At 37.0% G+C, this 144179-nt stretch overlaps 5 protein-coding genes, 1 long non-coding RNA gene and 2 pseudogenes across 8 annotated transcripts; 5 read left to right on the forward strand and 3 right to left on the reverse strand.

Moving 5' to 3' along the window:
- The first annotated feature begins 29008 nt into the window (after positions 1 to 29008).
- LOC147481353 (cytochrome P450 71A1-like) lies at positions 29009 to 31181 on the forward strand. Its single transcript, XM_086580560.1, has 2 exons — positions 29009 to 30106; positions 30370 to 31181. The coding sequence occupies exons 1-2, from the start codon at positions 29180 to 29182 to the stop codon at positions 30970 to 30972; spliced, it is 1530 nt and encodes a 509-aa protein (XP_086436686.1). The 5' UTR covers positions 29009 to 29179; the 3' UTR covers positions 30973 to 31181.
- Positions 31182 to 34649: 3468 nt separating this feature from the next.
- ENOC (cytosolic enolase) lies at positions 34650 to 64404 on the forward strand. The gene is made up of 13 exons (XM_086576755.1): positions 34650 to 34870; positions 34974 to 35128; positions 35202 to 35376; positions 35754 to 35825; positions 35931 to 36047; positions 37051 to 37131; positions 42388 to 42464; positions 42723 to 42826; positions 61830 to 61928; positions 62037 to 62122; positions 62675 to 62761; positions 63218 to 63415; positions 64113 to 64404. The coding sequence occupies exons 1-13, from the start codon at positions 34766 to 34768 to the stop codon at positions 64185 to 64187; spliced, it is 1431 nt and encodes a 476-aa protein (XP_086432881.1). The 5' UTR covers positions 34650 to 34765; the 3' UTR covers positions 64188 to 64404.
- Positions 64405 to 64907: 503 nt separating this feature from the next.
- LOC147481355 (mitochondrial uncoupling protein 1-like) lies at positions 64908 to 70169 on the forward strand. Its single transcript, XM_086576756.1, has 9 exons — positions 64908 to 65256; positions 67295 to 67510; positions 67818 to 67896; positions 68065 to 68198; positions 68271 to 68369; positions 68458 to 68562; positions 68904 to 68978; positions 69418 to 69504; positions 69732 to 70169. The coding sequence occupies exons 1-9, from the start codon at positions 65170 to 65172 to the stop codon at positions 69759 to 69761; spliced, it is 912 nt and encodes a 303-aa protein (XP_086432882.1). The 5' UTR covers positions 64908 to 65169; the 3' UTR covers positions 69762 to 70169.
- Positions 70170 to 78504: 8335 nt separating this feature from the next.
- On the forward strand, positions 78505 to 79748 carry EMB3114 (Mitochondrial transcription termination factor family protein). The gene has a single exon (XM_086577866.1). The coding sequence runs from the start codon at positions 78583 to 78585 to the stop codon at positions 79564 to 79566; it is 984 nt and encodes a 327-aa protein (XP_086433992.1). The 5' UTR covers positions 78505 to 78582; the 3' UTR covers positions 79567 to 79748.
- A 3209-nt stretch (positions 79749 to 82957) lies between these two features.
- LOC147481357 (fructose-1,6-bisphosphatase 1, chloroplastic-like) lies at positions 82958 to 86897 on the reverse strand (annotated as a pseudogene). Its single transcript, XR_015204889.1, has 3 exons — positions 86268 to 86897; positions 85685 to 85950; positions 82958 to 85375 (listed from the first exon to the last, which is right to left on the reverse strand). The product of XR_015204889.1 is annotated as a fructose-1,6-bisphosphatase 1, chloroplastic-like (transcript).
- A 36316-nt stretch (positions 86898 to 123213) lies between these two features.
- LOC147481358 (uncharacterized) lies at positions 123214 to 125882 on the forward strand. 2 transcript variants are annotated; one of them, XR_015205181.1, is made up of 2 exons: positions 123214 to 124739; positions 125270 to 125882. It is a non-coding gene; the product is annotated as an uncharacterized LOC147481358 (long non-coding RNA). The 2 variants fall into 2 exon arrangements; XR_015205182.1 differs by lacking the exon at positions 123214 to 124739 and adding an exon at positions 125011 to 125171.
- Positions 125883 to 126173: 291 nt separating this feature from the next.
- LOC147481359 (uncharacterized) lies at positions 126174 to 132547 on the reverse strand. The gene is made up of 9 exons (XM_086577145.1): positions 132352 to 132547; positions 131136 to 131302; positions 130811 to 130915; positions 130603 to 130659; positions 129611 to 129691; positions 128673 to 128707; positions 128389 to 128478; positions 128114 to 128270; positions 126174 to 126555 (listed from the first exon to the last, which is right to left on the reverse strand). Exons 1-9 carry the CDS (start codon positions 132515 to 132517, stop codon positions 126436 to 126438), a joined length of 978 nt encoding a protein of 325 aa, XP_086433271.1. The 5' UTR covers positions 132518 to 132547; the 3' UTR covers positions 126174 to 126435.
- Positions 132548 to 133698: 1151 nt separating this feature from the next.
- On the reverse strand, positions 133699 to 134947 carry LOC147481360 (putative xyloglucan endotransglucosylase/hydrolase protein 12 pseudogene; annotated as a pseudogene).
- Between the last annotated feature and the right edge of the window lie 9232 nt (positions 134948 to 144179).

A 144179-nucleotide genomic window follows, 5' to 3' on the forward strand; every position in this document is an offset into this window, starting at 1 on the left:
TCTAAATTGCAGCGTTGATTGTGGCATTCATGTCTGCAAAATGATGGAAATTTTGTATGAACAAGGTCATATGGATTTCTCTCAATTGATAAATAAAGAGGAAATACAAAACTTGCGCCCTCACATTGCATGCAGAATGCTTTTAGACTTGCCGAGAAGCTGGAGTAAAGATGATCATAATTTTCAGGAAAATTTTAGAAAGGGAATGTTTGTTGAATGAATGTGAGATTTTAGAAAGGGAATGTTTTGCTGAATGAATGTGAGGAAGGCAAAAAACAATATATTTTGTGGTGTGTTTTGTGCACAATGATATTTTGTTTTTGAACAGGGAGCGACTCTAGATATTTTGCGGTGTTTTTTGTGCACAATGATACCTTTTTTTGTGCACAATGATATTTTGTTTATGAAAGTTAAATATTGGTGTTTTTAATGTGTTCTCTTCTTATTATTTATATTATGTTTATTTATAACTAATGTTCATATTATTTATATCATTTTTCATAACTGATGTTCATAATTGGGGCTATGAACATTTATTGTTCATACCTTTAAACAGGTATGAACAATGAGTGTTCATAGCTCCAATAGGTATGAACAATCAATGTTCATATCTGTTTTGGGTATAAACATTTATTGTTCATATATGTTTTGGGTATGAACAATCAATGTTCATATTTGTTTTGGGTTAATGTTTTGGGTATGAACACAGATTGTTCATACCTAAAGAAGGTATGAACAATCAATGTCCATATCTGTTTTAGGTATGAACATTTATTGTTCATATCTGTTTTTTTTCATAGTCTAATAGGTATGAACACTCATTGTTCATAGCTAATGTTCATAATTGGGGGTATAAACAATGATTGTTCATATCTGTTTTGGGTTCATATTTTCATAGCCACAATCAATGTTCATAGCTGATGTTCAACATGGGTAGGTATGAACAATCAATGTTCATACCTATTGTGGGTATGAAAAATCAATGTTCATAACTGGATCAATGTTAATATATGGATAGGTATGAACAATGCTTGTTCATAGCTCAAATAGATATGAACACTCATTTTTCATAGCTAATCTTCATAATTGGGGGTATGAACAATCAATGTCCATAGCTATTGTTCATACCTATTGTGGGTATGAACAATCAATGTTCATAATCGGGTTGTTTCGGTTGGGTCGAGCTGTTTATTTTTTTTCTTCAGGGGTATACTTGACCTTTCATCTACCCGAGCCGTTCTTATTTCGCGTCAAGGGTAAACTTGAACTTTCATCCACCCAGTCCTTGTGAGTGATTACAAAAAAAATGTGTCCTCTAGAGTTCCTTTTTCGGCCAATTTGTCATTTAGAGTCACTCCCTGTAAATATTAATTAAGGGTTTTAAGTAACGGTTTCGGTGAGAAGTAACATATATATCCGTTACTTAAGAACTAACAGTATTTTCGTTGCTTATTGAAAATTAGCTCTATTACAAAATAGTACGTTGTTATGGTGTAGTGGGAGTGCCCCCTCATGGCTCGGGGGAGAGGGAGACTGTTGGGTGTGAGTCCCTCACCATGTGACAGAAAGAGGTATTGTTCGTGCGAAGAATTGAAGTCAAAGAGCGCGCTCAGATTGGCCTTGCCCAAGGCGCACCAGTGCACTTGCTTTGAAAAAGAAGATAGGTTTTTTTTTTCAGGCTCTACTAGAAGTTGGGAAAACTGGAAAATATAAGAGGGCGCGCACGCGCTCGAATTGGGCTTGCAAAGAGTGCGCCCGTGCTCATGCCTCTTCATACCAGGTTTTGATATTTCTCCAGAATATCGAGAACGTGTTTTTACATTGATATTTCACACCAATATAAATAGAAGGGTTTCAGGTTTTGGAAAACCAAGTCTTGAATAGAAACCCAATATTGTGAGGAACCAAAATTGAGAGAAAATCCTTGCAAAGAGAAAAAGCTTGTAAGGAGAGAGGAGTGATCTAGTAAGTTTGGAGAAACTAGCTTGAGAGGAGTGATTATAATTTTTCTTCCCATACTTATAAAATGATTAGCTCTTGTGGAAGTAGGCATCATTGGCTAAACCACGTTACATCTTGTGTTGTGGTATGCTTTACTTTCTTTGCTTTATTATTATTGTTTGTGATAGTTGTTGATTGCTTAAGAAGTTGAGTTGGTTGTTGGTTGTAGTAAAAGTTTAGATTTTTATTAGAGTAGTAAATTGTCCAAGTGTATTTTAGTGGGGATCGATTGATATCATTTTCTCCAACAGTAGCATGGGCCATTGAAAATTAGTTGAATTGTAATGCTCTGAACTAACATGCACATTTTTATATATGTGTCAATGTTACTACCATGTTTATCTCACTTCATACTCTAACCAATTTATATTAATCGGTTGCAGGTCATGGATTGTTACTAAGACATGGAGACAACAAGCCAGACTCTATCGCTTTTATATTGATTTTATGCCATGTTTCTTTGTAATTTGAATATATTGCCTTCAACTTTCAATTGTATCTTACATACAGTTTAATAATTTTAATATTTACTTTTTGCAGAACAAGTAAGCTAAAAACTCTTCAGGTTTACTAAATTGTTTTTTTGTACATCTCCTAATATCTGTCATCAATGTTTGTATACTTATTTATGTGCAAGTTAAACACGTTTAAAATAGGTCAAAGCAAATTAATTTTAGAATGCATGTTTTTTGGGTGTATGATAAATATAAAATGAATAGTTTACCTACGAAATGAACGATGAATTCAAAACGTAAGTAAACTAAAACTGATCTTTTAATCTCAATTATCAAAGCTTCTACTCTCGATGCGAATTGCACTAAGTGGAGTAGGAAGTTCGTTCCACTCCTAGTTCCCTAGCATGGATTGTTTTCTAAGTCTAAGAAATCAGTCTTAAGTCTAATGAGAGCTTTACGAAATGTTATGCTAACAAGACGCGTTAATTTAAATAACAAGATATAATAAATAACAAGATAAAATATAAACTAAAGTTAATCTATGAAAGCTACGGAAATACGATTGTTTGAATCTAGATAAAGAAATAGAGGGGAATTAAATCCACCTCGAATCCAACTTAATAACCTAGTATAGATTGTCGTATCTCGATTCTTACATTTTCACGACAAGAATTTCGAGTCTAATCCCTAGTGTTCATGGCATTTCTACCAAGTACTAACTAGCATGTGAGGTCGCCCACCCATTCTCATGGCGAAACACGACCTTCTAGAGTGGAATAGATTCTACAACGATTCTATACTAAACAACTAAGTTTTCATCAAGGCTTCATCAACCCCTCTAATGGATGTTTTAGCCTTGAGTCATCAAAACATCATTTCCCATATTATTATAACTAAACATAATATCAAGATTCGAAATCTACTTAATCTAAACTAAACAATGATTAAATTCTAATTAACAACTAAGAAATGGTAACCAACAATAATTAAAACTAGATCTATAAATTGAAATACCACAATTGAACTTGCTAAAATAACTATTTTTTTATTTATCTAATCAATCAAGAATAATGATTCAAAGACTTAATCTAAAACAAGAACTGAAAATGGAACTAAAACTTAAAAATTAATGAAAACAGATCTAGATTTATCTATATTATTTTAGGTCTAACTAGCTACCATTAACAAAGAGCTAAGCTTTTGTTTTTATATGTTCCGATCCAAAAATCGTGCATGGGCTTGGAGTCATGTTTTGGGCCAGAGGATCAGGCCCAAAACTCAATTCTTTCAGTCCAAAAAGGCCTCTTCAGCTGCCGTTGGCTTCAGCAGACTTTTCGTCCACTTCTACTCCTCTGATTGGGTCAAGGCTTGGTCCATTGGAAAGCTCTTTCCGCGCTGGTCGTTTTGACATAAGGTAGGCCCAATTCCAAGGTCTGAGTCCAAAGATATGGTCTTCGGAAGTTTCTTGTCTTTTTGCCTTGTTTACGCTTTGCGTGGACTTTGACTTTTCATCTTTTGACCAGGCTTTACAAAGGTTTTGTCTTCTTGAATCTTGGCCTTTAATCACTGAACTCCTTAGTAACCAACTATTGCTCCTTTATCTCATCAAAGTGGGCACATTCACGCATATAATTGACTTTGAAGCACGAAATACATAAAAACACGTAATCGGTATTAACTCTTACTTATTACTCACATAATTGGTCTAAAAGTATGACTGCTAAAGGGGTTAAAACTACAGTTTTGGGCTCTTATCAACCACCCCAAACAGCATTTTGCTTGTTGTCCTCAAGCAAATATGAGAAATTAGCATAAGTGACCAAAAATGGAGTTCTATCTACTCTCGTCTCATTTGAGTGTGATTGCATTGACCATATGCAACAAGGCCTTAAACCACTAGGAATTCCCTAGTGGACCGAGTTATAGCCTCGTGAGAGTTTTCGATGAAGGTACTCACAAACTTCATCTATACTACTTCTGGCGACTAAGAAATAAAACTATTGTTTTCTCATTCATGTCTCAACTATCTATACATCTCACTAGCAAATACATAAGAATAACCCGGTCGGAACCCTAAGCTAATATATGCATAATAATCAATCATCTAAAATAAACATATAACAATGAGTAATACTATGAAATGTAATAGCGAGGTCCGTTTTTGAAAACTTCGGAATAAGCGTCCTTAAGTAGGTCCTCACATAAATGTCAAGACAAAAACCACTCTGATTTTTCCACTCAAGTTTCGCTACTCCAGTGTGCAGTGGGCACACTTTACCTTACAATCTCAATGACACACAAGGAAGCTGGAGTCGATCAAACACATCTACCACTTACTATCACACTAACCTATTCCTAACTGAGCTAGAGGTCTTTATTAGGTGTTGCGGGGATTAGGAGATGGTTTAAGAAGGAAGGAAATGGATATTCAAAAGGACAAGTCTGAGATAATAGAGTCTTCATATTATGTAACTTAGAAAACCTTGTTATTTTCTTTTTTCTTATACTTTGTTTTCATCCTTAGCCATATTTTTTTTTTCTTTTCTTTGGCTTTTGACTCCCTTTTTATTCTATTTTTGGAGTTTTATTTATTTCTATTTTTTTTTTTTTTTCCTTTCTTGGATGGAAACTTCTTTTCTTTTAAAGCAACTACTAATTTTTGTTTACACGAGGTTTTTCTCTTTTTCTTTCTTCCTCATTCTATTCTCGGACTTATTCTAAATTGGGTAGGTTGATTTATATTTTTATTTTGTTTTGTTTTGTAGCGAGGGTAAAGGAATTTTGGTTTATGAAAGGCTAAGGAAAGGCTCGAGAGACGACTAAGCGGAAACTAATTCATAGGTTTGAATTTCTGGCTATATCGATCGAAAGAGGGCCTAAATTCTCGCTTAGGATATGGTTTAGTGATCAAGCAAGTGGGCGTGTGATTTCTATATCAGATTTTACTTCTCCCTTGTGTCATTTCTCAAATGTTTTATTTCATATAAGGCTTTAGGCTATATTCTCCACGGGATTTGTAGAATAAGTACTCTAGCCTAGATTTGAAACTTTCGCTAACAATCATAGATACTCATGTAATAAATTTATAGATAGATGCAAAGATTATTACCTACATATTAACCTAAGTTTCTAACAATTATTCTGATGCAAAAGCTATGTGAGACTTCTAAATTGTTAAGAGCATAGAGAAAGAAAACAATACCAATATTCCTAAGTGTATAGCATACTTTTTTATTTATATTTTTGAATTTTTGAAATTTTAACTAGAAAATAAGTGCATATTATACATATCTATATCCTAACAGGATGTCTTAATTACCGTGTTTCTATGCCCCAAACAAGAAGCATGCTTTGTCCTCAAAGCATTTAAATAAAGAGGGTAGAAAAAATACCATTGAAAGCGTGAAATTCGGGGAACATCGCAAAACAAGGTTAAAACATACAAATATAGTAAATAAAAAAAAGACCTTAACTCTATAAGAGTTCCACCCATTATGGGGTTAACAGAATGAAATTGCTTGGGACATAAGCGGACACTAACTTAACTAAAACTTACGCCCCGGCATTTACTCGTCATCCTCCTCTTCTATATGAGGTTCTTTCGCATCTGCCATGCCATAACAACTTGCCACGCCTTGCCGTGTATCATCAACTAGTGCTAACCTCTCTAGTGTTACTTGGTGCGATGGGGTGTAAGGGGCAACCAAATGTGGTTGCACCTGCCATCCCGCCAAGTCATGGCTCGGAATGATCTTACCCACGATTGGTGGGTCTCATGGTTTCGACCCTTTCCCAATCGTAATCGCGGTATCTGTGAGAATATGGGTAGGCAAAGCGATAATAATCGCGGCAAACCAAGACAGGGCATAAGAAGGTACTTATGCCTCAAGGTATGGCCTCGCCAGAGTAGCAACTAAAACTTCGGGGAATGTCATACCGACGGCGTCCCTCGGCTAAAGCAAGGAAAACGCCGTCACCGGTATTATTATTGGCGAAGTAAGCTGCCGTTCCCTAGAATGTTCATCATGATGAACAACATGGTTAATGCCTACATTCAGCGATAGGCTTTACTTTCAGGCGATGTTATATTGGTCTTGGTCCATAATCTGAAACACCCTCCCCCATAATACTCATGGAAATAGGCATATTCATATAGGTATGAGTTATCGTCATATATCCCCCGTGTGCATAGTGGTTGGTAATGGCAACCCGAAACCAAAGCTATCAATTGCTTACTTGAATTCCATAGTCGTGCCATCAATAGCAAGGGAAAATTTTTGTTCTCCTTCTTGGGTACAAAAAAAAAAGTAATATTATTATAGAAGAATTCAGGTTAGCTTAGGTGAAAAAGAATCGTCATCACTCACGAGGAAGATGCCGCCATCCTAACTGCACGATCCGCTCGCGGAACGATGCTCCATAGGTATCGGTTCCCATCAAGTCTTCAAATGACTGTTCAGGAATCACTATAGGAGGTGTCATCTCAAAACTACCCTGTAGAACAGCTGCGAAAACCTGGAAGAAACCTCAGAAAATCGGAATTTCCTGTGCTTACGGGAGGAGGGTGGCTGGCTTCATTATAGAGCGAGTCGCTCGTAGGTTTTGGAATTACGGTGTTTGCTGGTCGGCGCTCTGCTGAAGCGTGGGCGCTTCGTGAGATTTTTCGATTCTGATGTTGTAGGGCGAAGTCAAGCTCTGCTTGAGGCGTGGCGGCCTCTGAAAAAAAAATTATGGCGGTGTATAGAGCGGTGGCGCTTCGTAGAAGCCTTCGTAAGTGCAGAAATTGAGTTTACAAGAAGAAAAAGCTTGGAGTGAAAGGTGAGAGATGATTGTGGGGTGTAGTGTGGGTTGTGAGTGTAGAATGATGGAAGTTTAAATAGGTTCTGGGTTTTCAAAATGAATCGGCAAGTTGCCAAATTGTTTTAAGGCAATTTCGAAATAGAAAACTGCCAAACCCGAAAACGGAAACTAACCATAGTTTTGATTTCCTAACAACCCTGGTATCTTTTAAACTTGGTTTAGAATAGTAACTTCTAAACTCTCCTACATATCATGCTACCACTACAAAAAAAAAAAATCATAGATATGCCGATATCGGCCTAATTTTCAACTTTTACTCCAAGACAACCTTACGAAAGATGATCAAAATAAATTATATTAAAATAATATGAAATCCAAGCAATCTAAAACAAACAACTTAATATTTAAATCTAACTACTGAAATAAAATTCCACTAACAAAACAATAAAAAACAATGAAATAACAGGACACAACTGATGGTGAACACCTAGGCGTGTGAAGAAGATGGTCCCTGAGATGGAGACTGGTTCTGTGGTGAAGAATGGCTTGAGCCATCTGGCCTGCGGCGACGACGCTCATGCCTCTCAGACTCGGTGAGACGGACTCATCCACGAAAGTGGCATCGTCATAGCATCTCTATCTGAACAAGCGATGTGCTTCCATCTCGATCTTGAGTCGCATCTTTGGGCTTGGTGATTACGGTGGATAATCTCCAATTTAGACAAGATATCTTCGACCCCCTTTCGAGCATTTCAACTCTCGTCTGAAAGTTCGTTTGCTTATTTCGAATTACAATTTGTCTATGTCGGATATCTTCACGGATCGATAACCCGCATCATAAACCGGTTTGCGACATTATCATTCGTTCTAAATTAGAAGTATGACTATCGAAATTATCCTCAACCAACCATGTCATATCTTCCCCTTCATTATCGAATCAACTTCATCCTCTGCGGACAACGGCCAAGTCTCTTGGATGCATTCCTTATAAATACTTGCATTAGAATACAATTTGATCTTAATAGGAGCGATTTTTGCGGCGACTCTAAATGAGAGCATGATCTTAGTAATCAATCACGGGAAGAGGTGCCATGCTCTTTCCCCTCCTCAATCACATTCAAAATTAAACCGAGGATGCAGAAATTACACTCATTCGTTTGCAAAATCGAGAAGCGTCGGATCGAAGTCCGATATCGGTGACTTTGTCTTTCAGGGGCGTTCCTACCAATCCAGCGAGCTCTGACCCGGTTGATTGGTTCTCGAGAGTCGTCTGGCGAACGCAATGAGATATCGTATTGTATTCACCCTCTATGACCGTATCTTTCATCAAAGCGGGAACTCCGGTATCTTGGGATTCGAATGGTAAAATATCTAGGTTGGTTCTGCGTGATTCCTAATAGCTCAGCCAACAACTATCTCGTTACTTCCCTCCTCGTTCCTGCTATCCTAATGAAAATCCTATTTCCCTCCAATTCTCGTTTCTTATAAAACTGTTCTACCAAATCATAGTGATAGAACTCCTCTATCGAATACCACAGTCTGTTCCAATCCCTCTTAATCATATTGGCGTCGTAAAATGGTGCGAAATGGTCGGCCTCAAACGCGTGCTCCGGCAACATTCTTCGTCGTAGCGCCATTGAAGTTTCTTAGATAACTAATGGTTTTTGTAGCCTGTGGGGGAGGCAAGTTTGATAAAAAACAACGAGAAACAATGGTGGTGGCGGTGGTGGTTACGGTGGTTGTTTTTGAGTTGTAAAATTGTTGGGGTAGTTTGTGGTAATGGTTTGAAGAAGATTCGGTTGGATTGAATTACTTGGCGTGAGTGTAATTCGGTTTTCGCTCTCCCTCTTTTTTTTTTATTTGGTTTAGGGTTTGTTTTAAACCATGGTAGCCGGCGGGAGTGGAATAGGAAACACTGCGTTTTTGGGAAGGAAGGAGGCGCCGCGATTAATGCGTCGCGGCTTGGGCCCAAGCCCAATTTGAATTCCGAAATTTTTCAATTTTTCGTAATTTCAAATTCAATTTGCCGCTTTGTTACTGGCCCGATTTTGGCGAATGAGTTATGGAAATGATCAGTAGAGAATTTCCAATCCAATGATCCATAAAACACTCAATTCTAACCATGGGTGACGTATAAGAGTGTGGAAAAACGCCTCGAAGTGCGTGTGTGACGTAAGTTATCTTGAGCGAATGAACTCTAAATTAGATGACGTCAACCCCAATGAAGTATACTAATGGACCTAAGCAACACAAATGGAAAGTTCGAGCAATCCGGATGGAAAGACTGATTTCCCACCCCCAAACAAATTTTTAAACACAAAATTTGTTTTAACATGGGTCGTTTAAAGTCAGATTCCCAAGACTTGTTGGATTGCTAGTTTTATGGGTTTAGATATATATCTATATCTAAAAAAATGAAAACAATTATTATTTTTTTTTTTTTTTTTTTTTTTTTTTTTTTTTGGGAAAAACAATAAGCAAATAAAGACATAATTCACACCATAGAGAAACATGACTCAAAAATCCGAGAAAACATGCAAGAGTGGAAAACGTGAAATATGTGAACCGTGGACTTAGGATTCGGTACTTACAGCCACACACTCCATAGGGAGGGCCGGTTACCTTAATGGTGCACTTACCATTAAATGGAAGTGAAAGGAAGTACACCAATGACAAGGGTCATTCCTCATAGATAGGGTCTGTAAAAGGACTTCCTCTATATCGGGGACGAAGTTCGTGAAAATGTTTTAATCGTTGACCGTTAACTTGAAAAGAACTGTTGTCCTTTGGGATTTACCAAGGTAATTGCCCGTAAGGGGTGACTTGATAACGAGAAAAGGACCGGACCAGCGGGTTTTAGTTTCCACGGGAAAATATGTAGGCGGGAGTTGTAAAGCAAAACCTTTTGTCCGACCACAAACTCTTTTGCGCAAGATATGCTTATCATGAACCGTTTCATGTTAGCTTTATAATCCTTCGCGAGATCGTAAGAATCGCTACGGATTTCTTCAAGCTCATTTAATTGTAACTTGCGTTTGACACCCGCCTCATCAATATTGAAGTTAAGGCTTTTTATAGCCCACAGAGCACGGTGCTCTAATTCAACGGGCAAATGACATGGTTTCCCAAATACAAGTCTAAAGGGAGACATACCTATAGGAGTTTTGAAAGCAGTTCTATACGCCCATAAGGCATCCGATAGACGCCCGACCCGGTCTTTCCTATCAGGGTTTACTGTTGTTTCTAAAATCTTTTTGATTTCCCTATTAGAAACTTCTACTTGGCCGCTAGTTTGTGGATGATAAGGAGTTGCTACTTTGTGTGTAACTCCATACTTTTTCACTAGGGATGCAACAACTCTGTTGCAAAAATGTGTTCCACCATCACTAATGATGGCTTTAGGAATGCCAAACCGACAGAAAATATATTCTTTAATAAAAATACAGCGGTCTTATGGTCATTGCTACGGCAAGCTAGGGCCTCTATCCATTTAGACCGTAGTCCACGGCAACTAGAATATAAATATAACCGTGGGAAGCAGGGAAAGGGCCCATGAAATCAATACCCCAAACATCAAAAATTTCTACTATCAAGATTGGATTTAATGGCATCATATTACGCCGTGATTAAGCCCAAGTTGTTGGCAGCGAATACCGTCTTGCAATGCACTTGGGCATCCTTAAAAGGGTAGGCCAATAAAATCCACATTGAAGAACTTTAGCGGCTGTTTTCATTCCACTAAAGTGGCCACCACACTCTTTGTCATGGCGAGCGATAGAACTTCATTATATTCCCACCGGGGAATGCAGCGACGAATAATCGATCCGCGACAATACTTAAAAGGTAGGGCTCATCCCAAGAGTATAACTTGACTCGGCCAAGAACTTCTTACGTTCATTTCTTGACCAATTATAAGGCATAACATCAGCAGCTAAATAATTTACGATGTCCGTGATACCATGGTGATGAAAAAATAGCATCTGGATGCTCATCGGGAAAAGAGTCCGGTATGGACTCGGAATCACTACTATCGTCATTTGTAAGTCTAGATAAGTGGTCGGCAACTTCGTTTTCGACCCTCTTTTGTCCTTTATTTCTAATGTGAACTCTTGTAGGAGAAGAATCCATCGGATTAATCTCGCTTAGCATCCTTCTTTGCAAGAAGGTACCTAAAATTTGCATGGTCCGTGTAAACTAAAGTTTTAGAACCAACCAAATAAGGGCCGAAACTTATCTAAAGCATAAATGCGACTAAAATTCTTTTCAGTAGTTGTATAATTCCGTTGAGCATCGTTTAATGTTTTACTAGCATAATAAATAACATGTGGACTTATTATCTAGTTTACGTCCCAAAGACGACACCAAGCTGCATAGTCACTAGCATCACACATGAGTTGAAAGGTTTAGACCAATCGGGAGGTTTGTATAATAGGTGGAGTGGTTAGGCGGCTTTTAAGGTTTCAAAAGCCTGTTTACGAGTTAAAATTAAAATCAAAGATTGCATCCTTCAAAAGCGAGGTTAGTTAAAGGCCTAGCTATTTTGAAAAATCTTTAATGAAGCGCCTATAAAACCTGCATGGCTTAGAAAGGCTCTAATCTCACCGGACGAGTCCGTGGTTTTAGGTAAAGGGTCGCTATCTTATCTAGTTTGGCTTTATCTACTTCGATGCCATCACTAGATACAATATGACCTAATCTTATGCCCTTTTGACCATGAAATACCACTTTTCCCAATTTAAAAGCGAGGCTCTTTTCTTCACACCGTGTCAAGACCTTAGACAGGTTAGACAAGCATTGCGTAAAGGAGTCTCCATAGATAGAAAAATCATCCATGAACACTTCCATAAAGCTCTACCATGTCACTAAATATATGAAGCATACATCATTTGGAAGGTACGGGGGCATTACAAAGGCCAAAAGGCATTTCGTTTATAGGCATATGTTAGAAGGGACATGTGAAGGTTGTCTTTTCTTGGTCATCAATATCAATAATAATCTGAAAATAGCGGAGTAGCCATCGAGAAAACAATAAAAGGCATGACCAGCTAGGCGTTCTAGCATCGATCTATAAATGGTAAGGGGAAAGTGATCCTTTCGTGTCATAGCATTTAAGCGTCTTGTAATCAATCTGATTCTCCATTTCATAGGACCTTGAGTGACAACATAGTCACCCTTCCGTTCACGATACCATGGTAACTCCCGATTTCTTAAGAACTACATGAATGGGACTTACCCATTCGCTATCGGAGATTGGGTATATAATACCCGCGATCGAGTAATCGCAAAGACTTCTTCCCTAACCACCTCTTTCATGGCATGGTTCAAGCGTGGCTGAGGTTAGCGAGAAGTCTTGGCGTTATCCTCCAAATGGATACGATGAGTGCAAACATTAGGGTCAATTCCCTTAATGTCGGCTAGGGACCAACCAATCGCAGACCGATGTTCCCTAATCACCCTTATTAAACATGTCTCTTCATCCTTAGTTAACAGAGAAGATATAATTATCGGGTGACTACCATCGGATCAAGTTGAATATATTTTTAACTCGGGGAAGAGGTTTAAGCACTGGTGTGGACGGAATGTCCGTTGATGTTTCATAAGTGTCCTTATCTTGCGTAATGAAGACTTGCTTAGGTAGCAAGTCTTCGTAATCAGTATATGGAGCAACCGACGGGTCTACAATTGGTGTGGACTCCGGGATGGTGTTGACTTCCTCTAAGTAGGAGTCATTTACAAAATCTGAAGTTCCAAAAGAAAGGAATTTGTACATATTGTTTTCAGGAAACGTGTTGTTAAAATAATCTTGAGCTAAACTCTCGATCATGCTAACCTCCCCATCTAGGGCGAATCGGTAAGCTGTTTCATCATTTTAAAACATTTACCTCGGCGGAAAAGATGGCCAAAAGATAAGGACATCTTTCCATCCAGCGACAATTTATAAAGCGCATTGGCGGTTGCCAAGAAGGGAAATCCTAAGATGATCGGTGCAGAGTCATTAGCGACTTACGTATCGAGGATAACAAAATCAGCGGGATAGTAGAAATCCACGAACCTTAACAAGCACGTTTTCCACTACACCTTTAGGATACTTAATTGACTGTCCGCTAATTGCAACGTTATTTTTTGTAGGTTGCATTTCACGTAGACCTATTTGTTTATACAAGTAATACGGGGAGTAAGTTAACACTTCGCCCCGTGTCTAATAAAGGCGATTGATCGTCGTGTGGGAATCTCCTAGGTGCATTTCTGATGGGGCGACCGGGGTCCTTGTACTTAACAATTCCATTATTTTCGGATAAAGTTGGGGCTATTCAGGTTAAAAGCGTCTTTAGGTATGTTGGTCTTCGCCTAGTAGTGCACAACTCTTTAAGAAACTTAAGCGTGGTTAGGTAGCTTTTTAATAGCCGAGAAAAGGAAGGTTTATCGTTAGATTCTTGAAAACGTTCCTAATTTCCTCAAAGTTTGTATCCCGGGTTAGCATGGCTAATTTTTTGAGGGAGCGGTGGTTTAAGCTCTATATTTCGCATATGGCTCTACTGGTCGTGTAACCTTGGCTTTCGGTTTCTTTGGTTGTGATTTAACTGGTACCTCTACCGTGGTAGGCTCCTCGGTTTCTATTGCGGTATCTAGTTCGATATCCGGTGTAGGGAATCTTGATGGGGTAACTATATAAGTAGTTACTTTGTTATCAACCACTCTTCCGAGCGGAGAGTGGTGATGGCATTTAGGTCACCTACGATTGTAGTTTCGTACTAGAATTACCGTTTACCTCAAAGTCGTGTGTTTTTGTTTTAGGGTTTGGTATCGCTTTGTCCCGAAAACGCCTTTTGGTTGGGCTTTCGCTTGGGCTAACATTGTTGTATGCCCGATTTATGGATTGTAAAATCTGTTGGTTTGATTGAGTCATTTGCGGAAAAGTTGTTGGGTAACTTGTATAAAGGCGTCGATCTGATCGGTTGTGTAGGTGTAGTAGTCACGGGTGGGTGCATTTGGAACTATCTCGTTGATTATTTATGGGTGGGTTGTGATAGTTATTATTATTAACGGAACGATACCTCTATTGGTATTATAATTATTATAATTATTTGACCTTGTGCTTGACCTTGTCGTGGTTAAGCTTGGTTGTTATAATTATTATAATTCCCTTGACCTTGTCCTTGTCCTTGTCCTTGCCTAGGTGGAGCTTGGTTATAATTGTTTGCTTGCCTAACGCGTTTTGATTATTATTACCACGGAGGTGTTACTTGTTGATTATTTCTCAGTGAAGTTGGGATGTTGTCTCAAAGGCGTTAGGAATAGGATAGTTATTAATAGAGTAAACATTATCTTGTTACGGTGGTTGTTGTTCATAAGCTAGAGGTCAATAATCGTCGTCGTGGTGCTCTGGACTCAAACAGAAATTACATGGGTTGGAGTTTACATTCATGGTGAGGGGATAGGCTTTTGTTGAGCGAAATAGCCTCTACTTTTTTAGTTAGAGATTGAGTAAATTTTTAAGTTACGGATCGGTTTTCTTCTCAAACATACCGGCCTTGATATTTTGAAGAAGAATTAGGCCGGGGATATCATCACTACCCAAATTATTATTCCGTTTAGTTTGGTCTTCTAAAATTTGTAAGCCTCAGGGCTCCTTTACTTAGGAAACTACCCCATTCATTATGTCAAGGACTTCTTTATGGTGGTGTAGAAGACCTTTGAAAAGGCCGAACTAACGTGTCTTTCGCTAAGTTATGATGTGGACACTCTATAAGGAGATCGGTGAAGCGATTCCATGCCTCGAAAATGATTCATGAGGATTACGCCGGAAAAAAATGAATCTTGGAAAGCATCTCATCCGTCTTTAGGGGTGGGTAAAATGTTCCATAAACATTTGAACAAGTTTAGCCCACGAGTCCAGAATTAGCGGCTTTGGCGATTAACCAAGACCGCCTTTATCGGCTAATGTGAAAGGGAATACCCTCGGTTTAATTTGTTCGCACCTACTGGTAGGATGATGGAATGTTGTAAGGACTTGTTCAATCCTACGCGTAATGTGCGATAAGGTTTTTCATGGTCTAACCCATGAAAAGCGGGTAACAAATTAAATATGTTTGGGGATTCGAAAATCCCCATCGGTCCGCTAGAACGATGCAAGATTTAGGGCTATCGCTCGAGGCTTTGTAAAAGTCGAAGAGAGGAGTCTCTCTTTCTTCGACCATTATGTCGGGTATGGTGTGTGTGATAGTAGCTAGAGGTGTCGTGGGTGGTGTACTAGATAGACTTGTTTGTTGCCGTGTAATTACGTTTGTTGTTTTGTTCGACCGGACCTTAATCTCATGCAAGACTAAGTTGAGCTTAACTAAACATGCAACACTCCAAACAATTACGATATACTAGTAGAAAACCTCTAACGGAAATCGCGAGGTATGGAAGAAAGGAATACCGATAAGCGTCCTTGCTTGGCTTATGAATAGCGTCTTGTGTGCAGCGTGTTCAGTGTATATAAGAGATTAGAACACTGAAAAACTTGACAACTTCGAAGTTCGAATCAAACACGGGAAATCCGGAAATTTCAGCTAAAAGCGCGCTGGGCGCCGATTCCGCCTGGCGGGTCTGAAGTCGGCTTCGGTGTAAAGTCGAGTTCGATGAACTTAGCTGGTCGGCGCTTTGGTATGAAAGCGGTGGCTTCGATGGTAGATGAAATTCCAGTAACTTAGCTGGTCGGCTCTCTCCTTGAAGCGTGGCGTATTCAGGTATATTTTCTCGAATTTGTCAAAGCTGAAATGGGCAACCACAAGTATGAAACAACCAAGGGTGGGTGGGTTTAATGGGACTTAAAATGACTACTTCTACAAAGAAAACAATGCTAAAGTGCAACTAAGATGGTAGCGGCGCCATTTGATAAATATAAAATGAATAGTTTACCTACGAAATGAACGATGAATTCAAAACGTAAGTAAACTAAAACTGATCTTTTAATCTCAATTATCAAAGCTTCTACTCTCGATCGAATTGCACTAAGTGGAGTAGGAAGTTCGTTCCACTCCTAGTTCCCTAGCATGGATTGTTTTCTAAGTCTAAGAAATCAGTCTTAAGTCTAATGAGAGCTTTACGAAATGTTATGCTAACAAGACGCGTTAATTTAAATAACAAGATATAATAAATAACAAGATAAAATATAAACTAAAGTTAATCTATGAAAGCTCACGAAATCGATTGTTTGAATCTAGATAAAGAAATAGAGGGAATTAAATCCACCTCGAATCTAACTTAATAACCTAGTATAGATTGTCGTATCTCTCGATTCTTACGTTTTCACGGCAAGAATTTCGAGTCTAATCCCTAGTGTTCATGGCATTTCTACCAAGTACTAACTAGCATGTGAGGTCGCCCACCCATTCTCATGGCGAAACACGACCTTCTAGAGTGGAATAGATTCTACAACGATTCTATACTAAACAACTAAGTTTTCATCAAGGCTTCATCAACCCCTCTAATGGATGTTTTAGCCTTGAGTCATCAAAACATCATTTCCCATATTATTATAACTAAACATAATATCAAGATTCGAAATCTACTTAATCTAAACTAAACAATGATTAAATTCTAATTAACAACTAAGAAATGGTAACCAACAATAATTAAAACTAGATCTATAAATTGAAATACCACAATTCGAACTTGCTAAAATAACTATTTTTTTATTTATCTAATCAATCAAGAATAATGATTCAAAGACTTAATCTAAAACAAGAACTGAAAATGGAACTAAAACTTAAAAATTAATGAAAACAGATCTAGATTTATCTATATTATTTTAGGTCTAACTAGCTACCATTAACAAAGAGCTAAGCTTTTGTTTTATATGTTCGATCCAAAAATCGTGCATGGGCTTGGAGTCATGTTTTGGGCGGAGGATCGGGCCAAAAACTCAATTCTTTCAAATCCAAAAGGCCTCTTCACTGCCGTTGGCTTCAGCAGACTTTTCATCCACTTCTACTCCTCTGATTGGGTCAAGGCTTGGTCCATTGGAAAGCTCTTTCCGAGCGGTCGTTTTGACATAAGGTAGGCCCAATTCAAGGTCTGAGTCCAAAGATATGGTCTTCGGAAGTTCTCTTTGTCTTTGTGCACTATTTTGCACTGCGTGGACTTTGACTTTTCATCTTTTGACCGAGGGCTTTACAAAGGCTTTGTCTTCTTGAATCTTGGCCTTTAATCACCGAACTCCTTAGTAACCAACCATTGCTCCTTTATCTCATCAAAGTGGCACATTCCTGCACATATAATTGACTTTGAAGCACGAAATACATAAAACACGTGAATCAGTATTAACTCTTACTTATTACTCACATAATTGGTCTAAAAGTATGACTGCTAAGGGGTTAAAACTACAGTTTTGGGCTCTTATCAGTGTATAGTGGGATAAGCTTCTTTTTTGCTTTTGCTATGGAGGTGCAAATCACGTGCACTTATCCTAGTATTAGTAGATACTTCAATAGTTCAAATATGTACATTTTTCATTTAGGAGTCAGAGTCTACACAGGGAGAGTGCAAATGGGGGTGCTTCTATACTTTTACGCATTTATGATTTTATAGTTCAATATGTAACATCTTTTTTTTTTTATTTATTTTTTTTTTTGTTGATAGTGAAGCATCTGGTAGTTCGAAAAAAGGGCCCCAAGAAAAAGGGGAAGAAGAAAAAGAAAAGGCAAAATTAATGGAGAAAGTTTTGGCAGAGGAAACCTTTAATTTGTTTTGTAGGTTGGTACGGTGTTTAGTTGTCCAGCAAAGATGGAATGTTTTTCATGTAAACGTTGAGGTAAAACATGGAATGCGTCTGGACTTCTGGACATGATAGGGTTCAGACCACCAAAACCCTTTAGAATGGATGCAACGAAATCTTTTTGCCATTTCAAAAGTGCAAATTCTGTGAAGATTTGCATCCTTTTCGAAAGGATTAAAAACTGGAATGAATTGAAACACAAAGTCCACATCCATGTCCCTTTATTCAAATCAAACTCTACATAGAAAACTTTTTAAAATTTGCCAGTACAATCACAGCTGAAGAGTGTACCACATATATACTTTTACAGGCATAGGTAAAATAAATTTTAGTCAAATGCAAGTCACAACAAACATACATGTTTTAAAGCCATCAGCTGCTCGTGAGACATACCTTGTGCAGCCGTTTAACAACATTTTCTTGTGATGAAGGGGATGTAGTCATGCACTGTAGGAACCGTTATTTTCAAAATCAATATTTCTACAAACCGTGAGAACCACGCGCAACAGAATCAATGGGTTCTCACGATTTTGGATTAGAGAACATACCTTTTAGAATCGGCTAAAATGTAATCTCTGAGAATCAAAGTTTTATCAAATCCGAAATCAACCCCTTGATCTTCTATTGTATTCCTTTAGAACAGATTGGACATTGTGTGGGCAATGATCTACCAATCCCCTTCTTTCTCACAAAGCTAGATCCAATTTTGGATCTATCTTTCCTTGCCTCTTTTTCGAATCCAGTGAATAGTGAATTTCGGCCAGAGAGAGAGTATTCTATTTATAGGCTACAACAGGGACCATGAGGAGAAATTAGGGTTGGGCCTCCTGACGGGCTTGGGCTTCCCATGTTCGCCCAGAACACACGGCCCAAGTCCGTCAACAAATGGCTTATTCCACTAAAGGCCATTGTTGCATTACCGCCCTAATCCCAAATTACGTGTCAGCGTTTATGGGCTCCATATTATATGCTCGTTGATCTCCCCATGTTTAAGATATCAAATGTCCGTTGATTAAGTCAAGTTACTGACAACTACATTAATCAACTTCTTACGTCCTTGAGTAGTACCACTCAACCTCATTGTCATGTCGAAATAAATCCACCTGCAGGGTTTACATGACAATCTTTTTGAGCTCCTCAAGGGGACATCATCAACCCGACTTCTTTGGGGGACGGAGTTCCTTCTATAATCAATAAAGACACCTTACATACAATGTCATTACCCAATCTATCGAGTTTGTTGATTCACAAATGAATCTCACTCATTGATGATTTAAAGTAATGTACAATGCATGTAAGTGCCCGTTATTATATCCAGATTAGGAGGACAAGCATCCATAATAACAGAGGCGTTTGTTCTCTTATATAGTCAGTATAATGAGAAACAACCTCACTTGGTCCTGTTCAATACACACAAAGTGTACTAGTGTAATCCTATAGTCAAGATAGACTAATACCAGATTATACTACAACCGTACTAATAGTTTGTCCAAATCCATCTAGGTTGTGAACGATTACTTATACTTTATAAGGTACTGATGATATGATCTTCTGTGTGTTCACACCATATCATATACAACATAAAGTATTAGACACATGCATATAATTAATAACATATATAATATGCATAATATTTGCTCATATGATTCTCATTCAAAAAAAAAGAATTAGAATTAATACAAAAGTAATGCTTTTAGTATATAACCCTATCAATCTCCCACTTATACTCAAAGCATTACTTTTTAGTATACTACTAACAAATCTCCCACTTATACTTAAAGTTATTCTGCCAAGCATCTAATTCCCATCCCCTCAACATGCCTGTCAAGGGGTCAGCTAGGTTATCTTCTGATGCTATCTTGGTAACATAAACATCTCCTCTTTTCTAGGTGGTACTTGTGCTCAATGTGTTTACTTGCTTACAAGAGTTCCGGACCCAAAACTGATTCTTTGGCTGCCTCAATGGGTGCCACATATTCAGCTTCCATGGTGGAGTCAGACAAACATTTCTGCTTGACACTCCTCCATACTATGGCTCCACCTCACAAGGTAAACACACAACCTAAGGTAGACTTACTCTTGTCCCTATCTGACTCTTCAGCACCCTCCACACCGAGAAGTAGTAATCCACGATAGTGTGGACATTTACCATTCTTCATTCGTGGAAATACTTTTAAGAGTTCACGATAGTGTAGACTGTATACCCTAAGGGAACCAAACTATCTGCATCGTACACTAACATATAATCCTTAGTCCTTTTCAAGTACTTCAATATATGTTTTACCGCAGTCCAGTGCCCTTGTCCTCGGTTCTTCTGATATTTGCTAACCATGCCAACGGTAAAGCAGATGTCTAGCCTTGTGCATAGCATGGCGTACATTAAGCTTCCTACAGCCGAAGCATAAGGAACCGCCTTCATGTCCTCTATCTCTTTTGGTGTATTGGGACACATATCCTTTGATAGAGGAACTCCATGCCTGAAAGGCAAGAAACCTTTCTTGGAGTTTTGCATGCTAAGACGAGTCAACACAATGTCAATATAGGTAGCCTGAGATAAGCACTACATCCTTTTCTTGCGATCTCTTATAATTTTGATCCCAAGGACATGACCCGCTTCTCCCAAGTCCTTCATATCAAATTGCTTTGATAATCATACCCTTATGTCTGACAACACTTTCACATTATTTCCAATGAGTAAGATGTCATCTACATAAAGCACAAGAAATACCACTACGTTTCCATCAAATTTCTTGTACAAAACAAGATGCTCTTGACCTTTTTCAATGAATCCTTCTGGTTGCTCCATATAGATTGTTTCCTCAGACTTCCATTAAGGAAAGCTGTCTTGACATCCATTTTATAGACCCACTTGCATCCAATGGGTTTTACACCATTGGGTGGCTCTACAAGCTCCCAGACCTTATTAGAATCCATAGATTCCATCTCAGAATTCATTGCCTTTTGCCAAGATATTACATCTCTATCTTAGAGTGCTTCGTTGTAGGTCCAGGGATCAAGATCTTGGTTATTAGAGGTTATGTCTAAAGACATTCCCAAACCAATCCACCTGTCAGGTTGTCTAACAACCCTCCCACTACGACAAAGCACCTCTTGTTCTTGTACGTCATTTGTGATACGTTGTGGTTCCTATTCTTGTACAATTGGTACTGAAGTAGTTTAATGTCTCTCCTCTTAATACTTCTAGAATAATACTACTTGGGGTAAAAATGAATGCACTATGGGTGGAATAAGATTAATGATGTATAAATTGCCTTCTAATGCACCAGAACAGATAAAAGGTTTATTTTTCTTAATGACAATCTTGTCATTTAAAAGAAACAGAATATCCATCCTTAATTAACATAGAAACTGAAATCAAGTTCTTTCTAAAATTAGGCACATAAAGACAATTCTTTAACACTTTAGTCTTATTTCTACCAAAAGATAAATAAACATCTCCCATCGCCAATGAGCTACTTCTTTTCAGTAGCATCCCCAAAGATATGGCAATCTCTCCAGCACTAAGTTTTCTGGTTTCCTGGAACCTCTGCAACGAAATGCAGACATGGTTAGTGGTTCATGTATCTACACACCAGGTTCTAGTAGATAACACCGCTAAACATGTTTAAACTACTAGTGCATGAGATATACCTCCATTATTCTCTTTGTTGAGAAGAGGACAATCTGGCTTCCAGTGTCCTGACTGCTTTCACTTGTAGCATTTGCCCTTAGGCTTTTTCACAGCTCCTTGAGGTCCCATGCCCTTCTTTGCCATATTCTTATGCTTCTGAACATTATTCTTCTTCTTTCCGCCATTAGGCATAGAAGTAGAAACCTTCTCAGTAGCATAAACCTGAACATAACTCTGCTTAAAGAGACTCTCAGCTGACTGAAGTTCTGTCATCAGTTCCGCCAAAGAATACAACCTTTTGTTCATGTTGTAGTTAAGGCGGAACTGTTCAAACCTCTCAGGCAGTGTCATGAGAATGATATCGACCTGCATTTCCACATCGATATCAGCTCCAAGGATCTCCAACTCATTCAGATAAGCCATCATCCTGAGTATATGATCCCTTACAGGAGTCCCTTCAGTCATAGTTGTGGTCATCAAGTTTTTCATGGCAGTTTGCCTAGTAGCCCTATTCTGGTGTCCAAAGAGTTCCTTGAGATTGAGCATCATATCATAAGCCGTGGTCATGGCCTGATGCTGATGTTGCAGCACACCTAACATAGATGCCAGAATGTAACACCGCGACATCTCATCTTCCTTGTTCCACTTCTTAAATGCTTCTTTCTCCTCTTCTCCAGCAATATCTTCAGGCTTAGGTGGGAATTCCTCATTGAGTACATATTTGTACTCTTCAGCAGTCAACACGATATCCAAGTTGCGTTTTCAGTCTATGTAATTAGGGCCAAGAAGTTTGTTTTCCTTAAGAATAGTTGCTAGTGGGTTGAAAGTAACCATTTTGAAAACCTGAGAATCACATAAAATAACTATTATGTAGGGCAAAAACTTCTTGAGTTAATAACAAAAATCAATTAATTAATCAACCCATCACTTGCACCTTCCACACCGAGAAGTAGTAAGCCACGATAGTGTGGACGTTTACCATTCTATATTCGTGGAAATACTTATGGAGTTAACTTAAAAATCAATTAATTAACCCGTCAGCACCCTACACACCGAGATGTAGTAAGCCACGATAGTGTGGACGTTTACCCTATCTACATTCGTGTAGAGAGGTTTTTCTTATTAGTTCTACTTCTCGTCAACTTAACAGCACACCACTCGTTAAAGTGGACACATGCCATCTAGACAAGTAAAACTAAAATGCTGACCTTCTTTGGTCCTACAAATAATAGCAGTGACTCCGATAGGGAGGATACCATTACTTGCATCTAAGTATATACCATTAATCAACTTCTTAGTCCATTATTTGTAATGAATCCCTTCAGATGGAGATGTGAATCCATACATTAATAACTTCATATAGTTGTCATTTAGAAGTTTGTTCTGGTAATCCGTAATTAGACTCATCCGATATGGAGGAAGGCACTAAAATTGACGCGCAAGTATAATTACATTACCAACAAACCAATAGTGGAGACCGTGGGATTTATATGAAACTAAATTTCCGCTCCCACTTAGTTATTTAGAACTGAGGATCTTTCTGTTTACTGGTCAGGTCTATGTCCATGTTATTTATTATTCATGTGGGCTTAGTTTTTAACAAACATCCACAAATAAAAACATGCATATAGAATAAGCAAATATGAACAATAAAATGGAAAACAAATTCCCAACTATTATGGCCCATATTCATTGCTCCATCCTGTTTGCCCAACTCTTTTGATTGCCTTCGCAAAGTTCGACGGGGTTCGGGGCAGCGCCCCTCTTTTTTTTCTTTTTTTTTTAAAAAAAAGAAAAGAAATCATGACATGTTTCCTTCACTGGAAACCTCACGAAATCACTTCATAGACCCCCCGAACAGCAACCAAAATCATCTCATCTTAGAGAAAAAAAAATTCTCTTTCTGCCTTGAAGGGTGCGACCCGCTCAAAATATACGTATAAAGGCGTGGCGGCATCATACCTTCAACAACTTCAAAGATCATCAGGTAGCGACCAGCTCTACTTTTGCTCGGTCCAAGGCCGGTGCGCTATCACTTCCAATTTCTCTCTTTTCGGCATTAAAGGCGACCGTGCTCACTTCAGTCAAAGGCCGACGACTTCGGCTCCACCCGCGCTCTAGTGGAAAAAAAAATAGATCCAGATTTAGACCAATCCAAATCTTGATCTTTTTGATCTTTTGATCTTTACAATATATTACATCAATGATAAAAACAATAACACGATACATACCGTGATTTAAATTACATCCATTGATATTCAAAACTTGTAAAAACGATCAATTTTTAAATAAAATTAAAAACGATGCATTTCTTTCCAGAAATCATTCTGACCATAACAGTTGGTCTAGATGCCTGCAAAACCATGTTAGAACAGTTCTACATCTACCAACATCTACATGCTCCGATACCAATTGTAGGAACCGTTATTTTCATAATCAATATTTCTACAAACTGCGAGAACCACGCGCAGCAGAATCAATGGGTTCTCACGATTTTGGATTAGAGAACATACCTTTTAGAATTGGCTAAAATGTAATCTCTGAGAATCAAAGCTTTATCAAATCCGAACTCAACCCCTTGATCTTCTGTTGTATTCATTTAGAATAGATTGGACGTTGTGTGGGCAACGATCTACCAATCCCCTTCTTTCTCACAAAGCTATATCCAATTTTGGATCTATCTTTCCTTGCCTCTTTTTCTAATCCAGTGAATAGTGAATTTCGGCTAGAGAGAGGATATTCTATTTATAGGCTACAACAGGGACCATGAAGAGAAATTAGGGTTGGGCCTCCTGACGGGCTTGGGCTTTCTATGTTCGCCCAGAATACACGGCCCAAGTCCGTCAACAAATGGCTTATTCCACTAAAAGCCATTGTTGCATTACCGCCCTAATCCCAAATTACGTGTCAGCGTTTATGGGCTCCATATTATATGCTCGTTGATCTCCCCATGTTTAAGATATCAAATGTCCGTTGATTAAGTCAAGTTACTGACAACTACATTAATCAACTTCTTACGTCCTTGAGTAGTACCACTCAACCTCATTGTCATGTCGGAATAAATCCACCTGCATGGTTTACATGACAATCTTTTTGAGCTCCTCAAGGGGACATCATCAACCCGACTTCTTGCGGGACATGGATTCCTTCTATAATCAACAGCACACCTTACATACAATGTCATTACCCAATCTATCGAGTTTGTTGATTCACAAATGAATCTCACTCATTGATGATTTAAAGCAATGTACAATGCATGTAAGTGCCCGTTATTATACCTGGATTAGGAGGACAAACATTCATAATAACAGAGGCATTTGTTCTCTTATATAGTCAGTATAATGAGAAACAACCTCACTTAGTCCTGTTCAATACACACAAAGTGTACTAGTGTAATCATATAGTCAAGCTAGACTAATACCATATTATACTACAACCGTACTAATGGTTTGTCCAAATCCATCTAGGTTGTGAACGATTACTTATACTTTATAAGGTACTGATGATATGATCTTCTGTGTATTCACACCATATTATTTACAACATAAAGTATTAGACACATGCATATAACTAAAAACATATATAATATGCATAACATTTGCCCATATGATTCTCATTCAAAAAAAAAAAGAATTAGAGTTAATACAAAAGTAATGTTTTTAGTATATAACCCTATCAATGTATATGGCAGTCTGTCAGAACAAATAGTCGGTCCACTCATCCAAATAGTCACAAAAAAAAAGAAAGAAAAAACTTACTCAGCTCCTAACCACCACGGATCACTACAGTGTTCTCAGCACTTTTCTCTCGGCACACGATGTACTGTAAGTGCAAAATGTCTAAGAATTGTTTCCTGGATCCCTTACACTGACTAAGAAATATGGTCATTTCATATATAATTAAGAGGTGCTTAAGAGTAGGGCTGTCAACGCGCCGGACTTGAACATGACTCACCTATGTCCAAGTCCCGTCCAAATTATATTTACATTTAGAAGGTCCAAGTTCCAGTCTATGTCCCATTGGACATGATCAGATTCGGGCCTGGACTAGGTCCAATAAAGTTACATGAAAATTGTGTATTTTTTTATTATTTCTCAAAAAAAACAAGGAAATAGTGTATTTCTTTATTATTTCTCTAAAAAAAACTAAAATAGAGTGTAGTAAGACTCAAACCCAAGCCTTATATATGGCACTACAACACTAATCCATCAAGCCTCTTAACATTTTATGTATACTAGTAGTTACAAATTTAATAGTACTTATTTGAAAAACATTTTATGTATCTCTCAGGGGTTGCTTAGAGTGAGTTTAGAGTCGGCTCCTCAGCCTCAAACTCCAAAAGACAATGAACCAATTAGATTGAGTAGAGCACAATCAAACATAAGGGTGAACTCTGCTCCCCTATTGCAGGGAGCAATTGCGAGTAACTTTCATTTGATCTCACCAGGTGTAGTGGTATGTACACATACAGAAACCGATATCACACAGGTGAAAGGTGGTGTTCTTGGGGACCAAAGAGATCTCGAGGAGAGCATTATGGTTACACCTATCTAGAGTCACCAAGATATGATTACTCCTTTTCCCTGACTACCCAATAGATGAGAAAGAAATATGTATAGTATGAAGGGTTAGTTGCTGAAAATGAGGAGGTCAATGATATAGATGACCTATCAGATTATGAGGAAGAAATATTTAATGACCACTTGCCTAAAAGCAGGTCGAGGTATGAAACGTCTTCAGAGGATTGGTCCATTGTAAAGCCAAAAAAAAGCAAAAGAATCCAAGAGCGTTCTTCTGGAGAAATTGAGCCTACTCTCGCAATGATGAAGAAGGTAAAGTCACTAACCAAAACCAAAAAGAGGTATCTTGATGATTATACGAAAGAGTTTTAGGATGACACTTTGGGACTCACATACGTGTGTTGTGCTTGCAGATGTTTTTTTTATGACTATGAGAAAGAGCAACTGCATCTTAGGAAAGATCATCCTAAGATAGTAAAGCAAGTGAAGACTAGAAAGTAGGAGACCAAATGAGACGATTCCTATGAATACTTGCTTGTGGTATGTGTAATGATTAATCTCAATTTTGTGAGGGCTTCATGCTTGTTGTAGTCTTTTTATGTTCCCTTTAATGATATGGGTTGAACGGCCGCAGTACCGTCATGGATTATCAATAGGTCGCCCTAGTGGTATTTGCTCTTTGTCTTTGTTTGGGGTTTGTGGATTGAAGGTAGATGGTCCCTCAGGCTATGGTTGATGGGGTTGCTGATTGTGGTTTTCTTGACAGTGTTTGTTCCTTCGGGAATGTACATGTAAGGAGAAATCTCAAGTGTTTTAGGCTTGATGTCTTATGTTATGTGTACCTCCTTTAATGATCATACTCTTAGAGAGGGTATGTAATGTTTCTCTATGTGCAATAAACAGGTGGGGGTCTGCCTTAACCCTAGCAAACTTTTCAAAAAAAATAAAATAAAATAACTTTAGTTTTCGGGTCGGGCCGTTATCGGGTCGGACGAGGGTATGTCCATAACTGGCCCAATAGTCTTATCGGATAACATTTAAGTTCTAAGTCCCTATCTTATTGGTTTGGATTCAATCGGACATCGGGCCTGGCACATTGACAGCCCTTCTTAAGAGGGGTGTTTGCTATTTAGCATTTGCTTAAATATGAAAACAATGCCATGTCTTGAAGTAGATCCATCTCTGCCCTGCAGCGCGCAGCTATGGCCATGCAGACAACAATTATCTATTTTGCAAGAAGATAATAAAAATTCTAAAAATCTAATTGAACTGCATATCACCTTGGCATGCGTGCTTTTTATTTGTACTTATATCACGAGGAAACACTTACAAAAGCCAATTCAAAGAAAACTGGGATATATATCAATCTAATGTACGTAAACTTCAAATGACTCCAAGTCTCAATTGTCTTTCACAAGTAGTAAAATACGTCGTTACTCTCATCTAACTCAATCTACTACACTCATTGGAGTACAAAAAATTCCAACAAGGCAACAGGGGTTAAAGTTAGGAGGATAAAAGATTGATAATATTATGCTAGCGCTATAACCCTAAAATACAAGAAATTGGCCCTAACACCCAATTTTTGAGAAAATGAAGTCTATAGGACACACATTTTGGTGAGTAACTCACAAGGACAAATTTTAGAAATTAGTAACTCACGAACCCACGATTTCAAATTTTGTAACCCTCAAGGACAAAATAAGTTGGCCCGGCCATTTTACTTTTTTTAAATGCCAGTTATACCCTTTCGTGAAAATAACCCTCAAGGACAAATGACCCGGATTTAAAATAAATATTTTCCAATTTTACCCTTTCTGTCATTTTACTATGAACAATGAGTGTTCATACCTTCTGCTGGTGTATGAACAATGATTGTTCATATCAAAATAGGTGAATGTACTTTATACAATATATTGATGTATGAACATTGAATGTTCATACCAAAAGGACTATGAACATTGAATGTTGGACTATGAATATTCAATGTTCATACCCAATCAATGTTCATACCCAAAGGATTATGAACATTGAATGTTCACTATGGACATAGAATGTTCATATCCAAGGACTATGAAGATCGAATGTTCATACCCAAGGACTGTGAACATTGAATGTTCATACCCAATCAATATTCATACCCAAGGACTGTGAACATTGAATGTTCATACCCAAAGAACTATGAACATTGAATGTTCACTATGAACAATGAATATTCATACCCAAGGACTATGAACATTCAATGTTCATACCCAATCAATGTTTATACCCAAAGACTATGAACATTCAATATTCATACTAAATACACCAGGTCGTTTCGTCTGGGCCGGGCCGTTAATTATTTCGTGTTAGGGGTATACTTGACATTTCATCTATCCGATCCATTTTTTATTTTGCGTCAAGGGTATACTTGAACTTTCATCTACCCGGTCCTTGAGAGTTACTTTTTCGGCATTTTTGTCCTTGAGAGTCACTCCCTGCATAAAATAATGAGGGACAAGAATAATGAAACAAATGAGGTAATATAAAAATTTATCTAATGGTCGTCCAGATACCTTTGTATCAAATACTGCCAATGCCGCCCAAATTGTTGCTTAGCATATTTATGAACTATTTTAGTCGTCTGTATGTGGGGATATCAACTTGTAGCCCGCATCCAAACACTTGAACATCTGGTAATATGTAATCATAAAGACAAGCTAGTACCAGAGAAACGACACCAAATCTGAATGCATGGGTTAAAATCGTCAAGACTCTTCTACGTGTTGGTGTTGGTCCGATGGCTACAAAGCACCAATCTCCTATATAGGAACCTTGATTAAAGTGAGAAAAGTATCACATATTTATCTAAGAGTACAACTGAAAAAGACCTTAAGAACAAATTTCTATAAAATATAAACTAGAAAGTCATCAGCAGACAAAAGCAGTGTAGCTTAGTTTGGTATTCTTCATATATAGCAGTAAAGGTATGAATGAAACACTCTATGTGAGCATCCATTATTATTGAAAAATGGCTCCCCCACAAGCAGTGTTACAGTGGCTTGAAAACCAAAAAGATACATTCTTGCACCATCCCTTATCGCTCTCTCTTCTTCTCCTCTTCTCTCTCGTCTTTTTTCTTTGGATCATTAGAACCAGCCAGCCCATGAGATTACCACCGTCTCCACCTAAGCTTCCTATCATCGGACACTTACATCGCCTTGGGAAATTGCCTCACCGATCCCTCCAAGCTCTTTCTGAAAAATATGGTCCATTAATGCTACTACGTCTAGGCCAAACCCCAACTGTAATTGTATCATCTGCAAATTTGGCAAAAGAGATAATGAAGACTCACGATGTTATTTTTGCCAATAGGCCAATAACGACAGCCACCAAGGAACTTTTTAACGGTAATAAAGACATTGCATTTGCACCTTATGGTGAATACTGGAGGAATGTAAGAAAGATTGTAGTTATGGACCTCTTGAGTGTCAAGAGGGTCCAATCGTTCAGGTATATAAGAGAAGAGGAAATAGGCAAAATGCTTGAGAAGATCAGGCAATCATCATCACTTGGAAGTGGTGTTGATGTAAGTGAGTTGATTGTAACTGTTACTAATAATCTGATTTCAAGAGTTACTTTGGGTAAAAGTTGGGAAGTGTGTGCTAAGTATGCAGACTTGCCTAAACAAGTGATGGAACTTATTGGGAATTTTAGTGTGGAAGATCTCTTTCCTTCTTTGGGATGGATTGATGTGCTCACTGGCCTTCATAAAAAGATGAAAAGGGTTTCCAAGGCTATGTCTCAGTTTTTGGACGAGGTGATCGATGAGCATTTGAAGTCTAGGAAAGATGAGGATGACGAAACAAGGGACTTTGTGGATCTTTTAATTAAATATCACATGGATCCTACATTAGGTTGTGAAATCACAAGGGAAAATCTTAGAGCTCTTATCTTTGTAAGAATCTTCTAACACTTCATTTTCAAATTAAAACAGTATTACATTAAGACAACTAGACAAGATTGTCATCAACATAAAAAAAAAAGCATCAACCAGGGTACATGTGTGGAACATGAACTAGCACTATATGATCTAGGGTCTTTGACTTTGGGGGTTACTACTTTAAAGATGTAACAATGTTTTAGCAAAATTATTCTAGTTATTTCTTCATTTATTAGAATAAGTACTATAATGCGTAATTACCTCATACCTATTCGCAGGACTTGTTTGTTGGAGGAACAGATTCTACATCAACAACTACGGAATGGATACTGGCAGAGCTTTTCCATCACCCTGAAGTGTTGAAAAAATTACAAAATGAGGTACGAACAGCTATTGGAACAGAATCTATGGTGGATGAAGACGACACAAATCGTATGGAGTACATGCATTGTGTGATCAAGGAAACTTTAAGATTGCATCCTCCTCTTACAATTATCATTCCAAGAGTACCTACTGAAAATACCACAATAGATGGCTACCATATTCCTGCTCAAACAAGAGTAATCATCAATGCATGGGCAATAGCAAGGGACCCGAAGATATGGGATAATCCGGACCAGTTCATTCCAGAGAGGTTTATTAATAATCAAGTTGATTTTAGAGGCCAAGATTTTGAGTTTATCCCATTTGGAGCTGGTCGAAGAATCTGTCCTGGAATTTTATTTTCTGTGACATCGATGGCATCAATTCTAGCTAATCTCTTATATTGGTTTGATTGGGACCTGCCTAATGGGGTGGAGAGTGACGTGACAGAAATTTTTGGGCTAACCAATCACAAGAAAGATCCTCTTCGACTTGTTCCAACTGTTCATGCTTTTTAAGTTAGTACATTACTTCTTATTAAGATGCATATCTCTTATGTACTTTTGTATTTGCTTGTATTTGCAATTAAGTATACGTTCTATAGTTGTGTTTGGCAAGTACCATTGTGGAGAAGTTGCTGGAACTCTGGAAGGTTTTGGAATGCATGTATTGTTTATGAAAATTGGGCAATTGTACCCAATTCCTATTCAGTTGATTGTTCAAGACATTTGTGCGGCTCTACGCCTCTAGACCAATATGTCACAGTTGATTTGCAAAAGCGCAGCTGAATATCAAGTGTTGTAGAGTTTCATTGTCAAATTTCAACATACCATGCAACAGGAAACGAAATGAAAACCTGTTTTTGTATCTGATCATCAGTGGGAACACGGCCCTGAAGCAACTTCAAGGCTGTAGCAGCAGCCCTAGGATGAATGCTTGTTGCACTGCATTTCTGAGCATTATATGACACTTGACCAGTTGTAGGGATTCCCTTCCTTCATTAAATGCAGACTTTGAGGAAACTTACCACTTAATTTTATGCACCAAACTCTGTACTAAACTATTAATCATTTCGCAGTTGCACTGCATTTCTGAACATTATAGCATGCAACGACTACTTATCCAAGATCTTTTACATTTGAGAGGGAATCGTTCCGCTCATTATTGTTTTAGCTCAGGTCACTCAGATCACTTTAGGAGACATTACAAGCCTTTTAATTCGTTTGGTTATACATATATAGGCATAGAGAATGCTCATACTCTCGATGGTGTAAGCCAGGGAAACACCAGAGTCCCATGTCATTCGAGACATCTGCTAGAAATAATAATTTTGAAATTCCTTTACTATAAAAAGTCAAAAAGATCCAAATGCACAACTACATTGACATGCCTTAGCTTGACATGGACACAGGAAAAAACACTGTTGGATATAGAGGACATTGTCAGGGCATCACCAATGCAGGCCTTTAAAACCCAGGCCCACGTCAGAATTTTGGAGGGACACATCGGCTTCAAGAGACCCAATAAAGAGGAACAAAATCCTTAACGGCATTACCAATGCAGGCCCTCAAAATAGAAGGCCACACCAGCGTTTTAAAAACATGTACAGAGCATTGACCAAAATATCGCCGATATATCCGATATATATCGGTAGTTTGGTACACCGACATCGATATTTCCGATATATATCCACCGAATATAGAATCCTTTTCTTCCCAATATATATCGGAATTTCCGATATAAAATTTTATATCGCCGATATAATCGATATATCTAATATTTATGATATATATCGGTTGATTTTTTGACCATTTTTTAATATAAATCCGATATTTTCGATATATCTGATATTTATGATATTTTAAATAGTTTGGACTGGTTACCAAAAAAATGGATATATCCTATATATTCGATATATATCGGTTTTTGGGTACACCGATATATTCATCGATATCGATATTTTGAGCATTGGTATAGAGAAGAAAGGGGACATAGAGGACCCTTATATTTTGTGTCCTAAAATGCTGACCTCTAAAATTAAACTTAAATCTTGTATTAACCTTCAGTTCTTGTGAAATTTGCATGGTGGAAGTGTGTATAGCCCAAGACCTATAAGTTTTGGGTTCAAGTCCCATTGTAAACTATAAGGGCTTGATTTGTATAGGTCGTGATAGATGTAAAGCTGCCTACATATCAAGTTCTTGGGTGCAACTTGAATCAAGTCAAACGTAGTTCCTTTTTTCTTTATTAAGCAAGTTGCCCGCATTTCATCCTCTCCTGTGTCAGGTCAAAATCTTGACTTGAAGTCGTTCAACGAGCCATGATGGCGAGTAATAGAGGTTTAATGGAGTGTGCATCTGAAGCTCCGATCTTAATGGTGACAACTGTGGTGTAAGTTATTAGCCGTTGTAGTATTAGCAGGTGCGAGCTTTCTAGAGGTCGCTACTGGTTCGAACTGAAGGGACGACCTCCCTATTGGTGAGGCGAAGTTACTAGAGGTCAGTTTGTATGAATGTTGTGCTGGACACATGTTTGATATTCACAGGATGTGGATATTATTCTCTCACATAAACATTTCACTGTAGTTTATTTTCCTTTTAAAATTTGGTAACAAAAGTTGAAAAAACTACTAACAAAATGTTGGTGGGGATATTTCCCAATACATGAACAACCCTGACCAACTTCGTTGCCTGGCACTCAACTAAAGTTACTATGATAAATATATATATATATATATTTTTTTATTTTTTATTTTTTTTATTTCGCGAAATGACCAAACCCTCTATAAATGTGATATAAATAGAAACAGCTTTAAAGGAAGGTCTCATTGGTGATGCCCTAAATTGGTGGGTGTTCCAATTGAGAATGTATCTGCTCTTTTAAAACCCGTGAAATAAGCCCAAAAAATCAGGTACTGAGCATAGTTAGCAATTTGGTGAATTATTCGTTTAATTCGGAAAACGTTTAAAAATATCGTATTTTTCAATGATACGGAATAATTCGTTAATTCGGCAAGAAATCATTAATTCGCAAATTATTCGTATTTTCACTATAAGTTTACTGAGTATATTGTCAAATTTTCTTTTTTTTTTTTTTTTTTTTTTTTAGTTTCGTATTATTCTCGAATTAATTATGAGCCCGGACTTTTGCCGTTTCCATTTTTTAAATCCGAATTGAAAAAATGAATTCTTATCAAAGCTCGAATTTTATTTGAATATTTTCGGTATCGAATTTTTACCACATTACAAATGGCTAACTATGATGCTGCATTTAAAGGGTTCGGGTTTGGGCTCATTTAAACATCCATAGAAATAGAAATTAAGACATATCTTGGATGCTAATATTGGAGGGAGGCTGATAAAAGCTTGTATCCAGGCCCCATTGGTGATTGCTCTCAGCGTCTGTTTTTTTAAGCCCGAGCCAAACAAAACTGGACTAGGCTCCGGACCTTATTTTTTCTTATTCTGGTTTCAGCTCAAGTTAATGGGTACCCAATGACAGCCAACTGAGTTAGGGGTGATAAGTTGGCCTTCAGGGCTTCAGGCCCTCAACCCGCCCCTCAAAAGTTGGCCTCACAGATTTGAGGGGCGGCCCAACCCGACCCTCATGCTTATAAAGAGCGGGCTAGAACCTAGGTTCTGAAGCATAAGCCCGACCCTCATTAAGCCCTCACCAGCCCTCACTTGACTCTCATATGTTTTCTTGTTGTTTTACATTATATTTATGTATTATACTGTAATTATCTAAGTTGTATACAAAAAAATCACTAAATTAGTTTTCAATAGGGGATAGATTATAACATAACATATACGGTTTTTGTAATTGATGTAATGATAGGTATATAAGTCATACATAAAAGTAAATTCAACCTAACAACATAGTTAAGTATGAAAAATATAGATGCTTTAAAAATATAATATCTTATACTATATATATATATATTTTCTAAAGACATAAGAATTAGTTTTGTATATTAAAATTGATATACATAATCAAAGTATGATAAAAATAAATAAAAAATTACAAAAAAAAAATTAAACTAGTAAAATATAATTAGATCGGGCCCAACCCGGCTCTTATTTGGCCAAACTAAGGGTCGAGGGCTGGTTAAGCGCTTGAGTTTTCATGTAGACCATATTCGACCCGGCACTCAGTCAGGAGGACTTTTATGGTTTGAGCGGGGGGCTAGCCCGGGCCGACCCTTTTATAACCCCTAAACCGAGTTCCAACATTCCTCCCTCGAGGCAACCTACCACCATTTCGTTAATTTTGTTTTTTGAAAAAAAAAAAAAAAAAAAAAAAAAAAAAAAAATGTCTGTACAAGAATATCTAGACAAGCACACTCTCTCTAGGAAAATCGAAGATGCCGTAAATGCTGCTGTTAGAACTAAATCTCCAGACCCCGTATTATTCATTGTAATAATAACTCCTTCCATTCTCTCTCTCTCTCATTATTATTATTATTTAATATAAATTCTTTTTTGTTTAATAGTTTTATTTTATTTTATTATTCTTGAAGTCAAATCATATGAGGAAAGGCATACGTTGCGTAATCACAAAGATTAAAGCTAGACAGATTATTGACAGTAGAGGCATTCCTACGGTCGAGGTCGATTTGTATACAAATAAAGGAATGTACCGTGCTGCTGCCCCCGGTGGCGCGTCTACTGGATTGTATGTATGCCCATCGTTTTTAGTTTTATTGTTATGGACATTTTTTTTTTATGTGTGTATTGTAATTTGTCAGGTATGGGGCAGTTGAATTAAGAGATGGAGAGAAAGGGAAGTTTCTTGGTATGGGAGTTTCTAGAGCTGTTAAGAATGTGAATGAGAAAATTGCTGAAGCTTTGATTGGACTGGACCCAACAGTTCAGTCTCAAATTGATCAAGCCATGATTGATTTGGATAAAACTGAAAACAAGGTGAGACGCCTACTCTATGCCCGAGTATAATGGCAACTATCCACAAGTTGATAATTGTAGTATATGTAATTGTTTTGGTGGCTAAACTATTATTATGTCATCTGAATTTACCATAATTATCCCTCAAAGGTGGAGACTCAATTGAGAAATAGAAAAGAACCATATGGTTTGTTGTTACTTGGATAGCTTTTTCATGGATTTATCCAAGTAAAGGCAGATTAGAATCGGCCTTGTACGTGCTTCTAATGTTGTGAAAATTCTCTAGTCTTTGTGACTGTCATTATAGCCCTCTACAAGGTTTAGACAATCTGGTTTTAACTTGTATCTAGTGCTTCTCACAATTTCGGGCTATTTCATCATATTTACTATCTTTTTAGGGTGAGCTTGGAGCAAATGCTATACTGGCCATATCAATTGCTGCTTGCAAAGCTGGTGCTGCTGAAAAGGAGGCAAGTCGTATTGATTTGGGTCCAATCATTCCTCATAAATTTTCATTTCTGTAGAGATCCTATTTTATTATATCAAGTTTTGTTTTATATTCTTTCATGTTGCAGGTTCCTCTTTACAAGCACATTGCTGATATATCTGGTAAAGCAAGTGTGGTTCTTCCAGTTCCTGCCTTCACTCTTATAAATGGTGGAAAACATGCTGGGAATAATTTGTCTGCCCAAGTATGCTCTATGTAGATTCAGGTTACAGTTCAAAGTAATTTTTTTAACTGCATGGTCATATGAATTTGCAACAAATGGAACTATCGAATGCAAAGAAATATTAATAGTGATGATTTGTTTGATTCGGTGATTTGATGAATAGATCAGCCATTTGGCAGATCATCCTCTTTGTAGTTTTTATTATTCATATTATTTAGTTGTTTTTTCTGTTAAAATGCTAAGTTGTATTGACACGGATATGTGTGTCCGTTTCCGACACATATGAAGTGTCTAATACGGAGAAATATGAAAAATTGAGGTGTATTACATACTATATGTGTCCGTGTGTGTCTGACACGGACACGGGGATACGTATCTGACACGGATATTTTTAAAATATGGCATGCCCATGTAACATAGTTAAAATGATATTTCATTAAAATTAACGAAAAAAGTAAATAGAGATGATCTGCAAAAAGGGAAAATGAAAATGATATCTGTAGAAACCTAAAAATATTTTGCAGAAAAGAAAAAAAAATCTTTATACAACCCGAAAAGAAATCTCATCAAGTCCTCAATAAAATGATAACCATGAATTGTCCAGTTTGGTAGCCCATTACATATTATGATATTCTTAGAAGTTGAAAAAAAAAAAGTTTACTTACTCTACGGTTGACATTGGATTCAACTTTGGAATTAAATAAACAACTTTTCCAATGTAATGACAGAAATGGTGAAACCAGAAACCAAAGCACATATACAACAACCTCACACATCTAGAGGTGTCTAACACGTGTACTCAGTGTTATACACATTGATCCTCATACAAATGTTGCAAAGAATCTTTGAAGTGTGTCAATACATGTCCAACATGTGGGGTACAGTACAGTGCCAAGGTAGCAAATTCTTAGGAACCGGAGTGCCCTTGTTATGTAGGATTCAACTTTTAAAATGCAAATAATTCTTCTAATATGCTTACTTACAAATCCATTGTGATGGAAAATGACACTTGAAATAATAACAGGGCATTATGATTCTTCCTATTGGTGCTAGTACTTTTGAAGAGGCATTGCAAATGGGCTCTGAGGCATATCACCATTTAAAGGTAATTACACTTCAGTTTCCAGTGTTATATTTCTTATAGTACATCTTACTGTCTAGTTTTTAATTGTTTATTAACGTAGTAGCAAAACTGGTCACCTTATGTGTTTTGTTGTGAGAGACAACTTGAAAGGGTCATTGAGTGTCTGCATGTAGCACATAATGAAGAGGAATGCTAGCAGGCAACACAGTTGTGAGTTGTACACATGCCACCTCACTAAAAAACACCTTTTGTCTTGGATTCTAATTATTAAGCAGAATTTTGAAATCCCAAGACCAAAAGTGTGTTATTTAAGGAGTTGGCATTTATGCAACTCAAAAGTTATTTGTGTAAGTTAACAAGTGTTAGTCATAGGTTCTGATATGCAGATTTATAAAGAAGACTTGTGTAGTGGCATGCACCTATGTATGTATGTGTGGCCACATACATGTTCCTATGTAAAATACTGTAACAGGAGCAAATTATATTGATATGTAAAATACTGTTGCAATAAAGTTCAGTACATACCAGAGAAGGGTGTCAAATCCTTCTGAAATACATAACACACCTACTAAGTAGGCATCGTATGCATCCACTGATCCACCAATCATTTGCAGGTCCTTGTTAAGAAACCACTCTAGTACAAGGCATTAAGGGTATATCTCACTTAGTAACCCAAGTGAGTTTTCCCTTAAACAAGAATAACTTGTTACTAGGCAGTTTAAAGGCATAATTACCACATCTATCTGCAGCAACATTCCCATTTTTGCTAATCTCACAAAAACATGAACGGAGAATTGGCTATAGTGCCTTTAACATGTGAGTCATTGATTATTCTTCTAAGAGCATCATCAACGCATTTGTGATTTGTTTAATCGATTGCCAATGTGACAGGTAGAATAATTTTTGGAAATTTGAGTCTCCAACGCCTTCTCAAACTGACTTCCAAATCCTAGCAATTGCCCGAATCAAAACAAAATTTATGAGAAATTTAGAAATGAATGGGATGGGAGAAGTTCAATTGTCCCACACTCAACGTTCTAAAAAGCGCTAGGCGGTACTCGGCTGGTGGGAGAGCGCCTAGGCAGTGCCTAGACGAGCTAGGCGTTAGGCGGCTTTTTTTCCAAATATATATAGTTTACACACCAAAATGAATAAATGAATCATTTGCCATAATTCAAAAAATAAACGCAAACAAAAGTACTAATTACAAAAAGGCATAACAGTTGAAGAAAATGGCAAGTGATCTGGTGAAGTTGAATAGGGGGACTGAAGATTGACTTTATATAAAAACACATTATCTTTCTTATAGTAGCACATAATTTACATTGGTCTTTAGTTTTTTAAACTAATTCAAATCTTAAGCCTTCATGTCAGTGGCGGAGCCAGGAATTTAAGTGAGTGAGCCACCTAGAAACCAAGCAAAAATAAAAAAAAAAAAAAAATAATAATAATAAATACATTTTTTTTTTAACTAAAAATTCAAACCCGATCACAAAACAAATATATTTCAAACATAAAAAAAAATCATATAAAATGATTGTAATAAATATAATATAAAAAAAATAAGAAAATAAAAAAATAATTCAATCTAAACAAGCACTTCTTCATAGTTGTCCTCGGCGCGGCCTTCTTTTTTGTCATCCTTTATTTTTTGGAAGCGTTGCAAGATTAATTCGGTATCAATGCTATCAAAAACTTCTTTTTCAATATATGTTATTAAATGATCATTCAACCATTCATCCGCCATCCGATTGCATAGACGATTCTTTATGATATTCATAGCAGAAAATGCCCTCTCCACGGTAGCAGTAGCAACAGGTAAAATTAGCGCCAATTTAATCAACAAATACACAAGTGGGTACACAATGTCTTTTATCGTCTCAACCATTTTTTTGGCTAGATTGCTAATTCCATTTACTTTATCAAACTTAGTATCGGAACGTACATCAATGATATAATTCTCAAGCTGAACCGCTAATTCTATTTAATCTATTTCTGAAAAATCATCGAGATAAAGTTGAGCAAAATGAATCAACTTTTGTTTATCGAAAGCAGTAAACGACTCACAACCTGCTTTGATGTAGGTTGTTCAACACCACCATCCTCAGTTTCTTGGTGACTTCGCTTTAAAGAGGATCCTACTTCAACACTAACAACATTATCTGTGTTACTAGTTGGTTGAGCGGGCAACGACTTTTCTTTGATCAAATACTTTAGCATAGTTATTTAAACAATTAAAATAAACTACCAATCAATTTAATTGATATTGCACGAATTAAAATAAACCACCAATAATGTGCACAAAATAAAATAATAATCACAAACATATAAAAATCTAAATAATATGGTTTAGGAATCAGTACAAAAAGACGACAAAAAATTAAATAATATAAGGGTTACCTAGTTACCTCCACAAAACCGGTAAGTGTAAAGGTGCTTGTTTGGGTAGAAGAGTAGAAGACTTAAATTTTAATATAGAATAATAGATAATGGAGGAGAAAATAAATAGAGTACGTGACATGTTTTTTTTTTTCTTTCTGGTTTTTTTAATGAATATGAGAGGATTTCTTTGTTTGGGTTTATATATGGGTGTGCTTTTTCGGTGGAGTGATTTGTTGAGTTTTCTATTTTGTTTTTTTGGCTTTTTTGGTACTTTGTTCTTACTACATCAAGTACTGAAATATATGACACGTCAGCACATCACATGACCTTTTGTTTAATTTCTACTAGCTTGTTTCTACGTTAGGTACTCAAGTACGTACATCAGTGGCACATGGGCCAATTTTTTTTTTTTTGCTTATTAACTTGCGCCCTTTTGTAACTAACTGATAATTTTTTTTTGTTTTTTTGGGTAAAGTTGAGGGTACGCCAGGGTGTACCCTGGCTCCGCCACTTGTGTCTTTTATTTTCAACATTTCATCATTTTTCTGAAAAAAAAATGTGCCTGCCTAGATTAGTCTGCCTAGCCCGCCTAGAGACCAATTACTCTGCCTAGCCTACTTTTGGAACCGAATAGGAGGGTTTTCAAAATAAGGAACAAGAGGAACAAGATTTCCAAATTTAGGAACATGGTTGTGTGATGATTTTTCCTAATCTAGAAACACAAGTATTTTGTTGATGATCAAAGAACAATTAGAAGTATTGAATCAAGAAGAAGAAGAGATCTAGAAGATAATGAGTTGAACCATATTCTTTAATGGTTGCCTACATATCCTGTGAAGAGGAATTAAACTCAAAACGTAGTTCAACTATTCTATTTATAAGAATAGATTAAGTTTCCATAATTATTTGTGAATTAAGTAATTAGTGTTTAACTATGAAACAATTTCTTGTCAAGTTTTATCCAGACTTTTCTAGAAGCTCATGTTTCCCAAATCATTAAGTCTTCTTTATTGACTTGAACAACAAGGAAACATGTTCAGGTTTAGATTCGGAGTTGGAGTTGAGTTGGAGTTCCGAACTTAGTAGTTCCGGATTTGGAGTTCCTAGTCAAGAGTTAGCAATTTGAACCTATTACTCCAACAAATTCCGAACCTCTTTTTCTTATTTCCCTCCCATACCTAGGAAGTGAGTTAGTCAGGACTTGGACTTAAAGTGTGTTCTGGTACTTCCTACCCACACTGAGATCCTACCCGAGCGTTAAGAAGATGTTGCCATGTGTCATATTTATTTGCTAAAATATGTACACACAAGAATGAATTCCAAAATTTGGAACTAGAGATACAAGAAGACCTGATGGGTATATAAGACCTTGGTCAACCCACTTACAATAGATATTGTGTTGCTAAACTTACCAATATGCTTGTTGGTACATGTTATACCGAGAAAGATCTATCATCATGATATCTTGATCTTTCTGTGATTCAACTTCACTTTTTCAGCTTCTTTCTCTTTCAATTGACTCTCACATTTGCTGTTTCAATTGTGTTTGCTCTTTTAGATATTGAACAGTATATGTATATGCAGTACTATCTCCGACCTCTTCTAGAGTTTGAACCATTTTGGTGGGAAATCTCATTAGCATCCTTTTTCTTCAACTTCCTTCCGCGTGGGCGTTTCTTGTTTTCAGGCACTTTAAACGATGCTTGAGCAGGTTCTTTGTCTAACGAAATATTGGCTATTTTAGTATTGTTAACTGTTGATGAATTACTTACGCCATCGCTAACGTCACTACTAGAAGTGGTTTTCTACTTTTCGAACCACTAGCATTATCAGTTCTACCTTGATAGTAGTTTTTCCATTTGGGACTATCAATTGTGGTCATTTTCTTCTATATTTCCATTCAAATCAAGATATAGTAACAATTCTCAAATTTGAAGGTTCTTTTACAATTGCGTAGTACATACTATGAGCTCGTGGTATCGTATCTCGATCATTAGTACCACTAGCATTAAGCCTGAACACTAGATTATACAAACCTTGAAATTTACTTAACTGGATATGGTGAAAACGAGAATTGACTGATCCTGCAGTTCGTGTTGTGCCTCCCATACCAGCAGCATCCATACACTTTTTGAGGTCTACAAAAAACATTTTGTTGAATACATGCTTATTTTGCCCCGTTCCAATTACACAAACATAAATCCAACTTGCATAATAATTCATTGTCAACGCTCGTAAAATTTCTTGAACGACTGCTTCCAAATTGCTCCTGGTTTTCTATATCGCTTTGGGTTTGCCTTTGGCTGCTCCTACTTCCCCTACTTCTATACCTCTGTGTTGTCATTTGAATAAAACAGTTGAAGAAAGATGAGAGAATGGAAGAGTTTGGTATAAAGTGGTGAATGAAAATCGAAATTGTATATATAGGCAAAAGCCCAACGGATGTAAATAGATCCGTTTGATTTTTAGCCCAAACGGATAAAAATAGATCCATTTGATTTTTATTAAAAAAAAGTTTTTTTATTTGGGACGGTTGAACTTATCCCATCTCATTCATTGCTTCTCACGAATTTTGATTCTGGCAATTGCTAGGATTTGGAAGTCAGTTTGAGAATGCGTTGGAAATACAAATTTCTATTTTTTTTTCCTGTCTATCGCATTGGCATCAATTATACAAATATGTCGATGATGCTCTTAGGCAGTTGTGTTCCACCTTTTTAATGGCATTTAATGTAGACCTTTCTCAGTTTATTTTTTAAATTATTTTTTCATTTACTTTTAGTTTTGTATTTTTTTAGTTTCGGAATGCCTTCTGAACTTAATGTGTAATGTACTGCTTGTCTATGAAAAATTGTGATTTTGGTACCCTTATTTTTTTCCTCTATAACCTTGTAGGCTGTTATTTCTGAGAGATATGGGCCAACTGGATGCAATGTTGGTGAAGATGGTGGTTTTACTCCAAATATCTCCAGGCAGGTTCTCTATGTTCTACATTCTTTAATATTGATATCTGTATTCCTGGATGTTTTCAATTTTTTTTCCAAAACTTGAAAGGAGGTACTATTATACTAAATATAAAAAATGTGCCAATTTAAGTTGCTTAATGTAATTCATCACACGAGATTATTTGCTGGTTAAGAGACTTGAGGCTTTGTCTTTTAACTTTCATTTCTGAACAGACATCAAATCAACTTTGAATTAACTTCTTCTATACTGTATCTCATGTGCAGTTTGAGAGAAGGTTTGGATCTTGTGAAGGACGCAATTGACAGAACAGGGTATGGTGAAAGAATCAAGATTGCAATGGATGTTGGTGCCTCTGAATTCTGCATAGGTAAATAAATGTAACTCCAGCTTCTAAAGATCCTTATTAAATAGCTTAAATAAAACAAATAAAAAGGGTTAAAGAATGTCTGAATTTTTCCAGGCGGTAATGGCACATAGCATAGAATGGAAGAAAGGTTTCACAGCTCACTTTTCGCATTATGTGCAAAATTTAGAATGTAGGAGTTTGGTGTATGATGTATGGGAAGGTGGGGCCAATGCTTTTCAAGACATCTCTACTACTTATAAGTGGCATGGCAGAGCTAGCCATTGCGCCGTCCATCGGTTCTAGCACATGTTATCTTTGCGACACGTGCCCTTTTAAGCCAAATGCGACGTCCATCGGTTCTAGCACATGCTACCTTTGCGCCACGTGTCCCTTTATCAATTCTAATTCACTTTTTTTTTTGTGTTGGGCCCTACCTGAAAAACAAAGTAAGAGAGAAATTGTGTACCTTACCTTTTTGTTTCCTTCTCTCCTGCTATAGGCCCTAGGCGATTAAACAAAACTTAAAAAAAAATTATGTGTGCTGCACGTGCACTTTGGCTATTGTATTTAAAGGTGTCTAGAGTTTTAACTATTTTCTCCTTTATTACATGGACTAGCCAAAATGCGTGTAAAGCATTTTTTTTTAAAACTTTAATCGGCTGGGGCCCATAGCAGGAGAGAAGGACAAAAGCGTAAGTTACGGTCTCTCTTACTTTTCTCTCTTTTTTATTTCCTTTTTCTAGTAGGTCCCAACACAAAGAAAAAGTGTGGATTGTTAAAACCGAAAACGGCTCATATGGCTAGCATAACAGGTGTCGAAAATTGACGGATTGTTAGAACCGACAGATGGCGCATTTGGCTAGCTCACCCACGCCACTTTAAAGGAGTACAGATGGTATGCTACAAGCACACATTTAAACAATTTACTTGTCCCACATGCCCGCATATATATTAATTACCACATACTGCATTCTTTGCCTAACGTGTGGTGTTGGTTTGTTTCAAAAATCTCGCCAAACCTTTTCCTAGGGTACCTTCAGCTTAGTAATCTGATATGATATCCAAATTGGAAGTTACAGCTAAGTTTTATTATCTGATCACACGGCTTGTGCTGCCAAAGAAATGCAGCTATGATCTTGATTCATATTGGATATATTGTTATAGAGTTGCTAGTGGTTTATAGTTTGAACTTTAGTTTGTTATATTAAGAGGAACACCGAACACCTCGCCTTGTGGCACGTGCTAGATTCCTTATAGCTATACACCAAACGTTGCATAGTAGTAGACATTAGAGAGTATATCCTAATTCCAGAATGTTTGTGGCACTGGTGGTATTGATTCCTTGTAGTTGGTCCGTGTATATTGTAGCGTTACACGCTGTTTTGACCCCCACCTACGTGGCAAATGTCCATTGGTAGGGATCTCCACTTTAATCGTTTAATTAACAGGGCTAAGGCCCAATTTGCAATACCATGGATTGATGTACATGCCTATTAACTCATGTGTTTAGGGTTGAACCCTAGCCACATGGTTTGTCACTTATGTACATTAATTTATGTTCAAATTCGTTTCTTATCAAAGAGATAATTATCAATTAAGAGTTATATTCAATTACAATTACTTGAACTACAAGAAGTCTCTAATCTACACATATAAATACTAAACTATTTTTCATAAAGAATTACGTTCTTGAGACTTTATCCCATCGATAATTTGGGTACGTATGCAACCGAAAGGTACAGTCTCATTATTCTCTCGATCACCATCGCTTTTCTCACTATTTTTCTATGTTCTTCATCTCTTTCGTCACCACTTAGTGTTTTGATCATATTCGGTCGAAATATAATTGGCGCCGTCTGCGGTTCTTATTCAACCAAGAAATGGGCCTCAGCCCCCTGGTTTAGATCCGGGTTCATGTAAGCCCCTCCCCTTCGCCCCATACCATAAAACCTCCCTATTTCTAATGTCTCGTGACATAAGCTCCCTATTTTTGAGATTATAAAAAAATCATGGTCTCTTTCTTATCTCTCAATCTTTTTCTATTCCTCTTTTACCCTTTGGAGAAAAAAGACCCATTTTCATTCCTTAGTTTCTCTCCATCAATCAATTTTGATTTCCTTCGTTTCTCCTTCAATCAAATTTAGTTTTGAGAGGTTTAGTGGGTAAGTAGATTGATTGGAATTTGTTTGATGAAATGTTTGTAGGAAATAAGTTGATGTTTACTTGATGTGAAGATGTTAGTGAAGTCGGAGATCTTGGGAGAGAACGATCACTTTAATCGATTTAGAAGTGATGGATAAAAATAAACCAAAGCAAATACAGTGACAAAATTGGAGTTGAATTTGTCCGATGCCTTGATAGAATATATGTAAATCCAGTGTAGTAAAGGCGCTAAAGCGCACCTAAGGCGCAACACCCTCTTGTGCCTTAGGCAACAACATGAAGTGTGGGGGCTGATTGAAGTGAGGTAGTAGTAATAAAAAAATAGATATATTAAATAAAAAATAAAATAAATATTAAATATGACATGAATTATCACTGATTTGCTTAGCCAAACTTTAAAAATAATTTTATGTGATTGTAAATATAAAACCATTGTAGTCATTTAAAAGAAAAATCTTAAGCAATAAGTAAAAAGCAAAATAAAACTCGTATCTCTCAATATAATCTAGCTCAATTTCAATAAACTAAAATAATGAACCGATCGAATTGAGCCAAATGAGTTATTTATAAAATAGAACACGTGATTCAATTTTAGAATCCCGTAAAACTTAATTTAAAATTTAAGGGCGAACTAGTGTTACCCCCCTACTTGATGAGCCAATTAGGATTTCCCCCCTACTAGATGGGAAATTAGGGTCTCCCCCCTAATACACACAAAAAAAATTCGGTCAACCCACTTTGACTCTTTTTTTTTTTTGTGGGGGAGACCATTTTCCCAGACCAGGGAATCCTAATTCCCATCTATGGGTAATACTAGTTAACCCAAAATTTAATCCATCTTTGTGTCTTCTCTCAATCCATACAACTTAACAAAAACTAGTCAAAATTAAGTTTAAAGTGTACTCCACAATGAAACTTACTAAATTTGTACAATTTATTATATCATACAACAATTGGATCGAGTGTAAATGTGTCACGATATAGCAAAAATTGTAAAAAACGAAAAAAAGCAGGTAAAAGTTGATAAGGCGCCTTGTGCACCTCACCCTCGACAAAAGACAAAAGCACAAAAGTGCACTTTATATTACCTCTTCGCCTTTAGTCAAGGCGGCACTACAAGTGTGCCTAGCTTTAGCAGCACCTTGACTTTGACTACGTGTAAATCTATATTTATATAGTAACTTGACATATGCAAATACAAATTTACATATGTAAATACAAATTCACATATGCAAATATAAATTTACATATGAAAATAACAATTCACACAATGTACAAATTTATTTTATCATAGAATTTCTAATATGTAAATTTATTTTTGCATAGAAATTCTAATATGTAAGCTTACAAATGTTATGTAAATTTATATTTGCATACAAATTTTATTGTGTAAATTTCCTTTTGCATAATATTCTAAAATGAAAAGTTATTTTTGCATTAAAAATGCTAGAGGCGACTCTTGGCTAGTGTTTTTGTTTGCAAAATTATTGTTTTTCCAAAAAAGTCGGAGATTTTCCATTGGGTTATGGTTTAGATATGTTTTTTAAAGAACCAAACTTGTTGTTTTGATTTTGGTAGTGTTTTATGACAAAGAAATTGATATTTCACATCTGAATAGCGAGATGTTTCTACACTAATTTAAAAATGAGGAATTTCTAGATCTGAAATAGAGAACAGAAGGTGAAATGGTGGAGATGACGGGGGTATTTAGGTCATTAGTTTTATTTTCTTATTTCGAAAAATATAGAGGTTTTGTGGGTTAGTCCGCAAGCGAGGGTTTTTAAGTAACTGAATCAAGCCGAGGAAGATTTATCCCAAAACCTCCTTATTCGACACCCTCGATCACGTTTTGTAAAAGTTATGATGAATACTAGAAGAGCTCAAGTTCCCGATGTAATTACTGACGATCATGATGTTCCAAGTCAACTTGGCGATACCGGACTAATCCCTCCTCCTTTTCAACAACAGGTTGCACGCGATCTTGCTACCGTTCCACCGATGCACCAAATTATTCAACAGGTCACACTTTTGATCGAAACCATCAATATGGAGAAACACATCAGCGACGTGATTCTTATCATTCCGAACGATATCGTACTGAAGTCGCACCATATCAACCAAAATCATCTCGACAGTCACGATGAATCTTCGTCATTTTCTTCTCGTTCCTTTCGTGCCCATAGGTGTCATCGCGACTATGATTACGAGCCAACAGATGTGGATCTGATGACTCCTCAACGTGTCAAAGAAATGATTAAAAAAGCTCTTCTTGACAGTGATTCTTTTGAATCAACACTAGGGAACCTTGCAGTGGAAGATGGTATTTTGGACATTTTCTCTCGTCGTCCAGAGGGCTACTCATAACAAAGATTTCAAACAGCCAGAGTTTGATCAATATGATGATGTCAAGGGATGCCCTATGCTTCATGTGATTAATTTCACGAACAAACTTGTTTTATCGGGAGGTGATGATGTTTGAAATGCAAATTTTTCCCTTTTACATTAAAAGGGGAAGTGTTGGTATGGTTTAGCGAATTATCTCCGCGATCTCTTCGTCAGTTCAAGGGCTTAACTAAAAAGTTTTCAAAGCATTTTCATCATAATCTAAAATGTCTAAATAGCGTCTGGGTTCTTTTCAACATCAAGCAACAACATGATGAAACTCTCCGTAGTTTTATGGCTCGTTTCCGCCAAGCTGCAGCTGAGATTTTTTAGCAGTCTGATCTAATAGTGGTCTACGCTTTTAAAGAAGCTATCTTGTTTGATAAAGACGGGTTGTACAACTCTCTTGTTCGGGACATTCCATCTTCCCGACGTGCGTTATACCAGCGAGTTCAACAATTTATCAATGTTGAGGAAGACATGATTGCTCGAACTTCTCGTGACAAAGATAAGAAAGGAAAGGATTTCAATGATCAGCGAAACAAACAGAAGAATCAGACTTTTGATTAACAGCAACCCGATCAGAAGTCTCTTTATAAGAAGGAAGACAACACGAGCAGGACCGGAAAACCTTTTAATGATTTTGAATTAACTCCGCTTAATACTAAATATGTGGTAATTTACGACAATATCAAAGATAAAGGTCTGCTCACTCCACCTTTTCCCTTGCGTGACGACACTAAAACAACTCGCGACGAATCTTTATAGTGCAAGTTCCATAATGATTATGGTCATGAGACTGAGAACTGTCGGTCTTTGAGGGGAAAGAATTGAAAAACTTGTGCAGAATGGGAAACTTGATCAATGTGCATAAAAAAGTGACAACTCAAGCTTTAACTGTAACAGAACACAATGTCATTAAGGTTGGACGTGCCGTCATTGATTCATTGTCCAATACTCAACGGAAAAATGCTCGTCGTTCTAAAGTCAAATATCTTTCTAATTTTTATGAAGTCAATGGGATCAATTTCATGAAAGGGATTCGCATGGAGACTATTGAGGACGAACCGTTGTGTTTCACTGACCAAGATCTAATGGGAGTGCATGTCCCTCATTATAATGCTATCGTGATAACTGCGTATATCAACTGTATGCGCGTCCAACGTATAATGATCGACACGGGTAGTTCAACTAGCATCATGTTTTTTGGGTGTTATAGCAGTATACCTTTTATCGATAACTTGATCACTCCTAAAAATGCGCCTATCGTTGGTTTTGATGGTACCTACTCATTGCATTAGGAAAGTTTCTCTCACGGTCGCTCGTATGAAAAAGAAAGTCAATATTGATTTCCTATTGATGGATTGTAAATCCCCTTACAATGTCATCCTTGGTCGCGGAAGTTGTTGTCTCAACATATCATCAAGCAGTCAAGTTCCCATTCAATGGTAAAGTCTGTAAAGTATGCAGCGATCAACTTGTATCTCTAATTTGCCACGATAATGTTCTCGATGATTATAAGAAGTCTGAAGTTGTTGGACGAACTGTTCTTAGTTCAAACGCTGTCAAATAGCAATTATAGCATCCGGGTTCTTCAGTCGACTCTGCCAATAGAAATGTTGGAGGTCCCCTGACCGTCGATCCACTTTTAGAAGTTCAAATTGGCCAACTCCCTGAAGAGACAACTTTTATTTCGACCGAACTTCCAGAAGCGGAGAGACAAGAGCTTATTTTGTTATTGAGGAAGAATAGTCATGTTTTTGCTTGGCGAATATAGCAAATGCTCGGTATAGATCCTTCTGTGGCTTGTCATAAACTCGACATTGATCCCAAAGCAAAACCGGTTAGACAAAAGCCCTGAAGGATGGCTCCCGATAGAAAGATGAAGGTGAAAGAAGAAATCGACCGTCTCTTGTCTGTTAATTTTATAAGGCCTGTGACTTATCCAAAATGGCTGTCGAATGTAGTCGCAGTGCCTAAAAAGAACGGCAAATTACGGATTTGTATCGATTTCACGAATCTCAATAAAGCATGTCTGATTCATCCGTATCCATTGTCTCGTATATTTGAAATGGTCGATGCAATAATTGGTTTTCAGCGTTTGTCGTTTATGGATGCTTATTCTGGTTATCATCAGATTCTGTTATTCATTGAGGACCAGGAGTTCACTGCATTCATTACAAACCAAGGATTATAGGGCATGTTTGTTAAATTTTAACTAATGGAAAGGAAAGGAATGGAATGGAAACAATTTTAAAATTGTCTGTTTGGTAAACTGTGGAAATGAATAATCCTGTTTGTTATAAAAAAACGTGGAAAGGGAAAGAAAGTTGGAAACAGACATCATATTACCTAATAATTTTCTTTAAACTCATAGTTCCTGTGAATTTTTTTTTTTGCATGACCTATCCTATTTTGGGCACATATATCATACATGCCACCTGTAAAAAGAAATTCAGCATACAGAATAAAAAAAAATACATAAACTACCCTGTTTTATCAACACTCGTATAGTATAAACAAACTTTCCTACACCTGCAAACAACACACATGCATAATATTATCCATAAAACTACCACAACCATGTACCCCATAGTGCATTTAGAAAACAACAACAAAAAACTAGGTTTAAATTCTCAAAACATCCACATCACTTAAAATAAACATAAAAAAGTGCATCTAAAACCCCAAGAGAAGACTTAAGAACCCATCAAGTCAATTTTCAGCAAGCTTCTTCAATAACCAAGTAGCACGCATGTCGGTATCCATCTTGAGAAAAAACATCTTCAGGTTTTCAGCACCATCCTTTGAAAACAAGTCCATAGCCGCAATCTTTTGGAGAACATCTAACCCATCAATTTCATAAATGGCAGAACAAATCTGGTCCCAAATGAGGGCTAGAGCATTATTCTTGCTAGCCTCAACTACAGTCCTCTCACGCAAAGAATCTGCCACATTCTGCATAACAAGCTTCATGCTTTCAATAGCATAATTCTCCCCATCTTCTATGCTCCTCCGCTTCTTCTTCTGAGGTAATTTGGTTGGACGGGCAGGATGATTTGATGTTTGGGAAGTAGCAGTGTGAGAGCCTCCTCCCTCGTCATTAGTTGCCGGGAAGCTATCCACATCGATATGCATGTCTTCATTGAGCAAAGTATCAGTATAATACTGTGGTGACATATCTATCTCATTTGTTGTTGTAGTGTCCTCATCCACTGTAAGACTAGTATTCTGCATGTTACCACAAGCAATATTGTCTCCAAGCACTTCGACCCACTCCAACAACCTAGGTATTGGTTTACCATTATAGGTCTTCCTTTTCGGGTTTGCCTGCCGACATAAAAAATATATACATAGCATATTAGTCATATTCACAAAAGCAAAAGATACTTTGTAACATATTTTGATAACTACAATAACTAACAAAATTTGTTCGTATAAATATACTTACTTTGATTGCATCTGCCCAGACTGAAGCATCACTTTCTATCATCATTGTACCTGGATTCCAACCGAAACCACCAGCAGAGAATGATTGCAAATCTTTGAATGATTTAACTGCAGTCCTCTTTGTCTTGATTCTATTTTCAACGTTATCAATATCGATAACAAAACCCAGTTTATTTTTCATTGCCTCCGTAACAGCGAAGAATGTGATTTCTTTCTTCCAACCACCAGTTCCTCTTAAACCTTTAGCAAGATGTTCCAAGAAAACATCTAACATGACATCATCCATAGCTTGAGTCCAAACTATTCTCCCTTTCTGATCGCTTACCGGTGCTTGAGGTGTTTCTTGTGTTGCCATCCCTATTACCATTATTATATGATCATAACACATTCATTTCTACAATACAAGTTATTAAAAAACTATATACTACATCGAAATTGAATTGAAAAGATTCATAAATCAAACAATATCAATTCACAGTTGCATAAATGTCAGATACATAAATAACTAAAATAATATAATAGACAAATATATGTCGATCACTCTCTTTGCCTACGAAACATATGACGCTCGGCCCACATCCTCTCTGTAAGGTTGGTCCTGAACACAGTTGGCCTTAGTGCACTATAATCATGACCTTGGTTGTCTATATCTCTAGGTTCATCCACATCATTCGGTTCATCCCATCCACCAAGATCGCCAGGATCAGCCACTCGTATAAAATTATATAGTATACAACAAGCTATGATCAAATCAACTTGTTTATCCACATTGTAAAAAGGGGTTATCCTCAAATAAGCAAACCGTTGCTTCAAAAGTCCAAAAGTGCGCTCTACTACATTACGCAGTGAGGAATGGCTAAAGTTAAATAACTCTTTCTCAATCTGTGCTACCATTTCTCCAATTTCAGATAAATGATACTTTGTTGCCCGGTACGGAACTTAAAAACCTGGGGCAAGTGGGAAACCTGCATCGCCTAAGTAATATTTACCAGGTGGAACAAACAACCTCTCCCTTGGATGGTTTAGACCAGATCTCAATATTCGACTATCATGAGTAGTACCCTCCCATCCGGCCAATACATATGATATTTTCATATAAAATGTACGCGCCATTAGAACGTTATGCGCCATTAGAACGTTATGCGCTAGATTTCCCTTCCGGTTACGATAACGTGGTTGGTCTTCTATAGGTACCATTGCCGGGATAAAAGTACCATCAATTGCACCAACATAATCCTATATAAAACGGGGGGGAGGAATAATTAAAAACTAAACGTTGTACTTTAAGAGAAATGCTAGCTGGGTTTAAGAGCAAGTATTAACAACTCGATGTACATTAAAATATCTCATGGCCCAAGGCTTCGGATCACCTCCTGTTGCTGGGGAGTTTGTTTGACTTGCCTGTCTTCTGAATTCCCTCCCAAGCCTCAATACGGCTCGCAAAACTCTATGAAAATGTATGTGGGTTATTTCTTGTGACTTTATCAAAGTCCAAGCAGTAGGCGCCACACATGTATTGTGGCCTAAAATATAAAGAAACATTGTGACAGGAACCCACCTACTAGCAGTCAAACCTCTTTCTTGAAGTCGTTCACATAGGTTATTAAAGCACACACTCTATTCAATCAGAGCATTTTATGACAATTATTATCAAACCTCTCAAGAGCTAGGTGTCTCTCGTAGTCCCGATTTCTACGTGGTGCCTTATCAATAGGCCTATTCTAAAAAATGTGTAACACTACAAAATATGCAGCAATTACACAAAGGTATGTAGCTATTTCGCAATCATCCATGTTCCTACGACATAATCAAATCATACAATTTCATACAATATATATTAGAAGGTTCTTGAATTAGTATCAGAAGGTTCATACAATTTCATACAATAAATAACATCTTTAAATATGAAAACAAAGATAGTGCCTAAAAGAGGACAACAACAACAAAGAAACAGAGTATATTTCTTCATAACCAACTAATCACATGCTTAGCAGCACACCTATTCCAAAAAATATCACAAACTCCTTAATCTTCTTGTAATAAGACTCCGGAAATCAACCAGCCACTAGTGATACAATCAATTACTTTCAACCAAACACACTAAAAACCAAACCAAATTTTTTTTGAAGAAAAAATTTCGATCACAAACATATATAATCTTTTGTTGTGTGTGCGCATTTAGTTTTGTTTTTAGATTCCTAGAAATAAAATTCTTTATGTTTTATCGACTCACTTAATATCATGGTTCGCATGTTAGAAATAGGTGTCATCTACTACTTTTTTATTACAAATATGATGAATTTCCCACTGAATTCCTTAAATCGCCTGTCAATGGCAAAATCATTTACTTCTTATCGGAATGCTAAAAATAAAAGATGATTGGGTTTCTTTTACTCTGCCCATACCTCCTTCCATTGATTTGATTGTAATTTCGATCATAATAATAAAACAAAACAAAAAAAGCAATGGAAAATAGAGAGAGAGAAAAGAAAGACGTCATTATCTGAAATTGGAGATGAGAAGTGATGAAGACAAATGAGGAAGATGAAGAAGGGGGCTACTCCTTTCTCCTTGGTTCTCTTTCGGTTCTTTTTTTTTTTTTTTTTTTTTTTTTTTTTCCTTTCCCAAAAACTTTTAGGTCTGGAGCGCGGACTCAAAACCATTTTCATTTCCCCAGTTTTGTTTCCGCACGGATAACAAGTTTTCCTTTCCATGGGCAAACAAACAGCTAAAAAACTACGGAAAAGGTGGACCACACCTCTTTTCCTTTCCTTTCCCTAGCTTTTTCTCCAGAACAAACAGGCCCTTACTGTTACCAAGTAATGCATTTCGGTTTGAAAAACGCTGGAGCCACATATCAAAAGCTAGTCAACACCATTTTTTCTAATCTACTTGGAAAGATAGTCGAAGCATACATTGACGACATGGTCGTAAAGTCTACAGGAGGACTTGATCATTTTACTAATTTGCAAGTTGTTGTCGACACTCCAATTTCAACATGTGTCTGAATCCGACCAAGTGTTCTTTCGGTTTGTTGTCTGGCAAATTCTTAGGATACATGATAACTAGACGCGGAATTGAAGCAAATCCGGATCAGATTCGATCTATTCTTGAAATGGCTTCTCCGATGTCAAAGAAAGAGATTCAACGACTTACAGGATGTTTGGCTGCTCTAAATCGTTTTATCTCTTGGTATTCTAATTGATGCCGTCTTTTTTTTCAAACATTGAAAAACGCATCAATTTGGACAGAGGACTGTGAACTTGCATTTGGTAACTTGAAAGAGTACTTAGTCCAACCGCCAGTTCTTGTTAGTCCAGCAATGGGGCAGCCTATAAGTCTTTATTTAGCCGCTACTGATCATGCCTTAAGCGCCGTCTTATTTGTCGACGGTGACAATGGCCGTCCCATATTCTTTGTTAGCAAGACTCTTACAACGGCTTAAACAAGGTATTCTCGAGTGGAGAAAATTGCATTAGCCTTGGTTTATGTTGCCAGACGTCTTAAGCCTTATTTCCAGGAACGAGTTGTCAAAGTTTATACCGAATATCTATTGCAAAAGCTTTTTCACAATGCCCAATAATTGAGTCGTTTCGCAGAATGGGAAAGTTACCTTAGTGCTTAGAGCATTGTTTTTGAAACTCGTGCAGCTGAGAAAGGACAAGCTTTGGCTTCGCTAATGACAGATTTTCCTATTGATGATATTCCTATGTCCGACGCATTACTGGACGAAGAAAATGTCGATGACAACATGCCATTACCTCTTGGGGGCGATGACTTGCCACACTTATCAGATGTATCTGTCAACTGCTAGATTGTTTACACTGATGGTTTGCATAATAAGTCTGGCTCCGGTCTTGGGTGTGTAATATTGTAGCCGAATGGAAAAAAAAATTGAGAAGTCAGTGCGTTTGGGTTTTGATGCTTCAAATAATGAGGTCGAGTACGAAGCTGTCATTTGCGGCATGTGTATTGCTCTTCACCTTGGGGTGACTAAGTTACGATTATTCACAGATTCTAAGTTAGTAGCTAGATAGTTTGGAGGATCTTATGCGGCTCGTGACGAGAGAATGACAGCTTATTTGGACTTAATTCATCAGATTGCTTGAAATTTTGAATCTATCAGTATTGTGCAGTGTTCGCGTCATGATTTACGACATGCTGATTCTCTCACATATTTATCCACAGCAGTTAAGTCTGATGAGCCTCGCCAAATTACCATTTAATTCATCGGATTGTTCGAAATTTTGAATCTATCAAGATTGCGGCGTCAGCGTCATGATTCTGACATTACGCCGATTTTTCGCGATATTTATCCACGGCAGTTAAGTCTGATGAGCCTCGCCAGATTATCATCGAATTTCAAAAGGAGCCAAGTATTGATCTGTCTATCGAGGACTTGCGAGATATGTACATCACTCAAAGTTATTTTTTCTTCCATACATTTTCTGACGAATCACGTCATGCCAATTTGATATCTCCTATGTTGACTTGGAAGCGCAAGCGTGATCTTGATAATCAAGTTGTCGTTGTAGAGAAAACACTTGATCAACAACTTATGCTATCAGATGACCCTAATGAGCCTGTCAATGATATTGTTTTAGCCCATACCGACGATGATCATGAAGTTAACAATGCTCCGGAAGTTCTTGATGTAAAGCTAAGTTTTCCATTTCTGCCTTATGACGAGGATGATTGACGTCTTCCTTATATCACATCTTGCCTCGAGATCATAAAGTTTGTGATCGTGTCAAATGTGATGCTTGGAAATATTGTATCATCTCGACAACAGATGGTCTTTTGCAACTCTATCGCAAATGTACAAGTCTTAACCCTATGCTTCGTTGTCTAAGTAGAGCGGAAGGTTTATTAGTCTTCGAGAAAATTCATTCAGGACTATGTGGGAACAATTCCCGGGGGCAAAGCCTCGCTTATAGAGCAATGACATAAGGGTACTGGTGGCCATATATGCAAAAGGATGGTAAATGTTTGTCCGAGAAGTGTGTTCCTTGTCAGAAACATGATAATTTGGGAAACCTTCTAGTGACGGAACTTCATCCAATCTTGAGCCTTTAGCCGTTTGCGAAGTGGGGTCTTAACATTGTCGGTCCACTTATGAAAACCCCTGGCAGTGGTCGTTTCTTGTTCGTCGCAACTGATTATTTTACCAAGTGGGCAGAAACTGTGCTCTTAGCCTAGATCCATGCTTCAGATGTTAAAAAGTTCTTATGGGGTGACATTGTTTGCCGTTTTGGTATTCCAACATCGTTGACTTCCGACAATGGCAAGCAATTCGATGCTGAAGAAATTCGACAATTTTGTTCTGACTTGAAGATTAGTTACAATTTCTCGGCACCCTACTATCCTCTAGCAAATGGATAAGCTGAAGCTACCAACAAATCCATTATTGCAATGCTCAAGCGGCGACTTCAACAAGCAAAAGGCAATTGGGTTAAAGAACTTCCTGCGGTTGTGTGGGCGTATTGAACCACGCCTAAGTATTCAATGGGACTTTCTCCTTTTAATCTTGCTTACAGTACGAAAACGGTTTTGCCCACGGAGCTGATGACACCAACCACACGAACTTCTGCCATGGAGTTGGAGTCGAATGATCAAGCACTTGCTCAAGCCAAAGCCTTGATAGATGAGATGAGATGTTGGTTTTCAACAGTTAATTCATTATCAAGCTGATATGAAACGAAATTATGATAAAAAAGTTCGACTTAAAGTATTTGAGAAAGATGACTGGGTATTTGTCGAAAAACGAGGTTGATAGATTCCGGCAAATTTGGAAAAAACTGGACAGGTCCATACATCATTGATCGCCGCGCCACAAAAGGGTCTTATTTTCTCCACGATTTAGATGGGAATGTTCTCAATAAGCCATGGAATACATTTCATCTATTCAAGTTTTATAAGTAGATTCTAGCTGTTTTTCCTTTCTTCTGCAAAAATAAATAAAAATAAAAATAAAATGAGTGTTTCTAGCTCAGTCTTATTGTCTTTGCACTTTTTCACGATTCGGTGCTTCATAAAAAAGCTTTTCTTTCCCTTCTATTCCACCGTAATATTACTATCGCTACAACAAAATCTGACTAAATTACCACGTTTAGCTTAGTCAATCTAAGTTTGAATGCTTTTACGCTCGCTTAGTACGTTACTATCACTATAATAAAATCTGACTAAGTTACCACGTTTAGCTTAGTCAGTCTAAGTTTGAACGTTTTTACGCTTGCTTAGTACGTTACTATCACTACGACAAAATCGACTAAGTTACCACGTTTAGCTTCGTTAGTTTAAGTTTGAGCGTTTTTACGTTCGCTTAATACGTTACTATTGCTACGACAAAATTTGACTAAGTTACCGCGTTTAGTTTCGTCAATCTCAGTTTGAACGTTTTTACGCTCGCTTAGTACGTTACTATCGCTACGACAAATTCTGCCCAAGTTACCACGTTTAGTTTTATCAGTCTAAGTTTGAACGCTTATACGCTCGCTTAGTCTAATTTTGCCAAGTTAAGTTAGCATTGGGGGGCGTTTTTCTCTACATGGGGCGTCTCGTTCTATTCCATTTTAACTATATAAATCAACAACACTGTCAGTTTTCTCCGCATGTGTGTTCTCTGACAACAACAATATTTAATAGCAAACCCATACTTTATTTTTATTTTTCATCAAAAGAAGATTTAGCTCTATAGTATTACATTCACACTATCACATAATCATTGGGTTGGGAAAATTCAATGGTTCCTTACCAGTCTTTTGCTTATACAACTCGTACAAATTTTTGTAATTTATCTTTTCACGTTCTACCTCTTTTTGTGCATGTTTAAGTTCCTGATCTTTGGGCGCCACGAGTGACTTCAATTCTATCACCTCTGCTTTTAAGCGTTTGTGTTCTTTCATTATCTCGTAGGCCTTTCCGAATTCATCATAAGATCTCCGCTCTGCTTCTTCTGTTCGCTCGGTTAAATCTTTGTTTTCTACTTCTAACTCTCCATTGGTTTCGCTTAACGCTTTATTTTCTTTCACCAATTTTCGGTTAAGTATCTTCCCCTTCTTTATTCTTTCTAAGGCATTGAGATCATTCGGAGCGACACTTTTCTTCACGGACTTTTCGTGAATTTCTTTTGCCCGTAATACCGCCGTTTCAACCTGCGGCCAAAAGAAAATTAGCTTTTCGTCAATTTTTCCGACTTAACCAAAATTTTAAGATAACCGATAACATATACTAACATACCTGTTTCATGCTATTGAAAATCATTGACACCGCTTTGTCATATTCTCCAAAATTTTCCGTGTTGTGATCACACTTAAAATATTTTTCGAGCCCTTCCATTGTGTACGACACGTTTTCTTTATCCAATACTCTTTGAATCGTTAGCCCCACTTTTTCCCAACATATCTCGCTTGTTTCGTCCGTCTTTTTTTTTTTTTTTTTTTGGACGCGATTATAGATTTTCTTTTTGATCTGACAAATTCTTTTTGTTGCTATTTTCTTTTTCTGAGTTTCTGTCAGTGTCCTTGGTATTTCGCTTGATCCCTGGCAATAAGTTCGCTTCGTCTTCTGGCATTGAGCATCTTTGCTTCATCTACAAATTTCATTGGATTAGTGTTGGGAACAACCTTCATTCCCATTCAAACACAAACAGATGAATCAATGACAACTTACTTGTAATATGCTTTGTGGTTTTCCTCCTTGAACGGTATTATCCCTGACCGTACTGGTCACTAGTAGCTGGTTACCTTTCTCATGCAATTTATGGTGCAATGCGTTTCCCATTCTTGTCTTTGTATTCCTCATCAGACCATCTTTTGCATACGATTCTGTGTTGTCATCTTCCCAGATTCTCTTTTCCTGCACATACAAAACCAATCACATACTTGTCCTAGATGGGATCATATCTCTTACTGGAATAGTTTCCCATGTGCATAAAGTTCATTATAATGGCTTTATTTACTGCTCATTCTTCTTGTGAGTTAGTTTCTTGGTTCCTTTTTGTCTTTATCTCTTTCATTCCGTTCACTTTTGCCTTTAATGGCTTTATTGAATAGGGGCATTGCCCCACGTTCCTACTTCTCTTTCCAGCAAGTTATCTCCTATTATTCACTTTTTCTTGTTCCTTTATTCCGTAGGCCCACCATTTCCTTTTTAGGTGTCAGTAGAGTTTTTGCTTTTCTGTAAGGTTATTCACCCCACTTGACACATGCCCATAGATTCTTTAGTTGCAATTACTATTATATATTAGACCCTGATGGACAAGACAGACCAATCACCAGAGAGGATGAGCGAGAAGAGAACACAACATATATATGTGATTTACAGAACGTACCTTTTCGTCCTTTTGAGAACGTCTCTTCGTTCGTGTTAACTGGTTTGAACATTGAAGTATTGTTCCTCATGGCATCGTGGCTTGCCATGCAGTCTGTGTTTCTTTTACTTCACTCACAGTTTTTAGTGTACAAGTTTTTATTTTGTAACTCAGTTTGCTATTTTTGCATGGCAAGCACAACACTAATGCTCGTTTTGTTGAATCTGTGCCATCTTCTCTTTCACTATTGCTATCGCTGCCAAATAATGAGCTCCTATTCTCCGTATCACTATGTGTCTTCCTTGACCTCTCGGCCACAATTCAATATCCCCATAGTCTCTGAAATCAACAATATTGTCAAAGTAACTTAGATCTAACAATCTTTCGTCGGAACATTCATCAAAGAAAAAACGAAAATTATTCTCCATTTTCTTGTCCAATTTAATTTCTGGTAATATAATCATGTTTTCTGTTAGACACAAAATAATTAATATTAGTCAACAATTTACTTTTAGAACAATTTTCAATACTAATTTTTCTTCTTACCTCGAAAATTGTTCGGCACTTTGAACTCTATTGGATTCCAATTCTCTTGCAAGCGATACAAAAATCTATCCCATCCGGTATATATTTTCGGAAACCCTTTAAATCTTCTGTTTGGATTCTTAAATTCAACTTCAAATTTTATATATCCTTTAGTAAATACGGCTTTCGGATGTATCAACGCGAATAATTCTTGAGTCCCGAACCTTCTATTAAATTCATCTTGTAAACGGTCTGCTCTCGTAAAAATTAACCAGAACGGAATTGGTAGTTGTCCTGGTACAATTTGCCACCACTCCAATAATTGCGCAATTTCATTGATCAACGGAATTGCCCTCGCGCACATTAATTGGGAATATGCCATTATATCTTCATTTTTTTCTACCTTTGTTTCAAAATCATCGACTTCGTCCATCTCAAATTTATCAAGCACTAGTAGTTGTTGTATCTCTTCAATTGACAATCGTCGTGGTCTTGTGTCTTCGCTATATCTGCCACTTTCTTTCCACCTTTTAAATTCTATCATCGTCATATCTCTCGCTTGTTTCTTTTCTATACTTCGTTTCTTTTGTGTTTCAACTTGTTATTTTCCTTTTTTTTTTCTTTTTTTTCTCGTAATATACTATTTACAAGCTGCGTTTTAAACAAAAGGTACGAATTCACATCAGTTTCTGTTATACACTCATAGGTGTAGTGTTATTCAATTACTATTCGTGTTAGGCCCACGTGCACAGTTTTGTTTTGAAAAGAAATCGAATCTTTGAAAGAGTCAAATAACGTCTCTTTCCTGTTTTGTCATCATGTGCATATCATGTGAATCCAACTACTGAGTGCTTACCAAGAATGATCTATACTTCTCATGCACCGACTCAAGCTCTATATGGGACATTAGCTTATATGCCTATCCGGCTATCCCAAATCAGCTGGACACTTTGTTGCGTTTGGATTCCTATTTTTCTATTGTATCTGATCCGTTCTCATCACATGCACCGCTTCATGTTACTTTGAGTCATACTATGACATGCTTGTATTGCATTAAATCCTCTTCACATGCAAAATAAATTTTTGTTGCATGCATCTTTCCCATGCCATATTATTGCCAATGCCTTCACACCTTATCACTTCTTTTCACCCAATTTCTTTTCAAGACCAATAATGTTTTTTTTTCACATGCAAATAATTTATTGGTTAATCGCATGCATATATCTCACACCATATTTATGGCGTTGACTTTTCTATTTTTGTTACCTTAAATTCTTTTGTTTTCCACGTATCCTTATATTTTTCACTTAATCTTTCATAGTTCATTGCTACCCCGGTAGATACATCAATTTAGTTATTTCATTTTTATTTAATTTCTTCTTATGTTATCTTCTTTACCATCCAAACTTCGTTCGCATGCCAAAAAGGGGGCGGTGTTTTGACCCCTACCTACGTGGCAAATGTCCATTGGTAGGGATCTCCACTTTAATCGTTTAATCAACAGGGCTAAGGCCCAATTTGCGATACCATGGATTAATGTACATGCCCATTAACTCATGTGTCTAGGGCTGAACCCTAGCCATATGGCTTGCCACTTACATACATTAATTTATGTCCAGATTCGTTTCTTATCAAAGAGATAATTATAAATTAAGAGTTATATTCAATTACAATTACTTGAGCTACAAGAAGTCTCTACTTTACACATAAATATCAAACTATTTTTCATAAAGAACTACGTTCTTAAGAACTACGTTCTTAAGACTTGATCCCATCGATAATTTGGGTACGTAGGCAACCGAAAGGTATAGTCTCATTATTTTTTCGATCACCATCGCTTCTTTCACTATTTTTCTACGTTTTTCATCTCTTTCGTCACCACTTAGTTTTGATCATATTTGGTCAAAACACACGCCATGAAGGAAGAAAAAAAAAACGGAAAAGGAAACAGCCGCTCCCATGTTCCACAAAAAGTTATTTTGTGAATCTTAGTTTTGGAATTTCAAAGTCAGATGGTCATATGATAGAACGTTGTAGTATAGTTCTGATTCTTTTCTCCTTTCAATATGTTTCTTTTCTTTGTTATATATCGTTTTTTTTTACCTTTCCTTTATTTTTGATACATTCAATAGTATAACATGTTTGAATGCAAATAGCATAATGCTAAAAGCTTAGTTGTCCTTTATGATATAGGAACTAAGTATGATTTGGACTTCAAATCACCAAATAAGTCAGGTCAGAATTTTAAAACAGGGGAAGATATGATTGAATTGTACACACAACTTTGTAAAGGTATGTTAATGTTCTATTATATCTTTGTTCTATTGATCTTAATTTGGGATAATTTGGTGATACAGCAGCCTCATGTTTTATCTTTTATTCTTTTTTTGTGGTTTGTAGATTATCCAATTGTATCAATTGAGGATCCCTTTGACAAGGATGATTGGGAACACACAAAATCATTTACCAGTCTTGGAATTTGTCAGGTTATATGCTGATCCAAAAATGAAAGTTTCTGACTTGACAAGGAGAGGATACCTATGTTATAAAAAAGAGGGGGTCACTATGTTAACACACTATCCAGGTTGCCACCAACTCTATTCACGTTGACATGCAGATAGATTGAGTCTATTCACGTTAGCCATGCAGATGGGCCGAGTCTATGACTCTATTGCCATTAGCCATCTAGATGGATTGAGTAAACAAAGCTGATGTCTTATCTAGAGGTTGGACAAAATAGGTATATGTCAAAAAGTAAAAGTTTTCTTATATTGCCAATGGTTTTGTCGTTTGACTCGATGTGCTTCATTTGGCCAAGCAAACTCAATGTGCTTCATTTGGCCAAGCAAATGATATCTCCAATTGCTATTATCAAGAGCTGCATTTTAATATAGGGTCCCTTAATATATAACCCATCTTTTAAAAAAATTTGACTTCTGTCATTCGTTATGTTTCAGTCCAGGCTATGACAAGTAGATCTTGAGTACGACAAAAATAATTAATAGTACATAATAGTACATTTTCAATATTTTTTGCAGGTTGTTGGAGATGAGTTGTTGATGTCAAATCCCAAAAGAATCGAAAAAGCGATTCATGAATTCACCTGCAATGCATTACTTCTTAAGGTAATCAATCATTCTATTAGTATTTTCTCTCTGGACTCTGGGCTCATTGTCAAATTGATTTTTCCGTTCTTGAAATGGTGATGTGGTATATAATTTGTTTCATGTCCTTCTCTCAAACTCTGAAGCAGTAAATCACATTCTCCATAACAATAAGATGGATGGCGAATTTCCTTGCTGGATGTTTTTGAAATAGTTGTTATGACATATTTCTCATAAAGAATCATTTATCCATCCACAGAAACTTTGTTTGGTCGCCTCAGTAGATTCACAAGTCATTTCCTATAGTTGCCCTCCCCCCGCTGTAGAGGAGAGCACATTAGGTTTCGGAAACAATATTTCAACAAAGTGGTGGAAAATAACTGATATCTCGTGAACATTTAAGAACGTATCAAAAGTTCCATAAATGTAACACGTTAAATTGTGCATCTTAATTCTAATAAACTGGGTTGGATGCAGATGAATCAGATAGGTACTGTCACAGAAGCCATTGAAGCTGTTAAGCTAGCAAAGGGTGCCAATTGGGGAGTGGTGACTTCCCATGTATCTGGGGAGACTGAGGATTCGTTCATAGCTGACCTAGCTGTTGGCCTGGCCACTGGTCAGATTAAAGCGGGTGCCCCTTGCAGCGGAGAGCGGCTCTCAAAATACAATCAGGTTTGTTTTCGTCTATTACCATAGCTGTATTTTGCAATTATTAGTGTAACTATGAGTATCTTTCTCTTAGCCGTGCGAGCTATGTTGCATGGAAACATCAAATGACTCAAGATCTGTATGTTGTACTTTGCATGACATGGGTGTCAATGCTCTATGTATTACTCCTTTTACTAATAATAATACTACTGAATACATTGAAAATGATGCCCTTTCCTTACTGATAAATCAAAGAAGAAAGCATATTGTCCATTCTTGAGGAAGTCTGCTAGAAATACCGTCGTTTAATATGCAAAGAAAAAAATGAAAGATGCATATGTTGTCCTTTCACTTTTAGGGATTAAGGATGACCTCTAGTTGCACATTTGTACCATTGAATATAAAGCGTGAAGGTCACAGTCGTCCTTAAAATTATGATTATTGGAGGAGGCTCAATTCAAAAGAAAACATAACTTTCCCAATGTCCTTGATGTGTAGGCCCTAAACAACAACGTAAACTACAGATTTTCTTGAAGTCTTACTTTCATGTTATCCGACTAGCCCTGTCTTTTAAGAATTTCAGTATGATATCAAGAATATATGGTAACTACTGGAGGAAGTGCAAGAGAACTACAACCATTGAACGTTGGTAGCTGATTCTTGTCTTGCACAAATAAAATTTATAATGCATCTAATTTTATTGACATTTTTCTTTTGGCAGTTGCTTCGTATTGGGGAAGAGCTGGGAGATGATGCAGTGTATGTTGGGGAAGATTGGAGGTCAAGCAGTTTTTAGGGAAAAAAGCTGCAGTTTTCAGAAAGAGATCCATAGTGATCTTTCTTACTCCATACCTGTGAACAAATGATAGTCAATACTCAACATGCTTTTTTGACCTGATAAATTTATCAAAATGATGTGGGTTGAAGGTGTACTTTCTTTTTTATTATAATTTTCTTACTGGGTATATTTTTGAAAGACTTTCTGGTTATAATTAGATTTCTTTAACAATAAACTCATATTCATTTCTTTACAAATGAAGTATACCATGCTTTCTAAAGTATGAAATTTTGGCCAATAAATAATTGTTTATAAAGGTAACAAAAAAATAAAAAGTAATTCTAATTCTTTGGTTTCATCAAAGTTACCACCAGTACGACTAGTGGAAATCCCAACCTCAGTGGAGTGAGTCAGTTGATTGCGTGGTCTAGTTTTTCTTTCGGTGAATGCTTGGTCTTGTTTTGAACTTTTGATGCATTAACGTACTCGATATCTTGAATTGAAAAGGTAATGATGCCCTCCACTTTAATTGCAAAGCAACATATAAGGAAAAGTTATTAGTTTTTTGAGAAGGACTCGAGATCTCTACAATAGGGTACAGAACCGTGTCATCTCGCCTATGTGTGTGCGAGATGTGCTTTTGAGAACACATATAAGGAAAAGGTATTATTAGTTGTTTAAAAAAAGAAAATGATGCTCTCTATATTTGATGAACAATCGAAAATTCGAAAAGTTTTTGTTGCTGGTCGTCACTGGCTGACACGTCACTTGTTGGGCACTTGTCCCAATAAGAAATACCAAGAAGGACTTCCTTTTTCTTTCACTTTCCAAAAAAAAAAAAATTGTTCCCTCTAATAATAATAAGAGAATAAATGGAATCCGATTCACATTCGGTTTGATAGTTGTTCTGCCCCCTGGCCCATGCCCCTGACTTCTATTATAAATTCAATACCGAAAAACAAATCTGAAATCTCTCTTTTTACAAAATTAGTTCAAGAAAATGGTAGGAGCCGATCTAAAGCCTAAAACCGAGATTTCGTTCGCTGGGACATTTGCCAGCAGTGCTTTAGCAGCTTGTTTTGCTGAGGTACTCACTCAATCATAATTTTAACGTCAACATTAGTTTTTGGTTTACATAATCAAGATTAGCTGTTAATGTCACTATTGATTGTTGACTGATCATGTCTGTGTGATTGATGTTACCATATTATTAAACTGAAGCCTATTAGATTGGGGGTAGATCAAGAAATGTATATGTAGGAGTGAGTGAATTCCTTTCTCTCAATGCATTCAAGTAATCAAGTGACAGATTAGTAATTTTATAGAGGGGAAAATAAAGATTAATGTTTATAAGTTTAGTTCATGTCAATTAAGTATAAATATTTGAAGTTAGCTCAAATGTTAAGTCATATGAGTGCTTAGCGGCTGTTTTAGGTTATTATTGGCTAGATGGGTTTTGTCGTGGGGCCTGATTCTAGATTTCAGTTTATTCTGGACCCATAAGGAAGCGGCGTTTTCTCTCAAGGGCGGGTTGTGGTTAATTCTTATGAAGGGTGCGTTTGGAAACTTTTAGAATTCTCACTGTAACTGAATTTGGTGATATTTCCAATTCTAATGTCCAAGAGTATGGTTGATCACCAACGTGCTAGAGTTTTTTTTTTTGTGGTTGAATCTTTATTTGGAATTTTGTTGGGTGACATGCTAGAGGAAGGTAGTTCAATTGGGAGAGCATTAAAAGGATGGGGTTGTAGATAGTCGTGTTAACCAAAGCTCAACAATGTGCTCCTTAATAATTGGAATATTGGATTTGAAGGTTTTTGGAAGGGAAGGGGAGTTTGTAAAGAACGATTTTTTCGTCCAATGCCCTTGGAAAAATGGGCTGCTTCTCATTTACTATGGACATGCCACTCCTTTGGAAAACGGAGTGAGGTTAAATAACTTGTGAGTGGTTTGTACGCTGTACCAGTATAAGAAAACCAACTTAGCCCATTTATTCAACTTTTATGATATATTTTCCCTTGCATAAGTTTTTCAAGAATAAATTATCATAAAAAACAAGTTTTTTAAGATTAAGTCAACGGGATGCGTTGTGCATCTTGTGCAAAACAGGTTGTACCTGTAATTGTTGTGTGATTAGAAGTAGTACTGCGAAAAGTATTGTGTTAAACAATTAAACCTAATTTGCACAGAAGGTTCTTATTAATATACATTTCTGCCAATGATTCTCTTGAAGACTGATTGAAAGCTAACCTCTCTCAAACTATTTCTGTTGGTTTGGTCCAATCACTGTTAGTCGTTTTAAATATAAGAATTATTTCAAACCATTTCGTTTTAAATAGTTCGTGTTCTGCTTTTTCGGAGCCTACTCACTGAAATGCACAATCAAATTGTTTGAATGAGCTAACTTTCTTGCATGATAAAGATAGTGAGTATAATATGATAAGATGGACTGAAGTAATTGGTGATGAATCCTTTATAAACAGTTTTCCTAATATTGATCTTTACCTCAATCTGAAACCATATTTGGTTGAGGGAAGGGATACATGGGGATCAGAAGACTACAAAATAGAACTTTATACATATATATGGGTTATACAATACTTCATACATCGCCACTTGGCACAGCCTACAAAATGAATTAAGGGCTGTTTTTTGGTGGATATGATTGTGATCTTCCTACTATGTAGAATGTCTCAACAAAAAATCATTTCAATCGAACATTTCCAACATTGACAAAAGGGGGTTGCAAAATTTAAAAATTATGGACCTTTAAGTAAATAAATTCGTACTTTGGAAACAACTTTTGACACTGTTAGAACTTTTCAAATGAGCTAATTGTTTGTGGAGGCTATCTTCATTGGGGGAAGATCATTTCGGCAAAAAAACAGTTCTCTTTTTGTGGTGGGAGAGAAAAAGAGGGGGGAGTTCCTTTATCATTTCCTCAGACTTTTTCATAGGATAAATGTTGGTCTCTGATCGGTGAAAACAAAAGTGTCCATGCTTGTTACATTTCTTTTACCAACTAAACACATTTTGTACTTGCTGTGAACTGAATATTTGATTTTTAATACTCTTATTTTTTTATTTTTTTTATTTTTTTTGTGTGTAAAATAATTTTCATGCAGCTGTGTACCATTCCGTTGGACACTGCTAAAGTTAGACTTCAGCTCCAAAAGAAAGCAACTGGGGATGGGTCCGCTTTACCTAAATACAAAGGTATGCTGGGTACTGTTGGTACTATTGCCAGGGAAGAAGGTTTGTCTTCGCTTTGGAAAGGCATCATTCCAGGATTGCATCGTCAATGCCTCTATGGAGGTTTAAGAATCGGTTTATATGAACCAGTGAGTTAATTATTTTGATTTTTTGTGTTTAGTAAAATTTATTGTTATTCCGGAAAATTTATTTTCTTGTTGGCATCTGTGGACTTATTTTCTTCTCCTTGTAACTCTTAATCCACTGTCCTGGTCATTCATGATCTTTAAGTTACTAGGTTTTCAATTAATTAGTGTTTTGTGCAATAAGAAAAAGGAAGCCAACACCGCAGCTGTTTTATTATTTATTTCTCTAAGGATCTGATCTGATATCTTTGCGTGTATGTGTGTGGGTACTACTGTCTCATAGATTTGACGAGTTTTTGATATTGGACAGGTTAAGAACCTGTATGTAGGCCCTGATTTTGTTGGAGATGTTCCGTTGTCTAAGAAAATACTGGCTGCACTTACGACTGGTGAGTTCATCTATTTGCTGTTTCACTATCTCATGTTAAGCGTAACTTATGGGAAAATTTCACCAATATAATATTTTGATCAGTTATATAACAAGCAATGAATGTGCTTAAAGCAACACTCACTTTAGTTGGTGATGAACTAAATAGGTTGGTTGCAATATTAAACAGGTGCTCTAGCTATTGCAATAGCTAATCCAACTGATCTTGTCAAAGTTAGACTTCAAGCGGAAGGAAAGTTGCCATCTGGGGTTCCTAGGCGTTATTCTGGTGCATTGAATGCTTATGCAACTATAGTCAGACAGGTTATATAGCGCTTTGGTCTCTATCTCTTTCATTTATATACTTCATTGTACTAACTATGATCCTAACTCTAGGAAGGAGTTAAGGCTCTGTGGACTGGCATTGGGCCTAATGTAATGCGAAATGCTATTATAAATGCTGCTGAATTAGCTAGTTATGATCAAGTGAAACAGGTAAACACGTAACGGTTGAGTTTTGTGTAGGCCTTCTTCTAGTAATCTTGTTCTATAACATTATCACTTGTTGTTTGATATGTTGCAGACAATCTTGAAGATTCAAGGGTTCTCTGACAATATTTTTACTCATCTTTTAGCTGGGTTGGGAGCCGGTTTCTTTGCTGTCTGTATTGGGTCCCCGGTTGACGTTGTAAGATTACTTGTACCATTTCTTTTTCTGCAGTCAAATCTAGTATGTGGACATTGGTGCCCATGTATTACCTTCTGAGTGATCATTATTATATATTAAGTGTTCACCATGTACTACCTAAGGGGCAATTAACTCAATGATTGCCTGAGTAAGTTAATTAGTAGGACGAATGTATTGTTATCGATGTTCAAGTGAAGTGAAGTGGCGATTTAGTCCAACTTTTATTTCAGCCTTAAATGGTTGAAGTTTGAAAGCAAATTATGTATATATTTTTCTTTTCTCTTCTTAAAATCCCTGTTTGCTTCAATTTGTAACAAAAAAATTTGTTGCGTGTAATGCAGGTCAAATCAAGGATGATGGGTGACCCAACTTACAAAAGCACACTTGATTGTTTCATCAAGACTTTGAAAAATGATGTGCGTTAAATTTCATATATATTTGTCTTCAGTGTTTCTTTGTGTTTCAGTTCTTATTCATCAACTTGTACTGTATTGTCATCATGACTGTTGAATGATTACGCTGTGTAAAGCTAATCTCTCCCCTACAAAAACAAGGGAGAGAGAGAAAACATCTATAATAGAAAATAGGTTTTGTCTCCCACATTAAAAAGAATATTTCGAGAGATTGAACTCACTTTTTTCATGAAAAGCATATCTCTAGCTTCATGGAATGGAAGTTCCAACTTTTTGGAGGTTGACCTCCCTAAGGCGATGCGTTTGTGTTGGGTCTCTGTTTAATTAGGTTATGTAGTAATGTAGTATATCATCTGAATGAATTAAGGAACAATCATAAATTCATAATAGGAACTGATTTAATAGTATTTTTAGAACTAGTAACCATGGTTGTCACTTGCAGGGACCTCTTGCTTTCTATAAAGGATTTATCCCAAATTTCGGTAGACTAGGATCATGGAATGTGATCATGTTTCTGACTCTGGAGCAGGTAAAGAAGCATCTTATTTTCTTTCAGTTTTATTTAATCCTTATATTATAGGATGTACGAGAATGCTAAGGTGCCTATCCCTTTGAAGAGAAGTGTAGCTACCCCTTTTAAAAGACATGTTTTCTTATGTATGATGATAAGCAAGATTTTAAAATGTCCACTTTTTATCTTCCCAATTCAAAATCCTTGTCCTAATGTTCATGTTCTCTCTGTATTTCTGTTGACAGGCCAAAAAGTTCTTCACTAGGGAAGTATAGAATGTCTGCTTCAATTTTCATGAACTGAGGATGTAGGTAGTGGTTCTTTTGCTTGGGGATTGATGGTCCAACAAGATGTTGGGGAAGAGTAATAATAATCTGTCCCATTTCCAAACATTTGCTCATCCATGAGTAATTTTCTTTTCTTTTTTTTTCTTAAAATTTTCACATACAGCTTTCCTGAGCATTATTTTTGTTTGATTTTAGTATTAGATGCATCAGTTATATGTGATGAATGGAATAAAAGAAATGAGCAGACAATGAAAAAGTAAGTAGGAAAAATATTGAGAGAGAATGAGAAAGAGAAGAATGGTTGAGATGAATCTCGAACCTTTTTGATCTCATATATTATAGGTACCTTGTTATCTTGTTACAACTTTACTATAAATGAAATATTCCTTATACTAAGAGATTCCATATGCTATGAGATATATCTATGAAATATTCTTTACGATCTCATATATTATGAAATATCCTCAATATGAGGATATGAGGATCTGATCTAGTACTCCAAGCTCATGATGTTTATTCTCTACACTCCCCCTCAAGTTGCAGCATGTCTCCCTTCCTCAGCTTGGACCAAATACGATTGAATGGTGAATGGCGCCCGCGGAAGTGGTTTGGTGAATATATCAGCTAGCTGGTTATGAGACGAGACATAGGGTGTACAAAATGATTTGGCTTCTAACTTCTCTCGGACAAAATGGACAAAATGGAAATCGACTTCGATATGTTTTGTCCTTTTATGAAATACTGGATTAGAAGCAATGTGAATTGCTGTTTGATTATCACAATATATAGGGGTATATGTTCCTTGAAAGGAACACCAAACTCATGAAGAAGAGATTTCTGATCCAAATCATTTCGACAGTAGCATGGGCCATGGCTCTGTACTCGGCTTCAACACTGGATCTCACCACAACTGTTTGTTTCTTGCTTCTCCAAGTCACCAAATTTCCTCCTAGAAAGGTGCAATATCCTGTAGTTCACCTCCTGTCAGATGGAGATCCAGCATAGTCTGCATCACTATAGCCTGAAATGTTTAAATGACCATTAGCACAATACATGAGTCCGCGACATGGGGGGGGGGAACATGGGGGGAGGGGGATGCCTGGGGATCCCTTCAAATACCTCAAAATACGAATTACAGCTTGCATACTTCAAATACCTCAAAATACGAATTGCAGCTTGCATGTGAACTCCTCGGAGCATGCATAAACTGTGAAACAACACTCACTGCATAGGTAACATCATCTGGTCTGGTGATGGTAAGGACGTAAGGTAAATCAATTTACCTACACATCTCATCTGGTCTGGTGATGGTAAGGATGTAAGGTAAATCAGTTTACCTACAAGTCTCCTATACGACTCAATATTTGTTAGTAACTCCCCTTGTTTACCTACAAGTCTCCTATACTACTCAATATTTGTTAGTAACTCCCCTTGATCTGCACTTAAGCCACATTTGGATCCATAGGAGCATCAACTGGTCTGGCTCCTAAATAACCCGTCTCTGCAAGGAGATCTAGTACATATTTCCTTTGTGATAGGTTGATCCCCTTTGCTGACCTTGCAACCTCGATACCCAAGAAATACTTCAGAGGACGTAAGTCCTTATTGCGGAAGTGTTTACATAATTGCTGCTTAAGGACCTTGATGCCAGATTCATTAGACCCCGTAACAACAATATCATCCACGTATACCACCAACACTAGTATATCACGAAATGTCTTTTTGAAGAAAATTGAGTGATCATGTGCACTTCTCCCCTCATGCCATGATTCATCACTATTTTACTGAATTTTTCAAACCATGCTCTTGGTGACTGTTGAGACCATAAATTGATTTCTTTAGCTTGCATACGAGCTCCCCCTGAGCAACCACCCCCTCCATGTAAACTTCCTCTTGGAGATCACCGTGAAGAAAAGCATTTTTCACGTCCAATTGATAAAGTGGCCAATTGAGGTTGCATTGGCAACAAGAGAGATGACAATACGAACTGATTTAAGTTTAGCCACAGGTGAGAAAGTTTCAGTATAATCGACCTTGTATGTTTGTGTGTAACCTTTCGCCACTAGCCGAGCTTTGAGACGATCAACTGTGCCATCTGGATTGTACTTTACAGTGAATACCCATCTACAACCCACTGTTCTCTTCCCTGGTGGAAGAGAAGTCAATAACCATGTGCCATTGGAAACTAGAGCCATAATTTCTTCCTCCATTGCCTTTTTCCACTCACGATGAGATAGTGCATCTCTGAAATTGTTAGGTACATATACAGACAACAAGGAAATAGTAAAGTTCTTGTACATAGGAGACAAATAGTCATAAGAAATGTAATAAGAAATTGGATGGCGAGTGCTACAAGAACGTTTTTACCCTTTTGCTGTGCAATAGGAGGATCAATGGTACAAGAACGTTTACCTTTCCGATGTGCAATAGGAAGATATTTGTCTGATTTAGGCTCTTTAGGTTCTGGATCTGCAGATGGCAAGACGACTGGGGGTGGCAATGGAACAATAGTGGAAGGATCAACTATGTGTTGATTTGCCTCAGCGGAAGGATTTGTGATACTGTCAACTTCTGTTTCAGTTTCTGCTGGTGCAATTGGAACAATATTCTTCCGTCACTCATATACTTTCAACTGTTTTGGCGCTGAAGTTTTGACTGTACTGGAGCTGGTTCAATTTCTATTGGTGCTGAACTAGTAGTGAATGGTACTGGAGCTGGAATTACTGAATGCCCGAAAGGATCATCAAATTTCTGTCCTCCAGTGGAATAAAAAGGGGTGGTCTCATGGAATGTCACATCTGCACAGACAAACGTCTTCCAGAGTGTATGACTATAACATTTGTCATTTGTATCCCCTTTTCGTTCTAGAATACCCAAGAAAGATGCACTTAATAGACTTGGCATCAAGTTTATCTTTTCCCCCTCCTAAACTGTGGACAAAACATACACTTCCAAATACTCTAGGAGGTAAAGGAAATCTTAATTACTTGACTTTGAAACAAGACTGACATAGGTGACTTCCCATTTAAGACTGAGGATGACATTCGGTTTATGAGAAAGGGAGGAGTTCTAGAGATATATTTTATATTAACACGTAAACAAACTCAAAATCGTTAAGGTATTTATAAGTTTTGGATTAGGCTAATTTTTTGTAGATATGACTTCCTAACTATTCTAAACATTGTCACAAATAATCAAAAAAATAAAAAATTTATAAACTTGCCAAATATAGTATCTAAAATGGTGAAAATGAACTGTCTATAATTAGCCAAATTTTGTAAATTGTTAACTATATTTAGCAAGTTTGATTTTTTTTTTTTTTTTTTTTTTTTTTAATTATTTGTAACAATGTTTAGAATATTTGGGAGATCATATCTACAAAAAATTAGCCTAATAAAAAACTTATAAATGCCCTAACGAACCCCTCCCTATGAGAAAACAGGCGGTTAACACAGTTTCTGCCCAATATATTTTCGGTACTTTCATTTGAAACATGAGACACCTTGCAACTTCAAGCAAGGGTCTATTCTTCCTTTCAGCCACCCCATTTTGTTGTGGGGTGTAGACACAAGAAGTCTGATGGAGAATCCCTTTATCCTCTAGAAAACTTTGGAACGGACCAGCACTATACTCTTTAGCATTATCAGTTTGAAGAATATGGATAGATGCAGAATATTGGTTCACTACTTCAGTATAAAAAATTTGAATATTGAAAACACCTTTGTGCGATTTGTCATAACATAAAGCCAACACATACGTAAAAAACTCGTCAATAAAAGTAACAAAATACTTCGCTCCAAAAAGGGCAGTTGTTCGACAGGGACCCCATACGTCATAATGAATTAAATGGAAAGGAGTACTACTACGATTATTTATCCTAGGTTTATAAATGGCTCAATGGTGCTTAGCCAACTCACAAACTTCACATTCAAAACTGACAGAACTTCCAATACTGAGAATCAAACTTCGGAGTTTATTTAAAGGAAGATGTCCTAATCTTTGGTGCCACTGTAAAGCAGATATTGTTGCCAATGCTGACTGATGTTGACCATGGAAATAATAAAGTCCACCCTGCTCATACCCCCCACCAATCGTCTGCTTGGTCTGTACGTCTTGAAATACACAATGTGATGGAAAAAAAGTAACTGAGCAATTTAGCGTTCTTGTAATATGGCTAATAGACATGAGATTAAATGGGCATTGGTCAACAAGTAAAACAGAGGAGAGCGAAATACTTTTACTAGGTGTGACTGTACCAGATCCGATAATATTTGACTTGGAGCCATTTGCAAGAGTAACGAATAATGATGAATTAGAACACTTAAGGGTTTAAAATATACTTGGATTACCTGTCATGTGGTCTGAGGCTCCAGAATCGATAACCCAAGGATGTGAAGTACTGGTGTGTAGGCAAATATTACCTGAGTTTGTAAGAGTGGTTGTGGAAGATGAAGGGGCTTCCATAGACTGAAGATGTTTCTTCAATTTTTCTATGTCCTCCTGGAGCTTGGTAACTGTCTCCTCATGACTCCTATCATATGTGGTGGATGTTTGATTAGCACGGTGTGTGGCAGGTCTACCAACAATATCCTAACAAAACTCAGTGGCATGGTTGGATAACCCGCAATTCTGACATGGCTGAAAATTGGAGTATCCACGACCTCTACCACGACCATTTCTACCTGATACTCGTCCTCCACAACCACGATCTCTTCCCTGAGTGTTATCATAGCGACTAGAAGGCGCAAGTAGAGTTGATCTGTCACTTTTCTCGGAAGAACAAAGGTTAACTGCAACTCTCGGCAGACGAGAATGTGCTTCTGCAAGTGTAGGGAGAGATTTCTCAGCCTGAATTTGAGATCTAACTGCTTCAAATTCAGGTCGTAAACCCGAGAGAAATTTCTAGACTTTGAAGTCCTCTTGTTTTTTTTTATTGGCAAACCTGTTTTAAATGAGATTAGTAACTCTTTGATGCTGGCGGGGTTCGATCCCCAGACCTCTGAAGTCCTCTTGTTGTTTTCACAAAACATCTAGGTCTAACACAAGAGGATGATATACATTTAACTCCTCACACATACCACGCAGAAGAGCATATATAGTATTCTCCTAGTGTTTTATCACTTTGTTCCAGCTTTAAAATATCTTCATATAACTCAAATATGCGAGATGAATTATTTTCAGCCGAATAAGAATCCTTTAGGAAATCCCAGATTACCTTGGCGGTTTCCAAGAACTGCACATTATTTCCGATAAATGTCTCCATATACTGTTCCACAACCATCTCTTGATCTGTGCATCTTCCTTGATCCAGGTGTCATAGTCATTAGACTTATATGTTGGTTTTTCCTTAGGGTTAAGTACTTAAGTTCCCTTTGGTTGTAAGCAAAACCTCTACTGCCTTTGCCCATTGAAGGTAGTTAGATGTACCTTCAAGTTTCACTGATGTCATCCCCACAGAAAAGAAGTTATTTGGGGAAGAAAAAATTTCTGGTTGATCACTAGTCATAGACTTTTCATTACTCGCTTCTATTCCCTTTTCAGCCATTTTAATAGCTTAAGATATATCTTCTTCAATAGATTCAATCACACACACACACACACACACACACAAACCTTGAATACTTGGATAAAAGATAAATTGATGAAGAGAGGGTCAACAACGATGATATTAGAATAATTGGAAACTGAACTAGATTTGGGGTTTCATACTAGTGTGATAAATACTTTTACATACTAGTTGTTTTGAGGGAATAACTGATTCATCTAATGCTCTGATACCATGTTTGATTTTAGTATTAGATGCATCAGTTATATGTGATGAATGGAACAAAAGAAATCAGCAGACAATGAAAAAGTAAATAGGAAAAAAATTGAGAGAGAATGAGAAAGAGAAGAATGATTGAGGATCGAGAAAGAGAAGAATGATTGAGGATCGATTCTTCTCTTTCTCATTCTCTCTCAATTTGAGATGAATCCCCAACCTTTTAGATTTCATATATTAATGGGTACATTGTTACCTTGTTACAACGTTACCATAAATGAAATATTCTTTATACTATAAGATCTATTATACTGTTCATATGAAATATTCCTTATACTAAGAGATCCCATATACTATGAGATCTCATATTATGAAATCTCAATATGAGGATCTGATCTAGTACTCCTAGCTCATAGGATGTTTATTCTCTACAATTTTCATTTTCCCAGTTGGGGAATATAGTTAAAAAAAATTTTCTTTCGCATTCTGTGGCGGACCATATTTATTTGGTAGATTATACCGAAATGTTGAAAGGCTTCAGCACTCAGCAGAACAAAGTCAACAAACAGAAAAAAGAATCCGGCATATGATACTTCAAAAAGGCAAAGGATCATAAATATGAAAAGAGCATGTGATGCTCCATTAATTGTGACATCTTTCTCTCTCTCCCTCAAAATTACTACTTAGAGAAAATAGAAAAAGAGATTACCAACTAAGTTTTCTTAGGTATATCGAGTAGCTTGCCAGTTGCTGAATTTTCAGGGATATAAAACTTCAAGAACAGAATGTACGAGTTGGTCTTAAGCAAACCCAGCTAGAGACTGACGATGATATGTAACATCGGTTTGCAGTTTTATTTGACAAATGAAGTGACAAAGAACTTTGAAAGGAAACGTGTATCCTGTTTTTTCAAGTCCTTGAATTCCTCCTATACATCCATCTTTATCCCATCCCTTAATCCCGTTTAGGCGACCTAAACCAAGGGCTGGAGCATAGATTCGGAGATTAACACCCTATCCACTTCTCCTAGTAGGAGAAGATTTGACGGGTTTAGGGACTTGGTTATTCACTGGCATGAGAAACAAGCTTGGGAATCTGATTAAGCTCACATGGAGTTTTTTTTCAAGTACTTGTTGATCAAGTTGTTTAGGCTTATGCCATATTGGCATGTTCAATAATCAGTACTAGTCCAAGACTTAAGACCTCCCCCACTACTATAGTACGACTACCTTGATTTCATATAAATTTTTTGGGTCACCCTGCCCCCCCCACCTTATAATTGAAAATTAGACATAACTCTCCACTCTAATTTTCTTTTGAGGCTTGATGTCGGTCAATTAGGTTTGACCATCATTAACCATTAGTCCAAGTTTCTATTTTCTTCCAATAAAAAAAATAAAATAGTTAGTTAGACTTACCGAGATAAAGAATCATGACCGTTGGATCTTATAAAGGGGGGGGGGGTCTAAAGAAAATTAGAGTGGGGTTTTTTCTCCTGTTATTCATATAATCCATTTATCATTGGGTCATGTATCCTACACCCACCAAATTAGATTGGGCAGCCTCCAGCCCAAGCCCAACATAGAGTCCAATAGAAAGAGTCCAGTTACACCCCCACCTAAAAAGAGAAACTGGAAAACCGGTTACAACCTTTTTGAACCAGTTACCCTTCATTGTCTCCAGCAATTTGAACTAAACTACGCCATTTTTTTTCTCATCTCTCCCACCCCGACCAACACAACACATCCAAAAACAATACTTGCGAATCTTCTTCCTTCAATCAAACACTAAGGGTCACATTCATTAACTAATCGATTATTTTAAGGGAACAATGATCTTTTTGGATACCCATTTCCACCTTCGAAGAGTATAGAATTATCAATAATGGCCATTGTTGGGATTGGTTTCAGAAGTGGGTTTTTTAGCTTGGTTCTTAGTTTCAATGTTGTTTGTATTTGGTTAAGGCCGGTTATAGAATATTGTATATTTCCAAGCGCATTCAATTACTTTGAAAGACACAGTGAAGTCACATTCAGTTATTTCCAAATGACACTACCATGTCGCCTAGGTCTATGTGAATGTGTACTTCATTCAAGTCACCAAGTCCCCTTCATGTTGCAATTTCGTTTAATCAAAAGTCAAAAAAATTATTCTTTTAGTGACCAAAAAACAAAATGAACTTCTCAATTTTTTTAGTCCAAACGACCCAGCCATAGTGTCTAGCTAAAACCCTGAGAGCTTTGTCTCAAACGACCAGCGCAGATCGCTTGAGTGTACACTCAAACGGCCGGCAAGCTCAGACTGTTCAAAGAAAAAACCCGAGAGCTTTGCCTCAAACGACTTGTTCAAACTGTTTGAGTCTACACAAAAATGACATGACAAGACCGTTTGAGTGTACACTGAAACGACATAGCGAGACCGTTTGGGCTCGGGTTCTAAATGTTGTTAATACCAAATTGTAGTTGCAATATGTTAAATGGAAGTTTGCAACATTAACAATTGTAGATACATTCAATCAAACAAGAATTTTGTATTCATTATAATAAATGCTCTCTTGTAGATTCATTCAATCAATCGATCAAGTGTTTTGCATTCTCTTGTAGATTAATTAATTCAATCAATATAACGTTTTGCATTCATTCTAATATGTTTGTAAATGTTTATTCTTCATCTTCATATTCTATTTATGATTTTGATTGAGTATGAAAATAGTAATGAGTAAATAAGAAGCTTGAGTATTCAATATAAGGTTACCTTGACAAGTTGGGTGGTGTAACACAAAACATTTTTTTATTTAGAAAATGGCAAACATAAAACATAAATAGCAACAAACTAATTTTTTGGCAAGGTGCCACAGCCCACCAGACCACTATTATTAGGGGTTGCCCTTATCATTCTTTGGGTGCTTTCAATAAAAGACACTTTTTCATATTTCCAAACTTGCTAGATTTCCTTCTAACCCAAAAACAAACCTTATCCCTCCACCAAGAAACCAGACCCAGCCATGTAGACAATACTACAAAGACAAAAAAAAAAAACCCAACATTCATGGAAGACACAATCATCTCACTCTTCTTTAACAAAACCATTCATTTCCCAAACTACATTCCCTTTACAAGAAGAAAAACAAGGATCCTCCTCAAAACCCACTTCCATGTTCTTTCAGCTGCTAACTACTCATCAATATCCCTCCCACCACCTCACTTCACAAAACCATCTCCAAAACTCCCTTCCTCATTATCCACTACATCTTTCCGGGAAAAAATGCTCTACCTAGAATCCATTGGCATTGACTTCTTCTCAGTTATAGACGACTACCCTTTAATCATTTCTTCATTATCACTTGATGAAATAAAGTCGACTGTTGATTACATGCGTTCTTTGGGATTTTCTTCATTGGATTTTCGTAGAATATGTGGTATGTGTCCTGAGGTTTTAACTTATACTATATCTGATATATCACCTGTATTTAGTTTCTTGTTAAGGGAGGCTAATGTTAAGGGTAGTGATCTTCGTAGAGTTATTAATAGGCGTCCGAGATTACTGGCGTGTAGTGTCGAGGAACGGTTACGCCCCACGCTTTATTTCTTGCAAAGTTTGGGTATAACTGAAGTACACAATCATACTTCATTGTTAAGTTGTAGTGTGGAAGATAAGTTTATGCCAAGGATAGATTATATAATGAGGAAAATGGGGTTTGGTTATCGAGATACGGTTTCTATGGTGAGGAGGTTTCCGCAATTGTTTTGTTATAGTATGAAGAATAATTTTGAGCCCAAGTTTGATTATTTTGTGGTGGAAATGAGGAGGGATTTGAAAGAGTTGAAGGAGTTTCCGCAGTACTTTTCGTTTAGTTTAGAGAACAGAATAAAGCCGAGGCATCTTTCTTGTGTTTCAAAGGGTGTGTATCTTCCTCTACCTGTAATGTTAAAGACAAGTGAAACGCTGTTTCGGCATAGATTGGAGGTATGTTGTAGTTCTTCACCACCATTAGCTACTTCTCCTTTGTGGTGGTGTACTTCTACACATTAGTATGCTTGGAAGGATGAATTGTTATAGATATTGATATTTAGACGATTCATAGATCATAGTGTTTCTGTTTGTTTTGTGTTATTATGCCTCACATGCTTTGTATGTACCAACTATGTAATTTCATGGAAATATGAATTTTAATCCCCAAATATTTGATGATTCTTATGTGATAAATTTCACCATGTCTGTATTTTTTTTTTTCAGAATGCGCTATATGTGAAACATTAATTGTCTTGTGCAATCATTGGTAGATTTAATATAACCATGAAGTTGTGCATTCCCCTTTTGAAGCCATCAAAATGAGGTTTGTGGACATTACTGACATAAATAGTAATTTAAATAGAGTTTCTTCACAGAATTGCATAATTTTAGTTAGATTGACATCCAATGTACTAATCCAATCACTCTTCCATGGGTTAGAAGAGCTTCATAATAGAGTCCTATCAAAAGAGTGCCAATCTCATGAGATCAATATCTCAGATTTTTCTTTCCTCTTCTTTCTTCCAAGAAAGAACATATAAGTGATTAGCTATGTGATTTGTCACTTCGTATAATGCCACCTCTATAGCTATTTTAGGTGAAACTTATCTCTTCGTATCAATTCTCTTAATTAATCTCGACGTTAGTAGTAAAATAAACAGTTAGGCTGGTATTGGCAAAACAAAAACAAGGGGATAAATGAGACAAGTCAGAGCAAGTAGAGAAGATTTTCAATTTTAATCGAGAATGTGCCAACTAAGACAGAAGGGTTACAACGTACACAGTCTATATCTTATTTTGTAAGGTGAAACAAAGAAAATCGAAGAGATGGAATAGATAAGAGAGTTGAGACAATTTGGCTTTAATGATTTTGGCCATTTGGATTCCATTGGAAATATCCCATAGATAAAGGAACTCTAATACTTTTAGATATAAAATGAAGAAAGCTCTGCTCAGAAAATTGATTCACTGGTCGAATTCTCTTACACAGAGCATCAAATGTTAATAAATTATCTTTCTGGAGCCTGAGATTGGCTTGAGCAAATCAATAATGCATTGTACAACCACAGTTTGTGGTTTAACGTTGTGAGTTGAGATTGGTATAAGCTTCCTCAATCTTACAGCTTGGCTGTCTACCTGAGTATTACAAGAAAAAAGTTGTTAGTTTGACATGGACTTAGGCCGACTGAGGCTATATCCCTTTGGAGCTTCGTCTCCAAATGCGATTCCTCATCCGGCAGCTCTCATACGGGCACTGATGTATTACTCTTTGTATTGTTGATATCTGTTTGGCTCTCTCTCGTTCTCTTTTATTTATATTGATGCATGGGGGTTACCGGGAATAAAAAGTTCAGTGTTTATATAAGATTCGGCCAACCTGTTCTAGGTTGAATATCAATGTACCTGGATCTTCCACTGTCGCTTTCCAGTTCTTAACTTTTCGGAACTCTTGTAGTCGCCTTCCAATTATAACCCGAAAGAGGGGAAGAAAAGAAAACTAGAGTAGAGAGGAAACATGGTTTCCATCATTTCACTTCCTATGTTCCCACAATATCAATAGAAGTAACAACAGAAGAATAATGAAAGTAACAAACAGAGTGGTGCAAAAAGGTTTTGGTCTTAAAGTAAGTGGAGCTTGCTTTTGTAAGCTCCAAGCCTCGAAGAAATGCTCGCCAGAGGTTGGTTCTTAGATATGCAGGCATAGTTGAACCAAAATCTGCAATCCACATTTTGGGCGATCAGCAAACCGTGACAACGTTATTAATATACTCTATGTTAGAGTATTCAGAGTAAAAGGGAAAAAAACAGATATATTTGTTTGAAGTAAAAAGAAAGTTGTATAAGAAAAAATCACACCCTTTTGTGTCAGTTAGGTGAATCTGGTAAGATCGTGTTTCATTCGTTCAGATATGGCAGCTTGATAGGGACTAGGGAATATTAGGATCCAAGTCGGATACATATCAGCATTCTGTTTAGGCTAAAATATGAATTTAGTAGGAGAAGATTCGACGGGTTTAGGGACCTGGTTATTCATTGGCGTGAAACAATCTTAGGAACCTGATTAAGCTCACCCTGTTTGTTTTATACTTTTATGTACTTGTTGCTCGAGTTGTTTAGGCTTATCCCATGTTCCAGGACCAAGATAGATGGGTTCTTTGTGACTAATCTTGACCCAGGGGCTATGCGGAACAACATGTCCCATGTATACTAAGGATTTGTTTGTTTACCTGATGACACGCTTGATATGTGCTTTCACTCGTTCTTGGTTCATACTATGCTGTCAAAGGCGCCGTCAAGGCGTACAAAGGACGCCTAAGTGCTCAAAGGTGCAAGTCCCGCAGAGGGGCTAGATCTAGTGACAATTGTAGTTTCCTGTTGTCAAAGGCTTTGCTATGGCACTATTTAGGAAGTCTAGCGCCTCGCTTCACCCCTAACAACATAGGCTTCTTTATTTATTTATTTTGGCAAGGTTCATATGCTCTCTACATCACGTGCTATCGGTGTTCATATGCTCTCTACGTCACGTGCTATCGGTGTACATAACTCTAGGGTATCTCACTTGCTTTTCATGTATTCCCATTATATTTTTCCTAGTGTCAGGTCTACTTATGGCTAGTTTACCCTGACTTTTAGCTGGTGAAGTCGTTATATTTACGAAAGTACAAGTGTGTGAACTTGAGGAAGATTCAATTTAGTCATGTGGTGTGTTAGACTAGCTAGGGATATGCGACGGACAGATAAAGCTATGTATATTTGTACATCAAAGTTTAAATGGAAAAAAATGGTGAATACCCAGTTCTCAACAACAAAAAATTGCTTGTATGTGTCTTAGTGCTGTCTCGATGGGAGCATGTGGTAGGCAGTAGGCACAAGGTCATGCGTTGAGATTGATTTCTAAGGTAAAATTTGCTGGGATTGTGCCGGTTTTCAGGAGTGTTGTTTTTATTTGGAGAGGTTCCCAAGTGATTTTTCTATTGTTTAAGAAAGTGTGACACGGGATGTGTAAGGCCCGTCTGCCATGGGTGCATGCAGCCATGTAGTAAACACACTGCCATGTATTGATTATTGATTTCCATGGTAAAATTCATTAGAACTCTGGTAAGTATGGTTCGAGGAGTATAGATCTTTCTTTCTTTTTTCTTTTTTCTTTTTAAGAGAGGGTGCAAGTGGTCTTTTGATTGTTTAGGAAAGTGTGACATGGGATGTGTTGTAACTTGTAAGCAGGCTATTCTGTGCTGAAAATCAGTAGGACAGGTTGTTTCTGTGTAAGCATGATGAGCATAACATGCTCAAATCATTGAAAAACCCACAGAATTCTGTTCAAGATATTTTGAGTGTCGAGAAGAATGTCGGTGAAGGAGCTTCTGTTGCTCTTAACAATATTTGGATCTCATGGTTTTCTTCCTGTTCAGAGAAGTTGATATCCAAAGACCCTTGCAAATTGCCTTAAGCTCTAGCTTGAATTCTCAGTCTCTCTAGTTTCTAGCTGAAACAGATCCCCTTCCGGCTCAAACTAATCCACCATAAATCTATTCAGTTGCATCACTGGATATTTGTAAGAATCTCCTTACATTTCTTTCTCCCTAGATGGCATCGATTCACTTGAGAAACTTGCAAATTTCCTTGTTACTGTTTTGATTAGAAACCTCTTCATGCTATCCATATTTACTCTTTTAGGCCATAAAGATCCAATCTTTGGTACCCTAAAGAGTAGAGAACCTGACTCCGTTATTCAATGGTGAAGGGATGACAAGAGAAAAGCTGCCTTGATTTTTTACTGCTTCCATTGCTTAGCATTAGACTAGAATTTGGAGGATTACGTAGTCGACTTGTCCTGAGTGTCCTACATAGATTGAGGTGAGAGTTTGTGACCCAGATCAGGCTAAGAATGCTCCATAAGCTCTCTTCCTCGGAATGCATAAAGGGATGAAAGGCAGCTTGCACTGGCAAGGACCGGACAAATTTGTTCGTGGCTGATTAAACTGATCTGATACTGAAGACAATGTGGTGAGGGCTCCAAATGAGGTAGAAATTGTTATTTGTTAGGAATCAAAGCAATAGCTTCTTAGTTGGTTGGTAATGTTCCAGATGTAGTATGTCAGTTTGTTAGAGTACTAGTGCGGTTGTTATAACAATTGTAAGTTCAATTGGTCCGAATCAACTCAATAAAATTGTCCTTGTACTGTACGCAGGGTATGTGCAATGATAATCAAACTTCTGTTTTCTCACCCTTTCTTTGATTCCTTCTCCCTGTTTCTCTCTTTCACTTCTCTTTACTTGTTAGTTCCTCTATCTTGTACCCTTAGCTCTCTTAATTTCCTCTCATTTTTGAGTTGTTTTTGGTTCTTAAGGAAGAACCTGACATCGTTACAACCCAAGTTCTTAAAATTTAATACCAAAGATGGTCGCTTATGATGCCTGACAACCTACGATGGATGCATGGACTTTGATACCAGCTAGACCGTAAGCATGTTGACATCATAAATCTTATTGAATAAACACCAAAGCTTTAATTATCAAAAAAACTTATTTCCTCAGTTCTTGTTTACCAACAAAAATGGAGAGGTTTAATGTAATGATCTGAGACAGCCTAGATGGCCTATCTTTACACCTCCAGCCACCACAGCTAAAACCCTGATTTTTTGTTGAATTCTAAAATAATGGCATGGCATGAGCTTTCTCCAGCAATGAATTATAATCTACTGTTAAGCCAAATAGGACTCCAGTTTATCCACCTCTTCTGGGCTGCCAATGAACAGTGGAACACGTTGATGGACCTGCGAAACAATTTTAGAAAGAATAAATAAACCATTAGGTTTTTTTCACCTAATATACAGATAATTGTTTTACTTTTACTATAGAATCTGATGTCTGTCTTATTTAAAAATCGAATGTACTAAAAAAGTTATAAGAATGGAAACTGTTTGAGAATGTCCGGGATTTGTGTGAAAGTAGCTGGAGGCAGATTGGTGATCTGTTTTAGCTGTTTGTATTAAAATCAGCTAACCACTGTTATATTTACCTTGCTGATCTTACTAATGGGTTGTCTCCTATTAAGAATCATCAGGGAAAATCTTGTACACACATGCTAGAACATGATGCTATTGCATAATTTTGCAAAAGTTATCTGGAACGAAGTAGTGTGATACCATTATGGTAGATAGTTGCAGTGGTTTTGTGCTTGACTATTAATTTTAAACTCTGGTGAAGAATTAGCTAAATTTGTTAGAGGACATCTGAGTTGGATGTAGTTTTAATAGGACGCGTATAACTTTTCTAATCACTCAATACTTATTATCTCTTCCGGATCAATATCAAGTATTCTCCGATGACCATCAGATCCTTTGCCACCAGCCTGTTCAATCAAATAGTTCATGGGTGCACACTCGTACAAGAGCCTGAGGTTCCCCTTCTTGCTCTTGCTGTTGCTTGGGTTCCCGTAAATCCCACCATAGAGTAGTGTCCGATGGATCTCACCAACTAGGCACCCAATGTATCTAGCTTTGTAACGCTTACCTCCACTGGCTGGTGCCTCTGCTGGTGAAGGGTCGACCTTAAGGTCATCGATGTACTTTTTCAGCTTATCTTCCCAGAGTAGGTAGTTGGATTCGTTGAACGAGTAAATATTACCTGACTGGGGTATCTGGATATTCTTTTGTGTTAAGACGAATTCCCCATACATGGGATCCAAGGTGAATAAGAACACTCCCTTCCCTAGAGACAGCACAAAGACAACAGAGCTCGAGTACATGCAATAGCCAGCGGCTAGTAAATTGCTTCCTGGTTGACAGACACTTACAATACACTGCTGTTTCCTGTCATCTAGCTGCTGCATTTTACTTTCACTTGTCAGTATGACGGGCATCTTAACAAGTAGTATAAGATACATTTACTTACATACAGATGCATGCCACATGAATTTTTTTGCCAAAGAACAATTTTTATACTTCATTCTGGTCAGTGGTCCCTCGTGTATGTGACTGTTGGTTTGCAAGCTGTACTAAATGCAGAATTTTTTTATTCAGCTTGTCTCTGGTCACCAACAATGGGACTGAAAACCTTTTGTAGTTTGGATATGTGATTGGTTTTGTGAAGAGAAGACTGTGAGTGAATTAGAAACTGAGAATGAATTACATACCATTGAGGTAGATGGATCTTCAACAGCAACGCTGTTGCAATCAGTCTCCTCTAGTTCTGGCTCTGCAAGGCAGAGGTTGTCGGAGCTATCATATATTCCAAAGATGGAACCAGTGGTGAGGGAGGTATCAATGTTAGAGGATCCATCAATGGGATCAAAGACAACTGTGTAGTGTCCGGAGTAAGTTTCTTCCACTACAATCGGTACCTCCTCTTCCTCGGATGCTATGATACCAGTCCACTGGATCTCAGGCAATTACAGAACACCTGAAACCCCAATCAAAGGATGGAAAAAAGTAGGAAAAAAAAAAAATATTAACGCTAGCCTGCCTGTATTGGACAAATAGTACCAACGAAGGTAGTTATTTGTTGGAAATTTACTGTTTTAATTCATATTTCATGGCACAGTATAAGTCAGATAATAGTACCCATCAAATCTAGTAACTTTCAGATTAATGGGATGTTTGATATAAGCTATATGTGTACAGATTTTGGTTGGACAGTGTAGTTTTCGTACGTAAGTAAGCATACTGAAAAGAGAAAGGGATAGTAGGGAGAAGGGACAGGATGGGAATGACAATAACCTCGTTAGCAATGACGTCGAGCTTGGCCTGATCTTCGCCCTGGACATTGATGGTACCTTGAGACCCCATGCACTTAGAAATGCCGGCTCTTTGTAGTAAGGAGGCAATCTGCTTACACGCCAAGGAAATGCTGGATATAACAATGGTTAACTCTGCATCTATGTTCCCTACTCTTTGCTGCTCCAGCAACCAGCTCGTTAAGTTTTCAACCTGAAATGCGCTTTTCTGTTTCGTACTGGCACCTTCTTCTACTACCTTCCCTGCTACTGCCTTACAAACAATAAAGCTACTACAGTTTCTGTTCGTGTTTGTACGCGGTGAGTGACAAAAGATCTGGTGGGGAGACAAGATACCAGTAGAGAAGGAACACGAATGAGGAATAGACCACCTCCTAGTGGCGGTGGAGGCTGACGAGAGCTGCTGCAATTGTATTGAGATAGCAGCTCCGACCATTGCAATTACTGCTGGTTTCTCTTGGAATGCTTTCTTTTTCAGGTAATTGTCACAACAAATTTTTTTTGCTACTTGATTCGTCAAAAATGAATGAGCCAAATTGAAGGAAGAGATTGTAATTGTAAGGCGTGTAAGAAAGAACTGGTCCCGGCTTATCCTCTTCTGTAGCCCCACCCTGTATAAGTGAGTATTTTCAAACTTTAAAATTTCCAAACATGAGACGTGTGACTTGATAGTTGACTTTTTTACACCAAAAATACAAGAACTTGGTAGTTAGATTTTTGGACCTAAACCAAAATTATGTGCAAGGTTCACTAATCACTAGGACTAAATAAACATGGACCAAAATATCGCCTATATATCTAATATATAGCTGATATATATCGGTATTTTGGTACATCGATATTGATATTTTTATATATATTTACTTAATATAGAATTTTTTTTCTCGATATATATCAGAATTTCTGATATAAAATTTTATATTGCCGATATAATCGATATATCTAATATTTACGATATATATCGGTTGATTTTTTGACCATTTGTTAATATAAATCTGATATTTTCAATATATTTTTGATATTATATTTCCGATATATATAATATTTCCGATATTTTAAATAATTTGGACTAGTCACCAAAAAAATAAATATATTTAATATATATCGGTTTTTGAATATACCGATATATTCATCAATATCGATATTTTAGGCCTTGTCTAGCCCAACAAAATAGAGTATTTGTCAATTGAAGCAGGAGTACGTAATTGGTTGCTGCATGAACACATCGATCACTAAAGTTCCTATCAACTTCAATTTCTTGATAGCTGTTAGGGTACTTAATGAACTCTTCAAACCGCATTGATACTGCCAAAACACTTGTTTAGAATGGACTTATGCCAATCATTGCTCCGGGTAGAGGTAGGACCTTGGAGTCTTGGACACGTATAGAAGGAAGATCTTTTTTATCTAGGAAACTTTTCTAGCGATTTTACGTGGGGCATCGTCAAATGATACAATTCGCTTAGCTTATTATTCTAGGTCTGTTTATTCTACTTATCCTAGTTTTCTGTACAAATTTATTTCCCTGGATTTATTGATTTATTTTTCTACAAATTTGATTTAAATCTACATTTGTATATACATCTTAGATGGGCGATCAGTTTCCAAAGTTTGTTACCTGATTGCCGTCTGTCTTGTTTTTGACTTAAATTATAGTTGTAGTGGGCAAATATCGTGCTCCTAAGTATTTTAATTGATATTTTAAAACTCGAAAAATTGATATAAAGATCAATATCTCAGTATATTTCGTGGTGATTTCAAACATTTGCAGGTATTGAGCGGGAAAAAAAGGAGGAAGATAAGGGATATGTGTCATAAGTTGATTGGGCCAAAGCTAATTAAGGACACTTCATAAAGACCGGATGAAGAAGAAAAATGATTCATTCAATCATTCTGACAAAAAATCATTAAAACGGGAGAGAGAAAGAGAGAACGAGAGAATTGTAAAGTTTTCTATTACTAATCAATAAAAACCTTTGTTTCAATTTAGTTCATCTTATTCATTCATTCAAACCATTACTAAATCTATATGATCTTAAAACAATCAGGTAAAGGTGTTCTTGGACATCACATTGGCGCTGTCTGTGGGAATTCAAGACTAAGAAAATTTGAAGGTTTCTTCTTCTTCGATTTTGAATCCATAAGTTTGTTCTGAGTTTGAGTGAAAGAAGGGTGACAAAAGTTTAGTAGTAAAGTGAGACTTGAATCATAATGGCTCCAAAGAAGAAAGCAAACAACAAACGAGTGGATAATGATAATCAATCACAAACAAGGAATACAAGAGCTTCAGTAAGTAGGCGATACCAGGAGGAGAACATTGAAGGGGAAGCTTTGCTTCAAGAAATCTTGAAAAGATTAAGGGAAGTGGAAAAGCAAAATGCTATCTTACTAAAGGAGAATCAAGAGATGAAGAAGGGAAATCCGAGTCTACTTGTAAAGGATATCCATGGAGACGAGAAAGAGGGGTGTAGTTCAAAATCAGTTAGTCATTTTACAGAAAGGGCATCGACAAGATATGAAAGAACTGCAGAAGCATCGCTGATACTTGAAATTCTGATACCACAACCCATCACCAAAGAGATGATACATGAGATGATGCAAAACCAGCTTCTCGAAAAGACTTCTGCTTCAATAAAAAGATTGGCAGACGATGTCAGTAGAAATCCGATACATCAAAGTGTCGAGATGATGCCCATTCCACCAAAGTTCAAGCTTCCTAAGTACACTCAATACGATGGGACATCGGATCCGATGGACCATCTATTTGGATATAGGCACCAGTTTTTGATTTATAAAGGAACAACATATCTTGATTCATTATTATGCAAGTCCTTCTCTTCAAGTTTGAAGGGGAAGGCGTTGAAGTGGTTATGTTCTTTACCGGTCAATATCATGTTATCGGGAAATTGAGGAGAAGTTTTTGACCAATTATGGTCATCAGCGAGAAAAACCGAAGTAGTTGTCAGTACTGTTCCAGCTCAAGCAAGGGAAGAAGGAATCTCTGAAAACTTTCTTATCTCGGTTTAAGGCAGAGGCACAGCTCGTAGAGCATTTAGATAAATCGGTAATGACAGCAGTGATGGCATTTCAGACATGGCTTATTCTAGGTTCCAATATGCACAAATATATGCTTCAAAAGGATATTAAAACTCTGAGAGAGTTGTATGATAAAACTGAAAAAGATGTGCAAGTAGAAGAAGGTATTATGGCAGCATCGGTTCAACCAGTGTTACAGGTATCAGAATCAAATAAGTATGTTAAGGAGGAGAATTACAGCAAATCTGATAAGAGGAATTCAGCAGAGTCGTATCCAAAGTCTGAAAACCAACCGCCATAGAAAAAGAGGTTTGAAAGATCGCTGAAAGAAGAGTTAGATCCAAGAAATTATATCGCCATTAATACTACAGTAGAGGATATTTTAAAGAGGGTGGGGAAAGAACCTTATTTCCAGCATCCGATTCACAAGCTTCGAGAAATAACATATAAATCTTTCTGCAATTTCCATAAGGTGAAGAATCATGAAACAATTAAGTGTTTACAACTGCTCAAGGAGGTGGATAGATTAATGCGAGATAGGAAGCTTCGAGAGTTCCGAGCATATGCTAGGCTGGAAATAACGGCTATGGTGAATGATAAGCCCTTAGGGGTGATCAATATGATATATAAGGGGTTATCCCATAGAAGAAGATTATAAGGGATAAAATTCGAAAGATATCAACAGTGAAAGAAGTGTTGGAGGTGAACATAGAGCCGATATTGGTGAACCCTTCATTAGTAGTGGTAAGCATACCTGGAGCTATTGTGTTTGTTCCAGATGATCTGTCAAAGGTGATGTTACCTCATGATAATGCTTTGTTGATTACGTTAAGGATATCAGGCTATGATGTGCAGAAGGCGATAAGAGCCCAAAACTGTAGTTTTAACTCCTTAACAATAATACTTTTAGACCAATTATGCGAGTAATAAATAAGAGTTAATGTTAATTACGTGCTTTTATGTATTTCAGGCATTGGAGTCAATTATGTGTAGAAATGTGTTACTTTTGCGAGATAAAGGAGCAATGGTTGGTTGCTAAGAAGTTCTGTGATTAAAGGCCAAGATTCAAGGAGAAACAACCTTTTTAAAGCCCGATCAAAGATGAAAAGTCAAAGTCAACGCGGGCAGAAACAACGCATAAAAATTAGTAAAACCTCCGAAGATAGTATCTTTGGACTCAGACCTCAGAATTGGGTCTACCTTATGTCAAAACGACCGTCTCTGAAAGAGCTTTCCAATGGTTCAAGCCTTGACCCAATCAGAGGAGCAAAAGTGGACGAAAAGTTTGTTGAAGCAAAATCTAGCTGAAAAGGCCTTTGTGGACTGAAGAAATTGGGTTTTGGGCTCGATTTTCTGGCCCAAAACATGGCTCCTCAGCCCATGCACAAAAATGTGGATCTGGTCTCCTCCATTTGAAGACACAAGACTTAACTCTTAAGCATCCTTAGTTTTTAGGTAGCAAGTAGCCATTAGAGAATAATTCTAGATCTAGTTCAATTAATTAGTTTCTATTACCTTATTTTAATTTAGATTATTGAATAATTGTTATTCCTTCATTAGATTAATAAAAGTAGTTAGTTATTCATGATTTCAGTTTTGGTTTATTAAATTACTTAGATCTAAATTTAGTTTTAGTTGTCAATCATTTCTTAGTTGTTAATTTAGATTTGAATTCTTGATTAGATCAATATAGTAAAGTTATAATTTTGATATCATGTCTTATTTAAATTCAATTGGAAATGATATCATAATAATTCTAGACTAAACCTCCATTAGAGGGGGTGGGGTTAAAGAAGCCTTGATGAAGCTTGATCTTTGTTAACTTAAAAATCGTCGTGATAATCTATTCAATTCTAGAGAGTAATTAGTTCACTATGAGAATGGGTTTGATTGCTTCACATGCTAGTTATTATTTGGTAGAGATTGCCATGAATAATTAGGGATTAGAATTACCAATTTGTTATGCGAAAGCATTTCGATTTGGATTGCGATATTTCTTTGTTAGTTGATTAAGTTGAGTTAAGGTGGAATCAATCCCCCCTATTTCCTTATCATAGTATCAAATTAGTATTCCGTAGTCGTATAAAATCATATCTTGTTAGTTAGATTTCCATCGTAGTATAAATTTCATAAAACTCTCATTAACTTTGGATAGATTGATAATCTTAGGAAACGTGAATTCTAAAGAACTAGAAGTGGAACGAATCTTTTACTCCAACTCTATTTCGATAGAATCGAGAGTAGAAAAACTTTGATAAAATCACACGTAAAGTTTAGCTTTAGTTTTACTTGCGTTTAAGTTTCAATGTTTATGCGTAGGTAAAACTATCATTTTTACATTATCAGAAGGTTTTTGTGGATTGTGGAAGTTCAGTCAATATTCTGTTTTGGAAAGAATATACAGGTATCAGATTTGATGAGTCGCATCTAAAAGAGCCGCAGTTTAATGATAACCTGATAAAATTGAATAAAACTATACTTATGAATAAACGATGAAATTCAATCGCAAGTAAAACTAAAACTTTATCGTATAATATTGAAGTAGAGTTGGAATAGAAGATTCGTTCCACTCCTAGTTCTTTAGCATTCAAGTTTTCTACGACTATCAATACTACCGAAGTCAATGAGAGTTTTACGAATTATTCTACGATGCAATTTATGCTAACAAGATAATGGGATTATAATGATTCAACTCTGAGAAATCTTCTGAAATACTAAAGTTTGAATCTAGAATAAGAATTAGGGGGGAATTGAATCCACCTTGAATCCAACTTAATAAACTAGCATAGATTGTTGTAATCCAATTCTTACGTTCTTACGGTAAGAATTGGTCGTTCTAATCCTTAATTATACATGACATTTCTACCAATTCATAACTAGCATGTAAGGAGGTCCAACCCATTCTCATGGCGAATCAACGACCTTCTAGAGTGGAATAGACTCTTACAACGATTATACACTACACAATCAAGTTTTCATCAAGATTTCATCAAACCCCTCTAATGGAGGTTTAGCCTTGATTCATCAAACTATCATTTCCATATGAATTAAAACTAGACATCATAAAAAGATTGGAACTTTGCTTATTTAAACTCAAATGGAAACTACTCATGCAATAATTGATTTAAACTAATAATAACAAATAAGTAAATCTAATAATTGAAGCTAATAACTAATGGAAAACGAAATTAGATTATCAAGAACTAAATATTTTATTGATCTAACAACGAAATAACAATCATTCAATACTGAAATTAAAACAAGAATAACAACTAATTAATTAATTGAAAAACTAGATCTAGAACTAAGCTTTAATGGCTACTTTCTATCCTAACCTAATTCATTCTTTAGAGCTAAGTCTTGTGTGTGGAAATGGAGGGACCAGATCCACATTTTCGTGCATGGGCTGAGGGTCCATGTTTTAGGCCGGAAAACCGAGCCCAAAGCCCCATTTCTTTAGTCCACAGGGCCCTTTTCAGCTAGCTCTGACTTCAACAGGCTTGATTGTCCACTTTTGCTCCTCTGATTGGGTCAAGATTTGGACCATTGGAAAGTTCTTTCCGAGCCGGTCGTTTTGACATAAGGTATGCCTAATTCCAAGGCCTGAGTCCAAAGATACGATCTTTGGAAGTTCTGCTGATTTTTGTGTGCTGTTTCCGCCCGTCTTGGCCTTTAATCACAGAGCTTCTTAGCAACCAACCCTTGCTCCTTTATATCGACAAAGTGGCACATTTCTGCACATAATTGACTTCAATGCCTAAAATACATAAAAGCACGTAATTAGCATTAACTCTTATTTATTACTCGTATAATTGGTCTAAAAGTATTATTGTTAAGGGGTTAAAACTACAGTTTTGGGCTCTTATCAAACCACCCCCAAACAACATTTTGCTTGTCCTCAAGCAAATATGAGAAATTAGCATAAGTGATGAAAAATGGAGTTCTAACTAATCTCGTTTTTAGCGAGAGCGATTGCATTGACCATATATGCAACAAAGCCTGAAACCACTAGGAATTCCCTAGTGGACGAGTTATAGCTAGCCTCGTGAGAGTTTTCCAGTGAAGGTACTCACAAACTTCATCTATACTGCAACGACTCCGAAATAAAACTATTATTTCCTTATCTATGTCTCAAGTATCTATACATCTCACTAGCAATGAATACAGAATAATCAAGTCGAAACCTAAGCTAATATATGCATAATAATCAATCATCTACGAATAAACATATATATAATGAGTAATACTATGAGATGTACTAGCAGGTCCGTTTATGAAAACTCGGAATAGCGTCCTTAAGTAGGTCCTCACATAAATGTTAAGACAAAAACCACTCTGATTTTTCCGCTCAAGTTTCACTACTCCAGTGTGTAGTGGGCACACTTTACCTTACAAACTCAATGACACAGAAGGAAGCCGGAGTCGATCAAACACATCTGCCACTTACTATCACACTAACCTATTCCTAATTGAGCTAGAGGTCTTTATTAGGTGTTGCGGGGATTAGGAGATGGTTTAAAAAGAAATGAAATATATATTCAAAAAGGACAAGTCTGAGATACGAGAGGCTTCATATTATGCAACTAGAGAAACCCTTGTTTTTTTTCTTTTGCTTCTACACTTTGTTTCTCTATATATATATATAGTTATAACTCTTTTTTTTTTTCTTTTTTTATTTGGATGGAAACTTACTTTTCTCATCTGAAGCGACTAACGAATTCTTGATTTCAAAGGTCCTTCTCTTTTCTATTCTTCATCTCTATTCTCAGACTTATTCAAAGAATTGGGTAGGTTGATTTTATTTTTTTATTTATTTTTTTTAAAATTTTGTTTTGTTTAGTAATATGGTAAAGAATTTGTGGTTTATGAAAGGCTAAAGAAAGGCTCAGAGGGGCGACTAGCGGAAAATAATTCATAGGTTTGAATTTCTGGCTATATCAATCAAAAGAGGCCTAAATTCTCGCTTATGATATGGTATAGTAATCAAGCAAGTAGACGTGTGATTTCTCTATCCGGATTTTACTTCTCCCTTGTGTCATTTCTCAAATGTTCACTCATATAAGGTTTTAGGCTATATTCTCACAGGATTTGTAGAATAAGTACTCTAACCTAGATTTCAAAAACTTACTGCCAACAGTCATAGATACTCATGTAACATAATTATAGATAGATGCAAGGATTATTACCTACATATTAGCCTCAGTTTCTAAAAACTATTCTAATGCAAAAGCTACGTGAGATTCTAAATTATCAAGTGCCTAGAGAAGGAAACAATACCAATATTCCTAAGTGTATAGCATAACTTTTTATTAATATATTTTTTAAATTTTTTGAATTTTTAACTAGAAAACAAGTGCATATTATACATATCTATATCCTAACAGATGTCTTAATTACACGTGTTTCTATGCCCCCAAACAAGAAGCATGCTTTGTCCTCAAAGTATTTAAATAAATAGGTTAGAGAAATACCATTGAAACGCGTGAAATTCTGGACCATCTGCAAAACAAGGTTAAACATACTAATATAGAAAAGAAAAACTGATGCAACTTTATAAGAGTTCCACCCGTAATGGGGTTAATGAGAAATAAATTGCTTGGGACATAAACAAACACTAACTGAAATAAAAACTAACTTTAACTCCCGTTTAATCATTTTCCTCCTCATCCTTAATAAAGAAATAAAGTTCCTTCGCATCCTGCCATGCCATGGTAATTTGCCAGGCTTCACGCCACTTATCATCTACTATAGCTAACCTGTGTCAAGCTCCACTTGGTCGGATGGGGTGTAAAGCGCAACCTGATGAGGTTGTATCCTCCTCCCTTGCCAAGTCATTGCACGGAACGATCGAATCAATTGGTGGGTCTCACAATGTCGACCCCAACCCAATCCGTGAAACAAGCACAAAAAATAGGGAAGAAACATAGCATTATAGCGACAAATTAAAACAGACATAAGAAGGTACTCATGCCTTTTGCTATGGGCTCGAGCTAAACTAGACATTAGGGTCTGGGAAATATCATAGAGTGTACGTCCCCCAGCTAAAGCAAGGAAAATATCACAAGTTTTGTCATTCACAGAAGAATAACGCCATTCCCCTCTAATGTTTAGCATGATCCAAAACATAACAATGCCCACGTTCATAAACAGGCTACCAAGGGCGACGTTATAATCCCCTTGGTCCTCTATCCTAAAGATTCCTGCCCCATAATGCTCATGCAAATCATCATAGTTATACATGTACATATTATCTACCAAATAGGCCCATGAGTCTTGTATTTCGGCCGGCATAGCAAGTCCAAACACAAAGGCTAGCAAGAACCTGGAAATCTCCATTGGTTCATCCCCGATGGTGATGGAGAACACTTGTTCTCCATCTGGTCTATCAACGAACTTACAATTATCATAAAAATAAGATGTAAGTGCGGAAGAATAAAGTTCTTCAGGACTTACCAATAGTGGCTCCCAGCCTGCTAGAATGATCACTTCGCAAAACCACGCACCATAGGTGCCACTTTGGAACAAGTCTTCAAAAGACTATTATGGTATTATACGAGGGAATGTCATCCCCATAAACTCGCTGGAATAGCTGCAAAGGATCCTAGAACAATCCACAAAAAATCGGATTTTTTTGTGCCCACGGGGTCAGGGTGCGGGGTGCGCTCCGAAGAATTTCGAGTTCCAGGCACTTGGGAGCAGGGCGCGCTCACTTTTTGCCTAGGATGGGCGCGGGTCGCGTTCAGGATGAATACTGGAGTTCTAGTGTTTAGGGCGCAGGTCGCGCTCAGATCTGGGTTTGGTAGGGTGCAGGTCACGCTCTGATGAAGTTCTGACTGATAGTGCTTAGGGCGCAGGTGGCGCCTCCACTGGGGCTCAGGCGCGCTCCGAGCTGCTGAGTTGTTAAAATGGAGAAGAAAAATGGGAAACGTGGGAGTGAAAGGTGAGAGATGAATGTTAGGTGTAGTGTGGGTTGTGAGTGTAGAATGAATGAAGTTTTTATAGGTTTTAAGTTGCTAAAACGAATCGGGAAGTTGCCAAAAAGCCTTAAGGCAATTGTGGGAAACAAAAAATTTCTAAAACCGAAAATGGAAACAACTCATATTTTTTATTCTAAAACAACCCTAATATCTTTTAGATTGAATTTAGGATATAAACTGCCTAATTCATCGAGATTTTATCCTACCACAATATATATTCATAGCGATGCCCATATCGGCAATATTCTCAACCCTCACTCCAAAACAACTACTAAAATGGAGGATCCTATAACAAATCATGCTAGAGTAAATAATACCACCCCCAAACAATTCAAGAAGGTGGGATTAACGATAAAAACAATGCGTAATTTGAAAAGAACCAAATTATATTAAAATTTAAATTCAAATACAATTAACTACCGAATTTAAATTTAACTACTGAATTTAAACAACTTAATATCCGAACTAAGAAAAACAATAAAAACAACTAAATAACATCGAAACCACATATTTTTAGAAAACCTAGCCACGTGATGAAGATGGACCCTGAGATGGAGATTGGGCCTGGGATGAAGATGGGGCCTGAGATGAAGAAAGGCCTGAGCCATCCGTCCTTTGACGACGACGTTCATGCCTCTCAGACTCATCTGAAACAAAAACTTCCAGGGGTGGCATGCATCGTAGAATCTCTACTCGGAACAGGCGCTGTGCTTCCATCTCTGCCTTCATCTCTATATAATGCGCAACCTGACGATGTAGGACTGTCTCCATGTTATAATGGAGATCCGACTGGCTCTTGTCGAGCATTTCAAAATTCGTCTGAAGGGTATTTTGTTTCGTTCGAATTTTAATTTGCCTATCTCATATATCTTCACAAATAGCATAAATGTAATGCACGCCAGTATGCAACACTGACATGCGTTCTGAATCAGACGTACACCTCTCTAAGGCATCTTCATCCAAACATGTCATGTCCTCCCTTTCCTCATCCGAATCAACCATCCTGTCCTCCGGTAACATCCAACTCTTTTGGATACACTCCGTATAAATAATTTCATTTGAATGCAATTTCAACATAGTACGCTCAGTTCTTGGTTTCCCCCCCCCCCCCCAAGACAACATTATCTACGTAATTAAAGCAGGGAATGGTGCAATACTCTTCCCAACTCCTCTAATCATATTTATCAAAAACTCGAGGATACAAAATTCATACCTCTTCTCTTGTAATATCCAAATAACGTGCAGACATGTCAAACCGATGTCGCTCACTTTCTCCTTCCCAATGATGTTCTTACCAATCCACTGAGCTATAACCAGTTGGTTGGTTCGCAGAGATGACTATCAAGCACAATGAGAATTCGGATTGTATTAACCTTCCATGAGAGTGTCGTTCGTCAATGCAGGAACTCCAGTATACTGGAATTCCTGCACGGTGGCATCAAGGTGGCGTGTAGGTGTAATGCCTAAAATCTTAGCCAACTTCTCTCTCGATAATTCTCTCCTAACCCCAGCCACCTTCATGAAAACTTCCGACTATCCAACTCTCTCTTCTTATAGAATTGTTCGACCAAATTGAAGTGGTAGAAATTATCTGTCGAGTACCACAACCTATTCCAATTCCTCATAATCATCTCGTCACGAAAAAATGGCATGAAGCGGTCGGTCGTAAAAGCTTGTTCCGGTAGAATTCTTCGTCTTAGAGCCATTGAAAGTTTTGAACTGATTTGGGGGTTTGTATGTGGTGTAAGAAACGATGTGAAACAACCCTACTTAATAAAAAAAACGATGGTGGTGGGACAGCTGTTACGCGGCAGTTCAAATATTTTGTGGTTTTTCCCTAATTTTCGGTGTTGGGGATGATGGTGGGAGTATTTTGGGTAAGGTTTTGAATTTGGGCGTGGTTGTATTTAGTTTTTTATTTTATTTTATTTTATTTTATTTTATTTTTTATTTTTTTTATTTTTAGGTTATGGTTTTGAATTTGGTAATGGCAGAATTGGAAAGAATCGCGATTCTGTTTTGTTTGGAAGAAGAAGAACGCTGCGCGTCACACGTATGCACTTTGGGCCCAAGCCCAAATCGATTTCGAAATTCGTCGATTTTTCGCTCAACTTCAACCTAAAATTGCCACTTCGTTACCAGTCCAATTTTTGCGAATGAGTTATGGAAATGATCAGGAGAGAATTTTCAATCCAATGATCCATAAAACACTCAATTCCAACCGCGGATGATATATAAGAAGATGGAAAATACCTCGAAGTGCGTGTATGATGTAAGTTATGCGAACGAATGAAATCTAAATTCATAGATAATGTCAACCCAAATCGAAATACGATTAAACGGCCTAAGCAACACAAATGGAAAGTTGAACAATCTAGTATGGAAAAACGAACATCCCATCCCCAAACAAATTTTAGACAATAGAGTTTGAAAATTTGTTTTTAAAAGTGGAAAGTCAGATTCCCGAGACTTCCTAACTTACTATTTTTATGATTTTAACAATTTTTATTTTTTATGAATAAGATTTAATATAAGAAAAAAAACAAGAAATCAATAAATGCATAATTCACACCATAGAGGAACATGACTCAAAAATCGAGAAAACATGCAAGAGTGAAAAATGTGAATTATGTTAAACGTGGACTTAGGATCCGGTACTTACAGCCACACACTCCTTAGGGAGGGCTCGGTTACCTGAGTGGTGCACTTACCAATATATGGAATTTAAGGAAGTACACCAAACAACAAAATGAGCCGTTTATAGTCAGATACTCGAGACTTTAACAAATAACTGGATATATATATACCCTTCAGTTTTCCATATATCAACAACCTAAAGAGTTGGGGGTCTTTCCATAAATAAATAATATGGAATGCACCCCCAAACAGAATCAAGCACCAAGATTCTCTACGACGCAACTTATTGAAATGAAAGTGAAGTCTGATGGATCTAGAATGTAACCGTGCATGCACCTTCTTTTTCGCCTTTGAACGAGAGGGTGTCCAAGTGAATGATCGTGAGAAAATGGATATTTGTGGAAGATATGGTGGATATGGATGAATTTTAGACGTAAGGAATGGAAGAAATGAGAATGTAGGTTTGGCACAAAACTCATTCATGGTGTAGGTGGGAACTGTCTCAATTCTGAAAATGAAGGTGTCAAGTGCCTTTCCCTTGGGAATTATTTCTGTATTAAGAGGATTTAGAAAATCATTAAGTACAGAAGAAACAAAAGGGTCAAGCGCTAACTCTAGGTTCCTTGGAAAGGGTGGAAGGTGGGGAATATTGGTGAGGGAAGATGAATGAGTGTCAGCTAGAGCTCTTAGGTCTAGATTATTAGAATCCTTGAGATATGCCAGACATTCCTTAATAGGTAGGTCAAAAAAATCACTGGGATAAAGGGTGAAAAATTCATCTTCCGTCATAGCGTCAAGGGATAAATAAATGTTGGCAGGGTGGGACTCGCAAGGTGGCAGGGAAGAGTTGCAAAAGAGTTGAAGGAAATCTTCCTCAATTTCCTCTACGTCCAAGGAGTATTTGTTGAAGTTGGAACTTCCAAAGGAAAGGAATTTGTGCATCTGGTCATTCGGAAACGTGGTTTTGAAATAATCATGAGCTAAGCTCTTGATCATGCTAACCTCTCCATTGATATTCGTATAAGGCAACTGTTTGATAGTTTTAAAAATGTTAACCTTAACGGAAAGATGGCCAAAGGGCAAGGACATCGAACCATCGCGGCAGTTTATAAGCGCGTTGGCAGTTGCCAAGAAAGGGCGCCCTAAAATGATCGGAACAGAATCGTTAGCGACTTCTGTATCCAGGATAACAAAATCCGCAGGATAGTAGAAATCCTGAACCTTAACCAGCATGTTTTCCACTACACCTTTAGGATACTTGATAGACCTATCAGCTAATTGCAACGTCATTGTTGTAGGTTGCATTTCCTATAGACCTATTTGTTTATATAAATAATAAGGGAGTAAGTTAATACTCGCCCCGAGGTCTAATAAAGCAGTGGTTGTGTGAGTATCCCCTAAGGTGCATTGTACAGTAGGATGACCAAGGTCCTTGTACTTAACGATTCCATTGTGTTCTGTTAAAGTTGGAAACTGTTCAGTTAAAAAGGCATCTTTAGGAATCTTTGTCTTACGCCTAGTAGTGCACAACTCTTTAAGAAACTTAGCATGGTGAGGCAACTTTTTAATCGCTTCAAGAAAAGGTAAGTTTATCGTTAGATTTTTAAAAACTTCTCTAATCTCGTCAAAATTTGTATCTTTATTTAACATAGCTAATTTATGAGGAAACGGTAGTTTTTCTCTATATTTAGCATATGGATCAACAGGATGGTTAACCTTGCTTTTCTGTTTCTTAGGCTGTGGTTTAACTGGTACCTCTACAGGGGTAGGATCTTCAGTTTCTGTTTCGGTATCTAGTGTAATATCTGGTGTAGGGACTACTGGTGGGGTAACTATAGACATAGTTACTTTGTTATCCACCACTCTGCCTGAACGGAGAGTGGTGATGGAATTTATCTCACCTACATTTGCATTTTCATTACTAGTATTACCGTTTACCTAAAAAGTTGTGTTTGGTGTTTTAGGATTAGGCATCGCTTGTCCTGGAAACACACCTTTTGGCTGTACTTTCTCTTGAGCTAACTGCTGTAAGAAAAGTTGGATAGCTTGTAAAATCTGTTGTTGAGATTACATAAAGGTATCAAAACGATCCGGTTGTGGAGTAGTATTTGCTATTGGTTGTGTGACATGAACTATGTCACGTTGATTATTAATGGGTGTATTTTGGTAGTTATTATTTACCAGAACGATACCTTTATTAGTATTATAATTATTATTGTTATAATTATTATAATTACCCTGACCTTGTCCTTGTCGTGGTTGAGCTTGGTTGTTATAATTATAATTACCCTGACCTTGTCCTTGCCTTGGTGGACCTTGGTTGTAATTGTTTGTTGGCCTAACATTTGGGTTAAACAACCTTGGAGGTTGTTGATTATTTCGCCAACCGAAGTTGGAGTTTTGTCGCCAAGCTGCGTTAGGTTCGCTATTAATGGAACAAACATTATCTTGTTGTGATTGTTGTTGTTCATAGGCGAAAGGACAATAGGAGTCGGGATGCTCTGGACTCAAACATAAATTACATGGATTGGAGTTGACATTCATGACGGGGATAGGCGTTTGTTGAACAGAAATAGCCTCTACCTTTTTAGTTAGAGATTCAATTAAATTTTTAAGTTCCGGATCGAGTTTCATCTCAAACATACCGGCGGCTTTTACTGTTGTAGAAGAACTAGTGTTGCGGGAGATATCGTCACTACCCCCAGTTATTATTACGCTTAGTTTGATCTTCTAAAAATTTATAAGCCTCTGAGGCTCCCTTACTTAGGAAACTACCTCCATTCATTATGTCAAGCACCTCCTTGTGGTGGTGTAACAGTCCCTTGAAAAAGGCACGAACTAGTGTGTCTTTCGCGAGGTTATGGAGTGGACACTCTATAAGTAGATCGGTGAAACGATTCCAAGCCTTTGAAAATGATTCATAAGGATTCTGTCGAAATAAATGAATCTTGGAAAGCATTTCATCGGTCTTCAGTGGTGGGTAAAAATGTTCCATAAACAGTTGAACAAGTTTAGCCCATGAGTCCATAGAATTTGGCGCTTTGGCAGTTAACCAAGACGCCGCCTTATCGGCTAAAGTGAAGGAAAATACCCTCAGTTTAATTTGTTTAGCACCAACTGTAGGATGGTTGAATGTAGTAAGGACTTGGTCAATCCTACGCATGTGCAGATAAGGCTTTTAATGGTCTAACCCATGAAAAACGGGTAACAAATTAAATATATTTGGGGGGATTCGAAAATCCCCCACTAGGTCTGATAGAACGATGCAAGATTTAGGGCTATCGTTCAAGGCTTTGTAAAAGTCAGAGAGAGGAGACTCTCTTTCTTCAGCCATTATTTCAGGTGGTGTGTGTGGTATATTAGCTAGATGTGTAGTGAATGGTATACTAGAAAGGCGTGTTTGTTGACGTTGTCGGTTGATTACGTTAGGCGTTTTTCTTCGGCTTGACCTTAATCTCATGCAAGGCTAAGCCAATCTTAACGAAACACAACAACACTCCAAACAATCCTGATATGCTAGTATGAACCTCTAACAGGAGATGCGAGGTGTGGAAGAAAAAAGTACCTGAATGCCTCCTTGCTTCGCTTATGAATAGCGTCTTATTTACGCGTGCTCAGTGTGTATAACAAGTTAAAACACTGAAAACTATGAAAGAAATGGAAATTTGAAACAAACCTGTGGAAATCGGGTAGTTTCAGCAGAGGGCGCAGGTCGCGTTCAGGATAGGCCTAAGTAGGGCGCAGGTCGCGCTCCGGTCAAGCTGGAGTTCCAAGCGTTTGGGCGTGGGTGGCACTCCAATTTAGCCTTGGTAGGGCATCGGTCGCGCGCAGGGAAAAACTCAAGGTCCAGGCGCTTCAGCGCGGGGGGTGCTCGTGTTTTGCCTTGGTAAGGCGCGGGTTGCGCTTAGCCAAAAAGTGAAGTTCCAGGCGCTTGGGCGCGGGTGGCACTCCAATTTAGCTTGCCCAGGGCGCTGGTCGCGCTCCGTGTAATTCTTCGAGGAAAATTTTCAGTGTTGAAATGGACAACCACAGTGAGAATCAAACAAGGGTGGGTGGGTTATGGGACTTTGGAAAACTAACAATTCTAAGGAAAACAATACTAAAGGGAACTAAGATGGCAGCGGCGCCATTTGATAATTCGATAAAATTGAATAAAACTCTATTTACGAATAAACGATGAAATTCAAACGCAAGTAAAACTAAAACTTTATTGTATACTATTTATCAAAGATTTCTACTCTCGATACTATTGAAGTAGAGTTGGAATAGAAGATTCGTTCTACTCCTAGTTCTTTAGCATTCAAGTTTTCTATGACTATCAATACTACCAAAGTCAATGAGAGTTTTACGAATTATTCTATAATGCAATTTATGCTAACAAGATAATGGGATTACAATGATTCAACTACGAAATGCTACAGAATACTAAAGTTTGAATCTAGAATAAGATTTAGGGGAGAATTGAATCCACCTTGAATCCAACTTAATAAACTAGCATAGATTGTTGTAATCCAATTCTTACGTTCTTACGGTCAGAATTGGTCGTTCTAATCCCTAATTATACATGACATTTCTACCAATTCATAACTAGCATGTGAGGAGGTCCAACCCATTCTCATGGCGAATCAACGACCTTCTAGAGTGGAATAGACTCTTACAACGATTATACACTACACAATCAAGTTTTCATCAAGATTTCATCAAACCCCTCTAATGGAGGTTTAGCCTTGATTCATCAAACTATCATTTCCATATGAATTAAAACTAGACATCATAAAAAGATTGGAACTTTGCTTATTTAAACTCAAATGGAAACTACTCATGCAATAATTGATTTAAACTAATAATAACAAATAAGTAAATCTAAGAATTGAAGCTAATAATTAATGGAAAAAGAAATTAGATTATCAAGAACTAAATATTTTATTGATCTAACAACTAAATAACAATCATTCAATACTGAAATTAAAACAAGAATAACAACTAATTAATTAATTGAAAAACTAGATCTAGAACTAAGCTTTAATGGCTACTTTCTATCCTAACCTAATTCATTCTTTAGAGCTAAGTCTTGTGTGTGGAAATGGAGGAGACCAGATCCATATTTTCGTGCATGGGCTGAGGGTCCATGTTTTGGGCCGAAAAATCGAGCCCAAAGCCCCATTTTTTCAGTCCACAGGGCCCTTTTCAGCTGGCTTTGACTTCAATAGGCTTGATTGTCCACTTTTGCTCCTCTGATTAGTCAAGGTTTGGACCATTAGAAATCTCTTTTCGAGCCGGTCGTTTTGACATAAGGTACGCCTAATTCGAGGCCTGAGTCCAAAGATACGGTTTTCGGAAGTTCTGCTGACTTTTTGTGTGTTATTTCTGCCCATCTTGGCCTTTAATCACAGAGCTTCTAAGAAACCAACCCTTGCTCCTTTATATCGACAAAGTGACACATTTCTTCACATAATTGACTTCAATGCCTGAAATACATAAAAACACGTAATTAGTATTAACTCTTATTTATTACTCGCATAATTGGTCTAAAAGTATTATTGTTAAGGGGTTAAAACTACAGTTTTGGGCTCTTATCATTTAATTTATTTGGCTTCAATGGAACCTCGACTAAGCCAACTAGGGAAATAAAATTGCTAGTAAGAGCGGGTCCACGAACAATTATGACTAAGTTTATAGTCATCAAGCATCACTCAGATCATAATGCTATTTTGGGAAGAAAGTGGATACATGCTATGAGAGCGGTTCCGAGTACTTTTTAGGGTTTTTTAGGTCTTGGTCCTAATAATAGTTGGTTTATTAGGGTTTGGTCCATAAAAGCTTGAATATTAGGGTTTAGTCCTACTTCTGGTTATTGACTGCAAGTCAACTCAGTTGATTGTGGTCAATCTACTTGTATTTTCGAAATGGCAAATACTACCCCTCGCATGCAACATCACGTGATTTTACTTTTAATCATTTAAATGAACACATGTCGATTTCTGAGTTATGTAAAATGTGTGACTGTCAGATTTGAAATATCGCGTTTCGCACATCTCAAGAATGTCCAGAGAAATAAGGTGGGAAAATTCCCACCACATATTCACTGTGTTGTTTTGTTTTTCCTTTTTATTTGCACTTTCAAATCCTTTCCAAATTTCATTATTGAATTAGTGTGATCATTAACATCATTTAGGTTGCATCTACTTGAACACTAAAGGTAATAATCATGAAGAATACTATCTTTTTTTCCCGTATAATTAATTGCATGATTAACAGGGCCTTGCATTATTAACCCTATCAACAATTATTCCTAAAGAAAGCTCACCAAGCTGCCCGGACAATGAGAAGAACAACTCTTGCAAATCTACTTCTTCTTTCCAAGTCATGTTCTTCTTCTTTTCGTTGTATGTTGTAGCCATTGGACAGGCAGGACATACACATTGTGTGCAGGCTTTTGGTGCGGATCAATTCGATGGAGGAGACCCTGTGGAGAACAAGTCTAAGAGCTCATTCTTTAATTGGTGGTATTTTGGTTTATGTGCTAGTGCTACTATTTCTCTCTTTATAATAAACTATATCGAAGAAAACTTGAATTGTGGTCTTGGGTTTGGTATCCCGTGCTTTTTTATGGCAGTGGCACTTCTTGTTTTCTTATTGGGAACGAAGACTTATCGCTATGGTTTCAAAGATGATAAAAGAAACCCGTTTGTGAGAATTGCTTAGGTGTTCATTGCAGTAGCAAGGAATTAGAGATCCAGTCCTTTGTTTTCAATTAGCTACCATATGTGGTGGGAATTTTGCCTCCTTATTTTTCCCGACATTCTCGAGATGCGCGAAATGCGATATTTCAAATCTAACAGTCACACATTTTACATAACTCAGAAACCAACACTTGTTCGTTTAAATTATTAAAAGTAAAATCTCGTGATTTGCACGCGAGGGGTAGTATTGTCATTTCAAAAATACAAGCAGATTGACCACAGTCAACTGAGTTGACTTGCAGTCAAGAACCAAAAGTAGGACTAAACCCTAATATTCAAACTTTTCTAGACCACTAATAAACCAACTATTATTAGGACCAAGACCTAAATATCCCTACTTTTTATTAGGTTATCAGATTTTCGACTGCTTATGGGCCACATGAGATAAGAGGTGATCAATCAGAATCTGAGAAATGCAATTTTGTTACTCTTAAAGGTATGATGAAAGAGAAAAAAGTAGATACTGGGGGGGTCTCGGAAGACACCAGATAACAATTAACAGAAAATTTCTCTCTAAAATCTGATACCAAGAAACATCAGGAGGATTTTAGATTTACATCAGAGATGAAGACAGAGGTGGAAATAGTTCCAAGAAAAACAATGGAGGAAGTACAAAGAGTAAATATTGGTCAGAACAATGAAAGTTGCTTCACTTTTATCGGAACAGAGATGAGTGCATGTATCAGACAAGATTTGGTGGAGTTCTTAAGAATAAATAAATATGTATTCGCTTGGTCGATGGCAGATCTTCTGGGTATTGATCTTTTGATATGTTCTCATAAGTTGAATATGCGAGAAACATTGTCACCAAATTCGGCATTTTTTTGAAAAAAAAACGCGTTTAAAACCCGAGATATTAGCAAGGCGTCTTGTTCTAGTTTAAAACCCGGGATTTTCAAAAAAACACGTTTTAAACGTTTTAAACTTAAAAACCGTTTAAAACCCAAAATTTTGAAAATCTCCAGTTTAAAACTTTTTTTTTTTTTTTTTAATCTAAAAGAAAACGTGAGAAGAAAAAGGGGTTTTGGAGTTGACCTTTTTGAAGAGTGGGCTAACGATTGACTTATTGAGAAAGTTATATTTTGCTTTGGACTATTAATAATTGGAAATTTTAAAGTTATTAACTTATCTGTAATACTTGATTATGCCATTATGGTTGGTAATTAGTAGTATCTTATTTAGAGTCGTGTTTAGGTGCTGAATCTAAAACTTCTAGTATTTGGATGAGTAATTATAATTTGATACTTTCATGTATTTGAATTTTCTTTCATTTGTATTATTATTATTTTTATTTTATGTGCCTTTTTTTTTTCCACTCTTATAAAAAATCAAACTCCTTATCTATTATATTCTTTATCATCGGTTTTTATTGTTTCTTTTATGTATTATACATTTTAAATCCATTTTTTATGCCTTCGTTTTTTTACGCTTTTTTCGGTTTTTTTCCCGATACGTTCCGTTTAAAACACGAACTAAGTTTTTTTCAAGTACACCGTTTTAAACCCGTACCGTACTTGGTGACAATGGCGAGAAGGAGCAGTTCCAGTGCATCAGAAGCATAGGAGGGTCAGGCCGATATACGCAGATACGACACAAAATGAAATACAGAAGATGCTGGACTGTGGAATCATCAAGGAAATTGATAACTCATAATGGGTAGCAAATATTGTTGTTGTCCCAAAGAAGAATGACAAGGTTAGAATCTGTGTGGATTTCACAGATGTTAACAAAGAGTGTCCTAAAGATTATTATCTGATGCCAAGAATTGATGAATTGGTTGATCAAACAGCTGGATTCGAATTGCTGAGTTTTTGCGATGGGCATTCAGGATATTTTCAAGTTATAATTGCAGTATTGGACCACTTGAAAACAGCATTCGTTGTGGAAGGAGGTCTTTATTGTTTTATTAGAATGTCATTTGGTCTCAAAAATGCTGGAGCAACGTATCAGAGGTTGGTCGAGAAAATGTTTAGACATTTGATCAAACAGATTGTGGAAGTCTATATCGATGATATGGTGATAAAATTGAAAAAAGCAGAAGATCATGTTAAAGACCTCGATACGGTGTTTCAAATATTCAGGCATTTCAATATGAAGCTTAACCCCGAGAAATGTACTTTTGGGGTCAATTCAGGGAAATTTCTAGGGTATATAGTCACAAAAGATGTGAATCCAGACCAAATTCGAGCTATTCAGAAGATGCGTTTTCTGAGTAGTAGGAAGCAAATACAAAAGCTAACAGGGAGAATCGCAGCTTTGAATAGGTTCATATCAAGAACTTTCGATCGATGCAAACTCTTATTCAAGTTGCTGAAGAAGAATACAAAGTTCATATGGGAGGAAGAATGTGAAGAGGCTTTCTCAGATTTAAAGAAGTATCTCCAAGAAGTGCCAACTTTGATAAAGCTAGAGGGAGGTGATACTTTATTTTTATATTTAGCAATATCGGATTTTGCTATTAGTTCGGTATTAGTAAAAGTGGAAAATGGGGCTGAGCGACTTGTTTACTTTCAATCCAAGACTATGCTTGAGGCTGAAACTCAATATTCGATGCTAGAAAAATATGCATTAGCTCTCTTTTATTCTACTCAAAGATTGAAACCTTATTTCCAATCTCACTCAGTTATTGTCATGACGAATCTTCCGTTAAAGCAAACTTTAGCCAGAACAGCCAAGTCAGGAAGAATGGCGAAGTGGTCAGTACTTATTGATGAGTTTGGGATTGAATATAGGACTAGGGTTTCAGAGAAGAGCCACGTCTTGGCAGATTTTTTAGCACATTTTCCTGCTGAAGATGAAGATTGGAAGATTGAAGAAGATAGTGGCTTAAATTTGCAAGAACCTGATGATGGGATGGATGAAGATGATCCATGGGCTGGTACAAATGATTGGAGACTTTTTGTCGATGGATCATCAGGGCAAAAAGGATGTGGTATCAGCGCTGTTCTGATAACACCATAAAATCAGAGATTGGAATCTGCAGTTACTCTGGGGTTTCATGTATCCAATAACGAAGCAGAATATGAGGCATTGATTACAGGATTGGAAATGGCTAAATAGCTAAATGACAAAGAATTGTCTGTATTCAATGATTCTCAATTAGTGGTAAGCCAAATCAATGGAGGGTATTCAGCTAAATGCGACAATATGATTGATTATTTGAACTTCGTTAGATTGAAGCTTAAAATTTTTAGCAGAATCATATTTCAGCACCTTGATCGAGGAGAAAATCGACATGCAGATGTTTTGGCATATGTCGCTACTATGCTAGAAAATACAGAGGGACGTATGTTGCATGTTGGTGTTCAGCATAACCCAAGTATCGATACAAAGCATCCAGAGGTTATGGAAGTAGATATGCTAGGGGCATCATGGTTAAGCAGCTATGTTTTATTCTTGTCTAAAGGTGAATTACCAAAGGATAAAAATGAGACTCGAAGAGTAAAATCCGGAGCTGAAAAATATCTACTGATTGAGGATGACTTATATCGAAAAAATCCTGGGGAACCGCATTTGAAATGTATATCGATGGCCGAGGCTAGTCAAATAATTGCGGAGATGCATGAAGGGGAGTGTGGAAATCATTCAGCAGGGAGATCATTGGCTAACAAGATAGCGAGGCAAGGATACTTCTGGCCACAGATGCGAAGGGATTGTCTTCGATATGCAAAAAAGTGTATCCAATGTCAAAAGCATGGACATGCAATTCATGTTCCAGCAGAGGAATTACACTGTGTATCGAACCCATGGCCGTTTGCTTTATGGGGGATGGATATTATTGGACCTCTAATACCTAGGCGAGGCAAGAAAAGGTTCATGCTTGCTATGACTGATTACTTTACTAAATGGCTAGAGGCTATAGCTTTGCAACATATCAAAGAACAAGATATTATCAGTTTTTTGTTTGAAAGAGTAGTCTATCGATACGGTCTACCATATGCAATCATATCAGATAATGGTCCTCAGTTCATTGGAGGCAAGGTGAGAGATTTTCTAGAATCATATAAGATTAAACACTTCACATCGGCACCTTATTATACTCAGGGAAATGGGCAAGCTGAGGAGACAAATAAGACTATTATGGATAGTATCAAAAAGAAGCTAGAGGACAAGAAAGGATTATGGGTCAACAAGCTAAACAGTGTGCTCTGGGCATACAGAACTACTCCAAGAGTAGCTACAGGAGAATCACCATTTACTCTAGCTTATGGTATGGAAGCTGTTACTCCAGCTGAGATGGTGGTCTCGACATCCAAAACAATGATTGTCGAACAAGGGTTGAATGACCAAGGGATGCATGCAGAGATCCTAAACTTGGAAGAAAAGAGAGAGCAATTAAGAATAAAGCTTGATTGTTATCACAGACAACTCAGATAGGCATTCAATAAAATGGTCAGAGGAAGAAGTTTCCAAGAAGGCGACCTAATATTGAAAGAAGTCACTCAAGCGACAAAAGAGAAGGGAGCTGGAAAGTTGTCGACAAACTAGGAAGGACCTTACATTATACATAAGGTTGGAATAAATGGGGCTTATTATTTGAAGAATGCTGATGGGGAGTTATTACCAAAACATCAAAATGTCAATAATCTAAAGGTATTTTATTAATAATCTATTTTTCTTTCAATAATGAGCTATGTAGCAAGAATATTCAATTCAATAAAAAGTTTCAAATTCATAAAACAATGATGTTATACTATTGTGTATTAAAGTCCTGGTATCGACAGAAATGTTGATATCAGAGATATCACCAACGGTCTTGGTATCAGAAACATTGGCAGATACTAGGCATATAAAGTCCTGATATCGACAGAACTGTTGGTATCAGGCATATCGTTAAAGCCCTGGTATCAGAAATATTGGCAGATACCAGGCACACAAAGTCCTAGTATCAACCGAAATGTTGATATCAGGCATATCGTCAAAAGCCCTAGTATCAGAAACATTGGCAGATACCAGGCACATAAAGTCCTGATATCGACAGAAAGGTTGGTATCAGGCACATCGCCAAAACCCTGGTATCAGAAACAGTGGCAGATACCAGGCACATAAAGTCCTGATATTGTCAGAAATGTTGGTCTCAGGCACATTATCAAAAGTCCTATTATCGACAGACGTGTTGATGTCAGGCACATAAAGTCATGATATTGACAGAAATGTTGGTATTAGGCATATTGTCAAAAGTCTTATTATCGACAGACGTGTTGATATCAGGCATATAAAGTCCTGATGTCGACATAAATGTTGGTATTAGGCATATTGTCAAAAGTCATGGTATAAAAAATAATGGCCGATACCAGGCACATAAAGTCCTGCTATCGACAGAAATGTTTTTTTTTTCCAAATAAGCTAGGGGTTAAATGCACCCCACTTGTGTATTAATTTAATTTAACTTTATATAGTTCCACTCTCATCCTCGTTTACAATGTTCTGTACAACAAAATCCGGAGGATGAGCAAAATGTACAGTAGAAAATTCAACATTTTCAACATTTCTATGTAAACTAGCAAAATAATCAGCTACCCTATTCACTTCTCGAAAAGCATGTGAAAAAGATATGAAACTGAAGCCTTCCTTCTTCCTTTCAATAGCCGCCACTACATCTCGACAATACCATGGAGGTTCCTCAATTTTGTTGATCACATTGATGGCTCTTAGTGAATCAGCTTCTACTTCTACCTCTAAGTAGCCTTCTACCAGACATCGATCAAGACAGACCTCTATAGCTTTCAATTCTTGGAATATAACTGACGCCATACCACCACTTCCACTAAATGTAGCCATAACCCTGCCTTCATTATCTCTTATCACTCCTCCATGTTCCGGCCCATAATAATCTAAGGTACCATCTGTGTTTACTTTCAATCTCGTACCCATCGGAGGAACCCATGAGCAGTTCGTGTGCATCTGTTGCTTGAAATCACTGGTAATACCGATTCTGAGAAACAACCCACCCTCTTCCACTTTCACTATCTCTGAGTTCAGGTCTTAGCACTTGTAAATAGTTTCTCAAATCCCTTACCATCTTGTTAAACACTACCTCAGGAGGTTTTCCATTGTGTCAAAAGCGTCTTGCATTATGTTCTTTCCATATATAATCCACCGAAGCACATATGAACACCTTATAGATTTCCCCCACCTCTACATTTTTACACTGTCGAATTATTGAAAACCATTCCCTTATTCGCATTGGAGGCATCAGTGCGAATTCCTAATAACTATTTCACTCTTCCAAAGAAATTCCTTGAGTACTGACACTCAAAAAATAAATGCGCTGAGTATTCCCTGCTTCCATTACATAAGCAACACACCGAACTATTGAGAATCTTCTTACGCACTAACCTGTCCTGTGTAGGTATGCTATTAGAAAAAAGCTGCCATGTGGAAAAGGAATGGCGTGGCAAAACCCATTTTCCCCATACCATACTACACCAAGTTTTCTTCTCTCATACTCTGGTCATAGCTTCGTAAGCACTCTTGGAATTAAATTTGCCACTTTGATGAGGAGTCCAGACGATGAAGTCTTTGTCTAGATGCGAATTGATTTGTACTTCATTGATTTCCTTCTTCAATCCTGTCGCCTGCAAATTTTGGACTTCAGAGTTCCATGTGCCATCGGAAATAAGGATATTTACTGTAGCATTCAGTTGAAAATCCCATGCTGCTCTCACCTCTGCATCTTCGATCAAAGGAGATCTTGAACACCAAATATCATGCCATAAGAGAGTGTCTTCACCATTAGCAATTTCATATATGATAAATCTTTTGGCTTCATTCCTAGTCTCCAAGATGTTTCTCCTCGTCTATGAGCAGTCTTTTAGGATACTCATGCACCAAAAAAACTTTTCTTTAATGTGTTGTTGCCATGTCCAGTCAACCCAAATAGTTTCTTCTCTTGTAACCACCTTAAAAATCAAACCACAGTAGGCTCCAATGTTCCACCTTTGTAGGTTCATGACTCCCAAACCCCCTTCCTCCTTAGACAGACAAACAGTACTCCAGCTAGCTTGGTGATGCCCTTTCTTCTTTGTAGAACCAGTCCACAAAATTTTTGTACATATCTGTTGCACTTGTTCAAGAACCGTAGAAGGTAGAATGAAAGTTCTGGACCAATATGTATGGAAAGCAATAAGCATAGAGTTTATAACTTGTAATCTTCCTACATGAGACAACAGCTTTGACTTCCAATTCGAAATCTTGCTAGTAACCTTCTCTATTACAGGTTGACATTCTCTAATCCCCAACCTTGCAGAGATGAGTGGTAGCCCAAGATATCTCACTGGAGGTTTAATCAATTCTATTCCCATAATCTCCGCTAAAGCTGTTGCATCCTGCTGACTAAGGCCTCCAGCTAGTAAAGACGTTTTGTGAGTATTGATCTTTAACCCAGTTGCATCTCCAAAGATTTTTAATCCTTTTTTAATCGCTTTCACTGATACACTGTCACCTTTGAAAAACATAAGAACATCATCTGCAAATGCTAGATGTGAAATCTCACCTTGCTACATTTGGAATGGAATAAGATGTCCTTGTTGTTGATACATTGCATGAGGATACCAGTTAGGATTTCCATTACCATCACAAAGAGATAAGGTGATAATGGGTCACCTTGACGACTGCCTTTTTTGCCAGCAAAGAATCCTTCAGGAGATCCATTGATAAGGATAGAATATGAGGGAGTCACAATGCACATCTCTATCCATTTAACCATCATTTCTGGAAATTTAAAAACTCTGATCATCGCTACGATAGACTCCCAACACACCGAGTCGTAAGCTTTTCTTATATCCAGCTTTATAGAGCATCTGGGTGTACCATACTTCCTGTCATAGCCTCTGAGAAGTTCATGAGATAAAAGGATATTATCCTTTATAGATCTGTCAGTAATGAACGCCGACTGGTTAGAATGTACAATATCATTGATCACCTTCTTAATCCTATTTGCTATGATTTTAGATATGCATTTGTACACCGTATTACATAGTGCAATAGGTCTAAAGTCCTCAACCTTTGTGGGGTTGTGAACCTTAGGAATAAGACAAATGAACGTGGCATTAACACCTCTCAGAAATTTAAAAAATTTAAAAGCATTGAGTATGGCCTGAGTAAAATCATTCCCAACAACAGCCCAACAACTCATGAAAAAGAAAGGGGTGAAACCATTTGGTCCCGGAGTTGCCTTCTTATTCATGCCAAATAATGCTTCTTTAACTTCTTCCGGAGAAATATCACTTCCCAACTTTGCTCGCATGATCGGTGATAAAACTGATTTGACTTTTAAGTTGTTGAAGAAGTCTATTCCACTTATCTCTTCTGACTCAGACCCCAGTATCTCACCATAATATTCCACAAAAGCTTTAATCACCTCAGCTTGACCAGTCATAGTACCCCCACTAGAGTTCTGCAGACACCAAATACCACTCTTGGCCTTCTTTTCCTCTAAAGCTTTAAAGAAAAATGTCGTACACTTATCTCCTTCCCTTGACCAAGCTTCATCATATTTATCCTTAATCTCTACAGCCTCTATTCTTGCTAACTCACTGTATTTCTCTAGAGCAATCTTTTCATTTTGCCCTAAGAACAAATCCCAAGGTTTGTTTTGCAATTGCCTTTGCAAATCGTATAGAATTCCCTTGCTTGCTGCACTCTTGTATGGATATCAGAAAAATTCTTTCTAGCCCATGGCTTGATTTTGTCCTTCAAGAGTTTAAGCTTTTGTATCAATATGTACATCGGATTGGTATATAATTGAGTTGCCCATGTTTCCATCAGCATTTTCTGAAATTCCTTGTGTTCCACCCAATGATTCTTGAATCTAAATGGCAATGCTTTACTGTCATAATCATACCAGTAAAGCAACACTGGTGAGTGATCTAAAATTCCATGAGACAAAAACTCAACCCTTGAAGTAGGGTAGATATCATTCCAGAGACTGTTAACCAAACATCTATCAATTTTGGTCATAATCCTTCCTCTTCCCACCACTTTGTTATTCCAAGTGTAGAAAAACCCATTAAAACTCAGATCCGATAAACCTATTCTTTGGATACACTCAACAAACTCCACAACTTCTCTAGGATGCATCGGGCTTCCCCCCACTCTTTCTTTAGCTTTAGAAATGTTATTGAAATCTCTAACAACAGTCTAAGGCACAGTGACTGTACTGTGTATCGCAATAATATCCCTCCATAGCCTAAGCCTGAGCATCTTTGAATTCCTTGCATACACCACTGTAAGTAGAAATGCTTCATTGGTTGGCTTGAATCTAACCTGACAATGTATGAACTGATCAGATTCATGCAACTTCAAAATATCTATCTTGAAAGGATCCCAGCACACCCATGTTCTACCTGCCGGATCCTCATTATAATTATTTGTGTGAGCCCAGAGTGGACAACAAATATTCCTAATCAAATCATACTTCTCTTGTCGCACTTTTGTTTCCAGTAAACAAAAAACACTCAGCTTCTTATTTACTCTGACATTATTAATCTCCCTCACCTTCTCTATGTCATTCGTACCTCTGACATTCCAAAAGCACATGGATGTTATCATCTACGATTTTTGTTCTTGGAGCGTTTAGGTTTACCCCTTCCCTTCTTACCTTTGCTCTGAGTCTGGGTGTAGATTCCTGACTCGAATTCTCACCGCACACTCTACCTGACCTTGTCACCATCCCACTGGTTTTCATTGCAGTTGGGGTGTTTAGTATTATCTCGTTGACAGGTTCTACTATTTGATCATGAAAGTATTCCATTTCCCCATCAGGAACCTCTTCATCTAGAAACTCTTCCGTCTCATTAATGTCAGACAACATGTGAAATCTACTTTCTTCCATATTAAAAGCCTGTAGCAATTCCTCTTATATCATCTGCACTAAGTCTGCACTCAACTCCTTTTCATGTAGAACAATAGCTTGCTTTACTGCAGGGTTAGTACTCACTCGAGCTTCATGCCATTCCACCATACTATTACTATTACTATCCTGATACCCAGTAGTACTCTGTGCTTCTTGTTGGCCTACTACAACTCTGTCCAGTTGGCATCCAATTATCACATTATCTGTTATCTCTATGCTTCCATTCCTTTCAGTTTGACTGCTCCTTTCTTGCACTCGAGACTGGCTAGTTCCGATAATTTCAGTTTCCTCAGAGCTTTTCTGAATCCATTCTGCCGCTTTATTTCTCTTCTTATTTCTCCTCTATTGACTCTTAGATATCCTGATATTATTATCTTGTGAGCCTTGTGATTCTGGTACTGCTGTTTCCTTTCCTTTAGCCAGCCTTTGTGAAGTTAGTTGTACCCCTTGTTGAGTCTCGAATTATCCCCCCTGTTCACTCTTCTGCATTCTGTAACTAGATGCCCTACTATCAAAACTTGGGTAAAGTTCCAAGTTGCACCTTCTGCCAGAATTCAACACCTAACTCAGGCACTTCAACAAATATATGATCCGGAATAGGTTTTGACAGATCAATATCTACCAATACACTTGCATAGTATCCATTCGTACGTTCTAGTGAATTCATGTCGACTCTTATTGGGCATCCAAAACCTCTACCCAAGCTCATCAGAATATCCACTTCCCAATATTCAAATGGAAGCCCCGGAAACTTGACCCACACATAGCCAGAAGTTTGTCTATGCGTCTCAATATTAAAGTTAGGGGTCCATCTGAAAAATCTCATCAATTGTTCTTGAAGATGCCAAGGACCTCCAATGAAAATTTTGTTGAAATCTACTTCATTCTCAAACCTGAAAACAACATAACCTTTCCCCAAAGGTGATAGCTTTAATGGTCCTGTAAGTGCACATTCACTATCGACTGCCTTTCTGATAATGCTAATGTTAAGTGTGGTAACATCCATCCGCGCTATCAAGGCATACTTGCAGGCTTCTATTCCCTTTTCCACCGATTCACGAGAAAGTTTCATAGCTGGTTTATTATCTTTTCTAGTCGGCATGGGTAAAGTAGAAACATCAACTGTTTGTTTCATCTTACCTTTTGCTATATTCACATAAGATTCCTTATTTGAACTTGTAGAGGCAATATTACTACTACCTCCCTGTCTCAAAACCTCCACCCCACATCTTTGGTGTCTTCCATTCCCAAACCACAGAGGCACCGCAACCATGGAAGTTGATTACACTAAGAAAGTTTGATAACCAAAGAAAGTTTGAGTACACTAAAGAACTTTCACTGTAAATAGTGAAGGATTTTACCTTCAGTGGAAACAAAATAAATGACGCTTTACTTTCTCTAAGAACTCCCACTGTAGACAGTGAAGGATTTTACCTTAGAGAAACAACCAAAAATCGAAGCTTTACTTTTTCTTAAGAACTCCCACTGTATGCAGTGGAGGATTTTACCTATTGTAGTAAGAAACGAAGAAGAATTAGGATAAGAAAACTATCCTATCTGGATATTTTCCTATTTTAGGCAAGATAAGGGCACATGATCAAGAAACACTTTATGTTATCTCACTCCCACTTTCCCCTAAAGATGTCCCCATTGATATCATCATTTCTTTTGTAAAATCATCATTTCTCTGGGAAAAGTTAATAGTAATGTTGGTATGGGCATATTGTCAAAAGTGACAGAAATATTGGTATTAGGTATATTGTCAAAAGTCCTGGTTTCAAAAACAATGGCCGATACCAAACACATAAAGTCCTTATATCAGCAGAAATGTTCGTATCAAACATATGGCCAAAGTTCTAATATCAAAATCCAATACAAAGCGGAGGAACAAAAAGTTCCGATATCAGTTATATCTTCAAAGGAGGAGGCATCAAATATCATTTAATGATAAAGGTGTGTTTTAGTTTTTATTTTTTATTATTATAGCAATAGTTGCTATGATTATGGCTATCGAGAATGTTTTCACAAAATGTTTATTATTACCATATAGTTTAAAACATGTAAACATAGCATCGACAAGTGAATAACAGAAAGAGACGGTCAGTCTTCATCTTCATTTTCATCCTCATCATCATCATCCTCATCTTCATTCTCATCATCGCCATCATCGCTATCAGTGGAAGATCCGTCATTGCCTTTTTCATAGCAATAAGGATCTCAGAGCCACTCATCATCTTCTTCTTTTGTTTCATCTTCTTCTTCGTCATCAGAGTATTCTGTAGTTGGGCAATCTGACTAGTCAGGCCATTCTTGAAGGACCATTAGAATGGCAAGACTGGTAAGAAAGAAGAAGAAAGGTCGGAGACATGTTTTCTATTTTAAGTTTGGTGTCTTTCTGTAAAAAGATTTGTAAAAAGTAAGTTAGATTCATATTGTGGAAGGGGGGTTTTTTTTATACAAGAAAGAGATGGTAAAAACAAGGAAAATATATGGTGTTTAGCATGAAAACAAGAAAGTTTAAGGTGGATTAGTGATTTGTCTGTAAAACAGCAGTCGGGTTTGTTATTTCGTTCACATTTCAATGAAATTGCAAAAGTTTATTTATAAACAAAAACTAATTCGATCACCTGATGTTTGTGAAAGTGAATTTAGGTGAGAAAATGATGAAAATAAAATAAAATATACTTTAATTATGGAGATAGAAAATTTGTTTGAGCGAATCTTATCTCCATTAAAAGAGTTAGTCTCGATTTTTAATCCCTAATAACGACTCTTTATCTCTGAACGAGCATTATTAGTGCGTGGAATCGATTCAGAACCCTATCTCTGGGTGAACTTACTCGATTCCTAATTTTTATAATTATCGAAACACTCTCCTTAACGTAGATAATCCTCACTCGGGCAGAGTTTCTGCTATGAGATTACAGAACTAAATTGTTATTCTAATTAACAGAAAATAAAACTGAATTAAAAACATTTTAATTAAAAACTAGAAATTAAATTCTTCATTATACTAGAAAAGCAGTAAACTACTCTACTCCTATGATGGAATGCTAACTATTCTATGAGAAAAACTAAAACTAGACCCTTCTATTTATAGTTTTTCTGACGATCTAGATTCAATCCATCTAATATAAATCTAACAGTTACAAATAAAATATAATATCCCAGGAAATACTCTAGGGAATATTCTAAAAATATTCTAGGAAATATTCCAAAAATATTCTAGAGAATAGTAATGGGCTTGGACTAAATAATAACAGGCTTTGGCTTTATCTTTATATTCCAAACCGTACGACCATTTTTGTGTTGATTATTTTAGCTGGTCGAATGCATGAATAAGATTTAGGAGACGGAAGATATCACCATTTGAAGTTTTCTCCTGACTTTCGGGCTGATTTAGGTTAGTTTGACCAAAATATCTTCTTTAGCTGGTTTAGGGATTCAAGTTTGGATTATTCAACTTGTTTCATGGTTCTCTGAGTCCATGAGCTTTGCTGGCAGTTTGGAGTTTTAAATGAGCTGAAACTGAAAATTTCAAGTCCAAGCTTTATTCGACTGTATTTCATGCTAAAACACATGTTCTGTGTGTATTTTATCGTTGGCTGTTGAAACCTGTGAAAACATGAAAATACAATTAATTTATATTTATTAAACACATAATTGACCCAAATGTAATATCTCTACGGGGTTTAAAACGCAGTTTTGGGTACTTATCAATTAGCATGAAAACGAGGAGTTTTTAATAAAGTCAGTGGAAAAAGTAAAATTTTGGTTATCTGTGCAAGGGATGTTTCAAAAGTAGTAACTCATTTAATGATAAATCAGTATAATTAAATAGGTTATTATTTCAATGTATGTTGGTTTTTGAATCAGTTTTATGTTGTCCTTTATTTAAGATAATCAAGATGTTAATTTTCAATGCATATTCCAAGGAAATTATAAGTATTACGGATACTCTCTTTTTGGTTGAGAGTGTCGAAATTTTCATTTTCTGTTGATACAGGTCTAAGTATCGTTGATACTCTCTTTTTGATTGAGGGTATCAAAAATTTCATTTTCTGATGATACAGGTCTAAGTATCACTGATACTCTCTTTTTGGTTGAGGGTATCGAAAATTTCATTTTCTGATGATACAGGTCTAAGTATCGCTGATACTCTCTTTTTGATTGAGGGTATTGAAATTTTCATTTTTTGATGATATAGGTCTAAGTATTGCTGATACTCTCTTTTTGGTTGAGGGTATCGAAATTTTCATTTTCTGATGATACAGGTCTAAGTATTGCGGATACCCTCTTTTTGGTTGAGGGTATCGAAAATTTCATTTTCTGATGATACAAGTCTAAGTATCACCGATACTTTCTTTTTGGTTGAGGGCATCGAAACGTTAAAATATATGTTTTCAGTAAATAGATATGGGTGATATATGGCACAAGTGGTATAGACTCATAATCCAGGGGCATTCAAAGATCGATATAACAAGCAAAGTATATTGCCAAAGATGGACGCAACGTGTCTGAATATTACAAAATTAGGAGCAAAAAGTTTAAATCATAAACTGGAGGAGTGTTGAGAAGATCATCCACTGCAGCAAGATCAGTATCAAGGTTTTGAGCACTATCCGTAGAAAGGTGAGCAGTTGTGATAACAGGTGTGTCAGGATTAGCAGGAACTATAGTTTCTTCCTCATCATCCGAAACAAGTCCATCTTCCTCAAGGAGAGCACGTGGAACGAATGGTTTAAAAGCTTCCAGCCGATCACCTAGAAGGTTTACAACTGACATAATTTTGTTGTATGTATTCAGCGTCAGAAACTTCTTCATACTTCGCTTTTTCTAAAGCAAAGTCTTCGGTAATTTTCTTCGCAATTTCTGCATGTTCAGTAACTTTCTGGGATAAAATCTTCTTAGCATTTTCAGTATGCAGTTTCAGATTGCTATTAAGTTGACTGACTTTCTTCTTTAAGTCTCGGGTTACTCTATCAAATTCTAGCTGTTGGGACTCTATTGTCTTTTTAAGACGACCGATCTCGCAGTTTTGTTTATGGTGAAGATCAAACTGGGTCATGATAGTCACTTTCGCCTATGGAAATAACGGAAATAGAAAAGCATAAAGAAAAAGGTGACATCATTATGAAATGATAGAAGAGAATACACAAGTACCTTTTCCATATATTCACAATAGCGGGTGAGGCGTTCTGCAGTATCCACGTTGCACATGGCTAGTTTGCCTTTAGGGAGAATACAGTTGGTAAACAAAGTAACACCCAATTCCTCACTAGCATCATCATCAAAAAGCGAGGCAGTTAATGGGACATCACTTCCATCAATCAAACGAAAAACAGGTTTGAAGAGATGACTTGTATTGACAGAAGGAACAAATTCAAGAGTTTGACCAGCAGCAAGCCCACTTTCGCCCCAGGCAATTTTTCTTTGCTTAGAATGAATACGGGTATCTGGTGGTGGAATAGGGTGGTTTTGTTGAGGAGAAGTAGGATGCTTATCCTTAGCAGATGTAACATGAGTATCGGAGGACGGGGCAGTATGCTTATCATGAGAGGCTTGTGCCAATATGGGTTCAGCAGCTTTCTTTTTTCCTTTATCAGATAATTGGCGACCAACATTGGGGTTCATCGGCATTCGAGGTGCCATATCTGTATACAACAAAATATGCTGGTCAATTATACCTTGTAAAATTGGATAGTCATAAAAATCAGGAACTTCTTTTTTAATCTGGGGGAAAAGGTCTGCAGTCATTTTAAGATCATTATTTAAATAATCAATATAACATTGCCGAAGATGAGGAGGCAGTTCATGCAAAGCGAAGGAGGCTAGAAGAAAAGAAGGATCATCTAAAGGAGTTTTTGAAAGAGATTGAGTGGGAGTTGGCGACTGGCCCATTTTTTGAAGAGCCCGACTCTTGAGAACATAAAGAGGTTCATGATAATTTCTTATGTCAGGAAGAGGAACAGTGACGATGGGGTTCCCTTCTTTATCAGCCCCAGTTCGGAAATTGATTTCTTCATTGATCCCTTCTAAAAGTTTGAGTACTCTTTTTGAGTTCCCACGAGCTTTATCAAAATGAGGAAAAGAACTGAAAATATACAGAAAGGTTGGGGTCATATTGGGATTCCGATATATAAATATCGAAAATAAATCAAAAGGAGGGTATACCTGAAGAGTTGAAGACTTAATATTTCAAAGGAGGATTTGCCCGAGTATCGGCACGTTCCTAGTCACCCATGACTATGATAGGATACTTGGTCCATTCCTTGTCGCTCGATCTTACAATTTTGACGGATGATACCCTTAATGTCTTTCTAGGTTTGTTTTTTGGGATAAAAATATCCGATGTGTTTTTCACAAAATCTATAATGCATAAGGATGTCGGATAGTCTGATTCTATCGGCTTCATATTTTTATGGGGAGAGATGGCTATTGTAATAATTACAGACAAACATTAACCTCCAGAAGTTACCCATACCCTGACCAGGGGAAATGTTCAGATGGTTTAACACTTCACGATCGAGATTGGTCAGAGGAAATCTCAGTCCAGCGACAATTTGTCCCACAGTAACAATGATCCCTTGTTTGGTACCACTTTGACATTTGGTAAAGCTCCGAGTACCCGCATAGTGTTGGAGATAAAGGGATGAAAGAATTTGATAGGCATCCTGAACTAAAGCTAGATTGGGTCGTTTGATGAAAAAAGGGCTAAGTTCATGTTTCCATTGACTTTTATCTTCAACAGTATTGCGCTCAGATTCAGAGGCAGTGGTCTCAAAAGGATGAGAGGGAATTCCTTCTACAACAAAAGATAAATCCCAAGAAGTCTGAGGTTGATAGGATTTAGTAGAAGTCGAGACACAATTATGGCTATGGAATCTATCGTTAGAATGGGTATCTTCACTACTGATGCTAACATCAGAAATGGTGTCTTCACTCGCCATTGAAGTGACTATACACAAAGAGGGGACGACAAAGGTATTTTTAGTATCGTCAATTTAATATATATAGCATCTTATCAGTAATATAGTTTTACGATATCGGAAGTTTCAATATAAGGTTGGCACATCGGAAAGATCGATATGTGGTTTTGTCAATCGATATATCCGATATGGACAACAGTATGAAGAAGGATATATACGCAAATCATTTTAAGTATGTAAAGCTGCAAACTTTTAGGTATTTTAAAGAACGATATAGTATTCGGGAAAGTTGAAGGATCACGACGAAGGAAGAAGTTTCGCGGTTTTGGTTTTCTTCGGCAGCGTATAGAAGAAGTCTTGAAAGATGAGGGAAAAAGAAACGATTTGTTTTCAAATTTTATATTCAAAAATATGGATCGGGTTGTTATTTAGGCCTAGGTATAACCGCCTCTCGAAAATTTGAAATTTTGCGAAATTTAAAATTTTTGAGAGGGAGCGATGTAGTAGTCAAATATCGTGCTCTTAAGTATTTTAACTGATATTTTAAAACTCGAGATATTGATATAAATGTCAATATCTCGGTATATTTTGTAGTGATTTCAAATATTTTGCAGATATTGAGCGGGAAAAGAAAGAGAAAGACAAATAACACGTGTCATAAGTTGATTGGGCCAAAACTAATTAAGTACACTATATAAATACCCGTTGAAGAAGAAAGTGGATTCAATCTATCATTTTGACAAAAAATATTAAAACAGGAGAGAGAGAACAGAGAATTGTAAATTTTTTATTACTAATCAATAAAAAAACCTTTGTTTCAATTTAGTTCATCTTCAAACCATTACTAAATCTAGGTTATCTTACAACAATGTGTTCTTGGACATCACAACAGTTCTGAAACCATGGCCCTTCATGGGAGTGAGAAAGCTATGAACCTGTGGGCGATGAAGCCTTTGCTCAGCGTGTCAGTCGTATGATCTTTGATGAGATTCATCTTCTCTATGCCAGGAGAGGAGCTGTACTTGAAGCTATTGTTGCTAGAACAGTTAAACGAAATCAGACCTTAAAAAAGTGCATACGGTTGGTAGGGCTATCTGCTGTGCTCCCTATAGGGAGTCCCTAAGCGTGATTGTGAATATGTAGCCTCGTTTCTGCAGGTTTGTCGGTCGGTGGGACTGTTTTATTTTGACAACAGAGACAGGCCCTGCCAACTTGCTCAGCAGTATATTGGGATGGCTTCCTTGAAGCCCTTTGAGACATTTCAAATAATGGATGAACAATGTTATGGGAAGGTTGTCTCTGTAGCTGGAAAGCATCAGGTCCTTATATTTGTCCATTCCAATGCCGAAACGGTCAGAACTGCTCATGATATTCGAGATACTACTCGTGCTAATAACAAACTTGGTTGCTTCCTTAAGGATAGCGCACGTCTTCTTCACTCTCATGCTAAATTTGTTAAAACCGATTGTCTTGGTGACCTTATTGCCACATGGATTTGCTTTTCATCACGTCGGAATGGCAATTAAGTACTGCCAAATTGTTGCCGACCTCTTTGCTAATGGGCATGTTCAAGTCTTGGTTTCGACTGTTGGACTTACTTGGAATACCAGTTTGCGAGCTCATACTGTGAGTCTGTGACCATAAAGGGTACGCAAAGTTACATTCAAATTAAAGAAACATGGACCGAACTTAGTCCTCTGGATGTTCTGCAGATGCTTGGCCGTGCAGGGATGCCCCAGACACCTGTGGAGTAGGAATAATCTTGCTCGTGAATCAACTTCTTTCCATTGAAAGCCAGTTTCTGCCCGAGTTGCCATATAACTTGAATTCAGAGATTGCTCTTGGAACCGTTAAAAATGTTGGAGAAGCGTGCCACTGGGTTGGCAACACATACTGGTGTACTCGCATGTGTAGGCCTTTGTTTTTTGCTGAACGGTAATTGGTATTAATAGCAAAAAGTAAATTTTTTTTACAGTTAGTTTTTTTGAGGACCTTGATCTAGGATCCTCCCTTGCATCATTAAGAATTAAATCTAAAATAAGTACAGAATTGATTCTCTACTAGATGCAAAAATCTTGGTCTGTCAGCCCACCATTGCTTCACACCATTAGGTAAAGAAGCTCCATTTTTAGCGCATGCATCTCGTCGAACCCAACTCAATAGCCTTGTTTATGCCTTCCACTATTGCTTTTGACTCAGCATGTGTGGGCCTCTCTTTGAGCCATTTCCAGGAATCCGACTCTGATTGGTGACATTCTATCGGATAAGTTGAATCTGGTAAGCTTCAAAGTTTTAATCTAGTACATTGTCTTGTCCATTCTATATTTTCTGATTCAAACTTCTTTGCACTATTTCATGTTTTCTATACTGAATAATTCCAGACTTCCAGTAAGTTATGATTGTTATCATATTTGCATATCTTTTTACCCCATGTGAACACAATGAAATTCCAACCAATGTTCTGGTTTTTTCCCCTAGCAATAGTACATCAGTGTCCATTGTGAGGATCAATTCTAATGTGAATGGTCAATTCTATTAATATATTAGAGGCTCATATATGTCAACATCCATATGATTTATTATATTGTGTTTTTAAGTGAAGTTACTTAGGGTTACTATAGACCATTTGGTTCCGACAAAATGCAAGTTTCAACATCGTATTTGAGTTTTCTACGAAAGTGATCCTTAGCATTCTGAACCTATTTAGTTGTAAATCCAGTACTTTGTTTTACTATTTAACATTATTCTTAGAGGGCGGTGAATGATGTCCTCTTAGTTTGTTCTAATTTTGTTTTGTTTATTTGTAGATTCATGCTGCTGCTACTATTTTGGATGAAAATAATTTGGCCAAGTAGGATCAGAGAAGTGGGAATCTCCACGCTACCGCACAAGGCCACTCTCTAGCTGCTTGTATAAAGATACATTGATACAATACATATCACGAGCATCTAAAGCTAGAAATGGATGCGCGTGGTATTAAGCAACATAGGCTAATTTTACTTTGTGAAGTGCTAAACTACTCATCAACCGAGGATTCATCACAGGACCTGGAGTTCGATTATGTGAGGGACGGGCGTTCAGAGATGTTACGGGAACGGTTCATAGCTACCCACTTGAACGGAATTATGTAGGCCCCTGTTTTATGGTACTGTTTTTAATTTTTATAGATCCTGTATTATGTATCACTGGGTTTTCTCTTTTGGGATTTGTTTCTGAAACCATGTCTGTTGTGGTGGAAACAAATTAAGTGATTAATTTCTAGTGGTTGTAGCCATCACTACGCTTATATAACTGGGCTCTGCGGAGTCGTCGCAGTTTGAATTTGAGATGGAGTTGGAGTACCTTTTAACTGCACCAGAAATTAGTGATTTCAGTCTATATGTAGTCTATGATTTGTCAATATATATATAGTTTATGATATGGATAGTCTACGAATATAGTTTATGATTGTTTTGCCATGTAATTTATTTACGCTGTGTTCAACAAATTGTTATACCCTTTGTATAAATTGTAATTTATTTACCGCTGTGTTAAAAAAAAAAGAACTTCAATGGGGTATAAATTTTTGTATACGCGCGAGACTGAAAATGTGGACATACAACCATACATACACACAAAAAAAATTTGCCTAGATACAGTATCGATGATTGGTACAATGGTACTGATCTTCCAGTGGTGGTTGTGTATAAATTGCTGCTGGCACCCCTCATGTGGCTACGATAGTAATACCCATTGCATCAAAATAATAGTAAATGCACATTGTTTGTACACATCATCCTGAACTATAGCAACATATGGAAAGGAAAAATAAAAAAATAAATAACGGATAGAAGGAAAAATTTCAGCTTTCATGAAAGCTCCATTGGTTGAGGCCTGAGGGTCAATAATAATCTGACAAAAGCATAATATGCATATTGTCCAAAGCTAAGGAGCTGCCTTCATCACGTTCTGTTGAACAAGGGGGTTCAAACTGTTAGTTACCAAAAGTTTCCTCGCTATCTGGAAACACAAATTCCAAATCCTCATTATCTCTGTAAACTTGTACCAATGCAGCCGCCTTATATGCAAGCATCCCAAAAATTGCTGGAACAACCTGCATGGGAACCAACAGAAAAGGAGAATCCATAACAGACAGTTAATAAGCAATCCTTTCCACCGAATTGCAATTAGTAATCTGGTATGATAGAGTTGTTCTTTCAAGAAGTATTGAACAGAACAAATGAGATCACTGATGAAAATTAAATTCTACAAGAACAAAAATGAAATATTGTAATTTGGTAGAGGCATCATTGCACAAGGACATCATAATATGTGGTAATAGTTGTTTCTAGAACTAACTTGAGGTATAGTAGGCAGGAGCAACACAATTGCGTATATGTCTCAAAAAAATAAAGCAACCAGCATGAAAGATGTATATTCTCCTCTACATCAAATTTAATTCTTGTAATATGCACTAAAACAGAAAGTAGGTAAAGTGCAATTCACAAGCCCTTTTATTTAGTTTAACGTCATAGATGAAAATTCTGTGACCGTGAAAGAGGGCTTGATCAACACTCTTCTATACAAAGTGGTTTGAAATAGCGGGAAATTGAGAAGGTGTGCTCAAATCAAAGGCATGCTGGTCTTCTGGTTCTATAAGGGCATCTCCAATGTAGGGTGTAAATTACACCTCCACATAAGATCCACCTAGGTGCCATTAGGATTTTACAATTCCAATTACACACTAACGTATTGACTATAAATATCCACTCAATAGTTCCCAATGGAAAAATGTAAGAAAATTTGAATTTTAAACTCGGACGTCCGAGTTTAAAAATCACAAATTGATAGTTTAGAACTACAGGGGGGCAACGCCCTGACATACTTTAAATTCGCACGTCACTCGCACGTGACACCCGAGCTTTTTAATAACTTGTATCCGGGTAGAGAATTCCCCACTTGCTCCATTAGCTATTAGCTTATTGCCTATGCTTCACAGCCCCCATTGGATGGAGTTTTTTTTGAAATTGGGGGTGTAAACTTTACACCTTATATGGTTTACTCCCCCCATTGGAGATGCCCTAATGGACTAATGTGAGCTTTATCTTCACATCACAATTATTTGTATATATCATTGTTCTTTGGAGTCTCAATAATCATTTTATCCACATCACTGTCTCATTTAACTAAGTAAGTGAAAGGGCTCAGATCAAATGGGGGGAGTTTTCCAGTTCTGAAAATACACTTTAGGTTTTCTGTTGGGTCCCCCAATCAATGTTCATTGCAGTTTCCAGTATTCAGATCAGCATTTACTGATAAAAATCTTTACACACACCTATGGCCAAAAGATATTCTGATTCCATCCCAAATGTTGGAGATCAAAGTTTAGGCATCTAGTTCTTTCTTCAATCAAGTCGTTGAGTTTTAACAAAACTGAGAATATTTTTTTCAATACCACAATGTGAAAAATGTTACGCTTTATCATTTTTCAATATGTTGAGTTTTAACTTCTTTATCATTTTGCTTGAGAAAAATGTTCCACTTTCAACTACCACAATGTGCACCACATATTTTGATTTATTAGGCATACGTATGAAATGAGTAAAACCATAACTACTACCTACGTATAAAAAGAAAACATAAAAGAACGAAGAATAGTTATCATAAGGTACCTGAAAGTCCAGGAACTTGTAGGAGAAATGGTTAGACAGCCCCCAAAGTCCATATATAATTGCAGGTATCATTAGTCTTTGGGATGAAAGAGCAATGGAGCTACCCTTTATCAATGTCTCTAAAAAATTGCTCAAGTCTTCACTTCTTATTCCAAGTCTGGTTCAGAGCACATACGTTTAATTAAATTAATATAATTTAAATGTTTAAGTAAACTCGGCAGAATATTATAGACACATAGAAAATGAAGAGATGAGAAACAAAGGCATTTCTTTACTTCTTTGATTTTTTTTTCATAAAAACCTGCGGAACAGATTCCCTTGATAAGTTGTCCACGTACTGATACAAGAGCTGGAGATAGAAACAACTGTCCACACGTGAAAATTTCCATCAACTCACACGGTAACATTTAACCAAAAAACAAAGGATAAGAATATTGAACCTCACAACTCACAATGTCACATGTTGAAGTTAGTCACTGTCTGTCAGGTTGTACATACTACATACGTATGTCTATGTTGTGTATGTGTGTTTGTGTGTTTGTGTAAAATGTCAACTAACCTTAAAAGAACTCCCACTGCATAACTGATAGTAACCTAAGCAGGTCATAAAAGAATATAAGTCAATTAGTAAATACGAAAACTAATTTATAGAGAAAAATTGGAATGAAAACAAGATATTCTATAAACTACTTCTCATTTGAACTGCTCATCCTGGTGTAAATCAAGTACTCAATGTCTTGAGTATCACTGCAAGGAATTAGTTTTATACTTTAATAACACCACACACACAAAAATGTATGAGCAATTGCAAGAAGGAATCTTTTATTGTTATCAAAACACAGTATGGGTCACTGAGCTAAAGTCTGGTGCAATTCTTGAAGTTGTTTTGTGTCTCCGGTAGGGTGTCCACATACAATAAGTGTGTTTCAAAGGGGAAGACACTCTTCATAATGTACACTATAAAACATCTCATATCTTCATCCATGATCACTAAAATCACATACTTAAATACAAAACAGATTGCCTTGCAGTGCGGACACTGCTGCAAAGCTGCAAGTATGGATCATGGAGCTAAAGTCTGGTGCAATTCTTGAACTTGTTTTGTGTCTCCGAAAGGTTGTCCAAAATATAATTATTGTCTTTGAAAGGGGAAGACGCTTTTCATAATGTACATTGTAACTTCTCGTATCTTTATCCATGATCAATAAAATCACATACTTTGACACAATTCAGAGTATGTTTTAAACACATTTGGGCATATCATCTTAAAAGTGTTATTTATAAGGGCCAACAGCATTGAAAAGCAAGAGCATGTGCATTGTCTTGTATAGGGATTTCCTCCTAAAGGAAGAGTTTATTAGGATTGCATTATGACGTTCACCCAAGGCTCTTCCTTTTTTTTGCATTTCGTAAACTCTAATGGGTCCTATTCTTGCATTGCTTTTCACATTGTTTCCACTATGGTAAATAATTTCTGGTTTTGTTCAAGAGTTTTACCTGAACTGATAGGACTATCAAGCAAAATCCGCTGCATACAGTTCCAACACCAATAGTTAGAAGCATCATCTCCCTCTTTAGCTGAAATTCAAAATATAAGGTCAGCATTTACTAGAAAGCACTTCAGATCTCCCAAACCCCCACCCACACCACACACACACACACACTAATCTTCAGATAGATCTCAGTTATATTTGATGGATTTAGCAAAATAATTGTAGCTTAAGCTAGGAAACAAGGATGAACACATGCACTGATTTCTGACTTCAAATTTTTTGGTATAATGCTTGTACCCCTAAGTCCTAACTAACCCCGCCCCCAAGATACACAAAATATAATACATAATTCCTATCCTATTAAATATAGTATTTAGCTTTGTGAAGGACAAAGTTCATGAACTGGAAAAAACTAGTAACATATAAATAAGTGAGAAAAACATGATTCTGCTTAAAACCGTAAATCACTTCGATAATACACACCCATGAAAGTGAAAAACTTTGTTAAATAAGGTAAAAAATGAACTGAACATATATGCCACTGAGTAGAAAGTACATAACTTTTTCTTTCTTTCCTTTCAAAAACTTCCAGAGGTGAAAGGAATAGGCAGACTCCTAAGGACCTACCTGTTTAAAAAGCTTCTTTTTTTTTAACTACTACTATTACTGTATTTAACATTACGCTATAGAAGGCCTAGTCCTTGTATTCGTACTGTGATCCCCTCCACCGAACAGCTTTTATAAAATAGAAAATGTATTCAAAATAGAAACATACATCTTCAATGGTAGTTAATCTCAATAACATTAAGAGAGTACATACTACAAATACTAGCAGATGTGGCTGAAAAATAATGGAGGAAATGGATTTCAAAGCATACTCAGACTGATTTTATATTGAAGCACATATACACCAAAATTAGAAATTTGGGAGCCTACACAGACACTTCAAAAGCATAACAAGTACAACAATCCATTTAGATTAACAAAGTATATTACTGCATCATAGTTGAGAAGGCTAAGCCTCTTCCTTTGGTCGCTATCGTTCTTCCACTCCTGCAATTATGTGTATAAAAAGATTTAGAAAGATCGTAAATGCGTCTACCTTGAAATGCACCAGCTCTTTTGATTCTTTAGTACTATCAAAACAAAATGGAATTAGCTCTCAAGCACAAGAGTATTAGAGAAAGGGAACTTCAATGCAGACCTTCACGACAGCTTTATTGTTGATTGGTGCGCTGTTGTCACCCAAGATCCACTTGTAGGCTTTAGTCAGCTTCAAAAACCCACTTTCATTCTCGTTCTCCATGACCTTTACCAATCGAAAGATGCCACTCAAATTAAATGTTTAGTAGAAAATGAAGACGAAGCTACATAAGACCACTATCTAATGAAAAATCACTCAAAAAGATTAATGGGGAATCTTACTTATTAGGATGACAAGTTAAATAATCTTTATGAAGTTGCATCATATAACTATATAAGTTGGGATTCCAAGGACCTGTAGTGCCTAATGAAGGAACCCAACATACCTCCTGTAATTCTTGAGGAGTTTCACCCAGAATGCTAGCTTCGAAATCAATTACGTTCAAGTAATCCTTCATCCAGAGTATATCAGAAGCTTTTGATACTAAATCTCCAGTTAACTGTCTCTCCTTTAAAAACTCTTGTAATAGATCATCTCCTGCAAGTTCTTTCACTGAAAAGAATTTGTTACTAACTAGCTCCATGCATCTAAGAACTTAAGACTATGGGTATATCTGTTGCTTAGTTTCCAGATTTGACTGTACAAGGACAGGATCAAATCACAGGAGCTGTAAATGACTTACATCTACATCAGAACCACTTGACTAATTATAGCAGGCTGATTAGATCAGAATCCAGTATGTCCTCAATAAATGGGATCCAACCCTGATATACGCCTTTGCTATTGGATCAAGGTGCGCCATATGAAGCCATAATTTGAGTAGAGGATATAAGGAGCAAAGATTTTTAGCTTACATAGGAAACCATAAAAGTATTATTGGTTTAGGTATTAAACCCATAGCTCAAGCTGTAGCCAACCAGTATTGTGATTTGGCACGAAAAGTGTTATTGGATAGTGTGGAATTCAACCTGTGCCACTAAGCACTGTGGGTCAAGCTAGATTTGAGAAAATATAAATATGAATTTAGTCCTAGAAGAAGGGTGAGGATGAGAGATTGAACATTGCATTAAATCAATCACGTTCAAGTAATTTTTCATCCAAAGTATATCAGAATGTCGAAGGATTAACTGTAGTGCCAGGATGAAGGATAACTTGAACATCATTGATTTAGAAGCTAGCATTCAGGGTGAAACTCCTCAAGAACTAGAAGAAGTATGTTGGGTTCCAACATTAGGCACTACAGGTCCTTGGGATCCCAACTTATGTGATGTAACTTCAAACAGATTATTTAACTTGTCATCCTAATAAGTAAGATTCCTCATTAATCTTTTTGAGTGATTTTTCATTTTCTAATTTCTACTAAACATTTAATTTGAGTAGCATCTTTCGACTGGTAAAGGTCATGGAGAAAACAAGAGGAGGACAAGTCGGGGATTGAAATGCACAGCAACACTAGGTATGTACATTATTATTTGTACAAAATGTCGGCTGTTGAGATTATAATCCCAACATCGGCATTCCAATTTCCATTATATAAAATGAGGTCAATTTTAATCCTAAATTATTATTCGACGAAATTATTAAAAGAAAGGGTAGGGTACCTTTGAGTCCTGCTGGGCAGACTATTGTGGAAAGACTGGAGAGCTTACGAGGTTTGATCCAAAAAGAATAAGAGGAGAAAAGGTAAGAAGAAGAAAGTCTAGGACAAGTTATTGGATGGTTTAGAGACTCTGCTGGCACAGCTGCCATGTACTGGGCAAAAGCCATCACCAAAACTTTCAAAGGTTTCAAGATAACAGACACATGACACCTGGTTGCAATTTTTACACGCGGATATTTGGGTGGACCCGGTTCTACCCGATAAAGAGTTGCCACACCAGATATTAAGGCCCATCTAAGGTCCAGCTTTCCCTTTTTAAACTTCACCCATGATTCGGACGAACACAATGAAATATTGTTTGTAGCCTTGTAGTAGGTGTTATGTGGTTTGAAACAAGGCCCAATATTTTCATTTCGGTCTATATATCGGAGGGGCAAAAACCGAAATATATCGGATATATCAAATATCGGTTGATATATATTTTTTTTGTTGGTTTATGGGTAAGTTGATATATCGGAAATATTGGAGATTTTAATAAAAAATTGGTCAAAGTCAACTAAGTCAACAATCACCTCTCTCCATTTTTTTTTTTATTGGCAACTTCTTTCCATATTAAAACAGTCGACTATCTATTTCCTAGGTGACGCGTTCTTGAGAGAGAAGTATGTCTCGTGGACACTCTTAAAATATATGAAGTTTCCTAATATAACCACAACTCTAATAAGTCAATTAACTTCTCGCCAAGGAAATTTTATACAACTCCAATCCCTAAATCAATTTTAAAAAATTATGATAATAATTATCTGTTATTAAATTCCTCGCAAAAAATTTATAGGCTGTGAATTTTAAAAATAATTCCAGGGCGGGTATAAAACTTTGTATATATCTTAATATCGGATATATATCGATTTGAAATTGTATCAATATATCCATCTGAAATATCTTAATATCTCCATATCGTGTACCTCAAAAACCGAAATATATCGATATATCGGCCGATATTTAAGGCCTTGGTTTGAAATGTCTATGTGGCAACCTACAAAATTAGCCATGGACGATGGCGTGGCTAATATCAACTAAAAAATCATGACATGGACTATAAAATCGAAAAATTAGAAAACCGAAAAATTATAAACCAAATGCAATGTAATGAGATGTCAACATTGCAAATTTGGGGATGAAACTAATGGTTCACGTAAGCATGCCGTAAGAGAAATTGGAGGGCATGTATCAATTGAAATTAAATCAAAGTACATTTCATTTTTTGAATAAAAAAAAGTGTAGTGTTATATTTTTTGAAAAACCAAAACCAAAGTTCGTTGTATTTTTTGGTCGTTAACCCCTATATTTACACAGATAAGCATTCGGCAGTGTTGCTATGCTGATTCTTTGGATCAGTGCAATAATCATAAATCATAAAATATTTCCTAACGGTAGCCAAGTGCTTCTGCTCCTGGAGAGTAAGCTTTCGGAACATCCAGGAATCAGAGGAAGAACTGCATGTAGTCGTTGTGTTGCTCCCATTTCCATCCCCCGAATACCAACATGCATCCACGTTGTAGTTACGATAAGAAGCCACAAAGGGAGCTTGTGTCCAATCAACCTTAATCTTTCCACCACTGGTAGCCCAATCGCTTCCATCCCATAGAGTCGCATCCAAGGACATTGCCTGTCTCAAACCCGAACCCTTGTAGTATCTAATGGGACTGCCATCCAACAAGAAGCTACAACATAAAAACATATCCATCAGCACAAACTAATCAATTTTTATAATTAAAAGTGAAAAAAAGTATTCACTGTTAACTTGTTAAGATGTTATTAATTGATATAAAATTTTTATTTCAGAAATGATATACAGGAAAATGCTAGCTATTCATCTAGCTAGTGCTATTTTCCTGAACGTAAAATCCATCAATTAACTAGACAAAACTTGTTCTGATTTAAGATTAAAATGGTTAATGTGTATAAGAAGGGGGGGCAGACTACTGTAAAATGTAACTTACATTAACCCCTGTGGATTCCATACGATAGAGTAGTTGTGGTAGTCCATTGTTGGGTCAAACCCTAAACGGAACTTTTGCTCTCTTGCACCAACGTTTTGTATGAAGATGTTGGTCTGTAGAATATACTTCCTGCCATCCACGTTTCCCAGGAACTCGAAATCAACCTCATCGTGCAACCCTTCTCCAGTTGAATTCAGCTGCATATGATGCACACAGCCACATACAGAACACATATCATTGCTTAGTTAAAAATTAAGATTTAAGAGCATGCTTGCACATATATACACATACATATAAATATTAATAATGGCTACATACGTAAAATGTTGTCACAGTGCCTGAGGATTTCCCAGGAACTAGCTTGATTTGCATTTCAAATTTACCGTAGATGAATGAGCTTTTAGACCGGAAGCCTGAGCCGGTGTAGGTGTCAAGAGAGAGGTCAACCTCTGTCCCATCAGTAGAGAAATTCATATGATCTTTGCCAAACAAAATATCAACGTTGGAAAGGAAATCAGCTGAACACACTGTGATTGTCCATGAAAGGAGAAAAAGTAAACTTTGCTTCAAGCTCGACGAGAAATGCATGTTGTCTTCAAGAGAACACAGTACAGGCAATTTGAGATTTGTGTTGGCTTGTTTCGATACGTATACATGTACCAGTTTTTAGGCGTGGCGTTGATTATAATAACGGAATATTGTTTATTTGGTTATAAATGTCCTCATAATGTGAAGTTCCTTTTTGGTAATGAAGATATCTAAAGGATACCCATATTAGTGAGTAATATCTTTGATTTATTGCAAATCAAGTAGCATTCGAACTCATCACAAGTTTTGTATTTGTCCTAGTTTTGGGCATCATGAGTAACTGGTTCAAGATTCATGATATATTCATGTACATAATATGCCGTTGATAGTTGGTAATCGTATGTCCCCTGTTTCTTGTATCCCAAGAGTACGACCACGACGTCCTCCAAAACCACCATGGTTACCTCTGCCAAAACCAGAATTACCACGAGCTCCACAGCCATTAAAGCCTCTACCACCACCAAAACCTCCTCTTCCACCACGATTACTCGGAGTAGAGAGTAAGGCAGATGACTCCTTAGCAACAGGAACAAACTCACCATGCTCCAAACGCTTTCTCTTAAGACGCGAAAAAGCTTGTGCTGCAGAGAGTACCGTTTCACTTGCTAAAATTTGATCCTTGTAAACACGATACTTAGAATTCAGCCCATGCAGCAACAAATCAACCTGAAATTGTTCATGTTGTTCTCGTTGCTTCTCCAAATTAACTGTAAATGGTTGATAAAGCAAAAGCTCTTCCCATAGTCCTTTCATAGTGCTATATGGTTGATCACCCTGTTTTGTCTTGAACAAAGACTCAAACATATCATAAATTCGAGATATATTATTTTCTTGGGAATACATCTCCTTCAATGATGACCATACCCGTTTTGCCGTGGGTAAGAACTGCACATTAGTAAGAACTTTTGGCTTCATACTATTCCACAACCAAGTCAAAACCATAGAATTAGAAGCCATCCAGTCCTCATAAGTAGAATCATTGGAATTCGGAGGATCATCAGTAAGAATTTTAGATTTTTTTTTGCACGAATAAAGTGTTCAACAACATAACTCCATGAAAGATAATTGTTCCCATTTAAACGAAAATTAGTAATGGGCTTACCGAGATCATCATTGACATAATATAAAGACTGTTTAGAGTCAAGTTTAGGATTCACTGCGTCATCCATTGTTCACACCAGAAAATACCGCCAACAACCACACAAAAGTCACTGTTCAGCAAGAAAGAAGAAAAAAAAAATCTCCAATTCGATGCGGATTTCACCAACATAACCAATTCACACCAATCACAACAACACAAAAAACCAAATCAGTAAAAATCCACACCAATTACAAACTGGATACAACCCTAGATACTAACGATTTCAAATCATCTAGGGTGCAAAAACACACAAGTAAACAACAAAACACATAGGAAGTGGAGAGTTTCTCTAAACTTCCACCAAACCAGCATAGTTATTGCAGAAAAAAAAAAAAGGAAGATGGAGAAGTGGCTCCGATACCAAATTAGAGAATTGAGAGCATCAATTAGAGAGAGGAGAGAAAGAGAGTCATGGTGAGAGACTAGAAAGAGAGAGACGGCTTACCTAGTAGCTGGCCTCCTCATATATTATTTATATAAAACCTAAAACAGGTACAAAGACTAAATTGCCCTTTAAGGCATATAATACTAATACCGCCAACAGATTGTAATAGTATATTCCTTTATTTGAAATATTAAATATATTGTTTTTATATTTAATCTTACTCATACTAGCAAATTCAATTTGCTGACCCATATTTGCTTTGTTTTGCAACGTGGGTGTGTTCTTGAAAACATAGATGGTGGAGTGCAGTGGATGAGGACACGTTATTTGGATTTTCTCTTGGAGTCTTCTAGTTTAAGTTTTTCTAAAGTGTACGGTTTTGTTTCGAGACAGATGTAATAGAGTTGGTTAGTTTCTTTGTAGTTTAATAATGTGATTGAAGGATTGTTCCTTTTGGTTTTAAATTTGATCTCAGATTTTAATATCGTGGTTGATAATATGTTATTAGGGTTTCGCTTCATCCTAGATTTTCAGATGATTGAATAGGGGTGACAATTGAGATAATTATATCTTGGATAATTCCCTATTTAAATTTTTTGGGAATTTGGGGTGTGACATGAGCGTACACTCAAACGACCTCACCATGTAGTTTGAGTGTGTACTCAAGTGGTTTGCGCGTGTCGTTTGAGACAAAACTCTTAGTTTTTAGCTAGACGATATGGCGGGGTCGTTTGGGTAGTCTCCAGGACAACATGGCGGGGTCGTTTGGGGACTATCTTGGGCGAAATGGTTGGGTTGTTTGGACTTAAAAAATTCGGTTTGTTTGTCACGACGTTCATTTTAAAAATCAACTTCCACTTAATCAACCCAAACTCAAAACGACTTCATCAAGCTTGGGCAAACTCAAACTCAAGTTTAATCAACCCAATCTTCCACCCAATCAAATTTAATCAACCTAATCAAGTTTAATCAACCCAACCAAGTTTGAGTATATACTTAAACGGGACATGACTCAAATTGGGTGAAGTCGCCAACTTTAATTCCCATTGTTGATTCACAACTCAACACTCGAAGTATGAACACGACAGAAAACTTGAAGTTTTTTTTTTTTAGAGGGAGGGGGTGTTGACCTCATGAGAGAGATGATACGTGCTAAAAAGTTTGAAAAAAATGGTAGCCGGTATGCGTTCAGGTGGGGGGGGGGGTGTATTGGGCTATTGTTATTGGACTTAGTTGTCGGGCTTGGGCCAGAGGCTGCCCAATGCAATTTGATGAGTGCCCGATTAAATCACCTTCTGTTATCAACCTCTTCCTTTTCTTGCTTTTCCTCTTCTTGGGTGGACATGCCGTCCTTTCTTGAGCCCAAGAGAGTGCACATTATTCTAGCTTTATGTATCTATATACTTGAAGATACATATCAATGAGGTTCAAGGGACTAGTGACAAATAAAAGCATTTAAGGATTCATATCAAAAGAATAATTTGTGATATTCATCATTACAGAATCTTATACAATTCCATTAAGTCTTGATGGTTAAATTTATTTTGGGTGGGGATAGGTATGATGGTACTGATGAGTGGAAGTGCACACATTGTGGTAAGGATGGTCACACTGAGCCATTTTGTTGGGACAAACATGGGAAGCCTGCCTATGCCCATAATGTTTATGATCAGACTTTTGGGTCTTCCGCTGCTGCACCTTCTGTTACTTCTAATCCTTCTACTGCTGAAGTTTTGGGTCAAATTTTGAATCGTCTTAACTGTATTTTTGTTCCTTCTGCAACACACATGACTGCTATGGCAAGTTCTAGTAAGTCTGCTAGTTTGGCGGTACCTTCTTCATCTTGGATCATTGATTTAGGAGCTAGTGCTCATATGACTAGTAATCCCTCTTGTCACACCCCGAATTTCGACAGAATTCGGAAAAACAGTATTTGTTCCCAACTCTTCGATCTCCGAGGTGTGACGCACTCTCCACTTCCAAAAACCCATAAACAATTTAAATATGCGGATAATTAAAAACCAATAAAATTTTTAACTTAAACAAAAGTCCTATTCATTACAAAAATTCACAAATAAGATTAGGTTACAAATCTCTTTTCAATAACTCTTTAATTAAATTTACAAATAAAAAAACAAAAACATTGTCTAGACTGAAAATCTATATCACCTCAAGGGAAAACAAAACATATCCTGAGATGCAAACCACAAGCAGCAACCAATCTTCTTCAACACTAAACCTGTCAAGACTTATCAACTATGTTCATTTAATGAACACACCCGATAAGCAAACATGCAAATCGGGTCAGCATTATAAAAATACTGGTGTGAGTAGCTCTAAAACACAACATATATATATACATATACATACACAATCCATAAGGCAGTTAGTTCCTCCACCGAGGCGCCTTAACTTCCAACCACTAATACAACATTCTTAACTACAATAAGTAAGGCAGGTAGTTCCTCCACTGAGGCGCCTTAACTTCCCACTAACCACCCAACAAACTATACGCATAATAAATAAGGCATGTAGTTCCTCCATCGAGGCGCCTTAGGTTCTAACTAAACAAATAACCAACCAAGCATATTATATATGTACCGCATTTCATGCTCAAATACATAGTGGGTCCTCTCTGCCCAAGTAATTAGTTTGACCCACACTTCTGCAAAAACCATATACAATCATCTATCTAAAGATACATCATTAAACAACATATTACCATAATTATATTAATTAAGGCTTTCTTTGTGTGTCCCTAAAATCACGTCGTATCTATGTCTTACCTAATTTCCCTGGCTACCACAATCGCTTCCCAACGCCGAACATGTATATCCACATGCCTCCCCTCACATAATGAACCACTTTGTGCGTAACTACCTGGCGGGATACGCGCGACACCGTAACCCTCACACGAAAGCCATTATGTAAATAATCGCCACTATTCGCATAAAATATCAGCATCTCGTTTCTAATTTTGCGAACGGAATAATCAAGTTAACTATTCGACTCGCCCGGAAAAAGGGCCATTCAGATTCACTAAAACGCCAGAAGGGCCCATCAAATTACTTACGCCCGAAGGCCATTCAGATTCACTGAAATGCCAGAAGGGCCAATCACATTACTTATGCCCGAAGGCCATTCAGATTCACTGAAATGCCAGAAGGGCCAAATCACATGAGTTGTGGTAGCTAGGTTATAGGATTTTTGTTACGTAATTTATTCAAGTGTCATCCATTTATGATTCATAATAATTCCACTATATCACATGCAGGTCAAATACCTTATTGCACTATGCCACAATATTTAGAAATATCTTAATTATATCTCATAACCACTTTCATTCTTTCACGTGCCAATATATTATTGCAATACGCCACACTCCCGTGGGAAATATCCACAAACTCTCTACTAGCATGGGATAAAAAAAATATCTATACATTTATTTCTCCATAACTATTGCATTTAATATATATATATATATATCCACAAATACTCTACTAGCATCTCACAGATAAAATAATGGAGTGTCTATACATTTATTTCTCCATAACTATTGCATTTAATATATATATATATATATATCCCAACATATTATATAATGTCACAATATCAACGTCAAATCTTAATTAGATAATGACAACCAAATTTATACAAGCTTCCACAACATTTTAGCATTTGATTTGTCCATACAATTTACAACATAAAACGTAGCACAATTAAACAGTCCACAGTCCACAATCAAATCCCCAAAAATCTAAAGTCCATGAATCTAAGTCCGTATATAATTGAATACTCATAAAAACATATGTATCTAAGTCTTATAAAAATTCCCCGCTTGTTACGTGCCAACATATTATATGCTTTACACACTACTCACGTCAAATCTTAATTAGATAATGACCAACCAAGTTATACAATCTACGACAATATTTTATTACTACATTTGTCCATATTCTTAAATATGTGAAAATCTAGAAAAAGTCAACATTCTACAGTCAACGGTCAAAGTCAATGGTCAACAGTCAACGGTCAAAGTCAGAGTCAACACGTCATTGTCAAAGTCAAACTGTCGTTTCCAGGTTCAATAGGTTCAGGGTCATAGCCATGGTTCATGGCTAAGGGCAAAGGTGCATGGCTCCTGGGCTCATGACTAAGGAAAATGGTTCGGACCCAACTAGCCAAGCCCAAACCCAAACCTGATAACCCAAAAGTCTAAAATGTTGAAAGACCCATTTGGATCTCCATCAAGTCCTAGGGACTGGCCCCAAACAATATTAGAAATTGGCCCCAAACACTTAAACTGAACTAGCCCAAAACTTAACTTGGGTCGGCCCAAAGAAATAAAGGAAAATTGGCCCATGACTAAAAATTAGAACTGGCCCCATCCAAAAACAAACTAAGGTCCGGCCCCAACACATCTAATTGGAAAAGGCCCAAAACAACTAAACTAGAATCCGGCCCAAACCAAAACAACCTAAAATCGGGCCCAAAAACAACCAAGGCCCAAGCCCAACCCGACCAACAGGTCTTCTTCTCCTTCACCCCACCAGCCACCACCGGCTTGAATTCCGGCCACCACTCGTCCTCCCCTCTTAACCCACCGGTTTTAATCCCCCTAAAAACCCCTTAAACTTTAATTAAAGCCCCAATTCGATTTATTAACTCCATCTCCTACCTCCAAACTAGATCTAGATAAATTCCTACCGCCATTAACGCCTCTCGAAGCTTCCAACAGCCCCTATTCGACCGCCCTCACACACCCCCACTATCACCCAACATCATCTAACCCAACACAACAACAGTTCACTTAATCAAATCCACTGGGCGATTCTTTGGCCGCAATTAACGCAGTTACAGAGCTTCGACAGCTCCCATTTACGCCCTCACACACAGTACACGACCCCCATCACCAACAATCCCTGCAAATACACCACCAACCAACAACAAAGTTTGAAATAAAACTGGGCGCCGCCATTAACACTCCTCCAGAGCTTTTGCAGCACTCACCCATAAACCCCGACAGTGTAACCACCGATATTTAATATATAAACAGTGTTCAATAATCTACAACAGTTCCAACCCGTATACAGACCAACGATTTGTTTTGGCTCGCCGCCATTGATGCTGTTTCGAGCTTCAACAGCCCAAACAGTTTCAATACTATACTAACAGTTCCAAATAAACATAGCCACACCACCACGTAGTAGCACAGTTCGACAGTTCAATATCAAATTTCAGAGTTTTAAGTTTTAACAACACGACAGATTTCAACAGAAAAGAAATCGACAGTAACGAAGATTTTATAAAATAAAAATCCATAAAATATCTACTCACTGGTATTAAAAGCTCGACGAATTCCTCCTAGTCCGAATCGTCGCGCTCCAACGCTTTAGCAATCCAGCTTCTATCTTTGCCTCCATTTTTATTTTATTTTATTCTCAAAAACCCTATTCTCTAGAATAATGTGATTATATACTTGGGTTTGAAACCCAAGCCCAACACAGACTTGGGCCCAGAAACCAGGCCCACGTATCCCAAATCCAATCCAGCGAATTTTAAATAAATAATTAAATTAATTAATTAATAAATAAATACGTATTTTAAATATGGGCATTACACCTATTTTCTTTCTAATTTTGTGCCCACTAATACTACTATGAATTTAGCTAATGGGTCCTCATGTCCTGTTCTTGGTACCGATGTTCTTTGTCCTACAAAGTTCATAAATTTGCAGTCGGGTCTTTATGTTCCTAATCTTTCATTTAATCTGGTCTCTATTAGTGAACTTACTAAATCTCTACACTGTTCTGTAACTTTTACTCCTACTGGTTGTGTGTTTCAGGACCTCAAGACGAAGATGACGATTGGTTCAGGGTATGAGCATGATGGGTTATATGTATTGGATGTTGCTGATATTTATCACTTTGCGGTAATAAGATTGAAGTCTTGTTTCCGTTCGGTGTAGACTCAAGTCCTTACTCATGTATTCGTGTGTTTAGCTCGAGTAGGGATTTGAACCAACCTAATTCTAGGACAGCATACAACTTTCTTATACTCTAAGTAGGGAAACTAGTGAGTAAGTTTGGTAGTGTTTGCTAGTTAAGTTGCTTTGTTAAATCTTAAATGATGCTAAACAATGCGAAATACAAAAAAAAAAACAATAAAAAAAACTAAGATTTTTCCTAAGATATTCAAAGAGAAAGAAGGGGTGGAGGATCATGCTGCTCATGCAAGGTCATATTATCATATCTACGTATCGATTACCACCATCTCTAAGCTGTTTTGGGTTCATTATCAAACCCGAACCGGCTTGAGCGTCGATCCCTAGTGAAATGAACTCATCTCTAAGTCCATTTCCTAAGCATAAGAAGTTGAAATGGAATTTCATCTCTGAAACTCCACTCAACTCCTAGACACATAAAACATAATCCTGTCAACTCTAGAATCAAGAAGCTAAATAAAACCCGCGCGCGCGGCTCTCCTAGGCATAAAAAGGGAGGCGCACGCGAGTCCTTCTTCACTTCCAGGCCTCAAGTTTGGCGGATACTACCATTTTGGGGTAGTGTGTTCCATGTATCCTTAAATCCAGGCAGTGAATCATACTTTTAAGAAATTTATACGAATCCTCACATGAGCTTCATTAACCCTTAACTTTGGAGGGTTTTAGCTCATGATCCTAGGATTGAATTAAACTACAAGACAGATATGTAAAATTAGAGAAGAAACAAGATGTAACAACCTGTTTTTAACTAAGGAAGAAAGAAGTTTATTTCAAGACAAAGAAAGTGTTGTCCACCATTAAAATGTTACAAGCTTTTACTACAACTTAAACTAAAAACTAAAAACTAAAACTAAAAGATAAAGACAAGAAAATGGAAAAAAGGAAAAGTCCTTAAGGAAGTAAATGCTCTTTTTTACATAACAAAACTTTTTCTCTTCTCCCACGTGAAACACTCTCCCCTCATTGACTTTTCTCTTATCCAAAACTAACCCCCATTTGACACCTTTCATTTTCTAGAACCAACCAACTTTATTAATTTCATTTAAGGTGTCAAATTTGCACCAATTATTTGTACCAATTATTTTGTCTTGCATGATGACTCATCAAATCTTACGGGCCCGCATGGTGGGTCTATGTGATGTGTCCAGTGGCGGTCCGGTCTTTTGGCATTTTTGCAACTTCCCGCCTATGCGTAGAGTTCATCGCACTGATCGTCTAAGCAACTCACTTGTCGCATTCGGAGTCCTGGTTCAAGAGATATGAGCTTCGACAGTTTGATGCTTCTGTGCACGTAATCCCATTTCTGATTGGATTATGTATTGTTTGAGTCTTTGGGCTTTAGTCCGGATTTGTTGGGCTTCACATGGGCTTGATCGGAAAGCTTATGTATACTCCCTATTCCGTGCTTAAATGCTGGCTTTATCATCATTTGTACGTTAGTTTTTCCAACTTGCAAAAGCACGAAAATGCGATTATTTCATGATTATTAAGCACAAAATTAACCGAAATGTTATGTCTCTACGGGGTTTTATAGTACAGGTTTGGGTGCTTATCACACCTTCCCCAAACAACACTTTGCTTGTCCTCAAGCAAAGAAGAGACATTAAAATAGATAAATGGCCAAAACTATGCATTCTAAGCTAAGTCTCATTTTGCAGAGTGCGGTTGCATTGACCGTATGCAACAAGACCTTAAACCACTAGGAATT

Source organism: Coptis chinensis, chromosome 8 (assembly GCF_015680905.1).
Source record: "Coptis chinensis isolate HL-2020 chromosome 8, ASM1568090v1, whole genome shotgun sequence".
NCBI lineage: Eukaryota > Viridiplantae > Streptophyta > Magnoliopsida > Ranunculales > Ranunculaceae > Coptis > Coptis chinensis.

Coding starts and splice junctions, on each gene's coding strand:
- LOC147481353 (XM_086580560.1), top strand. CDS start 29,180: ATGGCTCCCCCACAAGCAGTGTTACAGTGGCTTGAAAACCAAAAAGAT. Junction 30,107..30,369: donor ATCTTAGAGCTCTTATCTTT/GTAAGAATCTTC, acceptor ACCTATTCGCAG/GACTTGTTTGTTGGAGGAAC.
- ENOC (XM_086576755.1), top strand. CDS start 34,766: ATGTCTGTACAAGAATATCTAGACAAGCACACTCTCTCTAGGAAAATC. Junction 35,129..35,201: donor GGTGGCGCGTCTACTGGATT/GTATGTATGCCC, acceptor GTAATTTGTCAG/GTATGGGGCAGTTGAATTAA. Junction 35,826..35,930: donor CTGGTGCTGCTGAAAAGGAG/GCAAGTCGTATT, acceptor TTCATGTTGCAG/GTTCCTCTTTACAAGCACAT.
- LOC147481355 (XM_086576756.1), top strand. CDS start 65,170: ATGGTAGGAGCCGATCTAAAGCCTAAAACCGAGATTTCGTTCGCTGGG. Junction 67,511..67,817: donor GAATCGGTTTATATGAACCA/GTGAGTTAATTA, acceptor GATATTGGACAG/GTTAAGAACCTGTATGTAGG. Junction 68,199..68,270: donor ATGCAACTATAGTCAGACAG/GTTATATAGCGC, acceptor TCCTAACTCTAG/GAAGGAGTTAAGGCTCTGTG.
- EMB3114 (XM_086577866.1), top strand. CDS start 78,583: ATGGAAGACACAATCATCTCACTCTTCTTTAACAAAACCATTCATTTC.
- LOC147481359 (XM_086577145.1), bottom strand. CDS start 132,517: ATGGCTTTTGCCCAGTACATGGCAGCTGTGCCAGCAGAGTCTCTAAAC. Junction 130,660..130,810: donor ACAATAAAGCTGTCGTGAAG/GTCTGCATTGAA, acceptor ACATAATTGCAG/GAGTGGAAGAACGATAGCGA. Junction 128,708..129,610: donor TGATAGTCCTATCAGTTCAG/GTAAAACTCTTG, acceptor TGACCTGCTTAG/GTTACTATCAGTTATGCAGT.